This window comes from Helianthus annuus, chromosome 11 (genome assembly GCF_002127325.2).
Source record: "Helianthus annuus cultivar XRQ/B chromosome 11, HanXRQr2.0-SUNRISE, whole genome shotgun sequence".
Taxonomy (NCBI): domain Eukaryota; kingdom Viridiplantae; phylum Streptophyta; class Magnoliopsida; order Asterales; family Asteraceae; genus Helianthus; species Helianthus annuus.
Genome location: NC_035443.2, coordinates 47,088,511 through 47,232,689, shown reverse-complemented (window position 1 = coordinate 47,232,689; position 144,179 = coordinate 47,088,511). Strand labels below are relative to the sequence as shown.

Sequence of the window (144,179 nt, the reverse complement as noted above, 5' to 3'; positions counted from 1 at the left end):
ATTTCGGGACGAAATTTCCTAAAGGAGGGGAGACTGTAACGCCCTGCGTTTTCAAACTTCCTACATTTAGAAACCTTACGTGAAATTCTAACTTTGGAAATCTTGTGTTCTTATAACCATTCTTTCATTGTAATCGTTGTAAAATACGGAACTTGCTTCGTAAATAAAACTTGTACATTACACTTTTTACCTAGTTAAATCATGTTTTATTTCATATTTCACCTTGTTACAAGTTAGGGGAAACATTGTTGCACATTATTACACAACTTAACTAACAAAATTACTCATTATAATGTTTTAAAAAAATAAAAAAATAAAGAAATATGGCAGCCCCAATTCAGCAAAATTCAGCCCATATAGTTGGGTTTTGTGGGCTAGTTTCAAGGTGTAACCCCTTCTAAACACTTCCAAAGCCCAACCCATTGAAACCCTAATCCTCCCCCCTATAAATACCACTTATAACCAGCCTCCCTACCACTTTTGCAACCCTAAAAACTCACAAAACATCCACCAAACCGTAGCTGAAAGCAAGGGTTCGAGTAGATTGACACCCCTTCACGAAAATGAGCATAACTCACTCAATTCTTATCCGATTCACTCGATTCTTTTTCCTACTTGCTTGTATAATCATGGGGTTCGATTCCTAGACTTCTCCTTGGAGAAATCAGACTTGGAAATGCCCCGAAATAGTCCGTAAACTTTCTGTTTGTTTTTATGTTCATCAAAAACTTGTTTAAACCTATGCAACTTGTGTCCAACACATCTCATACCTATGTCCTAATGCTTACAACTTATCCCATGGTTGGTTAAGCTTAAAAACAAGGTTGAGACATTTAAAATCAGAGGATTAAACCTCATAAACTTGGTGTTTTGTTTAGGGTTTTTAACCCACAAGTCATGTCAAACTTTGTCTTTGATACATGAGTGATTATGGAACAACTTGGGTTGTCCAAACATACAATCCTCACATGATTTGATGAATTCTCTTAGTTAGTGTGTATATTTCTTATTCTTTATTGTATGTTCATGACCCTCCTTGGTTGTTTTTTTTTACATCAAGTGTAGTGGTGAACACATAGAGGTGCCTAAATGGAAGACTTGATCTTCCTACCTCCTACATGACTTCTATGACATTTAGAGGTACCAAAATGAAGATTTTAATCTTCTACCTCATGCTTGAACTATTGGACATATATTATATAACCTAAATATATTATTCGAATAATCGAATCTTTGATGATGAACTAGTGTTCATATGTCGGGGTACTAGATTACATCATCCTAGACTATGATAACTTGTCACGATTCTAATGGAACCTTGTTCCATGAAAACATCTAAACTCCTTCGAGTTTCCTAGTGTCAAGAACAAGCATCATATGTACTAAATGATTATTTTCCATGTTATTCTCATATCTTATTTTTATGTTGTTTTAAACACCGAATCTCGACTCTAAACGTACTTGAACTTTAACCCTTATATATTCGGACTCTAAATCTCTACTCGTCAACAATTGGATAATCGGAAAACATATGCAAACTTTGTGAGTATACTCGTACTTATCCCCTTTTTACTTTTACCACTTTTGGGGCGTAACATGTTTACTTATTGAAACTTACACAAGAACTTTTGTCTAAACACATGAACATTCCTATAACATGCTTGTATATGTGATGGCTTGATACTTTAAATTTGGGTGATTCTTATGTGTTGAACTTATCATTAACTTCGTACGAGCCAAACCTTGACATATGTAGCGCTATAGGATTAACGACCCGCCTCTACTGAAACTTTGGTTATGTCATGAGCAAGTTGCGTTTTCTTGGTTTGATATGTTAGACACATGCCATATTTAATGTTTATCTTGAATCGCATGCTTGCTATGAGGGATTGTTCACACTTTTATCTTATGCTATGTATGTACCAAACTTGTATACTCGCCTTTGCTTTTGCATTGAATAGTATTTTTAAACATGTTACAGGTTGATGATGATGAAATGAAAGAGGTAGCACGATGCCTAGATACACACTTTAGACGTTAGATTTAAATATGTTGTATCGAATTTTGGTTATGTTGGTTTGTTATTTTGATTAAACTTGTTGTTATTTGGGATCTTGTATTGATGACTACTTGAAGTTTGGAAATGAAATTTGGATTATTAAATTATTGTCACAAATAGCGTTATGATGTCTCGAGCAATCTTCACACTTCGTCTCATCCCGATGTTTCCGCCATTGGTTGGGGTGTGACAAGCGACAACCAGCAAAGCTAAGGCAACCGAAGGGCCCAAGAAGAATGCCAGGGCATTCGTTCTGACAGCTGAAGAAGCCAAGATGATTCCGAATGTGATTGCCGATACATTTTTAGTTAATGATATTTTTGCCAAAGTATTATTTGACTCTAGTGCAAACCAAAGTTTTATCAATACTTCTTTCTACAAACTTCTCAACCAACCATTAACTAAACTTCAACATGACTGTCTGGTGGAGACAACAAATGGAGATTCCATTAAGATAAGCGAAATCCTGTAGGGAGCAAGGATAGAAATTCTAAACCATAATTTTACTTCTAATCTTTTTCCAATGAATCTAGCTGGATTCGATGTTGTATTAGGAATGGATTGGTTGGTAGCCAATCATGCCAGTATTTTATGTGTTCAAAAGTCTGTGCAAGCAAGTACACCAAAGGGTGAAAAGATCACAATTAAAGGAAACAAGACAACGAAAACCACAAAATTCATCTCTGTGATGAAAGCTGCAAGCTATGCGAGAAAAGGAGGAATAGTGTGACAACTGTCAATTTTCCGTGTATATGTACAATAATTAAACAGTAATTTGTAACTTAATGACTGTACCTGATCAAGTTAATGACATGAATGATTTTCTGATTACTGTCATATACATACAAGTGCATTACATGTTGCATGACTACTTATCATTATTGCAATGCAACACCATATGATTCAAATAGTGCACGAAACAAAGTTAGCGCAGTTATCAGACAAACTAGAAGTACTGACGGGAATTCAGTACTCAGGCAGACATGATGTTAAGACACAGAATGAGCCCGAAACCAAGAGTTACACTAGTATAGTGTGTAGGAAAGTAAGGATCATAAAACTGCCTTCCTAGTGATAGTTTAAGTGCCGGAAAGTGCCTAAAACTCACAAAAACTGCAGAATTCTGCATATTTCAACAAAAATCAACATTTTAATAACAAAGTATAATGCAGAATTTTGGTTTAATGGTCCAGAATACCTTCCTAAGTGTCGGGAATCAAAACTGTCATAAAAAGGAACATAAATCACACTAAACTGCTCAATTTAGCATCTTAATGAACCGGTAGCCAACCGAACAACCGGACACTACCCGAAACACCAAATTTTCACTAGAAGCATTGTTTTAGTGTTACGAAGCTAGTTATGGTCACCAAACATCATAATTCATCCTATAAACACATATAACACTAACCGATACACTTAGAATCCAAATAAATTAACTAAGTTGAAAACCAACCATGCACCCCCCCCCCCCCCCCCGTTTGACGGTCACCAAAGGGGACCCACCCCCATGATTTTATTTCAATTGTTTATTGGATTTGTTGAGATCTTTTGAAACATAAAGACCATTAGTTAACATGTTGTTGGAAGTTTTCTACTTAAGGGCCACATTACTAACACAAGATCATCTCACCATTTCAACAACACTCTCACCCTCCTTCTCCTCTCCCATTCTTGGCTCACACACTACCACATACCACCTCCATTTTCAAGCCATCTTCATACAATCTAAGGTGATACATGGAGAAAAGCTATTGGTGGTGGTCCTTCAATCATGTTCCTTGCACATGATCTAGCAAGTGAGAAGATGAATCTTGTGAAAATCATAATGATCATCCTTTATGTGGAACATGAACTTGAATATAAGCTTGGTTTTGAGCATAATGATTATTGATACATGTTATAAGCCTTGAAAATGGATGATTTCAAAAATAATTATTTTCAAGAAACCAAAGTTATTTACAAGATTAACATGATCATGATTTTTAAAGAAATTGATTATGTTTTAAGTGTTTAATCAAAGCTAAAAACATGTTAACAAGAAGAATACAAGAAAAATCATTTTTAGAAAATCATTAAGTAAGTTGTAAAGAACTAAAATCTTCAAGAATGAGTTTTATAAATTATAAACCATGTTTTTAGGGGTAACTAAACCTACTAAATAACATGTGAAGTTACTACAAATTTTTACAAAATTTCAAGTTCATGTCATAGTGTAGTTTGCATATTTTTAGCTTATGGTAAGTCTTGTTTATGTTGTTGATGATTGATGACGATTTTAAAAAGAAAATGATATGCTTTTAAAGCATGGAAACCTCCATTTTTAAGAGGAAACTATGGCAAAATTTTTGTAGAAATTAAACACTTAGAAAAATATTTTTAAACAAGTGTTTACAAATAGATTTTGATCATGGTTTTCATATAAAAACTTGCCATAATTTTTATTACAAAAATTACAAATGTTGGAGGTTGGTTTTTGATAAATAAAAATGACTAAGTATATATTTAGGAAAATATATATTTAGATGTCACAATTTGTGTGTTACTTGTATATTATGTGTATTAGTTATATTATTTTAGGAACTTGAAAATAATATAACTCACCAAAACACCAAAATTGTAATACAAAATATTACTAAAATTCCAAGAAAATGAATATATAATTTATACCCGAATATTGGACAAACCGAACAAGGACTATGGACTATATACATATATATATATATATATATATAGGGGAAAGATAAATCGAAAACCCATGTGAGTTGAGAAAACCCAAATAAACCCTATGTAACATTTTTATTTTTTTCTAAAAATAATAGGAAATGTAATATAAATGTACACGGACCTATTTATGAAAAAAAATGAAAAAAACGCTTACTATTTTTTTTTTAAAAAAATGTTGAAAATTTATATGTTACATTTTTTTTGGACATACATATTATGTAACCTGAAATTTTGTAACATTTTTTAAAAAAAAAACTACTTGGTGTTTTTTTGTGTTTCTTTTTTTAAAATGTTCAAATATATGTATATTACATTTCCTATTTTTTTTAGAAATGTATCTTGAGTTTACATGGTTTTTTTACAAAGGTTTTCTGAGTTTTCTCAACTCAAGTGGGTTTTCGATTTATCCTTCCCCTATATATATATATATATATATATATATATTCCGGAATTAAATTCATATATACTTCGACAAATGAGTTAAACGGTATTTTGGAAACCAAAGAAACGAAAAATAGGATTTTTACAAGTATTACAAAACATATCATATTTTGTCAAATAGAAAATATATTATTTTTGACCGGAGAAAATATATATTTTCTTAAACAAATTAAAAATAAATTATTTTGGGTGAGAAATGGAAATATATATATTTTCTAAAGTTAATATTAAAAATATAGATTATTTTTGAGATTTATATGAAAATATATTATTTTTACCAAGTAAAGTTATAGTTATTTTCCTATAAAAATTCTCTCAAAATATATATATTTTGAAAATATAAATTGGTGATTTTTAGATGATTAAAAATAATATTCCGGAAAATTTAGTACCAGATTAAGTATAAAATACTTAATGAATACAAGAAAATACGTATTCTCGTACGTACAAATGCACACCGGAATACGCCACCAATACTTGACAAAATACACAAGTCTAAAAAAACACACAAGTATAATTTTACACATCATTGGGAAATATTCATGAAGGAATTACAAATGATATAAGTCAAAAATATATTATTTTAAACAAATATTCCAAATAATTGTTAAATATAATTTAAGTTAAAATATTATTATTTTAACCAATAATTATATACTTTGGAATTATACAATGTACATCAAAAACATAACTCAAAGTATACCATGAATTCCAAAATAAGTCATAATAATTAAGACTAAGAGTCGTTACACGACCTAGCCGTCTAATAGAACATAGCACGTGTGTAGGTAGTCGTACGACCAGAAGAAAGGATCTTTGAGTTACTAGGAAAAGGACGCACATCTGTGAGTGCATGTCCCCCTTTTCTTTTAACTGTTTTCAGTTTTATAACTTCGGGGGTGAAATACATGTTACAAATATTTCAATGATTACAAATGGTATGGTTAGCTAAGGAATAAACTATTAGATCATGTGAATGGGTAGGCGTTAACTTAAGACCATTAATCCTTGTATAAGGACCGAGGGGTATGAGTAATAGATCTATTTGGGTGTTGCAGCCCCACTCATGGGTCCGCGAGTTGGCCGCATGTGGTGACTATGTCGTTCCAGCCGGGTGGCCCGGTACGAAATATGCAAATGTTTGAGCCTTCCTGCACCATTGCACACATATTAATGACCTTGCAAATCATTATTTGATCTGTTCATAGACGCTTTCATACCGGTTTACAAAGACATACTTACAAGGATTACAAGTTTAAACGAGCGCGCATACAAAACACATGAACTCACTCAACTTTTGTTGATGTTTTCAAACTATATGTATTTCAGGAAATTGATGGATCTGGCGAAGTCTGAAAGGTTTCAAGAAGTGTTTACAAGAAATGATGTCATCCGAACTTTTGAATGGTTTGACTTGGATGTTTTATTTTAGATAAGACTTATGAGTCAAAGCCTTGGTTTTATGTGTCTTTTGTTAAAAGTCCTTCATGGAACTTGTTTTATTCAGATGGTTTGTAAGTTAAACTTGAAGTCGTTGGTTGGTACTAAACAATTTGGTTTGTATTATGTTGAACATATTAATGGATGAACATCGTGGTTTTAATCATATAGTTGTTTATTATAATTGGATGCAATGATATTAAGCAAGTTACACATAATACGCTTCCACAAAAGTCAGGGTGTGACAAATAGTGTATATGATTTCCATAATCATCAACATTAAAGGAAAAGAATTAAAATATATTCTTGTAGTATCTAAATTCTCAAACGTCTTTCCAGAAGAGTTACCTGGATTACCGCCTAATCGAGAAGTTGAATTTAGAATTCACCTAATACCATGAACGACCCCGATTGCTAAAGCACCATACCAAGCAGCACCAACGGAGATGCAGGAACTGAAGAAACAGTTGGACGAACTACTTGAAAAAGGTTTTATACAGCCTAGTTTATCCCCCTGGGGAGCACCAGTACTATTTGTCAAGAAGAAGGACGGATCGATGCGTATGTGCATTGATTACCGGGAATTGAATAAGGTTACGATTAAAAATCGGTACCCACTACCGAGAATCGATGACCTGTTCCATCAACTTCAAGGAGCTTGATTCTTTTCTAAGATCGACTTACGCTCAGGATATCAATTGAAAGTACAGGAAGAGGACATTCCTAAAACAGCTTTCAAAACAAGGTACGGTCATTATGAATTTACAGTCATGCCATTTGGTTTAACCAATGCCCCAGCTGCATTTATGGACATAATGAACAGGATATGTAAGCCATACCTGAATAAATTTATAATTGCCTTTATAGATGATATTCTAATTTACACCAAGAGTAAAGAGGATCATGCAGGGCACTAACATACACTTCTGGCATTGTTGAGAAAAGAAAAACTTTATGCTAAATTCTCAAAATGCGAATTCTAGTTACAAGAAGTGCAATTCCTTGGACATCTGGTTAATCATGAAGGAATTCATGTGGATCCCACAAAGATCGAGGCAATTACCAAATGGAAAGTCCTTGAATCACCAACGGAAATAAGAAGTTTTCTTGGATTGGCAGGATATAGACGTTTTATTCAAGATTTCTCTAGAATAGCTATTCCATTGACCAAACTGACCTGTAAATCAGTTAAGTTTGAATGGGGACCAAAACAGGAGGAAGCATTTAGAATTTTAAAGCAAAAATTAACCAATGCACCGATACTCGCGTTGCCAGAAGGAACTGAAGACTTGGTAGTGACGCGTCTAAGTTAGGATACAGATGTGTGCTGATGCAACGTTAAAAGGTTATAGCTTATGCCTCTAGACAACTTAAGAAACATGAAGAGAATTATACAACCCATGATCTAGAGTTAGGAGCTATAATTTTTGCCCTTAAGATTTAGAGAAATTATCTTTATGGTAGTAAGTTTGTTGTATTCACAGATCATAAGAGTTTAAGATATGTTTTTGGGCAAAAGGAATTAAATTTGAGACAAAGACGATGGATGGAAATTCTTAGTGATTATGATTGTGATATCCAGTATCATGCAGGAAAAGCTAATGTAGTAGCTGATGCTTTAAGTCAAAAGTATCATGAAAAACCAAAACGAGTACGCTCTCTCAGACTAAATCTGCAGATAGATTTAAATGAACAAATTAAAGAAATACAAGAAACAGCAATCAAGGACGATGCTGAAGGTTTAAAAGGTATGATTAAGGAATCAGAAAAAAGAACAGATGGAATTTGGAGATTCCATAGAAACAGAATCTGGATACCTACTCAAGGAAACCTACGAAACCAAATTTTAGAAGAAGCCCATAAGTCTAAATATACGATACATCCCGGTAGTGATAAGATGTATCAAGATTTAAGTAAGAATTTCTGGTGGATAGGAATGAAAAAGGATATAGCAAACTATGTTGCTAAATATCTAACCTGCTCACAGGTTAAATTTGAGCATCAGAAACCTTCAGGGTTATTGCAACAATTAGAGATGCCAATTTGGAATTGAGAATTGATAACAATGGACTTTGTTACCAAATTACCTAAGACACAAAAAGGTAATGATACAATCTGGGTGATTGCAGACAGATTAACCAAATCTGCTCATTTCTTACCTATGAAAGAAACTTTCAGTATGGAACAGTTAGCCAAGTTATATGTAAATGAAATAGCTTCCTTACATGGAATTCCTTTATCCATTGTGTCTGATAGAGATAGCCGTTTTACATCTCATTTTTGGATAAGTTTCCAAAAAGCAATGGGAACCAGGATAAAATTAAGCACAGCTTATCATCCTCAACGGATGGATAAGCGAAAGGACAATTCAGACAATGGAAGATATGCTTAGAGCCAGTGTAATTGATTTCGGAGGAAATTGAGACGATCATTTACCATTAATAGAATTTTCCTACAATAATAGCTATCATACCAGCATTAATGCTGCACCGTTTGAAGCAATTTATGTACGAAAGTGCCAAACTCCAGTCTGTTGGGCAGAGATTGGAGAAAAGCAATTATCTGGACCAGAGATAGTGTAAGAAACAACAGACAAAATTATTCAAGTCAAGAAAAGACTAAAATGTAACGCCTCGTATTTTCGTAATTTCTTGTTTGTATAAAATTCGGGTTCGTTTCCTATTTTTAGAATCACAGTCGAAATCAGATCACAAAACGGAACTAAAACGACAAACGACGCATTTTTTCGCGCTTTAACGAAACAACAAACGAACGCGACTAATATCGATTACTGGCACCATTTAAGTAATTTTTCAACTTTAAATAATATACTATAATATTTCACGTCGATCGGTTGTAAAAACGGGCTCCATAAACGCAATTGGGCCGCTTAAACACACTAGAAAGCAGTTAACGGGCCCTGGGCCCAACACACAAAAACCTAGCTATAAAAGCTCACCCCACACACTCAACACACACACACACACGCCGCACACACACACACACACACCCTCTCGGTCCTCTCTCTCCCTCTCCGATTCCGGCGAAAGTCTGGTGAGACCACGACGGCCGGCCACCGCCTACGGTGGTCCGGCGACGGCGACTCACGACGGCGGAAGGGTTTTTCGGCGAGTTTTCACGGCGGATTTGGGGTTTACCCCCCTAAATCGACCCTTCTGAGTACGTTTCTGGTGACGGTTTTCTCATCGGAACAACGGAAGTGTCGTTTTCATCTTTGGGTGCGAAGTCGTCAAGTTAGGGGTGAAACCCGCATCTCGTCGACTAGTCCCACGCCTTGATTTTTACAAATCCCGCCAAGCCTTGAATTTTCGATTGAATTGGAACGTGTAGTAACCGGAAGGGTAAATACTGTCAACCGACAGGTCGGCGAGAGTATTTCACCTATTAGGCCAAAGCATGTTCCCAATTTCAAAAGACCTTTCGACCTCTTTGGTCAGTCAACGTTCCGTTCAGGAACCATCCAAGTTTCTTTTTATCAAACTTACGCTTTATTTTTCTGATCTTTTATAATGAAACTCTCTTTTGTCAATTTTGAACCATTTTTGAGATTTCACTTTTGCGCATACATTATACTATTACTTTTCATACGATTATACATTATTAGCGTGCATAATTTCACGAAATTTTATTTACACTTTTGTAACAACGAATGGAGACATATCATCGAGATAGGAGTGATTTCCTTACCTTGACGATTAACTCCGCTTCTTTCCTCATCTTACAACGACATCACCAACGGATTAGGGGTGATTCCCTTACCTAGGTGATCGTTACCAACGCTTTCTTTTAATAGACTATATTATGTAAATACGATAATGTTTTTATCTAAATCATTCATCATTACTCAAATCCCTAATTATTTCAAAATGCATTGTTTATATAAACGAACTTCCTATCCAACAATTTATTTTCATATAGTTCACACGCATGAAATTTTTTACTTTTCCGTAGAAGCTTGTTCCTCGATTTTCAAAATTCCACGAAATACTACTTATCGACCTAGCCAGTCTAATAAATCCATTACCCACAAAACTTTGTATTCAACGTAACTATTGGAACAAGCTCATCACATATCATTAAACTAGAGATTTTCTATTTTAATTGGGAATCAAACCAACTTTTTGCACACACCTATAAAATAGTACAACTGATGCGTGTCGTGTGTTATAGGTTTTTATATATATTTTAAGCCCGTTTACACTTTTTAGCCAAGTTTTAAATTTATAAAACACGATATTTACTAACACTAAACACACATATGGTCAAGTGCACCCATCGTGGACATAGTATAGTGTTGGTAAGATACCGAGGTCGTCCAAGGACACAAGAGCTTTTAGTACCGGTTTATCCTCAACGTCTTATCAAATAAAAAAGTTAGAAAAAGGTTTTAAACTAGAAACAATAAAACTAACTAAAATGCGGAAAAATAAAAATAAAAGTAAAAACAGATAGACAAGATGAATCACTTGGATCCGACTCGTGTGTAGTGTAACCTTTGATTATTTCTGCACTTTTTAAGAGATTATCTTAGTTATTATAGTAGGCCCCTCTTTTGAAGGTGACGTTACCCTCAACCCAGTAGTTTGAGTTAGCAAGGATACAATCCTAAAGGGTCGGATTATTGAAAGATAATTAATTAAGTTGTTAATGCATAATGTGGTAGACCCCTCTTTTGAAGGTGGCGTTACCCTTAACCCAGTAGTTTGAGTCAGCAAGGATACAATCCTAAAGGGTCGGATTATTGAAAGATAATTAATTAAGTTATTAATGCATAATGTGGTAGACCCCTCTTTTGAAGGTGACGTTACCCTCGGCTAAGTAGTCTGAGTCAGCAGGGATACAGTCCTAAGTAGACGGGTTAAAGTTTTAATAGTAGCTTACATATGAGGGGATCAAAGAGTTTGGACCCCCGCCATCCAATACCGGTGGGTATTGAAGGAGGTCCTACTAAATTTGACCCAGGTCATTTGCAGGATCTATACACTGAACAATGGCAAGACTCTTACCAAACCGTTCCCTTAACCCCCGACCAGGTAGCCAACATATCTCCATATAGACCGTGGAGATATGAATGGTGAAAATCTTTTATTTTATATAGACAGTAAAATAATGCCAAGACACCACGGACAAACGATAAGGAAGAATCACCTTCAACATAAGAAACTAGTTATTAAAGTCATTAATACATAACCAAATAAAAAGTGTGAAAAGATTAAAAATAAAAAGTATTACACTAAACACTTGTCTTCACCAAGTGATGTAAGAGACTTAGGAAAACATGGCCTTTGATTGTCAAGAACTCTTACGATCAATCTTGGATCCCGAGACGACTCACACACTCTATGCTGGACAATGGATGATGGTGGTAGATGATGGTGTTGTGATGGTGGTGGGTGGTGAGTGAAGTGTGAGAGAGGTGGTGTGCCAAGGGATGAGTTGCAAGAGCTCCAAGAACTCCTATTTATAGGCTGAACAGAAGCTCGGGCACGGCCCCGTGTCCATTGGGCACGGCCCCGTGTCAATCCCTCTTCTCTTTCTTCATTAATTGCAGTTTGGCTGCATTAGTTGACCACGCCCCCGTGTCCGCTGGGCACGACCCCGTGTGCAGAAGCGTATCTATACTATCAAGATTTCCTCAGATTCTGCGAATCTAAGAGTTGACCACGGCCCCGTGTCTGCTGAGCACGACCCCGTGGTGGGAGATAGAAGCGTCTACAACTTTGTCTTTCTGCTGACACTTGGGCACGCCCCCGTGCTCATTGAGCACGGGGCGTGTTCAGCCTTCTGTTTACTTGTTTTTGCTTGGGAAGATGCTGTCAGGGGGTCGGGCATTCCACGTTTGTTCCTTTTCTTGTATTTATGTTAGATTTAGCTGCCTTTTGCTTCTTTTGTTTATTTGAGCTCATTTAATCCTGAAAATACAAAAGGAAGACAAAAACACACTTTTTCCAACATTAGTACTAAAAAGGGTTAGTTTTATGCCTTAATTGATGTAATTTATATGTTGCATTTTGTGCACATCAAATACCCCCACACTTGAATCTTTGCTTGTCCTCAAGCAAAAGTCTTTATAATGTGGTTTTACACTCCCAAATGGAATGGGTAGAAAAGAAGGTTTTTGGGCTTGTCATAGAGTGTCGGGTTTCCAAGATTTTTATTGGGTTGTATTTTTATTTATTTACAATCCTATTCATCATGATTTATTAAAAACATTTCATAAGATAAATTACTTATTAGGGCATAACATGCCTTTTTAAAATTCCATTTATATACAAGTTCATATACCTCACGGGGGATCACTCAACACTCGGCCGAAGATGTATTTTTAGTGATTCACTCGAGAGCGGCATGGAACTTACTCCTACCATAAGCTTGCCAAGCAATCAATCCTCCTCCTTTTTAACTATACACCTTTGTAAATATCAAGAGGACTTTTAGGGTGAAGGGTTAGGCTTAGGCTAAAGGTGGGTGGTTGGGTTAGTGGTTAGTAAAAAGGACGAAAGGCGTAAAAACATCGATTTTTCGGAAGACTTTTTTTTCATAATTCTTTATTTTGATGAAGCATTTCTTTCAAACAAACTTATTACTTGTTTGTTTATTTCTTTTGGCTTCATCATCATCATAATTTTTTTTTATTGCAAGTCATAAGAAAAACCGAGCCTTGTTACTAAAATAAAGGGTTAAAAAAAAAAGGTTTTGGTGGGTAAAAGGGTGTTTGTTTTTAGGTTAAGAAATGAAAAGGTTTAGGCCCAAAGGGGTTAACTAGGGGGATTTTGGGTAGGTGGTAAAAAAAAAGAAAAATAATGGTGTAGAAATGATGCCTCCATCATTTACTTACTCGGGTTTAAGTTGGTAAGGACCGGGAATGTATCGTCGTGGCAAGTTCTAGAGTCGTAAGAACCAAGCGGCTATTCACACAAGAAACGAAAAATGAGCATTTAGTTTTAAGGATATGTATTTGTATGCTCAATAAAGGCTCAAAACTCACTTTTGTGGGAATGGGTTTCTATGTGATCAAGTATATATAATCAAATTTTAACTAAACTTGTCATGCCGTTTTCATAATTTTCTTATGTTGGTTCTTTTTATCACGACGGTAGCGGTTGTAAATTTGGAAAAACATAACCTTTTAAAGCTTGTAATTTCCAACTTAAACTAAGACAAGTAAAAAAAAAATTTTTTTGAAAAAATTTGGGGTGATTAGCGGTTCCAATAGAGTTTTGTGTAAAGCTTGTGATTAGGACTTGCAAAAATTCAAGTTTTAGCATCCCCCCCCCCACACTTAAATAACACACTGTCCTCAATGTGTCCCAAAAATAAGCTTTTAGGTTGATTGAATGTGTAACCGGTGTGAAAAAGTAAAAATTGAGGTTACTGGGCGTCTGGACACGGCCCCGTGGTGACCGGGAACGGCCCCGTGTTCGCCAGTAACACAAGTTTGTAAAAAGAAACAGAAGCCTGGGCATGGGAGCGTGTTCAGTGAGCACGCCCCATGTCCAGTTACCTAAACTGGGTATTTCTTGCAGATTGTGCAGCACAGGGCCGTGTTGGGCGGGCACGGCCCGTGCTGAACTTCCTGTAATGAAGAAAAATCTTTCGGGACGTCCTATTTTCGTGCATGGGGCGCTGGTGCAAATTTCCCTTGTTATCCTTTACTATCCTGAGTGTGTTTTATCCATTACAACACCATCCAAACACCAAATTAACTAAAACCGTCATTCATTAAATCATAGAGAGAATTACATAATAATCCTAATAAGTTAATATTTTAGATAAATAGGTCAAACGAAGCACAAGAAGCTTAAACCAAGAAGTTCTAGACTAAAAGTTATTCTTATTAGCAAAATTTCCGAAAAGATAATTCTCTCGGTTGGATGCGGCTTTGAAGAACTTCTTGCTCCGGGCATGGGTTCCTCACACATCGGCAAGCCATTCCTCTATCTCTCTTGGGAGAAGAAAGGCGGGCTCATTGGCATCGGTTTGAGGGGGTGCAACCTCCACCAGGATTTCTTGTAGATCTTCAAGGGGAGGCTCCGCTGGAATGTCATCCCATCCGGTAGGATTGTTGACTCCAAGTGCTAGGTTCCAATCCTCTTGAGGGAGAATTGGCTCCATGGGCGGTGTTACAAGAATGTTTAACCTCTGGTGCAAGAGGTTAATTTCTTGAAAACTGTTTTCCAACCCCACCGTAAGATAATTTATACGGTCTATAAGGACCTTCTCTACCGAAGTCATCTCGTCAAGAGCTTCACGTAGTGCCATTACATAGCGTACGAGAGTTGCTTCAATTGAAGACCTTCTTTCCCTTCGACTGTTTCTGGAGTGCGCAGAAGAGGTTCCACTGTTTTGGCTTGACATTCTACGAAAATAAACGGAAAAAAGTTTGTTTTAATGAAACAGTACCTGCGGACACGGCCCCGTGCTCAATGAGCACGGCCCCGTGTTCACCTTTCTGCAGTTTTTTGGAACAAGGAATCTTGAAGTTTCAAATTATTTTTCCAACTTATGAAGCATTTTTGAGCAGTAATAACTTAAAACAATGTTATACAACTTATTTTTTTACAAGATTCCTTGAACAAAAACCCAACAAACATCACAATAAAGCTTGGAATCAAGCTTCAAAGGAGTTGTTGAGGCAAGAAAGATGAAGAAGAAGGTAATGGATCAAAGAGGAAAGGACAAGATGGTTGTTAGAACCTTCTTTTAGAAAATACCTAGGATGGTATGTGAGAAGATCCTCTCAAATCTCTGTCCCTGGATGGTCCAAATGAGCAGGATTCTTGGCTGCATTTATAGAAAACGACAGCACGCTGCACACGGCCCCGTGTCGGCTGGACACGGCCCCGTGTCCCGTGTACAGACGGCGTCCTGACACATTTTTGTCTGTTTTCTGACAAAAGTCAGAAGGGAATCTTTTGGTGGACACGGGGGCGTGTTGACCTGGGCACGATCCCGTGTCGAGAGGCTGTTTTATGAAGTTTGTCTATTTCTAAGGAATTTTATCCAGATCGGGCGGTTCCTTACTGGATGGAACAACCCCAAAGTGCCTAAGATACCTTAATTGCTCCAGATTAAGACGAGAACGCAAGAGGTTGTCGGTGAGGGTGATTCCTATGCTACATGTAGGTGGACAAGTCCAACCCTATCACGGGCTCTCGTTAAAGAAGGTGTATGCCGAATCGCTCAGGTCTATGTATGCACCGAACAAAGTCGATGGAGAGTCCTTCACAGCACAATCGACACAGGGACGACTATCGCTCAAGTCCTCGCTAGAGTTAGAGGTAACATCGGGAACAACGAAGTTGCTTTTATTCGAATGCGATCCCAACAATTCTTCTTGGGTATCGTCTTGAGATAAATTAACAAAATCCATCCTAAGTTCTTTTAACCAATTAAGAATTAGATCTTCTAATTGAAATAGTTCATCAAGAATCATTTCTCCTAGAAGGTCTGGTTGGGAGTATTCGATGGAGAGATAGGGATTATTTTACTTTCGCCCCTCTTAAGGCTACAGGGAAACAATGGGTCTATATAGTGGGGCTTATAATTTAGAAAATAACATTCTAATTCTTTATGATGGCCACCACATATTTGACACCACGTACCATAAGAGTGCCGAAAGTAAAAAATATCAGTATCACTCATGTTTGTGTCAGAAATTACCAACCGTCGGGATCTTACGGTTCTGTTTTCAGTAGCTGAAGCTTGGGCACGGGGCGTATTGAGTGGGTACGGCCCCGTGTTTAGCGTATTGTCTGACTTAAAACAGGATTGTCAGTTCCAAAGATTGGGCACGGGGCGTGTTCAACGGGCACGGCCTGTGCTGAGTTTTGTAGAAGCTGAAAATTACGAAAAATCCTAAAAAAAACGATTAGGCCGTTGATTCCTAACTTTCTTAAAATCCTTTTGTCCCCGGTAGCGGCGCCAAAAACTTGATGCGTGTCATGTGTTATAGGTTTTTATATATATTTTAAGCCCGTTTACACTTTTTAGCCAAGTTTTAAATTTATAAAACACGATATTTACTAACACTAAACATACATATGGGCAAGTGCACCCATCGTGGACGTAGTATAGTGTTGGTAAGATACCGAGGTCGTCCAAGGACACAAGAGCTTTTAGTACCGGTTTATCCTCAACGTCTAATCAAATAAAAAAGTTAGAAAAAGGTTTTAAACTAGAAAAAATAAAACTAACTAAAATGCTAAAAAATAAAAATAAAAGTAAAAACAGATAGACAAGATGAATCACTTGGATCCGACTCGTGTGTAGTGTAACCTTGGATTATTTCCGCACTTTTGCACTTTTTAAGATATTATCTTAGTTATTGTAGTAGGCCCCTCTTTTGAAGGTGACGTTACCCTCAACCCAGTAGTTTGAGTCAGCAAGGATACAATCCTAAAGGGTCGGATTATTGAAAGATAATTAATTAAGTTATTAATGCATAATGTGGTAGGCCCCTCTTTTGAAGGTGACGTTACCCTCGGCTAAGTAGTCTGAGTCAGCAGGGATACAGTCCTAAGTAGTCGGGTTAAAGTTTTAATAGTAGCTTACATATGAGGGGATCAAAGAGTTTGGACCCCCGCCATCCAATACCGGTGGGTATTGAAGGAGGTCTTACTAAATTTGACCCAGGTCCTTTGCAAGATCTATACACTGAACAATGGCAAGACTCTTACCAAACCGTTCCCTTAACCCCTGACCAGGTAGCCAACATATCTTCATATAGACTGTGGAGATATGAATGGTGAAAACCTTTCATTTTATATAGACAGTAAAATAATGCCAAGACACCACGGACAAACGATAAGGAAGAATCACCTTCAACATAAGAAACTAGTTATTAAAGTCATTAATACATAACCAAATAAAAAGTGCGAAAAGATTAAAAATAAAAAGTATTACACTAAACACTTGTCTTCACCAAGTGATGTAAGAGACTTAGGCAAACATGGCCTTTGATTGTCAAGAACTCTTACGATCAATCTTGGATCCCGAGACGACTCACACACTCTATGATGGACAATGGATGATGGCGGTGGATGATGGTGTTGTGATGGTGGTGGGTGGTGGGTGAAGTGTGAGAGAGGTGGTGTGCCAAGGGATGAGTTGCAAGTGATCCAAGCACTCCTATTTATAGGCTGAACAGAAGCTCGGGCACGGCCCCGTGTCCATCCCTCTTCTCTATCTTCAATTGCAGTTTGGCTGCATTGGTTGACCACGCCCCCGTGTCCGCTGGGCATGACCCCGTGTGCAGAAGCGTATCTGTACTATGAAGATTTCCTCAGATTCTGCGAATCTAAGAGTTGACCGCGGGCCCGTGTCCGCTGAGCACGACCCCGTGGTGGGCGATAGAAGCTTCTACAACTTTGTCTTTTCTGCTGACATTTGGGCACGCCCCCGTGCTCATTGAGCACGGAGCGTGTTCAGCCTTCTGTTTACTTGTTTTTGCTTGGGAAGATGCTGTCAGGGGGTCGGGCATTCCACGTTTGTTCCTTTTCTTGTATTTATGTTAGATTTAGCTGCCTTTTTGCTTCTTTTGTTTATTTGAGCTCATTTAATCCTGAAAATACAAAAGGAAGACAAAAACACACTTTTTCCGACATTAGTACTAAAAAAGGGTTAGTTTTATGCCTTAATTGATGTAATTTATATGTTGCATTTTGTGCACATCAACAACTATTATTCAACATTTACTAAAATTTCTCTTAAAAGCAATAAAACATTTTATTAAAAGACGTTTTTCAACAATCACTAAGTTCATATACCGAATCCCTTTTCTAAGGATCAATTTTTTTTTACAAGAATCTGTAAGTTTCAAAATTTTCTAATACAAGTGATGTGGTGTAAAATGCAACATATAAATCACATCAATTAAGGCATAAAACTAACCCTTTTTAAGTACTAATGTTGGAAAAAGAGTGTTTTTGTCTTTCTTTTGTATTTTCAGGATGAAATAAGCTCAAAATCACAAAAGAAGCAAAAAGACAACTAATTCTAGCATAAATACAAGAAAAGGAATAAAAGTAGACTGCCCGGACCCTCAAAGGCACCCCCAAGGCAAAGAAGAGAAAACAGAAGACTGAACACGCCCCGTGTCCAGCGAACACGGGGCCGTGCCCAAGAAGCAGCAGAAAAGACAAACTAGTAGAAGCTTCCATTGCCCACCACGGGGCCGTGTCCAGCGGGCACGGGGGCATGGTGAAAGTACAGCAGGCGCATTAATTGTAATTGCGAATTACAATTAATGAAGAGAGAGTGTCAGACGGGCACGGGGGCGTGTCCAGCGGACACGGGGCCGTGCCCAGCCTTCTGTTCAGCCTATAAATAGGGGTGCTTGGTTTCATTCCATCTCATCCCTTGGCACACCACCTCTCTCACACTTCATCCACCACCCACCTCCACCATAACACCATCATCCACCACCATCATCCATTGTCCATCATAGAGTGTGTGAGTCGTCTCGGGATCCAAGATTGATCGTAAGAGTTCTTGACAATCAAGGCCATGTTTGCCTAAGTCTCTTACATCACTTGGTGAAGACAGGTGTTTAGTATAATACTTTTTATTTTTAATCTTTTGCACTTTTTATTTGGTTTTGTATTAATGACTTTAATAACTAGTTACTTATGTTGAAGGTGATCTTTCCTTATCGTTTGTCCGTGGTGTCTTGGCGTTATTTTACTGTCTATATAAAATAAAAGATTTTCACCATTCATATCTCCACGGTCTATATGGAGGTATGTTGGCTACCTGGTCGGGGGTTAAGGGAACGGTTTGGTAAGGGTCTTGCCCTTGTTCAGCGTTTAGAGGTCCTGCTTGGGACCTGGGTCAAATTTAGTAGGATCTCCTTCAATGCCCATAGGTATTGGATGGCGGGGATCCAAACTCTTTGACCCCCTCATAAGTTAACTACTATTAATACTATAACCCGGCTATTTAGGACTGTATCCCTGCTGACTCAGACTACTTAGCCGAGGGTAACGTCACCGCCGAAAGCGGGGCCTACCACAATTTGCATTAATAACTTAATTCATTATCTTTCAATAATCCGACCCTTTAGGATTGTATCCTTGCTGACTCAAACTACTGGGTTGAGGGTAACGTCGCCTTCAAAAGAGGGGCCTACTACAATAACTAAGATAATCTCTTAAACAAGTGCAAAAGTGCGAAAATAATCAAAGGTTATACTAACACACGTGTCGGATCCAAGTGATTCATCTTGTCTATCTGTTTTTATTTTATTTTATTTTTCAGCATTTAGTTAGTTTTTATTTTTCTTAGTTTAAAACATTTTTCTCACTTTTTGATTTGATTAGACGTTGAGGATAAACCGGTATTAAAAGCTCTTGTGTCCTTGGACGACCTCGGTATCTTACCAACACTATACTACGTCCACGATGGGTGCACTTGCCCATATGTGTGTTTAGTGTTAGTAAATATCGTGTTTTATAAATTTAAAACTTGGCTAAAAGTGTAAAAAGGGGCTTAAATATTCATCTAAATTATAACACACTTCACGCACATCAAGTTTTTGGCGCCGCTGCCGGGGACACAAGGATTTTAAGAAAGCTTAAAATCGACGGCCTAATCAGTTTTTCAAAACCTTTTCAAAACGCGCGCACATTTTTCTGCATTTTAGTTTAGTTTGCATTTACAGTAGCCTGAACACGGGGCCGTGCTCGCTGAACACGCCCCCGTGCTGCATATTTTTAGTTAGATACCCAGATACAGAGTCTGAACACGGGGCCGTGCTCGCTGAACACGCCCCCGTGCTCAACGTGACCAGTAACTTTAATTAAAACGCCCAGATACAGACCCTGACCACGGGGCCGTGTTCACCGAACACGGGGCCGTGTCCAGCTTCTGTTTCCGTCCTATTTTTGTTTTCTGGTCCCAAGACTCAGTTGTAGTCTGTTGAGTGATTCTTATGGATCAATACTCAGGAGATTACAACTACACCTATGATGAGGATGATTATAGGGGTAATTATTGCACTAATTGTCGTAACACACGCTCGGTTCAATATAATAACTCATATCAACCATCCAATTCATACCACTACTATGAGGAGCCCAGGTACGAGCCATCAACTTCATACACATCCAATGAAGACCAAAGGTGTGAACCTTCTCCCTCATACTCATATTTTGATGAACCAAGGTATGAGCCTTCATACTCATACTTTGAAGATTCAAGGTATGAGCCACCACCTTCATACTCTTATTATGAGGAATCATGGTGTGAACAAACCACCTCATATGAGTACTATGAAGAACAAAGTTTCGACCCTTATCCATCATATACTTACAATTAAGAACAATGGTGTGAGCCATCTACTTCATATGAGAATTATGAGGAGCCAAGGATCGAACAACCGGATTCAAGCTTTGAGGATCCAAATTCTTTTTCTCTCACCGAAGTGACCAATAGGATATTAGAACACATTAAAACTATCGAACGTTACATAAAAGAATCTCGCGCAAGGGAAGAGGAATCCCGCGCAAGAGAAGAATTAAAAAATAATAACGTAGAGATAGTTGAAAATGTAAAAATGGAAGAACAAGAAAGTGAAAAACCGACACATGAGTTAAACAACGAAAAAGGTGAGTCCGATAATGTTAAAATTCATGAAGAGTCTAATTTTGAAGAAATTATTCTCTTGTCACCTACTTTCGAAAATCATTGTTTAGTAACTCCTCATGCCAAGTTTTTAAAAGAGTTAAACACTAGTGCTAAAATTAAAGACTTAGTAAGTGTTAAGTTAATTAATGATCAAACCTCGCTAATAAAAGAAGACCCTTTTGAAATTAACATTACACCGGTTCCATGTTTTTTTCAAAATTCATTTATTAGCAATATCACCATTGATAAAGATCTTTGTGTTAACATAATGCCTAACTACATTTTTGAAAAATTAAGTATTAGTGATTTTACTCCACTTCAAATTCCCATTTTTCTATCCGATCGAAAAGTGATAAAATCAATCGGTGTAGTTGAAGATGTTTTGGTTCAAACAAATCAATTGATAGTCCCAACCGACTTCGTCATCCTTGATGACGCCCCACTAGTCTTGGGAAAACCTTTTGTACAAACTCATAAAGCTTTGAAAAACCGGAAATTCAACAATCTACCTCTTCAGTTAGGGGCATTCAAAAGGAGCATAGACCTTGAGCGTTCAATGAAATATCCTTTTGGCAATAATGACCCCCTAATTGAAGATGAAGCTGAACCACCCGATACGACTAACGAAGAAGACCACTTTGTCGAAGAAGAGATAGCCATAGAACAAACCTTTAAGGTTCTTAATCTAGATGAGCCACAAAATAAGGTGTCTTCTAAAGACCCACCCATTGAGCTCAAAGAACTTCCCAAAGGTTTGGAATATGCTTTTCTAGGCAAAGATGGTAGTTTACCTGTAATTATTTCATCTAAATTAAGTAACGTAGAAAAAGGGAAATTAATTAGCCTACTCAAAAAACACAAAAACGCGATCGCTTGGAAGCTTGTAGATATTAAAGGAATAAGCCCTTCCATGTGCACGCACAAAATTTTAATGAATGATGACTACAAAACGGTAATTCAACCACAACGAAGAGTGAACCCCAATGTTCAAGAAGTGGTTAAGAATGAAGTCATCAAACTACTCGACGCCGGACTAATCTACCCTATCTCCGATAGCCCGGGGTAAGTCCCGTTCAAGTAGTCCCAAAGAAAGGAGGTATGACGGTAATAACTAATGAGAAAAATGAATTAATACCAACAAGAACCGTCACAGGATGGAGAGTTTGTATAGATTATAGGCGATTAAATGAAGCAACAAGGAAAGACCACTTTCCTTTACCCTTCATTGATCAAATGTTAGAAAGATTATCCGGTCATAAATTTTATTGTTTCTTAGATGGTTTTTCAGGTTACTTTCAAATACCGATAGCACCAGAAGACCAAGAGAAAACGACTTTCACATGTCCCTACGGAACTTTCGCATATCGACGCATGCCATTCGGTCTATGTAATGCGCCTGCAACATTCCAACGTTGTATGGTGGCCATTTTCCATGATATGATAGAAAAGACAATGGAAGTCTTCATGGACGACTTTTCCATCTTTGGAGACTCATATGACCAATGCCTCGATAATCCTGAACGAATGATATCCCGATGTGAGGAAACTAACCTCGCCCTTAACTGGGAAAAATGTCATTTCATGGTAACAGAGGGAATAGTACTCGGTCACAAAATCTCAAGCGAAGGAATGGAAGTTGATCGAGCAAAAATAGAAACTATTTCTCGATTACCTCCTCCATCCTCCGTACGAGCGATCAGAAGTTTCCTAGGACATGCCGGATTTTATAGAAGGTTTATCAAGGACTTTTCAAAAATTTCAAGGCCTCTAACAAAATTACTTGAAAAAGATGCACCCTTCATCTTTGACAAGGAATGCAATCAAGCATTTCTAACCCTCAAGGAAATGCTAGTCAATGCACCTATCATGATAGCGCCAGATTGGAAATTTCCTTTCGAAATCATATGTGATGCAAGTGACTTTGCTGTTGGAGCAGTCTTGGGACAAAGAAAAGAAAAGAATTTCCACCCAATTTATTATGCTAGTAAAACTCTTAATGATGCACAAGAAAATTATACAACTACAGAAAAAGAATTACTAGCAGTGGTATTTGCTTTTGATAAATTTCGTTCTTATCTTGTTCTTTCTAAAACAGTAGTCTATACAGACCATGCAGCCATCAGGTACCTCTTCAAGAAACAAGACGCAAAACCCCGTTTGATCAGATGGATTCTACTCCTCCAAGAATTCGACATCGAAATCAAGGACAAAAGAGGAGCAGAAAACACTGCTGCAGATCATCTCTCACGCTTAGAAGACCCAGCTTTGGAAACAACCAGAGACGAGCAAATCAACGAGAAATTTCCCACGGAATCCTTGGAAATGATGGAGAGTAGACAAGAGCCATGGTATGCCGACTACGCTAATTTCCTAGCTAGCGGTATAGTCACCAAAGGATGGCCACATCATCAAAGAAAGAAATTCTTTGCTGATGTAAAGCATTACTTTTGGGAAGACCCCTATCTTTTCAAAATGTGTGCCGACCAGCTCATCCGAAGGTGTGTCCATGGTAATGAAGCATGAAGAATTCTCCGTCATTGTCATGAAGGTCCATACGGAGGACATCATGGTGCCGCAAGTACCGCACGAAAGGTATTTGATTCAGGATTTTACTGGCCAACCATTTACAAGGATGCACAAAACCTTGTAAAGACATGTGATGCCTGCCAGAGATCAGGTAATATTTCTTCCAAAAACGAAATGCCTCAAAATGGCATTCTCGTCTGTGAAATCTTTGATGTGTGGGGACTCGATTTCATGGGACCTTTCCCACCTTCAAAGGGAAACAAATATATACTTGTGGCAGTCGATTACTTGTCTAAATGGGCGGAGGCCGAGGCTCTTCCAACAAATGATGGAAGAGTAGTGGTAAAATTTTTGAAAAAACTGTTTTCTCGCTTCGGGACACCAAAGGCTTTAATAAGTGATAGAGGTACCCATTTTTGCAATCATCAACTCGAAAAAATATTAACAAGGTATGGGGTCTATCACCGGGTCTCAACAGCATATCACCCTCAAACAAATGGGCAAGCCGAAGTGACTAATCAAGGTTTAAAACGAATACTTGAAAAGACCGTAGGAATAAATAAAAAAGAATGGGCCGACAAATTAGACGACGCTTTATGGGCTTTTCGAACTGCTTATAAAACCACTATAGGCACAACCCCATATAAACTTGTCTATGGAAAAAGTTGTCACTTGCCAGTAGAAATAGCTCACAAAGCCTACTGGGCAATAAAAAACGTGAACTTAGATTTAGAAAATGCAGGTAAAAATCGATTTTGTCAAATAAATGAATTAGACGAGCTAAGGAATTATGCATATTCTAACTCCGAAATTTATAAAGAAAGAATGAAAAATTTACACGATAAATATATTAAATCTAATGAATTTCGGGAAGGAGATCAGGTTCTATTGTTTAATTCACGACTTCGATTATTTCCTGGTAAGCTAAAATCTAGGTGGTCAGGACCTTTTTCCGTCACCCATGTTTTTCCACACGGTGCAGTAGAAATTAAAACTCGAAATGGGATACCATTTAAAGTCAATGGCCAACGGCTAAAACTCTACCGAGGATCCATTGAGGATGAGGAAGAGGAGATCTCACTTCAAACGGTTAATGAATAAACTCATACCCGACATGTTACAGGTAAGTGTACGTTTAAAAACCGGTAATTCTTCTAGCCATTTTCGGAAATAAGGGGCATGCACACAAGCACAAAACAAAAAAATTCAAAAACTTTGCTCGGCACGGGGCCGTGTCCGCTGGACACGGGGCCGTGTCGAGGCAACTGTCGGGATAAAACCCTCTTTTCCTATCAGTTACATCATTCCACACGCCCCGTATAGCCGAAAACGCTCTGGTTCCAGGCGATTTTCCGCAGTTTTCCGACGTCACTACCAAGTTTAACAACATCAAGGTATGATTCTATCATCTTTAGTAGTTAGATTAGTTACTTGCATGTAGTTAAAACATCAAAAATTGGGGAAAAATCTAGGGTTCTTCATGTTCATCCGGATCGAACTCAAAATTTTTGATGAAATCTGTTAGTAGTAGTTTAGATTAGTATAGTAGGAAGTAAATAAACATGTATTGTTGATAGATTCGTTCGATTTCCAACTAAAACCCCAAACCCTTGTTCTTGAACCGAAAAACACGAAATTGAAAGGGTAAACGGTTTGTTTTGGGAAAAACGACACTTAGGGTTTCATTTTCGGGGGAAACTGCTACTATTGGGCTAAAAATTTTCAGGTTTTCGAAACCGGGACGAAAAATGAATTTTTTGGGTTACAGACGCCTGGACACGGGGCCGTGTCCGCTGAACACGGGGCCGTGTCCAGCCCACTGTTTGCAGTTTCACTCCAAATATCCTTGTTTCGTACTAACTTTTGATGTATTCTTTCAGATGTCAAAATTCACGAGGTTCAACGCAAGCGAACTCGACGCTAGGGCACGGTATGAGATACTACAAACAAGACCGGAGGAGTACCCTAGGCGGGCATGTACCGACTTGTTAACCATGGTGAATCAACTTGACCGATTCAACAACATCGTGAGAGGTCCACTGGCAGTTGCATTGAACACCCGGCTTCGGTCGGTGCATCAATGCACAATGGAGTTTTACAGTACTTTCATTTTTAACTCGAGGAGTGACCCGTTTGACCATGAGGGGGTCACATTCCGATGTGGAGGGACCACGTACTCAATCTCCATGGCACAGTTTGGATCTATCATAGGGCTATATGGTGAAGAGGAATCGGGGAATGAAGAGAATACTGGGGGGCTACGAGACTTGGATGAAACCGAACGCCAAGCCGCATGGGCTCAAATAGGTGAAGGAATCTACAACCCTAGCAGCAACAAAAGCACCAAACTGAGGGACCCGCTATACCGCTACATTCACAGGCTCCTCACTTACTCGCTGAACCAGCGCCACGACGGTAGTGGCGTTGTAGGGTTGAAAGATTTGGTTGTCCTTCACTGCATCCACAACCAAAAGCCTCTCGATGTTCCATACCTCCTACTGCGAAACATGCATCTCAACCGCCTTGCTAGAGCTCCAACACCTATCTTCTTTGGGGGATGGGTGTACCGTCTTTTCAAGCACTTCACGAACATCCCAAGGTCTTTTCAAAGAAGTCCATGGTCGGGACGAGTCGATTACCACATTTGCCGAGCCATGAACTTGCTCTATGAGGCGGAAGACGGGACAGTCAGCTTTCAAAGGACGCAAGGCTATGCATGGAACCCGCAGGAGGCTCTAGTTCTTCATGCACCACCTCCCCATTATCAGTACCAACCCCATGGCGATCCGGGTTAATCCTCCTCTCAAGGAGGTGGTTTTCCTAACTTTCAAAGTTTACATGATCTTTTGCAGGAAAACCTCATGTGCACCAGGAACACCTACAATCTCGCCAACAACACATACCACCGGGTTGGAGCTATCGAGCGCAACATTAACGATATACAAGATGATATCGGTAGCATCCGGGAGTACATGGCGGGGCATGGGGGTGGAGGTGATGGTAGCGATGAAGACATGGAGTAGGAGGCTTGAAGGAAAAAGGGGCAGGTTGGTGATAAGCCCACAGGTTTAAGTACCCTTCTCTATCGAACAATTTACGGCCTGCGTGCCGCTTGTTGAACAATTTACTTTCTTTAACTGTTTTTTATCTTTGTTTTATTTTTACTTTATGCTTGGAGACAATTAACGTTGGTAATTTAGGATGGTTTATGTTTGTTTGGTGTGGTATTGAGTGATTAAACAGGTACAATGCAAGGGTTAGAGTGCTAAACATTAGCACTTACAGCCCCAAAATGGAGAAACCGGGAGACAAAACCTGTTTTTCAGGCTCACAGACTGTCCACACGGGGACGTGTCCAGCCGACACGCCCCCGTGTTCATCTCCCAGACCTGCTGTTTGGTTACTGACCTGCAATTATTTGCCAGACACGAGGCCGTGTCCACCCAACACGCCCCCGTGTTCATCTTCTGTAAGTTTTCATTACTGGCAGTTCGCCACGGGGCCGTGTCCAGACTGCCAGTAACATAAATCTTTGCTTTTTAACCTACTTTTACACATTCTAATCAACCAAAAACCTTATTTTTGGACACATTGAGGACAATGTGTAATTTTAGTGTGGGGGGGATGCTAAAACCTTGAATTTTGCAAATCCTAAATACAAGCCTTACACAAAACTCTATTGGAACCGCTAAACACCCCAAATTTTTTCAAAAACTTTTTCATTTTTTTTATCATTTACTTGTCTTAAGTTTAATTTGGGAATAACAAGTTCTAAAAAGGTTATATTTTTACAAATTTACAACCGATAGCGTCGTGATAACAAAGAACCAACATAAGAAAATTACGAAACGGCATAACAAGTCTAGTTAAAAATTCGATTATATATACTTGATCACATTAAAAACCCATTCCCACAAAAGAGAGTTTTGAGCCTTTATTGAGCACAAAAATATACATATTTAGACTAAATGCTCATTTTTCGTTTCTTGTGTGAATAGCCGCTTGGTTCTTACAACTCTAGAACTTGCCACGACGATACATTCCCGGTCCTTACCAACTTAAACCCAAATAAGTAAGTGATGGAGGCATTAGGACTAACCATATTTTTCTTTCTAAACCATTATTTTTCATTTTTTTTACCACCTACCCAAAATCCCCCTAGATAGCCCCTTTGAGCCTAAACCTTTCATTTCATTACCCCAAAACTCTTTTTACCCACAAAAAAAAAAACCCTTTTTATTTTTCACCCTTTATTTTAGTAACAAGCTCGGTTTTTCGTAAACTCGCCTTTTTATGTGATGAAAAAAAAAATGATGATGAAGTCAAAAACAAACAAAAGCTACATAAAAGCTTGTTTGGAGAAATACTTCAAAATAAAAAGTCACTAAAAACAAGGTATGTCACGGAAACCGACGCTTTTTACGATTTTTGCCCTTTTTTCTAACTAACCCAACCGACCACCTTTAACCCAAGCCTAACCCTTCACCCCAAAAGTCCTCTTGATATTTACAAAGGTAAAAAGTTAAAAAGGATGAGGATTGATTGCTTGGCAAGCCTATGGAAGGCGTAAGTTCCATGCCGCTCACGAGTGATTCACTAAAAAAAATCCACACCTTCGGCCGAGTGTTGAGTGATCCCCCGCGAGGTATGTGAACTTGTATATAAATGGAATTTTAATAAGGCATGCTATGCCCGAATAAGTAATTTATCTTATGAAACGTTCATAATAAATCATAACGAATAGGATTGTAAATAAATAAAAATAAAACTTACAAGGACCTTGGATTCCCGACATTCTAGGACAAGCTAAAAACTTTCTCTTCTACCTATTCCATTTGGGAGTGTAAGCCACATTTAAAGAGTTTTGCTTGAGGACAAGCAAAAGTTCAAGTGTGGGGGTATTTGATGTGTGTAAAATGCAACATATAAATCACATCAATTAAGGCATAAAACTAACCCTTTTTAAGTACTAATGTTGGAAAAAGAGTGTTTTTGTCTTTATTTTGTATTTTCAGGATGAAATGAGCTCAAAATCACAAAAGAAGCAAAAAGACAACTAATTCTAGCATAAATACAAGAAAAGGAATAAAAGTAGACTGCCCGGACCCTCAACGGCACCCCCCAAGGCAAAGAAGAGAAAACAGAAGACTGAACACGCCCCGTGTCCAGCGAACACGGGGCCGTGCCCAAGAAGCAGCAGAAAAGACAAACTAGTAGAAGCTTCCATTGCCCACCACGGGGCCGTGTCCAGCGGGCACGGGGGCGTGGTGAAAGTACAGCATAACACCATCATCCACCACCATCATCCATTGTCCATCATAGAGTGTGTGAGTCGTCTCGGGATCCAAGATTGATCGTAAGAGTTCTTGACAATCAAGGCCATGTTTGCCTAAGTCTCTTACATCACTTGGTGAAGACAGGTGTTTAGTATAATACTTTTTATTTTTAATCTTTTGCACTTTTTATTTGGTTTTGTATTAATGACTTTAATAACTAGTTACTTATGTTGAAGGTGATCTTTCCTTATCGTTTGTCCGTGGTGTCTTGGCGTTATTTTACTGTCTATATAAAATAAAAGATTTTCACCATTCATATCTCCACGGTCTATATGGAGGTATGTTGGCTACCTGGTCGGGGGTTAAGGGAACGGTTTGGTAAGGGTCTTGCCCTTGTTCAGCGTTTAGAGGTCCTGCTTGGGACCTGGGTCAAATTTAGTAGGATCTCCTTCAATGCCCATAGGTATTGGATGGCGGGGATCCAAACTCTTTGACCCCCTCATAAGTTAACTACTATTAATACTATAACCCGGCTATTTAGGACTGTATCCCTGCTGACTCAGACTACTTAGCCGAGGGTAACGTCACCGCCGAAAGCGGGGCCTACCACAATTTGCATTAATAACTTAATTCATTATCTTTCAATAATCCGACCCTTTAGGATTGTATCCTTGCTGACTCAAACTACTGGGTTGAGGGTAACGTCGCCTTCAAAAGAGGGGCCTACTACAATAACTAAGATAATCTCTTAAACAAGTGCAAAAGTGCGAAAATAATCAAAGGTTATACTAACACACGTGTCGGATCCAAGTGATTCATCTTGTCTATCTGTTTTTATTTTATTTTATTTTTCAGCATTTAGTTAGTTTTTATTTTTCTTAGTTTAAAACATTTTTCTCACTTTTTGATTTGATTAGACGTTGAGGATAAACCGGTATTAAAAGCTCTTGTGTCCTTGGACGACCTCGGTATCTTACCAACACTATACTACGTCCACGATGGGTGCACTTGCCCATATGTGTGTTTAGTGTTAGTAAATATCGTGTTTTATAAATTTAAAACTTGGCTAAAAGTGTAAAAAGGGGCTTAAATATTCATCTAAATTATAACACACTTCACGCACATCAACAAGGTTACTTAAAACGATGCAAACTTATCAATCTTTAGAACTTTTCAAAACCTCACTCGATACGTCAATTAAATTCAAACCACGTGGGCAATGAAACTTCATAGGATCCAATAATTTTCAACTATATCAATTCTTCAAAAAAAAAACCATAGTAGTATTTTCATTCCTTTACAAAATACCTTTTCACATAACCAGTAGATGTTTTATACTCTCTTTACATTCACAAACTAGAGTCTATATTTCGTGACAACTCAATCTATTTTAACTTCACGTTTTGCGCAAACAACTATATATGCATATCATTTTGCACGTTTTAGTCAATATCTCACCACAATCTCACGCGCGTCACTCGTTCCATTTTTCTTTCATACTCAAAACTTTTAATCTTTTACGCGCACAAACTCGTGTATTTCGATTTATATTATAAACAAAATCATTATTTCCTACATCCATTCTTATACCTTTTATGCCTTCACTCATGTTCACACTTACACATTTAAATTATACTCATGATTCAAAATTCACACGTTTTACGTTTATACATACACTCACAATTATACATTTACGTTGTACTTACATTCATGTTTATGCTACATTCATATTCATATTTATGTTCATACATTTTATGTTTTCAAATACACTTATACAACTTTGTTTACACTTATATTCATACACATATATCTTATTCATATTTAAACCTTCATGTTTTACACCTATATTCATGTTCATATCTATGCTCATACATCTTATGTTCACACTTATACTCGTATTCATACTCATACGCTTTGTGTTTATACTTAAACTCATGTTTGTACTCATATTTTATACTCACTTTCATACACGTTATACCTATACTTATGCTCATGCTTACATTCATACTCATGATTCATACATTCGTACCCGTACGCGAGTGGAATCCGAGGGATTCGCTTACGTGGGTCCCATACATACTTAAGCATGGACTTGCTTATATACTACATTCTTATACGTACACATTTTTATTTTCAAATTTATGTATACCTTGATTCATACACAACTAGTACAAGCTATGCGGATCATGCGACGATCAGTATAATCACGGGTGCACACGGGGTTATAGTGGTAGGCGCATGAGAATCATAGAGTGCACTACTGTGTATGGTAAGACATGGAACGTAACATGACACCGACTAACGAAACGGACATCACGTGGTCAAAACATTGTGGATACGCCGCTGGTACTTCCTATATATAAGTGTTTTCACCATGTTACTAAACTTTCGTAAAACGTGCCATGAGAAATTCAGTGTTTTGCAGACCTTTATACAAACTTTAAACAACTCACAAACGCATTATATTCGATTATCCACGACGGAACTCCATTCTTAGCACACTACTTTTGTCTATCCGATACTTATGCTATTCTTATACTCATAATCATTTATTAGAACAATCGTTCACCCGTATACCTCAATTATTCTCCGTTGTCTCAAACTCCAAGCCTCAATTTTAAACAGTCTTCTTCGGTTTGCAAATCCCTTTCGAGTCTTCCTTCTGAACAAATTTCGGGAAGAAATTTCCTAAAGGAGGGAAGACTGTAACGCCTCATATTTCCGTAATTCCTTGTTTTTATAAAATTCGGTTTCGTTTCCTATTTTTAGAATCACAGTCGAAATCAGATCGCAAAACGGAACTAAAACGACAAACGACGCATTTTTTTCGCGCTTTAACGAAACAACAAACGAACGCGACTAATATCGATTACTGGCACCATTTACGTAATTTTTCAACTTTAAATAATATACTATAATATTTCACGTCGATCGGTTGTGAAAACGGGCTCTAGAAACGCAATTGGGCACCTCAAAAACACTAGAAAGCACTTAACGGGCCCTAGGCCCAACACACAAAAACCCTAGCTATAAAAGTTCACCCCACACACTCAACACACACACACACACCGCACATACACACACACACACACACCCTCTCGGTCCTCTCTCTCCCTCTCCGATTCCGGTGAAAGTCCATCGAGACCACGACGGCCGGCTACCGCCTACGGTGGTCCGGCGACGGCGACTCACGGCGGCAGAAGGGTTTTCCGTCGAGTTTTCACGGTGGACTTGGGGTGTACCCCCCTAAATCGACCCTTCTGAGTACATTTCTGGTGACGGTTTTCTCATCGGAACAACGGAAGTGTCGTTTTCATCTTTGGCAGCCACGTTGCCCGAGCCTCCTTCTCCGGTAAGCCCCTAACCTGGTCTTTCTCTTTCTTTTAGACCCCCTTCTTCTCCGATTCATGCTTTTGCAGGTACGACAGTGGAGATGGTCGGGTTTGGTTTTATCTTTGCTTGGAATCGGGGTGGTCGGCTCTGCCGATGGCACGAGGTGCGGCCGACAACAGCAACCGCACCGGCGACGGCGGCGGTGAAGGCGGTGGTTAGTTCCGATTCAGTTTGGTTCTTGGGTCCGTTCGTGTCTCGGTTCGATACTAGGTTCAGTTCCTGCTCGGATCAGATTCAATGTTTGGTTCAAGTTCGAGTCTCGGTTCAGTTTCTGGCAAGTGATTCCGGTGCAGGTCAGTCTTGGTTCAGGTTTTAGTTGTGAGTTTATTCGGTTCAGTCTCTGCTCAGTTTCATTTTAGTCAGTTTTTGTTCGATTGTTGCAAGCTCGGTACAATGGTGGTGACTCCGGCTCGAGTGATGGTTCGGTTCAGTTTAGGTCTTGGTGCAACTCGGTTCGGTTCCGGCTCGAGTTGACCGGTCAAAGCTGGTCAATAGTTGTGTCGAGTCGTGTTACGGTCCAGTTTTGATGTTCAGTTCGGTGTTATGGTTCAGTTTTAGTGTCTCGGGTCAAACTCGGTCAATTCTGGTCAACTGTCGAGACGACACAAGCTTTGGTATAAAATAACGACTCGGAGCAATTTATGTACGAAAGTGCCGAACTCCAGTCTGTTGGGCAGAGATTGGAGAAAAGCAATTATCTGGACCAGAGATAGTGCAAGAAACAACAGACAAAATTATTCAAGTCAAGAAAAGACTAAAAGCAGCATGAGATCGTCAAAAGAGTTATGCAGATAACAGACGAAAGCCATTGGAATTTCAAGTTGGAGATAAGGTATTGTCAAAAGTTTCTCCATGGATAGGAGTGGTCAGATTCGTTAAAAGAGGAAAGCTAAGCCCTAGGTATGTTGGACCTTTTGAGATTATCAAAAGAATAGGACCAGTACCTTATCAGCTACAACTTCCAGAGGAAATGGCAGGAATACATGATGTAATTCATGTATGTAATCTCAAGAAATGCTTAGCAGACGAATCACTGGTAGTACCTCTTCAGGACGTAGAGGTAAATGAGAAGCTTAAATTTGTAGAGAAACCACTTCAGATTGAAGATATAAAGATCAAGAATCTCAAACACAAGAGATTAGTTCTGGTCAAGGTGAAATGGGATTCAAAGAGAGGACTAGAATACACATGGGAACTCGAGTCAGAAATGCAACGGAAATATCCACACCTGTTCCAGTGAATCTCGAGGACGAGATTTAAAACAAGGTGGGGAGGATATAACAACCCTCGAAAAACGCTCCTAATACACACCGTACACGAGAACTGGACCCGTATAACCTTAGTTTTTATAAAAATCAAATAAAACAAATAAATTGGCTTTCTCGCGGGCCGCGACCAAGTCCACTATGTGGCTCGCGGGGCGTGAGGACCTTCTGTCTGTCGAACCCTCAGGTTGCCACGTGTCCTGTTATGTGTCGAGACTATACAAGTGACTAACCAGACCTAGCCCTAGCTAGGCCTGGCTCGTGGGCCGCGAAGGAACAAGGGAGGGGATTCGCGGGGCGCGACTGAGAGTCACCTGGTGAAACCACAATGTGCCACGTGGTACGACACTCGGCTGGCCTACACTTGTGACTAACCAGACCTAGCCGTAGCTAGGCCTGGCTCGCGGGGCACGAAAGAAAGAAGGGAGGGACTCGCGGGGCGCGAGCCATCCTGTTTTCAGCCTATATAAGGAGGCCGACCTCAGTCTCGTCGTTTAGTTCTTTCTTTTCTCTCTGTCCTTATAATAGCTAAACGCTGCTCAATATTATACCCCTAAAACACAAAGCTCTGCCTCGTTGTAAGTATTTTAACCCCCGATCACTAATTCGTTACCCTACCCGATTGATCTAGGGCTCCATAACGCATGTCAAGTCTCTGCCTGACTCAGTTCGTTGGAGTTTTGTCTCGTGTTGTAAGGCTAATGTGATTTGGGTTATCTTACTAACACGTGTGCATTATTTATTTTTAGTAGACTATAATCAGGAACACCAACAGGAAGCTATAGAAATATTTAAGTCAACAAAGTGAGTCATTCTCTTTTTCTCACAGTTTGTGAGCCATTATATTTAAAATGCTTTGCAAAACCGTAAAGGTTTATCAGTTATAATTACAGTGATTAAGTCTTTGTATTCTACAATTGCTGCCAGTATTATGGGGTTTGTATACAGTACTTGATAACCTTCACAATTGGGCACGGGTATCCAATGTGTGATATGACCATAGTCACAGATCCGTCGAGTGACAAGTACTGAACGAGTAATTGGGTAGATATAAACATTGTAATCGCCCTTAATACTGTAATGTTATAACAACTGATGTTTTACAAATTGGAATGTACTCGCCAGTATTTCTTGCTGATAAAATGTTTTTTAAACGCGTTTCAGGTAACTTAATGTGAAGCCAATAGAAGCTAGTTATGGAGCACTGAAAGCTTAAAGAAGTAGCTATAAAAAGTTACCTAAATAAAAGGAGATTATGTTTTCAATAAATAGGGTTTATCCCTATAAATGTATTATCAATAGAACATGGGTTTTATCCCATTTATTTATTATAAAAGTTTGGTGTTTTGAAACTCTGATATTTATTTCCTAACTACGATCCTGATGTTTTAAATTCCGCTGCCAAATTAATAAACACTGATACCACCAGCTCTGTGTTCTCGCGGCGCCCGCTCCCGGGGTAGGGGTCGGGGGCTGCAACGTTATGTCCAATGTGGGCGGGGGCACCCCTTGAAAAAAAAAGATTAAGTGCTAAATTCCCGTAAAATCCCGATCGCACCCCTTGAAAATGTTCGTCTGCACCCCTTGAAAATTTTCATTCGCACCCCTTGGAAATTTTCGTCCTCCCCCCTTACGGAAAAATCTTATGAATTTATAAAAAAAATTATGTAAACACTGATTTTTTTAAAAATACAACCTAATTAACTTTCCACTTAACTAATTAACTTTCACTTAACCCAATTAACTTTCTCTTAACCTTTAGCCTAATAAACACTTCATAACCCAAACCCAACCCAATCTAATAATCTAATTTGAACTATACTATAATAACCCAACCCACCGTTCTTTCCCCTTCTCTCGTCCCGCTCTTTGTTTTGTGATCCCAGACCCATGACACCAACAACAGCGTACAACAGGTCTTCATCAGGCAGCAACAACAATTTTGGATTCCGTCTGAGAATAGTAAATTATGGCCGTCAAACTCACGAAAACAACATCTTCATCACTCCTTCCGGGTATGGTTCGGTTATTTTGTTGTTGTCTTGTTTTATTTAGATTTTTAGCAGAAATAAAATTGCTAAAAAAGTTTGAAATTTTAGTTGTTTTGTCGTTTTTTGAAACTTTAGTTAGCTGATTTTGTTGTTTTAGTCAAAGTTTAGTGTGTTTAAATAGTTAGTAACAAGGAATCAACAATTAAAAATAGGGCTTGATTTTAAAGTTAAAAATTATGAAGTCTGATGATGATTGTTTAAGTGTTTAGTGTAAAAATTAGTTGTATATGTTAGAGAAAGACTTGCTTAGAAAAGTAGCTTTATATGATGTTTGGATAGATTTTAAAAAATAAAAACCCACAGGGTGACATTTTAAATATGTTTGTAACGATGTTTGAGGTGTTTTTAATGATTATATAAATTTTAGCTTGATGCTCTTTGTTTTACATAACCCGACCCGAACCGACGTGATACGGCCCGATATGAACCAATTTTTTTCATATACCTTGGGGCCTAAAATCTTTAAAAATATTCTGCACCCCAGGAAAAAAATCTTGGGTCCGCCACTGCAAGTCGTTGTCGTCTGTACTTCTTGTCCCCTGCACGATCACACACTGTGGGGATTTTCAGGTACAGTAGCTGGCAGACGCTCATGGTTGCTGGTCCTTTACACTTTTTACTCTTTGTCTCCTCTGTGCTGGCATAGTCCTACACCTACGGGAGTTGCCTGCGGTGGAACCTTGTGACTAGCGGAGTGTTTTTTTAAGGTCAAGTATGGGTATCGTCCTATGCGCACGAGGTTCGGTCACAACCTACACGGCAGTTGGGACCATACCCCTTTAATTTTTTTTTTATTTTTAATTTTTATAATTGGTTGATTTTGGTTATAAAGGGTCGGTAATTTGGTTATTAAAAAGATGGTTAGGTTAGCGCGGTTAGGTTGTTTATAACAACGTTTTTCTTCACATAACATACTATTTATAGAAAATATAAAGACTGATTTTAGTTTGAGTTCAGTTTGATTATTCTTATACATATAAAACCATAACGAACCATCAGTTTCTTAATCTGTTCGACTTATTCAATTAGTTTGAATGTTTGATCGCCAATGATCTCTAGATTAAGTGGTGGAGGGTTTGCATTTTTCTTGAGAGATGCAGGTTCGACTCCCACTTGATGCAGAGTGAGGCACTGGTGGGCAAATGATAGGAGACCCAGGGAAACCTGGGTTGGATCCTTGAGCCAAACAAGTTTTACCGGTAATTTCACCGTCGTGCCTACAGGCGGGTGGGTTACCTGGTTTTCCCGGAATTGGTGGTAGACTCGGGTTACTCTCGGAGTACTCCGTTTGTCTAGTGGGTACCCCAAGAGTGCTCGGGATTGAGTTTGTTGGCAGTTAAAGAAAAAAAGTTTGAATGTTTGATCATGCTTTTTGCTACACCTTACTACATATTATTTGCCCTAAATTTAAATAAATTTTTTATTAATATTTTTCTTAGGAAATTACATATTAATGACATGTTAAATAACAAAAGAAAATTATTCACAACTCATTGTAAATGATTAATTGTATAATATAATTATTGTAAATGATTAATTGTATATTAATATAATAATATTAATAAAGCATACTTATAAGATGACACAAATAATCAGGAAACTAAGGTCTTGTGTAATGGGGCGTCATATGATGACAAAATTATGCATAGCGTCGTCAATACCATTACGCCGGGCGCTATGGGCTAATTTTTTTCCCCTCCCGCGATGCATTTCACGACGTGATCAATCATTCCCCACTCACACACATATACATACATACATATATACATATATATATAAAGCTCATACATATATAATCTCACTACACACTCAAGTTATATAAAGCCCCTCTCTTACACAATCCGCCATTTATCGCATAATGCCCCACAAGAGTCTTTATGACTACACATGCCCTAAGACCATCCGTAGTGGGCGTGATTTTTTCAAAAAAAAAAAGCCCCCAAACACGCCCCAACACGACACCTCCCCACCCCCTTGGGCGTTTTTCGGTGTGATCTCGCAAAAAAGGCCTACAGGCGTGCTGTAAATCACGCTAAATGGCAAATTGGTTGGCCAATCAGATGGTTCCCTCTTTTTCTTGGCCAATCCCCTTTTTTTGGTTATTTTTTAATTTAATTCTTTACACCCCTTTTTAACATAATACCCACATCCCCACTACACTCATTTTAGAAAACGTCCAATAATGTCTCTTGCTGACTGAACTATCACATAACGAAAAACACCCAAAAGTAAAGGCATTATTCACCTTACTACTACGGATGTTATAGCCTCCATGGTTATACGTATAAGATGACACAAATATTTAGGAAACTAATGCCTTCATAGTTTTGATTCTAGAAGGACGCAAACGTGGTGGCCACATGATATTTTAGCTTTTCAACATGGTTTGCAAAATAAACCAAGTAATGAATTTATAATTAGATCCTTCAGAAAAGAGATATTACACAAAATGTCTCGTATTGAAGAGGACTTTATGAAAGACAAGTAGATCCAAATTAAATTTTTAAACTTACCGCATACTCAACACTCATAATTCATATAAAAACTAGTAAAATTCCTCCATCCTACGCGACTGGAATTCAGCCAGTCGCTATCAATTCGTTTTGTGACGACATCAATACAATATAGAGCGGCAATTCAACCGCTATCAATTCGTTTTGTGACAGTGTTAATATTGTACATACACTCAGTATAGCAATTGAGAAATAAAACTCAAGAAAATAAAATTGTGATCATGTATTGAGCAAATTGAGCAGAAAAATAAAAAAATGAAAATCGAAGGAAAAACTAAGTAAATAAAAAAAATATCTAAAAATAAAGAAGAAAGCTATGATAAAAAGAGAACCTGTAGAGACCGCAAGGAAAAAAAAACTAAGAAAAAAATAACCTTATTAAAGTTTAAAGATTGCATAGTAAATTTATTAAAGTTTAGGAGCATCAATGTCTTATACCCATAGGGGTACCAATTACATATTAGCAATTTGATTTTGGAGTGATTCTATTTATACCAAACTTTTTGCTATTTGCACCAAGTAATATGACATTAATAAAATCAAATTTGTGTTTTTCTTTTATAACTTCCGATATATAATGTTTTATTAAAAACGAATACGATTTTTTGATGTTCTTATTTTTATCTACTTTTTGATATAAATTTTATAAAAAATGGAGCCGTATCAAATATAACGTTTTATAAGTCGTTATAAAATTTTATATTCCGTTTTTTAATTGAAAAATCACCTCATTATCCGAAATGCGATCTTAAACTCTCCTAAAAAATAGTTAACTACACTTCTTATATTATATATATATATATATGATTTTTTTAATTATTTTTATGTAAGCAAGACATATAATATAATAAAGTTTATAAGTTAAAAGCTAATGCATTTTTAAACACATTAACTTATTCAATTTAGTTTAGGCCATAGAAACAAATAAACTCAATTATCATCTGACACAACTAAACCTACTAAAATTTTTAAAATTTATTTCCTTTGTATAAAACATAAAGCTAAATTGGTGAGTTTAGATACAGATAACTGGTACAAAGATAATGTAAGTTGTATACTATAATGGTGTTTTGCTCACTCTTGCTAGATGGTGGTTGTCTGGTTGGTTTTATTAAGTATCAGCTCCCTTTTTCTTAAAAACAAAAATTAAACTCAATCAAACCCAGTAACGTTTATATTTTAGAGGCCTGTTTTTTCTACTCGCCCAAGAACGTCCATAGTCATCAACCTAAGCTCTTTATAATTCAAGGACTAATCATGTCAACTTAATAATAAAAGGACTTAACTACACATATTTGAATAGTCAAAGGATGATTCGACTAAACTGACTTCTTCCTTTTCTCCTCAACGAAAATTCAAAGTCAAAGCAGAGTATAGAACAGTCAGAGATTCACAACTCATTTCCCCTTCAAATTCATCATTTTCCATCTGTAACTCAAAAAACCGTCATCAAACCCTAATCTGATCTTCATCTTCATCTTTGTCGTGTTGTTTTGATTATTAGTTATGAATAGTAATCCTGCTACGCCGATGAATCCACACGCGCCGTCGTCAAGCTCCGCCGGAGCCGGATCACCGGATTCAAACGCTCCGAGAAGAAATTCGAAGCGACCTAAATGTATATTCTCTTTGATTCTTGCTTATTTTACTTTTATTTTGCTGAATTTTTTAGTAAAAGATCAGATGCAGTCGAATACTTTTTGTTAATTGATTTGATTCTGACTTTTTGCTTGTTACTTTCGATGTTTGTAATCTGAAATTTGTGTTTGACTTATTTGATTGCTGATATATGATATGTATTGTTGATGAAGCGTGTATATATGATTTTCGATGCTGATTTTGAGTTTTTAGGGATTTATAAACCCTAGATATGATAATTTGGTTAAAACAATAGATTGTTGAACCGCTTAGGGTTTGTTGTTCTGATTTGACACTGCTAGTGATTAATGTATTAGTTAGGATTTGTTGTAATTATTTTTTTCTATATTTGATCGAATATATTGGTTATGGTTTATTGTAATTATCTCCATCATAATTGTTTGATATGATCAAAACAATAGATCATAATTGTTATTCTGATTAGACACTGTTAGCGTTAAATATTTTAGTTAGGGTTTATTGTAGTTATGTTCTCTATATTAGATACAATATGCTTGTTAGGGTTTATTTTAATTATCTCCATCATAATTAGGATATACGAGTTGATAAATTATCTTTATATTTATTCTTATTGTATCCTTATATGTAGCTGTTTGATAACGGTTTTCGTTACTTTAGCGACGCTATTTTTGATTTATCATTTATGCTTTAGTTATGTTTGTGTCTCACTTTAAGGTCTTAAGACATTATTTGGGTGCATATACTAATTTATATTTTTTTTTTGTGTTTTTTTAGATTCTAGGTTTACACAACAAGAACTTCCGGCTTGCAAGCCAATTCTTACCCCAAAATGGGTAAGTATCGTTGTTTCAATGTTTCCTTATGCTTCTTATTCATTGACTTATGACAAAGAACCAAGCTTACTTTCTTTTTGTGTAATCTACTGTAGGTGATTTCGGCATTCATGCTTGTGACAATTGTCTTCATACCTATAGGAGTAGCTTCCCTTCTTGCTTCTCGTGATGTATGATTCAAACCGTTTTAATTTGAACTTTATGAACATTTCCTTTTTTGTTGTAATAGTTTGTAATTTTGGATTTTTTTGTTCAAGTAGGTAGTTGAAATTATTGACCGGTACGATAATGCCTGCCTACAAGGCACAAAAAGTCAAAAGGTTCAATCTATACAAGACCCAACAAGAAACAAAACCTGCGTCAGAAGATTGACAGTAAGTTTTAAAACAGTTACTTTCCAATAGTGACTTCATGATTAGAGATATGTGCAATTTAAATTCAGCTTCTAACATTTTGGTAATTAAATGAACTGAACATTAGGTCACAAAGAGAATGAAGCAACCTATTTATGTCTACTATCAGCTCGACAATTACTATCAGAATCATCGCAGGTAACGACTCTTTCATTTCCATCTTATATATTATTTATTAAAAACAAAAATTCCATAAATCTAACGACTAATCACAAAAAAATTACGTTTGCAGGTATGTCAAGAGCCGAAGTGATCAGCAATTGAGAAACCGTGGCGATGAGAATGAAACAAGTACGTGTAAGCCTGAACATGAAGCAAATGGGATGTCAATAGTGCCATGTGGACTTGTGGCCTGGAGTTTGTTCAACGACACCTATAGTTTGTCCACCGGTAACAACCGCACTTTAACGATAAACAAAAGGGACATTTCATGGAAGAGTGACAGGGATGAAAAGTTCGGCAGTGATGTCTTTCCAAAGAATTTCCAAAACGGTAGTCTTATTGGTGGTGGGAGTCTCAATGAGTCTATCCCAGTAAGTCTCTTAAGTCTTAATTGTCACAGATAGGCCTGTAGACGAACAGAACGAACACGAACAGAGGCATGTTTGTGTTCGTTCATTTAACTTTAACCGAACACGAACATGAACATAAAATCGAACAAATTTTTGTGTTCGTGTTCGGTCATTAAGAAAATAGGCGTGTTCGTGTTCGTTTATGTTTGTTCATTTAAAACCTAAACGAACAGTTCACAAACATAAATGAACATAAACAAACAAACTTAAATGAACATAAGTTATTTCAAATATAAAACAATACAAATGAACATAAATGACCAAACATAAAAGGACATAAAGTAGCTTTTTTATATGAATTATTGATTTATTATGATAAGTTCTATTGGAAAGCACATTTTTATTACCGGTACGCCCAATTATTAATTAGTTATATGTATATAAGTAGTTAGAAAGCCTCTTTTATGTTTATATTTGTATAAATACAACTCCATACTTATTTATTAAAATATAAACGAACATAAATGAACGAACAACACGTGTGTTCATGTTCGTTCATTTAATTAAACGAACTTCCCGTCGAACAACGGAACAAGTTCACGAACAGTTCATGAACGTTCTGTTCGTTTACGGTCCTAGTCACAGAATTTACATCCACTTAAAAAATACAAATAAGTGAAATTATTTGATCATAATCTTTATTTTGTGGGATTGTTTTGTTTTGATAGTTAAACAAACAAGAAGATCTTATTGTTTGGATGCGAACTGCGGCTCTCCCAACATTTAGGAAACTGTATGGGAAAATTGAGCAGGATATTGAGGCAGGTGAAACAATAAGTGTGGTATTGGAGAACCGTTACAACACTTACAGTTTCAGTGGCAAGAAGAAACTTGTGCTTTCAACTTCTAGCTGGCTTGGTGGGAAAAATAACTTTATTGGCATTGCTTATCTGGCAGTTGGTGGCTTGTGCTTCTTACTAGCTACCACGTTCACTGTCATATATTTTGTTAAGCCAAGGTAGCTTGTTTTTTCTTTGTGTTTATTGATTGCTATTAACATAGAATCATATTAGGGGTGTTTAGTGGGTTGTGTCCACGGGTCAAACCCAACACAAATCCTAACATGACACGACCCAAAAATCGTGTCACTTGAACTTGAACATGACACGAGTTTCCGTTGGTTGACACGAAGACGACCCGTTTAAAACCGAAAGTTTATTTTGATTTATTTTCTTACGTATATTTAGTACTCTAAAATATATACAACAAAAAGTACAAATGTGTGTATATATATTTTAATTTTGTGTATATTACATTTATACTTTATACTATAAAGCCTGATGCAAGTTTCTCTATTATATTTTAATTTTGGGTAAAATACACCATCAGTTTAATTCATAGACATGACATAAAACACATTTTTTAAAAAGTTACAAAAATAAACCGGTTAAAACGGGTCAACCTGAACATGATCTGTTTTGGTAACTTTGTTCGTGGTTCGACTGAATCCAACCTGTGAATTTCGAGTTTAGTTTGTGCATAGTTGTTAATGGCGGTTGCTACGCTCGCTATAGCAAATAGCGCAGCAAAGCGAGAGTTTCCCGCTATAAGGTGTTTAGCGCCTAAAAAGCGATGAAATAACGATAAAATAGGTTTTTTCTTTTTTCTTTTACATAAATACAAGTATATACCGGAAAAATAAGCGTATTTTAGGGTTTTTTGTTACAGGATTGAAATAAGAAGCATATATTCTTTCCATATTTACTAGGATTTTTATAAAATATTTTTAATATCTTCTTCTAGTGTATCGCCATTTATATAATAGCGCCCGCTATTTCATCGCTATTGCTATGTAGCTTATCGGTAGCTTGTCGCTATTTACCGCTATTCGCTATTAACAACTATGGGTTTGTGTCAGAACTCAGAAACGTACACACCTACATAAAAATAGTGTACTTCATGTCTTGGATGATGAACTAATTTGTTGTTATTTTTATTGCAGGCATCTTGGAGATCCAAGTTATTTGTCATGGAACCGAAACCCAGGTGGTCACTGATATGTGATTATGCAATTATGAGGCGGGCTGAAATTGCTCCTTTTGATCGTGTATGTATTTGATCCAATTTACATGTTGTGTAGATTTAGTAAAATTATTTATTTGTTGTTTAATATTTTATATCTTATGCATCGAGATAAGACTTTTTTTTTTTTTTGTATTTTGACCACATAATGACTGTTATGTTTACACGTTTCATGACTATGCTATGTGCTCGAAAAGAGATGTATTAATGTTATAACTTTACTGCTCACAACATCGGATACATTTATTTGAAATACATAGTAACATAGTATATGCATACACAAAATCTCGAATCATTTTATGATATATGAATATAATCAGCTTCTATATCAATTAATTACTTACAAAAACTTGTCATTGATAATGTAAAAGAAATCCTCAATTAGAAGTAGATGAAATGGCATCCATCATAACCTGTTGATAGAAATTAAGATAATTAGTTAAAGAAAGAGTCAAAATTTGGTGGTATTGGGTTGTGATTTTACGGTCTTACTTGGGTCAACAGTGACCAGCATGGCGGAACCACCGAAACTACAGGTGGCGCCAGCCACTTTGGTTCTTTGCCAGTAGCTGTTGAATGCATAAGAAGCATGTGCAAATAATGTGTCAGGGAGAAAACAGTCCCCGTTTGGCTGCAGTGATTCACAGTCGGCCCCTGAACCACATGCGTAGCTCATGGCTTCTTGAATGATTGGGTCTGGGACAGATGGTTTAGCCACACACCAGAGTGCCGACTCTGACTCACTATGAGGTGGCGGTGGCCCGTTTGGGGGAGGGTACACAACCGGTGGCTCAAATAGAGGTGGTGCAGGTATGAATCCTGTAGGTGAAGGAAACGAGAATGTCGGTGGGCTTGGCTCATAACTATATGGAGGGCTGGGTTCGTAACTATAAGGCGGGCTTAGACCATTGCCCGGTTGATACGAAGCAGGCGAACCAGGGTTGGTACTTATGGGTGGTGTGTAAGGAGTAGCATAACAAGAAGGTGGTGTGGGGTAGGAGGGGTAGGATGAAGACGGTGACGCAGGCGGTGTGGGGTAGGAGGAAGAAGAAGGTACAGAGGGAGATGGGATATAAGATCCGACAGTGGGTGATCCTGATGCCGGTGTTGGTGGTGGCAGAGTGGTGGTGGAAGGTGGAGAACCACAAAGAGGTAGATCATCTTGAAGATGATTCGCAACATGATATCTCTGTAATGAAGTCAACTTCAAAGTCAACGCTCCAGGTAATCTTGCATCTGCACATACATATACGTTATCAATCAACATTATATATAAAAAACGAGTTGCATATAGTATAGTAGTAACTAAATACGTGCATGATGGTGAGGCGAAGACATGATAAGAAGAAATGATGAATGCATAGAGAAACCCTAGTAACCGGCAGTTCATGCTCATCAATGTTATCTGCACATACATGCATAGCATATAATTTGTATGTGTGTGTATAATATATATACGAGCACGAGTGTGTGTGTGTGTTTAAGGCAGAAACAAGGCCAGGGCGGGAATAGGCAGGAGACTGGGATTTGGATACTTAGGAGAAGGTGGTGGAGATGAGATTCTTGGCTTAAGAATGGATAAAAGCACCCTAAACAATAAATATTGAAAGTTTGTTATTTTGCTTGCTTTCTACTCAAAGGCTTAAAGCTATGAAATGGTATCTCAATAGTTGGTATGTGTTCACATAAATCTTTACTTTTTGTGTAAACACTGCACACATCAAACTAGGTTACTAGGGCTGCTAACTTAAGGGTAGGCAAAAACCGATTTGGCCCAGGTCGGTTCCGGCTCGATTTGGCTTGATTAAATTGTTAGAACTTAGAAAAAAGAAAAGGTATTTGATGTGAATTGGAGTGAATGATGATGGTGACTTGTGTTTTAAAGATTGAACAACACAACCTTTTTTGAATTTGGTTGTTTCTTTTAAGTTTTTTCACGCACTTTTCGACACTATTTGGCTGGCAGTTGACAACTTGACATCTTAGAAGTTAGAAATAATCAAATTAGATTACGTAAATTATAAAAATATATTCAAACACACTGCTCATGTTTTAAAAATGAAAATATGTGTCAATTCTCAAATTGTTGAAGAGTTGTTAAAAATCTAGTACATGTTGCAAGTTCAAGACTTGAAACTCGTTGGGAACTCGTTGGGAAACTCTTATGATAATTCTTTCAACCAATTCTTTTTAAAAGTTCCATTTAATTGAAACGATATAATTTTTTATATACTCTAATCTGTTTTATAAAAAAAGTTCAAAGTATAGGATTACAAAAAAAGAGCTTATGTTAATGATCATCTTTAATGTTGCATATTTTAGTAACCAAAAGTTGTTTCTTCATTAAACTAAAAAAAATTTCAACTTTAAATGATTATATAATAAAAGTTTGAATTTTATAAAAGATGTGTGTAATATTTACAAAAACTGATTTAAGCTTATCTAAAATAATAAAATAAATGTTATCAGTGGCGGACCCATGAATTTTTTTCCTAGGGGTATAAAATATTTTTAAACATTTTAAGCCCTAGCTATATAAAATATTCCGTTCATAGGGGGTCGGATCGGGTCGGATCATGTAAAACAAAAGAACACCAAACTAAAATTTATATAATCAACAAAAACATGTCAAACGTCATCACAAACATATTTAAAATTGTGCCATACGGATTTTCATTTTTTGAAATCTACCCAAAACATTATCTAGAGATACTTTCCTATGAGTATCCACATCAACGAATTCGGAAAATGATTCAACATTTTTTATCTTGAGAAATCCGTCATAACTTCCCTACTCATGGTTCCTAACTTCTTATCAAATATAAAACAACAAAACCATTTAAAACAACACTAAACACTTAAAATCTTAAACAATCATCAACCATGCTTCATAATTTTCAAGACCTAGTTTTAGTTGTTGATTACTTGTAACTAAACATTTAAACAAACAATACTTTAACTAAATCAACAAAATCACCATACTAAAGTCAAGAACAATAAAAAAAAGGCAAATTGGAAATAAATAATCCCACCTTTTTAACTTTGGTCGATAATAATCCCAAGTCAGTTATTAGCCGATAATAATCCGAACTCGTCCATTTTTTTTTGGCAAATTGGATTTAAATAATCCCAACTCACTGTTATTAGCCAATAATAATCCCAACTCATTTAATCACCAATAATAATCCGAACTATTCACTTTTGTTTGTAAAATACTCCCAGTTAAAAAAACACTAACTAGGTTAAAAATTTGCTGATGTGGCTTGCCACGTCACCTGCCACATCAGTTGCCATGTCATCAAAAAATGCCACATCAACTGCCACGTCATATGACACATCAGCTAAAGGGGACACATCAGATGCCACATCAGCAAATTTTTAACCTAGTTAGTGTTTTTTTAACTGGGAGTATTTTACAAACAAAAGTGAATAGTTCGGATTATAATTGGTGATTAAATGAGTTAGGATTATTATTGGCCAATAACAGTGAGTTGGGATTATTTAAATCCAATTTGCCTTTTTTTTGTAAAATAATCCGCCGTTAAAATAGCTTAATGGAGTTAAGTTTTTTTTCGAATTACAAACCGATGTTTTAAGGCTTTTGACCAGAACGTGGATACGAGTCGATTGATGTAAAACTTACCTCGAAATTGTGCTCGAAATAGCTTGATTTTTGTTAACTGGAATTTAAACACCCGAACTGAAGCACCGTTTTCGTGGGTTAGGGGCAGTATTTTGAGGTAAGTTTTACATCAGTCGACTCGTATCCTCGTTCTGATCAAAAGCCCTAAAATATCGGTTTATAATTCAGAAAAAAACTTAACTCCGCTAAACTATTTTAACGACGGACTATTTTACAAAAAAAAATTGACCAGTTCGGATTATTGTCGGCTAATAACCGACTTTGGATTATTATCGACCAAGTTGAGAAAACTGAGATTATTTAATTCCAATTTGCCTAAAAAAATCAAAACACATAAAATTTCAAACCCTTTTAACATCTCTATTCCTAAAAGACCACATAAAACAACAAAAAGAACATAAATAACTGAAGCATACCCGTGTGTTTTCAATGTCTGGTGATTGCAGGTGGTTTCGTGGCCGGAACCAAGCGTTTCCGACGAAAAAAGGGGCTGTGTCGCTGCTGATGTTTGCATTCGCTGGGGGATCAGGGAGAGCGGGAGCCATGAATTGGAAAGGGCGATTGGGTTGGGTTATTTTATTTACTTCAAATTTGACTAGGTTGAGTTTAGGTTAATTACAATGGATTCTTTATTGGGCTAAATTGTTAAGTGAAAGTGGTTAAAAATAATTATATAAATTAGGTTATATTTTAATAAAAATCAGTGTTTACAATTTTTTTTTTATAAATTCATAAGATTTTAGTAGCTGTAATTTTAAAAAGTTAGGGACTAAAGATGAAAAATAGACAACTATCCAGGCATTTTTCTCTAAAAATAAATAATCATAAAAATAAATTAATAACCATAAAAATAAATCAATCAATAATTTAAAATTCAAATGTAGTGTAGAAAACTAAAACCACAAACGCAATTCAAATCTTCGTATGCAACGGCCAAAAAAGTGAAAGAAAACCCCCAATCTTTTGAAATATCTCATCGGATCCTTCATTCAGACTCACGCGAGTTCTTCCATTTCCACAAATCTGTTGAGTCGCTAATCTTAACCTAATTTCTTTTCTTTTCTTTTCTTCAACCACTCGCATGCATAAATTTCCACAAATTTCTGAAAAAAAACCTTCTGATGTTGTTTTCTCTGATCGATTACAGATGCGGAAGAAGTGAGTAGCAATGGTGGCTGTTAAGGTACATTTGAAACCCTAATTAACTTTGCGTCTTGTGTATTTTATCTATTAGACTGATGTTTGTGTTATTAAATTGAATCTAGGGTTTAAGCATGGTTAAAACTAGGGTTTCAGGAGATCGTGAGACGACGAGGAAAAGCGGTATTTCACTTTCTCCGGTTGTGATATCTTCGCTTGTATTGTTTCCTGTTTTTGTTTTAATATTGTTATAAGGAACAGGTGGAGTCAAAGGTTTGAAGGTGTTTGAGGAAGATGCCAAGGTTAAGGATCGGGATCGTGTTGCCGCTGAAACTAAGTAAGTTTTACTGGTAGTGCACTTCTTTTGTTGTCATACTTTGTATATGGTTTCTTTGAATGCAGTATCAAACCTAAATGGAGTTGTAAAATCTTCCTTTTTTGAAGTTTAAACATTTTGTTAAGAAACCGAAGTTGTTGAATGTATCATAGGAGCTTGGTTTTATAAAGCGCGCATAAGGCGCGCTTAAGCGCGAGGTGCAACAAGGCGCACACCCTGGGGCTTTCTCACTTAGCGCCTGGAGTAATTACAAGAAGCCCCCAAAAGGCACGCTTTTTTGGGATTTTCTACGTTTTTTTGGCCTGAGGCACACGCCTCTTGTACCCGAGGCGTTCTATGCATCTAATTGATGTACCTTCGGTTTTTTGGCTTGTACAGGCAGCTAAAATCATATAAAAATCTTACTTATAGCTATATTTTGGGTAGGGAAAGCTAAAAACCTACGGGATATATGTGGGATACATCAAAAATATATAATTAGCTTGCACCTCGGGTACGAAAAACCCGCTGCTTTTGCGCTTTGCACTTCACGCCTCGGTTTTAGAACTCATCGCTTTTGTGCGCCTCCCGCTTTTTAAAACCAAGCATAGGAGGCTGCTATACTGGTTTGAGTGTCACGAGAATATACGGACACATTGTTCAAATTTGTGAGTAACTGGGGAATATTAGAGAACTTATTGCTTGTTTTAATGTCACTAACTGAAGTTTTGTGTGTGGCAGGAGTTTGTTTTCTCTTTCATAATTTTCTTGTATACAAAACATTTTGATTATAGTGTTGTTGAGAATTCACGTTGATTTACCTATTTCTTTTTGTAGAAGGAAATCTATTCCAGTCAAAGCTGAAATCAGTGGCATCCATGCCAATTGTCAAAAGGTTAATACCAGTTTTCTAATTGTTTACATGGTGGTAAATGAGGAATGCAGTCTTTTATCACGTATATCATTTAAAAAGTATTAATTGCGTGCTCTTTTTGTTATGATCATAAAGGAGGTCCTCAACAAGTTGGACAAGATCAAGGGGAAAAGCATAAACTCTGGTAAGCATCATGAAGATCAACTTTTAATATATTAAGTTTTCTTGTTCGCACAAGTTCTTACAAATTTACGCTTCACAGCTCAAACGACAACAGGGAGAAAAGTATTGGCAGATATCAGCAATTCCAAGGGTATTTTTCAGAAGAATGCAGTTGTTGATGGCTCCAAACCTGGGTGAGTGACATTGAGCCTTTTCCCATTCAAAAACTGGTTATTTGATAATCCCGTTTGTGCTATCTTGAAGTTTATTCTACATATAGAAAAATGATTGTCATAAAAGTTTTTTGGTCTTCATCGTGTTAACTTTAACAAATTCGGTTGGTTTAAAACATTGCAGGAAAGGTAAAATGGAAAGGATGGCTTATTCACAACGGTATGCACAACTATTTTTGTTATTAGTTACTTTCTTGTTTCTTTTACTCTAATTTATCAAAAACTTTGAGAGAGCACACATTAATCCAGTGACCAACGCATAGAGTTTACGTTCAGTATCGTATGAATTTGTAGGACCTCAGTTTCATCAGGCAAGGAGCTGAAGGTCTTCAATGGTAATCCAAAGACAAGGGGTCAAGAAACCGGGTTAGTGGCATTGAACTTTTCCCATTCAAAAACATGTTACTTGATTATCCGGTTTGTGCTATTTTCAAGTTGTGTCTACAGATAGAAAAAAATGATTGTCTGAAAGGTTCCTTGGTTTTCTTTGTGTTAACTTTAACAAATTCACATGGTCTACAACATTGCAGGAAAGGTAAAACAGAAAGGATGTCATATCCACAACAACGGTATGGACACAACTGTCCCCGTTACTAATTTGCTTTCTTTTACTCAAAGTCGTGTTCGTTCAGTCAACTTTAACCGAACACGAACATATAATCGAACAACTTTTTGTGTTCATGTTCGTTCATTAAGAATATGGGTATGTTCGTGTTCGTTTAAAACTAAACGAACAGTTCACGAACATAATTTAAGAAATACAAGCGAACACAAATGAACATAATTGATTAACATAAATGAACATAATTGATTAACATAAATGAACACAAATGACCAAAGTAAACGAAGACAAACAAACCAAAACTAGTTTTTTATATGTGAATTAGTGATTAATTACAATAAGTCCCATTGTAAAGCTTATTTTTATTACAAGCCTAATTACAAAGTATTTATATTTATATAAGTACTTATAAAGCCACTTTTATGTTTATATTTATATAAATATAACTACTTATGTATATATTAAAGTTTAAACAAACATGAATGAACGAACATAAACAGACATTCACGAACGTAAATGAACGAACAAACCATGTGTTCATGTTTGTTCGTTTATTAATTGAACAAAAAAATTTGTTCATGTTCATTCGTTTATTAAATAAACGAACTTCCCACCGAACAAGTTCATGAACGTCAATTCGTTTGGATGCCTAACTTTGAGATAGCACTCATCAATCCGTAAGAATTTGTAGGGCCTCGGTTTCATCAAGCAAGGATCTAAAGGTCCTTAGTGGCAATTCAAAAACAAGAGTTCAAGAAACTGCTGGTTATATAGTAAGGTAATGGTAGCTAATGTTCTTTTCTGTTTTGGTTCATTTCTATTCCCAAAATTTGTTGTTATGGTTGTTATGAATTATGATCAATTTTATTTATTTATTTAGGAAATCTGCAAGGGCATATTGCCCACCACAAAGGTTTCTATTTTCACAGTGTCTACTTATGTTTTTAATCAACATGCTAATGCCCTGGAATTAATGGTTTCAATTTTGTATTTTAAAGGAAATCTTTACCAGTTTTAAAGCATGCTGACAAGGAAGAGAAATCTGATAACAAGAAAGTACGAAATCGTTCTGTTATACTCTGCATCTTATTTTCACATTTTTTTATAAACTCTCATTAACAGTTCCAAATACTTGTAGGGAGATAACAAGGAAAAACTTGGCTTTTCTGGTGAGTAACTTTCATTGCAGAAACGTGAATCATTCTGGTAAAATTAACATTTTAAAGTGAACTCCTTGTTATTTTGTATTTTCAGTTAAACCTAAAGTTGGCACGAAAGTTGTACCGAATGTAAGCAATACTCGAGACTACCTTCGGAAGAATAGAGTTAGTGACGGATATATAAAAATGTGAGTGGAAACTGCAAACATGTCAAAATCTCGTGTTGGTATAGACCGTTTTAAGTAACTATGATAAAGATATATTAAGTTTATACTTTTTATATGTTGATAGGGCATCAAATGGTCAATCATCAACAGGAGACAAAAAGAGACTGTCTAGGATATCAATGAAGGTATGTTGAAATGTGTCTTAATTAGTTAATCATTAACCAATATATTTCTTTTATTATGTTCTGATAATTACAAAAATATCCTATCAGCCGACCGTGAAAACGGCAGTTGGTATTCCCAAAGCTCAAAGGGTATCAAGAACCACTTCTGTTTTTACCAAATCAACATCTTCAAATTCTGTTTTATCCAAGAAAGTTGAAACATCAAAGTCTGAATCTGTTTCCCGTAAGCAAATTGCACAAGATGTTACATTAGATGCAAGTACATCGAATCTCACTTCCAAGGTGAAATCTGGTCGTCGAAAATCCTACACGTCTTTGCTAATCGAAAGAACAAAGGTTGGTAAAATTTGATGTTATTTTTGATTTCCTTTATAAATATTTATTTTATAATTTGTATATACGTTGCAATGCAGCTTCTAAAGGATCAAGTTGGTGGCGCTAAGGAGGAGATCCTGCCCGACATTTATGATGACGGCAATCAACTTGAAGTTGCTGAATATGTTGATGAGATCTATCAGCATTATTGGGTCACTGAAGTGAGTTTATCATGTTTTTATGCTATGGTTATTCGATTGACGCGTTACACAACATAACCCGTATCAACGTTATGAACTATGATCCAAATGGCTTATGAATGCAGGCACATAATCAACCACTGAAAAACTATATGGAGATCCAAACAGATATTACTCCTCAAATGCGAGGCATACTGATCAACTGGCTAATTGAAGTACCTTCTGTTTACTCTCTTTTTTGTTATTTTAATGCATAAATTAGAATTACGGTTTTATAATTTGCGTATGTTGGTTGCTACAGGTACATTTGAAATTTGATCTAATGCAAGAGACGCTTTATCTGATGGTCACACTCTTGGACTTTTATTTGTCTGCTGCCGTGATTAGAAAAACTGATATGCAATTAGTTGGTCTCACATCACTATTACTAGCATCAAAGTATGAGGATTTTTGGCATCCAAAGGTAAATGTTTTTGTTTTGTTGGTTACCCATAAGGACTCGCAGTAGTACATAACCTATGACATTTTGTTTCTTATTCATCTTTATTTTATTTTTATCTTTAATAGGTAATGGAATTAATTAGTATCTCAGCAGAGACCTACACAAGAGAGCAAATGCTTGGATTGGTATGTCTAAACTTATTGTGTTAAACCGTGCGACCATCGTCTGCTTTTATCATGTATTTTCACTAAATATAAACCTTTTTCCAATTATCAGGAGACGACGATTTTAAAGACATTAAACTTCCGTCTTAATTTGCCTACACCTTACGTTTTCATGCTGAGATTTCTTAGAGCTGCACAAGGAGGCAAAAAGGTATTTGTAACACACTTAATCTCTCAATTAGACAGATTCTAAACTCTTTTCATCATTTTTTTTCAGTTTGAAAACCTAGCATACTTCCTCATTGAGCTATGCTTGGTGGAATATGATGCTTTACTTTACAAACCATCATTACTATGTGCATCAGCTATTTATGTTGCTAGATGTACCCTAAATTTGACCCCGGCATGGACCCCACTTCTATGCAAGCATTCTAGATATCAAGAATTTCAGATCAGGTAAGTGTTCTAAAATCTAATTATCCATTTGTTACAAATTTTACCATATGTTCTTTTCATATTTTTACATTATCAATGACATAGGGATTGTGCTGATATGATTTTGGGATTTCACCAAGCTGCAAGGAAAGCCGTTTTAAGAGTTACGTACGACAAATACACAAGCAGTCAAAACTGCAAAGTTGCATTGATCAAACCTCTAGACAGGCTTCCACCTCCATAGTCTTTTCAACCAAACAAAAAATTGCTAACATTTAATTGATATTTTGTATCAACACTTAGTTGAAGTGAATGTGTAAGATCATATTGTTTTACATATAGTGGTCTAGATTTATCTTCAAAAAATGATATTTTTGGTGAAGTATTATGATGTTTGTGACAAATAGAACAAAACATATTGGTGAAATTCTATACATTACACATATATCACATAATTCTTGCTAGCTGCAAACATCCTTTCTTTTAAGCTTTTTCCCACAAAATGGAGTGTTGCTATAGTGTATATAGTAGAATGTAGAGTATGTGCATCTAACAGTATGCAAAATAGTTGTATTAACTATTAAGCTAGATAAACACTCACTATACACAAGTAGCAACTAGTTGACAATCTTGCAACTCCGAAAACTCTTGACCAGGATCCAACGTGTTCCTAACCGCACGATAGAAGTCTAGCCATGACGACGAGTAGGTCGAATCCAAAATCCCCCACGAGAATGTAGGATTAGGCGTGGCAGGACTAGCAACCACCAAATCAAGAACAGATATAGCCGGTCTGAGCTGCTGCGGGAAATTGAAAGCCAAATTATCAACCTTATGCTCGTAAATCTTGCCATTCCGATCCAATTTATACCGCGAAGTGCCTTGAAACTCTCCTTTAGCTTCCCAGGGAACTCGAGGGACGCCTTTCAGATTCCAACGGATCAAAATTAGATTCTCGGACGGCTGCCAAACCCTATAAATCTCCAACGAGATCTCCTTAAACAGTATTCTCCCATGGAAACGTAATGCTCGGAAAATTAGCTTGTAATTATCGACACCAGTAAACTTGTTGAGCGGATCAACAAACGTGATATCGTCCCTATAAATCCAAAAATCAACAATTATAGATATACAACAAACACTATATACAATGATAATGATAAAAAAGTGAAAGATCTATACAAGTATACAATGAATTACATATACCTATAAATCTCGTAATTGAGATCTGTGGAGAAGATGAGAGGTAAATCATGGCGGAGAGTACGAACAGCTAAGCCGAGATTAACATAGAAATCCTGGCGAGGATCGGACGGCGGTGAAACCCTAACACGAACCGGTGGTGATTCGAGGGAAGATGACTGTAGAGCGAGGCAGGTAGGGTTATGGTGAATTGGAGAATGAGATGGAGATGGAGATGGAGAGAAAGATGATTTTTGAGAGGATTGATGGAGATGAAGACGAGTGAAAGTAGGAGAGAGATTGAGGATTACTGTAAAAGAAGCCATGGAGAAGAAAATAGAGGGTTTTGGTTAACCTAATCTGGTAAAAGGAACATAGGGTAGCAAGCAAATTCAGAGAGGATGTGAGCTCGTCGTCGTCGTCATCATCTTCATCACGTAAATGGAGACGCGTGTGTCTGTTTGGTTGTGATTATTTTGGGGATTTTCTGATTTTTAGATTTATGACGTCGGCATTTATAAAAAATTAACGCTTTTTACGGTAATTTAGTAGGTTTGTCCGCACATTTATGTGGATATTGACTGTTCAATATGAGTTCGATGTCATACCAGGTTCAATACTATTTCGCTATTTGGTTATAATCGATTTGTTTCGTTACGACACCAGTAAGACCATGCGTAATGGGGCGTTTTTTTTAAAATTTTTGCCCGAAAACGCCCTATAACGCCCCACCCCCCATTACAGGGGGCGTTATGAGGCATTATTTTCGAAAAAAAAGTGCACCGGAAAAATAACGCTGAAAATTGTGGGGGCCACCATCTTTCGACCGTTGCTTCAAACGGTAACTTTCTTTATTATTTTTTTTTATTTTAAATAATTCCCACTATATATATTTAACTCACATTCACACCATTTTTTATACAAAACTTCACAAACTCTCCCACTTTCTTCCAACTTTTATAAAAAAAACCCACTTTCTTCTTATTTTTATACAACCATGCATCCTTTCCGCCCTCCTTTTGGTGTCCCCGCTAGACCCGCAAACCCGAACACAACCCAACCGCAAACGCCATTCAACCTTCAAGACATGGACCCGAGCTTTTTAACTTACGCGGCTTACTTAAGTGGCGCCCCTCCGTTTGTTCCTCCAACTTTCGGCTATGGTCAAGCCGGCGGGTCTCAACCGTCACAACCCGAAGCCGAACCCGATGTGGAAGTCGTACCGGAGACGCAACCCGAACCGGTGCAAGAAACATCGAAACGCGGCAAAAGGTCGCATAAGAAGAAGGATAAGGACGCACCGAGGCGTACAAAAAATATAATCAAATGGACGAAGGAAGAGGAATACACGTTGACTCGGGCGTATGTCGACATTTCGGAGGAAGAAGAGACGGGTAAATATTTTATATAAATATTATTTTACTTACTTTGTTATTTTATTTTTTAACAAACAACTTATTATTTTTTTTTTTTGTAGCAAACTTTCAAACGGGTCCGGTTTTTTGGGATAGGGTTCGTGCACTCTTCTTTAGCACGTGGGGTCAAGGCGAACATCGGGACAAAGACTCGATTTCTAGCAAATGGACCGACATAAACAACAAGTGTCATGCGTTTCAAGAAGTCTTCCAACGTAACTACGATAATCGCCCGAGTGGTGAAGGTGACGTGGGGGTTTTAACGAAGAGTTTGGAGGAGTTCGAGAGGACAAAAGGCCCTTTCGCGTACTACAAGTGTTGGGAGCTACTTCGAAAAAGTCCAAAGTGGGCGGTAGTTAACCCAATGACGTCTAGTAGTAGACGTCGGGCTAAAAGGTCAAAAACATCATCCTCCGTTGACCCGTCAACTCCGACATCGGATGCCCGCAATGTTGATTTAAACGAGGCGGTGGACGAGGGCATTCAAGAAGAGTTGGCCCGACCCGCCGGTAGAAGAAAGGGAGCCGGGAAAAAAACGCTCGTGAAGTGGCTTTGAGGATATGTATGTTTGTGCTTCAATCAATCACTTATACGTTATTGTTCACAATTTGGTTGAGTAAAATTTATATAAAGACATAAATAGAAATAAACACGTCATAAACGTATAGTCGGAAATTTATAAAACTTCTTACTTTAAAAGTTATAATAGAATAACAAAATATGTTTTAAAAGTAACTAGGGTTAAGACCCGCCCGCGTTGCGGCGCGGGTACATCATAAACATTGAATGGATTAGTCCAAACGTTATATGATGCATTAACCATATGAAAAAACACATTTCGACGTATCCAGTTGAACTCAGTGTAACCTGTATAAGCATTGTGATTGGATCAAACGTAAAGTAAGTGGAATTCAAATCGAACAATCATAACGTATTATATGTGACCCAACTCATACATAGAAAACGTAACGGGTATGAAGGAAAATATGCACATGTAATCGAAAGGGATTAATTAGAGCTTTCGGAAATAGGGGACAAAAAGAAACCATGATTTGACTCCACTCGGTTCGAAAAACTTTACGAAACATACATAAAATAAACATGAAAACATATTATATTTGACCTGAATCATTTCCCAAAAAAGTTTACGTCAAAACGTAGAACAACTTGAATTTATACCAAAACGTACATAAAAATATGCACGTAAAAATGGTTTCTTTAAACGAAAACGTATTATATTTGACCTGACTCGTCTGTAAAAAAGTTTACGTCGGAATGTAGAACAAATCATATTTATATATACCCGTACATAAAATATGCACGTAAAAAATAGTTTTTAAGTAAAGGAAGTATATGGGTAAACCGAAACAGAATATTAGTAAAAAAACTAATAGGTTAAAAACATTCGTAAAACCGTGCCAAGTAGCACCAATGCACAACGACGTCGACTCTCAACATCGTAAAAATAAAATAGATAAAATGGTAAAAATTACACTGAATGAAAAGGAGACTAAAAGCGTTGAGCCACGCACACCCGTTACAGTGTCTTAATGCGAATAAATTAACCAGAAACGTAAAACGTGCAAAATAATAACTTAGTCAATCTAGGACCCGCCCGTTGCGGGGAAGTTTTCAAAAGGGAAAAAGTGAACGTGTTGCGACGGGTCTGTCAAATATGAAAAAATAGAGCAAAAACGCTGAACCTCACACGCACGCTACGACATGTTAACTCGCAAAATTTAGAACGAAACGTAAAACGAAAAACTTGCGAAAGACAAAAAGTATGGGGGACCAAAGTTGTAAATAATAAAGTATTGTGTTAAATTACAAAAGATGAAAAAAATTTGAGTTAAAAGTTAAAATTTGAAATGGGTTAAAATGTAAAAGAAAAAAACTTTAAGGTTGAAAGTGAAAAATCAAGTTTTTTTTTTTTGAAAAAGTCCCAAGCATAGGGTACAAGTCATGATGCACAAGAAACTTGCTAATTTATATATGGAACTAGAATGTTGACCCGCGCGCGTTGCGCTGCGGCCAACGGAATTGACATGCTGTTGATCAGATTCACATTTACAATGTGTTAAAAATGTTTTTTGTCGGTTAAGTGTGTATTATCATCTTATACAAATAAGTAATTCACCAAATAAGCTCAATACAATTAATGGTGTCATAATTACTACGTTAAATGACTTGTATATAAATAACCTATCGTAATAAGCTCCCCGCGTTGCGGCGGGGGCGTAAAACCGTGACAAATAGTACCAATATCACACTATAGCCAACGATCACCAACATTAAAGTTGTGGCGTCTTAACGTGAAAAAAATAGAGATAAAAAATTGTTGAACCACACACACACTGTGCCGTGTTAAGTCGCAAAATTTATATCGAACGTAAAACGAAAAATTTTGCAAAATATGAAAAACATAGGGGATCAAAGTTGAAAGTAAAAAGGTTGTGAGGTTAAATTAGAAAAAATAAAAACTTTTGGGTTAAAACTACAAAATCAAGTAGTTTTGGGTTTAAAGTGAAACATCAATTTTTTTTTTATTTTAAAAAAACCCCAAAACATGGGGTACAACACCCTAGTGCCTCAACTTGTTGTAAATTTATATTATGTAAATAATCTATACTATATAATAAAAGAAACCAACTTTGGGACACATGTAGCCATCTATTTTTTAGTTTTCTCATCTTTATCTCCTACTTAATTATAGATAGTTATAAAATTAAATTGAAACAATTCGTATAGAGATAGTATAATCTTTTGAAATATTTATTAGATTTCAAAATTATTTATCTTGACATTTAAATATAAGTTAATATATTGTAAAAAGTTAAATGTCATTTTAGTCCCTGTGGTTTGGGTTATTTTGTCAATTTAGTCCAAAAGTTTATAATACATAGAGTTTATAAAGATATAATAAGATACAACTTTTTATTGATTATTATATAAAATTACATGTGCTCAACCGATACAATACATGAGGTTCTTAAAAATGTAACTTTTTTCATTATTAATATATAAAACAAAATTTACTCAACCCGTACAATACACGGAGTTCTTAAAGATATAACTTTTTATTATTTAATATATAAAATTACATTTATTCAACCCATGTATAAATGAGATTTTTAAAGATATATTTTTTTATTATTTGGTATATAAAATTATATTTATTCAACCCGTGTAATAAACTAGGTTTAAAAAATATATTTTTTTATTATTTGATATATAAAATTACATTTATTTAACTCATGTATTACACGGGGTTCTAACCGAGTTATAATATAATACAATAAAAAAATTAAAAGTTAGGGTTACTATTCACATATCCATACTTTTTAATATTGGTAAATGGTAAATGGTAAATAGTAAATCTACAAATTTGAAACTCAAAACACCCATGTCGTAGCATAGTTTTTTTCCTATATTAACCGAGACAATATTATAAAAATAACACAACACGGATCAAACTAAATTACACCCATGTCTTAGTATAGACGTGATATTTTGAAAACCCTGAACGATTTAGGCAGTGTTGAAGTAACCGCTAGTCGGGCGATAGAGTGGGGACTAGCGATTAATCGAGGATTAATTGATACGTGGTTGAAAACATGTGCTTTATGGTGTTTAAGTTTATGTTTTTACAAAACTTTTAGTTTCGAATGGCCTACTTTTGATTAGAATTGTATTTTGCAGGTCTAACAGAGTTTAAGGAGCTATTTGTAAGCTTTACAGGGCATCGGGAGTGAAAGAGATCAACCGGGGATGCGGAATTAACAAAACAGGAAACGACACCCTAAAAGGGGCGTCGCCAACGCCCCAAGGGCCGTCGGTTAGGATTTACATGTTCTTGGTAAAGAAGTGCACTGCGGTCCGTTGTCTATGACGTTGATAGCTTTTGACACCTAAGCCACGTGACACTCAATTCGTTAATCACTATATGCAACTGAATCAAGTTAAAACATGTAGGAACCCTAGGTCTTACAATTATCGAACCAGTTGTGGAACTTGTTTCTAAATTATTGTTTTCAACCACTTAGTCAAGTTTTACAATCTTAGTTAATAAACCATTATTTTAGATAATAGCAATTTGTCGGTTCACTCCGACTTCTTTTTAAATCAAACAAACAAAGAAAATTAGTAAGTTTCATAATTACTTTGTACATTTTTTGTAAATAGTTTAGACAATCGAACAACTAGTGTGATACTGGCCACATGCACTTTATGGATACGATATTCGACTTACCCTAGCTACCTAGGTTAATTGGGTTTTTAACTGATCAGGACGACACGGTCTGTCATTAATCGGAATTAATTAGGATTAATCGGGATTAATTTTGATTAATCGGCGCGTAGTCACGATTTTTACAATTAGGTTAACAGTTAGGTATGGTTGTAAAACAAGGTTTCCAAGGCCGAGTACTCTCCGAGTAGTCGCTACAAGGTAGGCTGCCGAGGCGACTTTCTTTGACTCCGCCTAATTACTCGGAATCGGTCAAACACGGTCAACCTCGGCCAAAATCGTATCTAGTAGGTCAACTTAGGCCGAGTTTGACTTAAAAAATAATAAAACATAATTTCTATGCCTATCGTATTAAAGAATGAATATCATTTTCACGTATTTTGTTATAGATATTAGTAAATTTATGTTATTTGACATATATTTAATTTCCAAAAACTAATTTCTTTATAATTTAACATGTCCGAGTACTCCCCGAGTACTCTCCGCCTAGGCCGAGTACTCTCAACTCCCCAGTCGACCGACTAGGGAGCGCCTAGCGACTTTTACAACCATGGGTATATGTATTATAATTATTAACCATATACATATCTTATATAATGTTTAATAAAGAATAATGTTTTGAGAAAAGAAAAAAAAACAAGTCCGCTCATATCAGTAAAACAGGTCAACCCATCTATATCTACCGGCTTGGTTTTTCGTCTCCTGAAGCTTTAGTAAATGGTTCAACGAATAAGTATGTCAAACCAACTAATGGGGTGGTGGTTCATTGATAAAGATAAAACCTTTAAACATCTTGGGAGAGGAAGGTCTTGGATATGGCTGGCATATCGTGTATACCCGTACACGATAAGACACGATACACGAAATCCCATACACGAACACGACACGATAACTTATCGTGTCCTTTTTTCAAACACGAACACGACACGATATACACGAAAATTACCTGTTAATACTTGTTAACACGACTGTTCGATTGTTATACACGAAAATTACCTGTTAATACCTGTTAACACGAACAAAAACACGAACACGACATACTATCTGAGAGTTACAGAGGGAGTTTAGGGTTTTTTTTTTTTTGAATTGAATGAGGAATGAAAATAGAAAGGAATTAAGGAACCCACACGCACATGGCTGATGAGTTTTATTTAATTTAATTTCTTATCGTGTACTAACGGGTATTAATAGGTAAACAAGTATTTAACCTGTTTATACACGAAAATTAACAGGTAATCTCGTGTCTACCTGTTTGGTACACGATACCTGTTAAGGCCATACACGATATCTATTAACTTCGCGTAGGTTCGTGTCGTGTATTCGTGTAAAATTGCCAGCCCTAGTCTTGAGTTAAGTCCTAAGACAGACATCAGTGAATACAAGAAATTTGCCGTTAAAAAAAAGTATGTCAAACCAAGCAAAACGGATCAAAAATATAACTTTGTTTAGGAATATGCGTTCAAAATACTAAAAATAATTATTTTGCACCAAGAATATAACTTTGTTTAGGAATATGCGTTCAAACATTCGGTATGAAAATAGTTCAAAATACTAAAAATAATTATTTTGCTCCAAGAATATAAGTTTGTTTAGGAATATGCGTTCAAACACTCGGTGTCTTGGTATGAAAAGATGATGATTTGAGTGGTATACTGGTATATATGGCCACCCGACATGGACACAGCAGTGCTGGTTCGTTAGTGTAATTGGGCTAGACGACGACTTAGTGTCTTTGAAAAAATAAGGCCTCCAAACTTAAAAAATAAATAAATCTGTTTTTATAAAAAAAAAAAAAAGAATAGTATATTTACGGTGATATCTGTTAACAGTAATACAAGTGTAGTCTGGTGATAAGAACAAGATTTGGTTTTTGTAGAGAGCTGGGTTCGAATCCCACTTGCTACCCATTTTCAAAATTATTAATCATCTTACGTACTCTTTTAATAAAGGGTTATAAATGCATAATTTTTTTCACCTCTCTTAATTTAATAAGCTAAAATATTTTGTCCACACATTTTTTAACATGATATGTCCATGTAAAATTTCATTTTAAAAAAATCTTTTCTAACTAATAACAACAGTATACTTAAAATAAGTAGACTGTTTTAATTCCTTTCACACATAATGTAAGTTGTTATTTGTTAGGCTAGAGGGTATGGTGATGGTCCTTCAAGGGAGGATGATCCGCCACGTAGGTTCCACATTACAGTCCTCCCAAGGATGGTCTATCCCACAAAAGTAGAGGGTATGGAGGATGGTCCTAGATGATCCTACCCCACCACTTTTATGTTTTTTATTTTTTTAATCTTCTATTTTTTTTACATTTAACAAATAAACTAACAAAATATTTTCATTAATATTAAAAAACAATACATAAACTTAAAAAAAAAAAACATAAACTTAAAAAAGCATAAACTTAAAAAAAAATAAACTTAAAAAAAAGTAAACTTAAAAAAAACATAAATATTAAATTTTTACGATATGTCTTAGCTTCGTAATTAAAATTTTATATCCATAGTCGAAACCGGATCGAAAAACGGTTTAAAACGACAAATGACGCAATTTACGCAATTTTTACCGTAAACCACGAACGAGAGCACGAATGTCTACCGACGCTATTTTTTCATAATCTGACCCTAAAAATTTATTTATTACATTTTTACGACGATCGGATGTGTTAACGGACTCTAAAGATACGAGCGGGCCACTTAAAACACGAGATTGGGCTTGTGGGCCTTGGACCCAAGCCCAAAGCCCACTTAAACCCACATTTAACCCAACCTATAAAAGTGTAGTCAAAAACCTTAGACATCATTCTTGATCAGCCGTTTTCCCATACATTTCCCCAAATTCTCTTGTGAGTTTTCATATCATCCAAACACTCCTTTCATTTCTCAAAACACACAGAACATTCCTATAAAAATCAAACATCAGAACTTCATCTCCTTCACTCCTTTTTTTTTGAAAACCCCCAAATCCTTCACAACTCAAACACATAAACTTCTGAAACACTCACACTCCATCACTCGATTCCCTAACACAGCCGGTGTCGCCGGTCCTCGACGAGGGTGGGGACGAACCCCATACCCTTTAGCCTTAGGTTAAACTCTTTTGACCAACTTGGATTTGATTTATGTATTAGATTCTAACATTATTTGATTAGGGACATTATCTAGTTTATATAATGGTTAAGTGCTTTATAAGTTTTTTCTTAATATATTTCATGTTAGATACAAACCGAAATTACGAGCCTAAAAAAATGAAAAAGGGCCTCGAATTTTTAGTTCGCTTTAGGCCTCCCAAAATTCTAGGACCGGCCCTGGGACACAGTATTTCTTTTTTTTATTTTCCTTCACCTTTTTGTATTTATTATTTCGCATTTTATGTGATTTAATTTTATTAATGACTAATTTTTCCCCTTAAATACTTACATCTCCCAAGAATTGAACCTTGGTCTCCCTACAAGAGATAATTTCTCTTAACCATTAGGCTATAACCTAAGTGGCTAAAGATAAAAACATAACTAAGTAAACTAAAATATTAACTTTTAATTAATTTCTACAAGATAAGAATATAGATACTAAATCCCTATATAATCTCTATCTTTATTTCTATAATAAAATTATTTTCATTTATTTTAAATAAAAATTAGATTTAAATGATATACAATAATATAAATAATATTATTTACATACATTATTATATGTAAAATGCAATAGGTAATTTCAGTCATACAAAAAATATATATTCACGCATTACATATTTTTCAGTATTTAATTATGTAATACACGAGCTATTATGGTATTTCAGTGTTGCTTAATATTATAGGCAGGGGTGGATGTAAAGAGGAATAAGGGGTAGCCTCCGCTACCGCTTGGTCGGAAAATTTTTGACCTTTTTAGTGTAAATTTTGGAAAAATTTGACGTTTTTTCGATTTCGTTACTGCCTATTTATAAAACGTTACCGCTTGGTCGGAATCCTAGATCCGCCACTGATTATAGGCCGATTTTTATGATAAACTGAAGTTAGTTGTGTGAACTACCATATGGTAATAAAAATATGTTAGTCATATGAAGTTTTTTTATAGATTATATAACTATAACGTTTATCTTATACAATCTCGTGTAACACACAGGTATACAATCTAGTATGATTAATACAAATTTATGGTTATTAATTGGGAGTCGCCAAGCAAAATCTTTGATAGCCATCTTTTCTTAAATCCTTATTTTATGCGACCATTTAATCAAAATTTATTGAAAATAAATATTTAAATTATATTTTGAGACATAATTCTGAGCATAATGGTATCAGAGTGTTTGGAAAGTTGTTCCTCTCTGATTCAGGGTTCTAATGTCATGAGGATAAAGGACTAGAATTAGGGTGTATATTGTATGAGTTAGCTAGTCTAAAATATGTGATGTTGATAAACCTTCCAATCGAGAATATGCTACTAACACAGGAAATGATTCCATTTGTCAACTATATGTAAAATGTGTACAAACTTCTAACTACTTGTTTGTTCAATGTGGTGTGTGACTTGTGACGGACTCATGATTTTTTTCAATGGGGTCCATTTTTTTCGTTCTTAAGATTTTTCACAACTCAACGTTAGAATTTTTGAGGCGGTTGTCATTCGGGTCGGTTCAGGCGAGGAGCGTAATAAAATACAATAGGTCTTTCCTCAACATTATTTGACCATGTTTAACGCCTTTATTGAATAACTATTCGAATCTTGATTATGTAGAATATAAAACAAAAAGGTAATAGAAATATTTCTTTATATCTTCAAGTTTTATATGTGACATCTAAAAAAACATCAAATATCTAACAAAAATGAGAAATTCAAAACAATTATTAAGTTTTATCTTTGATCACTCAATACTTATCTTTCTTATATCAAATTTGTTGTTAGAAAAACATTAGGATAAGTAAATAGTTTAAAAATTGTATATATTATCACATCTCAATTTTTTTGCTTAGAAATGAGAACTGTGACGGAAATACAAATTACAAAACTTAAAGAAAATAAACAGAAAATATGTTTACCTTTTGGGTTTAAAAAAATTAGCCAAAAAACCTGGTAGACAAGAGTTGAACAAATGCCCTTTTGGTTGGAAAACAAGGGATTTGCGATTGCAACAAATTTAATTTTGATACAATGGGTTTCATCTAAAATTTGTTATGGGGTTCTTGAAAAATTTAACATGTCGATTCTACTACGTTTCTAAAAACATTGGTGTCACCCTAATCAATGGTGGAAACATCGGGGCACGGCACTAAGTGAATCAGATTGCTCAAGAGATTCCACAACACTAAATGTTTCGATAATTGATTAACCAAGTTTCATAAGATCGTCTAAAATATCAACCACAGTTTACAACCACAAAAGTATCAATAACATAAACATTTAAAATACTAAGCATCATCCTAGCTTGTTTCTTGATTTCCCAGCTACTATCAACCTGCAACATGTATTAAAATACTATCAACAAAAATGTTGACGAGCGTACAAGTTTGAATACGTAGCATAATAGTTTTAAAAACTCATATCCAACATGAAAGCATTTAATAAGTTTCACCATGCTAGTTTACGCAGTCCAAGTGATAGCCCAAGTTTCCAATGCGTTAAATGCCTTTCCCAAAGACTAACGGGAGGTTAAATGTCTCATCCTAACAATACCCCAAAGACTAACGGGGAGGTGCATTGCCCCTATAGCGCTACCATTGTTAAGGCGGAACTACACACAGGGATTAAACGTTCACATAGCATAAAAGTCTCAAGTTTCACAAGTTTCAAGTTTCATGTTTAAATGGATAGAGTATGTTTCAAACAAGTTTCAAGTGTCTAGTGTCAAGTGTCTTGATAATAGAATACATGTTGCATCCCAAAAGTGTTTAAAACAAAAAGGGATCGAGTATACTCACAGTGGGTGCTTAACCAAACACTGCTAGGATTGGATCGAAGGGAGCGCTGGATCAGCCTGCGTGCCGGGGAACAGAGCATAAGTCCTCTAAGTGCTGACCCGGTTGGGAATAGAGTGTCGAATGTTGCGAAATCGAGTAAAAATGTCTGATAGAATACCTGAGCGGATGGTCATCCGAACGGATGACCATTCGTACAGATGGACTCCATCCGATCGGATGGTCATCTGGACGGATGACCATTCGAACGGACGGCCATTCGAACAGTGTTTGCGAACTGTTAAAGTTTCAAATGTCATGATCATAGTGTCCTGTAAAACAAACAAGTGTCATGATTGTCACGACCCCCGACCCCATCCTGGCCGGAATCGGTGCCGTGAGCAGTCCAGTGGTACCGGTGATTATTTTGAAAAACATTGCAGCGGAAATTTCATCAGGACCGTGAGTTAGGAAAAATATCAGAGTTTAGAAACACCGGATTTTATTTAAAAAGATGGAATAAATTCCATGTTTTACAAAGGTAGCTTTTAATAAAAACAATATTTCTTAATTTGAAAATAAGCCACTTCTTGTAGTCCTTCAGTGTCGGATCCAATCCTTACTCCAATCTATTGTAATTACCTGAAACGCGTTTTAAAAAGGTTTTGTCAGCGGGAAATACTGAGTGAGTTCATTCAGTTTTTAGGAAATGACCCATAGTTATAAATTACAGCATAAGAGCGATTACAATGGTTCATATCTTATTTTTATCTGGCTTTCTGTCACAATGGTGACCAGTCACAATGGTGACGATGGTCATACCACTATTAGGTCAATGAACTCTAATAGTGACGTTTCTCCCTAGTAGGTCAATGAACCTAACTGGGAGAAATAGTAATGTGCACAATACCCCACTAACCAATAAATCAAGATATCCACGACTTAGTCCCTGTAATTATAACACTTTGAAAATTATTTGGAGTATTGTAAAACAGTTGATAAAAAGAAAATGACTCACATTGCAGATTTAACGAGCAGTGTATAAGCCTACTGATTAGCCTTGATTATTTCTAATTTAACAATAATGCACACAAAACAGGATTAGTGATCAATACAGCAGTTACGATAACTTCCGAGATCAATTTCTCACAATGAATGACTAAGTGCAATACTTCAACTCATTTATCAAAATGACAAACGACAAAGTATAGTACTTCAACTCATTTATCGAATTATCGACAAACGACAAAGTACAATGCTTCAACTCATTTATCGGATTACCGACAAACGACAAAGCATAGCCCAATGTGGGCGGCACTTAGACATTCTTTGAATGTATTGATCCCGGAAATGAATCGTAATAGCGATCGAGATATTACCCTGATTGCGGCAGCGTTTCGAGGTCTGTGTGTGTTAATTGTGGTAAACAGAGCATAACTCCGTGTATAATTCGACTTTTAACGTCGATTTTGTGCCAGAATTCAAGTCCCAACCTCTGCTATTTATACACGAAATTTGACCCTGTCGCGTAGCGCGAGGGGTAACCCTATAGGCGTCGCGCTACGCGAGGGGTAACCTAGTTTCTATAGGTAGCCACGTCCCTAACTAGGCTTGCTGAGTTGATAAAATTATAAAATTCAAAACGGCCAGCAAGTTATTTAGATAATCGTAACTAGGGTTTTGCCCCCCCCCCCCTGAGTTTTAGGGCCCTGATCCTGATTCTGATTGTTCTGGAAATTTTAGGGTTAGTGTAGAATTACTTGGGTTTCTTAATTAGGGTTTCCTTAATCGCTAATTACCATCCTAATTATGGATTTTAGTGACAGTTGTTACATTCTCCCCACCTTAAGAAAAATCTCGTCCTCGAGATTTGGACTAGGATATTTTCTTGGGTTATGTTTCTTCTTCTAATTAAGAGAAACAATGTATCGTGAAATGGAATCAAAAGATATTTTGAGGGGTATGAAAATTTAAGAATAAAAATGATCTATAGGATCAATTGGATTCGAAATGAATTTACTTTGATCAATTGAGGGAGATTCTGAATGGATAAATATCTATTTGTGAATGGGAGTATGGAAAATGATTTGTTAATGATTATCCGAAAATCAGTATTGTTTACTTAAATGGTAATGGACAACAGGATTTAGTGTATTGTAATCTGAGTACATAATTGTAACAAGAAAATGACGAATCAAACGAATGACTCATGAATAGGGTTTAACACAGGCTACAACTCTATTCGGATGCTTCAAAGCGTTTGTAATGATTTGAAAGAATTCAATAATGATGACCGAATAAATTTACCGTTTTCGACATTGTGAGTTTCAAGGAAGCGAATTTGGATATTTCAAAAGATGAGATCTTCTGATGAAATGATATAGTTTCCAAGGTGATTATGTTTAGGCCAAAAGATATATGATCTATAGATTCTTAAAATGAATGTGAAGAACTTTTTGGAATTAGTAAAATTCTTTGTTAGAAGAAAACTTATCTTGATTGGTACCTAAGGAAGATTTAAAATTGACCGGTTCAAAATGAAATGAAAACATGAAAATGTTTTGTCAGATATCGAATTATGATATGAGAAAATCAATGTGCTGAGATGGGTAATTTGTAAGAATACATGAAAAGACAATGAAGTTAGAGTATTTTTGTCTTAATACACAATTGTATTCAGATGATTTTAATCAAAATATTTGATTTAAAGATAGGTGATATTTTGATTTACTAAATACCTTTTCCTTTTATGTTATCATAAAGTAGAATAATAAATAAATATAGATAGGTTTAAAATATCAAAAACCTGTAATAGTTTTGATAAAATTATGATATATGTTTTATAAATAGGTTTACCCAATATTGTAGAACTCATGATTATTATTTTTAAAATCAAGTATGTTTACTATAAGATTAGGGTATCATGAAAGTAGAATAATAAATGTTTATTTTAATATCGAGCATACTTAAATATTGGGTTGCGTAAATGACATTTGATATGTATATATTATAAAAGAATATTTCTATAAATATTTAATAGTTGTGAAATATTAATTAAGATGATCATTTATTTATAATATGTTTCGTTCATGAATGCTTTAGACAATTATTTAGATAATTTTGTTCGTCCCTTTAATTATTTTTATGAAAATATATTTTCTCTTTACAGTACGAAGTATATATATATTTCTATAAAAATATTTATATATATAATTGAAATTTACTAAGTAAGTATGATGACTTAATTTATATTAAATAGTTATTATCATTGTTGGATATTGGTTAGTACTGCCTTGTTTAAGCATAGGTGATCAGTCCATGCCTAACTAAGGCTGCGCTATCCAATATCTGTCTTGATAATACCCTTAAAATAATGTTAATACCTAGTGTTATTAATATTTAAATATTTACTAAAAATAAATAATTTAAACGAGATCAGCGAAATTTTCAAATATTGTGAAAAATGTCACCACAAGGTGATTGTAATCAAATAAATGTTTTGATGAATTCGAAGACTAAACAAGCATGCTATGGTTCAAGAGAATTGAAGTGCTTGTCGGGACTATTTTGAATATGATGGCTTCAATCCATCATATGGGATTTTGAATCGAATACATGATGCGAGCAAGTTCAAACAATTGAACTTGGTGTAAACAAAACGAGTTCATGTATTAATAAGAAATTTTGGGATATGTTTACAACAAAAACCATGTATGCTAAAGGAAATTGAGTTTTTCAAGAAACTTATTGACTCAATATTAAAGAGTCAACGTTTTGCAATAAACGTGGTTTATAAATGCAAAGATCAAGTATAGTGATATGATATTTGAACTTTTGATAAAAATAATAAATTGGAATGAAGCCCTCCAGTGGTCTTTATAAATCAAACGAACCACATGCGCAACAAACAGTGCATGTGTAAAGTGTGGATTTACCAAGAAATGAAATAGATCAATATTTGCTACTATGAAAGAAATCCTCATGGTATGATGATTATTAGAGGAAGTAAAAACACAAAAGTCAATTCTTTATAGGCAGAAGTCAGAATTGCAACGGAAGAAATATAAGAGCTTTATCTGGAATTTCGTGTGATAACTTATTTGTTTAATGACATTATCAGAGAATGTCGAATGAAGTGAAATGAAATAGGGAATTTGCAAAACTATATGACTTCTTTTGTAGTGCTAATAATTATGACTCAGGTTAGACTATGCACCGATGTTTGTGAAATATTGTTCCAACGTACCTCAGCAAGATTTTGATTGTTTTGTAAGATCATGTGGCAAAATACCGCTTTTTGATTAGGAGTACTTTTACCGATGGAATTAATATTGGTGTCATCGTGCCTAATTTATATTTTTCAAAGGTCTTGCCTTGAAAGTTGTGTGTGATAAACTTTGACGTCTGTGGTTGTATAATTTTAAGTTTCATGTGTTTTCTTGTGAATTAGCATAACTTGACATGCTTCTTACTTGCGTTCATAATTTATGGCGTTAATAATTTATGGCAACGTATTGGTGATTCTTATATTTTTGATGGTGTCCCAACTTAATGGGTTTCCATTTATTATTGTTGCTCGAGTTACGAGGTAGATGATCAAACGAAAGAATTTTTTTTTTTGACATCGAAATTAAAGATATATATGCCAGAGATTCCTGATAAAGAAATCTATATACATATGCTTGTGCTTTATTCCTAATTATCAATTGTTATGGCTTTTGAAATTTCTTATAAATATACATATCTATATAATCATATATTTCACATGCTGTAATATACATATCCTTTATAAAATCAAATGTATTTATCAAATTCATATTTCCAAGGACCAGTCAGAAATCTGGTTAAGATATTATTTAGGGAAATCTTGTCACTTGTTTGACATATCATATACCCCGTCTTACCCGGTACTTGCCGGAGAGGTAATCTCAGTATATCCGGACAAGCTGGAGAGTCTGCTACTCTATACCCAGTTTTGCCGGAGAAAATTTTCTATTTCCCATAAATAGTATCTTTTCAAGATTTTAAAAGTGCCTCTTTTATTAAGACTTTTATCCAGAATCAAAGAAATTTGTATTCCCATAACATATCTTATTTTGGACCAAATAATATCAATAAGCAAGAATAAATAGCAATTAAGTGCTATTGCCTGCTAACCGTCATTCTTATGACATACCAGTATTCATTACATCATACTTATATAAGTAATTTACCTTAAAGTTTATTTTAAGGCAAAATTCTTAAGTTCAAGTCTAAATATCATTCAGAATGTTATCAGATAATTTTTTAAGTTTCTAACTTTCCGTTTAAGCTTAGGTATTATTATAACACCTATTTGCGTAAACAAGTGGCTTAGCTTATACTAAGGCATCTTTTCTTATGTGCAAGTCTAAATGCTATCAGATGTGCTACCAGTTAAGTTAATAGCAATCTCCTAACTCTTTTATTTAAGCTTAAGTATTGTTATCACAACACTTTATAGGCTTAAAGTAGTGGCTTAGCTCTGATATCACCTTCTGTCACGACCCCCGACCCCATCCTGGCCGGAATCGGTGCCGTGAGCAGTCCAGTGGTACCGGTGATTATTTTGAAAAACATTGCAGCGGAAATTTCATCAGGACCGTGAGTTAGGAAAAATATCAGAGTTTAGAAACACCGGATTTTATTTAAAAAGATGGAATAAATTCCATGTTTTACAAAGGTAGCTTTTAATAAAAACAATATTTCTTAATTTGAAAATAAGCCACTTCTTGTAGTCCTTCAGTGTCGGATCCAATCCTTACTCCAATCTATTGTAATTACCTGAAACGCGTTTTAAAAAGGTTTTGTCAGCGGGAAATACTGAGTGAGTTCATTCAGTTTTTAGGAAATGACCCATAGTTATAAATTACAGCATAAGAGCGATTACAATGGTTCATATCTTATTTTTATCTGGCTTTCTGTCACAATGGTGACAAGTCACAATGGTGACGATGGTCATACCACTATTAGGTCAATGAACTCTAATAGTGACGTTTCTCCCTAGTAGGTCAATGAACCTAACTGGGAGAAATAGTAATGTGCACAATACCCCACTAACCAATAAATCAAGATATCCACGACTTAGTCCCTGTAATTATAACACTTTGAAAATTATTTGGAGTATTGTAAAACAGTTGATAAAAAGAAAATGACTCACATTGCAGATTTAACGAGCAGTGTATAAGCCTACTGATTAGCCTTGATTATTTCTAATTTAACAATAATACACACAAAACAGGATTAGTGATCAATACAGCAGTTACGATAACTTCCGAGATCAATTTCTCACAATGAATGACTAAGTGCAATACTTCAACTCATTTATCAAAATGACAAACGACAAAGTATAGTACTTCAACTCATTTATCGAATTATCGACAAACGACAAAGTACAATGCTTCAACTCATTTATCGGATTACCGACAAACGACAAAGCATAGCCCAATGTGGGCGGCACTTAGACATTCTTTGAATGTATTGATCCCGGAAATGAATCGTAATAGCGATCGAGTTATTACCCTGATTGCGGCAGCGTTTCGAGGTCTATGTGTGTTAATTGTGGTAAACAGAGCATAACTCCGTGTATAATTCGACTTTTAACGTCGATTTTGTGCCAGAATTCAAGTCCCAACCTCTGCTATTTATACACGAAATTTGACCCTGTCGCGTAGCGCGAGGGGTAACCCTATAGGCGTCGCGCTACGCGAGGGGTAACCTAGTTTCTATAGGTAGCCACGTCCCTAACTAGGCTTGCTGAGTTGATAAAATTATAAAATTCAAAACGGCCAGCAAGTTATTTAGATAATCGTAACTAGGGTTTTGCCCCCCCCCCCTGAGTTTTAGGGCCCTGATCCTGATTCTGATTGTTCTGGAAATTTTAGGGTTAGTGTAGAATTACTTGGGTTTCTTAATTAGGGTTTCCTTAATCGCTAATTACCATCCTAATTATGGATTTTAGTGACAGTTGTTACAATGATAATCAGATCATTTGGACGAATGGTCATCCGATCCATTCGGACAGATAGTCAGTGAGTGTAGTTTTCGGGAAATTTGCTAAGTTTTGAGTTAACGGAGACGGTGTATTGACGTGTCATACAACGGTAACGTACCAAGCCCAGCTCGTTCGGTCGGCTGGGAACCACCCTTTCTCGAACCGACGAACTGTTTTTGGTGGTGTTTCATGTTTGGACCCGTCAATCGGCCTGTTTCCGGTGGAATTCAGTCTTCTAACCGGCTTTCGACTAAGGAATGAGTCGAAAGTTTGTTTGAATCTGATTTCACCCATGTTTTGTACGAAAGTTGAAGAAAAGCTCGAAAATCAAGTGGAAAACATGATGCTCATCAGATCCGAGCCGGAAACAGGTGAAACTTCGCCAGATCTGGTGTAAAAGTGTAAGTTTCCTTTAGATTGTGCATAAAAATTGTGAAAATCTTTAAGATCTAGGGTCGTTCTTGATTAAATGATGCTCCACAATAGTTTGTACAAACAACTGAGCGGAAAACACCTTTAAGAGACCTAAATCAGTCGGTTTTCATGAAAATGTTGAAGTGTTCGTGTGATTTTGATGAAGAATCTTGTGTAGAAGTGATAAATGATGAAGGTTGTACAAGAATCAGAGAAGAATACTTACGATTTGCCTTGAATCTTGCTTAAAATGACTGAGAGTGTGTGTGGTCGGATGGCAGAGAGTGAAAGGTAAGAATGAGAGCACAAGGGGTGTATTTATAGGTGATGTTGACAGGTAAGTCGGTGGAGAGGTGCGAGGGGTCGGATGGCTATTCAGTCGAATGGTCATCCGCTCGGATGGTCATCCGATCGGATGTCCATTCGGACAGCCGAGACCCGTTTGCTAGTTTTCCGACTTTGGTTCGTTTTGCGAGCTAGATTAAACATTGTGTTGCGTATTATTGTGAGTAACTATTACATGATAATATTATATAAATAACACAAAAGTTTTCGTGTTTCAAGTTGCGTTCACGCTAGTTTCACGTTTAATAAGTATCAAGCTTCTCGCTTAATAAGCATCAAGTTTCTCGTTCAACCAAGTATCAAAGTTTCTCGTTCAATAAGTATCAAGTTTCTCGTTCAATAAGTATCAAGTTTCTCGTTCAATAAGTATCAATAAAGTATCGAAGTTTCTTGTTTAATAAGTATATAGCATAACACGTGTCAAGTTTCAAGATTTGAGTTTCAAAGTATCACAAGAGTCTAGTATCACAAGAGTCAAGATTCATACTTGTTCATGCATAAAGTGTCACAAAAGTATCATAGAGTAAAAGTTTCACATAGTCTAACATGATTAAGACTCAAATAAGTATCATTAAGTATCACAAGTGCTAGACTTTCCAAAAGATGAAAGTTTCAAAACGCAGGGCGTTACAATTGGGGTCCCGGGACCCCGATCCATAAAGGGTGGGTCCGCCCCACCGGTTCAATTGCCACTGCCCAACCCTATCGAGCCAGCCGTATAAAAATGTTGGTGTCACACCCCTAATTTCCACGTGTCACCGGTGGGGGAGTATCGTGACGTAGTTGATATCATCATAGTCAAACAACACAAATTATAATGCACAGCGGAAGCAAAAGAAATAGATTTATTTCAACCATTAAGTGTAATATCAAGTATCCCAATTTAGTCGAAATAGATCCACAGGCGGATCGAAAATAAAAGAAGGAAATTGTTCAACAGATAAATGCATCCCAAAGCTTGCGAGACTCTATGATGCTAAGGAGAAACCAGCCTATTTCGTATAGCACCTGCACTTAATCTTTTTGGGGAAAATACGTCAGTTTGCACTGGTAAATACAATTTAACTGACTCATTTTGAAAACATTGAAAAATTTGGTTTTAAATGCGCAAGGCACAAAACATTTTATAACTTGGGAATATTTAATCAAAATTAAACTTGTAAAAGATTTACATGTTTGTTGTGCGTTCAGTCGCCCGAGTCGTGTCGGGTTTAAGGTTAAATGACACACCACTTAGTATAAGTCCACGGCAGGAAGCCAACGTTTATACCTTAATAATATGGACATAATACCGGGTGTACGCCTACACCCGGGTGTCAAGGTCGTGGCCAAAAATGATGCCAAGGATATCCGGGACATGGTCATTAAGCTCCCAAAGGCGTAAAAACAAACAACACCAAGTTTTCAAACGGGTCACATTGATAATACCCAACTACTAATGAGTTGGGGTCAATTGCCCGACCAAACGGTATTTTATATACCGTACCCCCAAGCCCGTATAGGGAAAATAAGTTAAAAGTATTTACCTGAGCAAGTATAAACCACAAAAGCAAAAATGCAATTGTCTTTTACTGGGCTCCTATTCTGGAACGAAGGTTTAATACAACCTATTAGAATCCTAACGGGTCTTTAACATAGCCTAAGCTTAGACCGGTTAGCTTCAAAGAATAAATATGGTTTAATCGTGAGGAATGCGAAAACCAGACGAAATGTGATTTAAACCCTACAAGCTTGGATACTTGTATAATATGGGTAAACTAAACACATTCTGAATTTAGAGACTAAGATGATACGGTTTGACCCATTTCGGCTAATATGCGTGAACTAGTCACATAAGCCGATCCGAACGCGAAAGTGCGTAACGAGTAACCATATAAGTCATATGCAAGTTTCCTGAGATCATATGCACCAAATATGTTGTAATATCAGTAAGGTATGTCCAATTATGCCCCAAACGTTTTTAAACGCCAATTACGCCTCGTAAGGGCATTTTGGTAATTTTACATAGGCTAAAAGGGTAAAAATGGGAAAACTGAGTTTTTAACTTTAGTCTACTGTTATAATATATATTTTTATTAAGTATATCAGTAGGTATTAGATCTTTTATGTAAAAACTAGTTTCGACATATACTATGTCGTAAAAATACCTAAAAAGGCGATTTGGAGTCATTTCCGGGTTTTAAAAGAAAAGCTGATATTTTTATATTTCCAGAAGGCTCAACATATCATATTTAACATAATAAATCAGTAGAAAAAGGTTTGAGGCCAAAAGGTTTTATAAAACTCATTTTATGGCCGAAAGGGCAAAATCGGCATAAGCCGAATTAAGCTTAAAACCTCTAGTTATGCTCATCCTAAAAATAAATAAAATCATTAAAATTCCCAAAATATTATTATATAACAGTGGGTATAAAGTTTTGATATAAAATTCGGGTTTAAATAGGTTATGCGTTAATTACGCTAATTATTTACTAAGAAAGCTTCTAATTACGCTAATGAGCATAACTCTTAATCTAGACCTCAAATTGATGTCAAATTTTGGGGACAAGTTTATATTTCAGTAACTAAGTTGTCTACCCTTTTACATTTTCAAAAATCATGATTTTTGGACATTTGGGCATAACGGTCAACATATGGGCATTTAACGGAAATATGCATACGAACAAGATATCTAATGAACCACGTTGTATAATCACAGGAGGATATACTAACATGTTATTAGGTCCAAAAGAAGCTCTAAGGCAATCTTAATCTTAACTAAAACGGGTCAGAACTGAAAGTCAAAGTGAAAGTCAAACTATGCGACTTTCGGTTCCGAACCGGGTCTAAACAGAAAATTGTCGAGTTGAACATGTTGGAACATGTTCTTATACTTATTACCAAGTTATATTAATGTTCAAACAGGTTACATACAACCTACATTGCTAATTATGCGTTAATTTGAAATTAAGCATTCTGTTGACTTTTTATGATTAGCTTTGACTCGACAATTGACATGCTTAGAGTGGGAATCTGGAAACACCCTTTTAAGGGTTTGTTACCCACTTAATTACCTTCCTAAAGGTATCTTAAATTCGTGATTTGACAGAGCACATTATGCTTAATCACGAAGTCAAACCTTAATTACGACGGTTTGACTTTCACTTAATTAGCTAAGCTAGAAAGGATTAAAAAGGGTTAAGGACACTTACAAGAGTCCTAAGAAAGATTAGAGAGCCTAAGAAAATGTGTTGGTGACCAGAGGAGCTCCAGAAAGTCTTTAGCCAAAGTTCCAAATGAGCAAGTGCCAAATGAACACACTTAAGCCCTTTATATAGTGAACTAGGAGCTCCAAGATTGTGACAAGCAAGTCTACAATGGTTGGGGGATCATCCCAGGTGTTCCTAGAGGCCTATAAACTGCCTAGCAAGCCCATAGATTCAAAAATTTACGTTTTAAGTCGGTTAAACTTGTTGGACAGGCAGCTGTCCAAAATCTGCTGCCAGCGACGTCCTTACGGACCGTAAGCACATGGCCTTGCGGTCCGTATGCCCCCCTTACGGACCGTAAGCTTAAACCTTTACGGTCCGTAACCGACCTTGCTGAACACGCCCAGGTAACCTTCTTACGGACCGTAAGCCTGGGGCCTTGCGGTCCGTAAGCGATGGCCAGAAGACAAAAGTTTGAAAACTTTTAAGTCTTGACCATGCAACCATCAATGCCCGAAACATGCCTTCACTTTTCAGTTTGTGGGACCATCTTGACCAGCCATTGCATGGCTCATTTGCCCTTACATGTCCCCCATTTAATCTTTACTCAAAAAGGGACTTGTTACATGACGGAGATTTCAAAATTGAGTCTTGGACTCTCAATTACTTGGCCAAGCTATAACAATTCTTATTTACAAGAGTTTTATTTAAATTAGGAGTAGTAACAACCTATATTTCCGAAGTCCTTGATAAAGATGTAACTTTATTTATCTGAGAGCAACCGGTCATCATATGAGATGATCATTAATTGATTTAAGGATCTTGGGATTTATAAAAGTTCGGGTCGCTCAGAGGTGATTTAATAACGTGTCGCCCTTGGGTCGTTCAGAGGTATTTTAAATAACATGACGCCCTTTTTGTTAGAAATCCTACCACATATCTTTTTATTTAATCCGGTTTCTCTGACACGTCTGTCACACATGACACGTGTCTTTATTTTAATGGACAGGAATTTTCGAGGTGTTACAGTTGGGTGTGACGTGGAGGGTGTGGTCAAGCGACAAATATCTTACGAACTTGTAAAAAGCTTAATTTATACCGAGCATACAAGATCACAACTCAAATTGAAGCCTAACACATAAAATTATTGAAGACAAGAAAACCCAATCAACAAAGTCGTTACAAACTCAAATAAAATTAAAGATTGCCAGGTTAAATTCTAAAGAAACAACTCAAACCAGGAATAACAGAAAACTAATACAAGATCTAGAATATAATAATAGAAACAACTCTTTAATTCTTCCACCATCACCAACTTAACCTTATATTTTTTCACATAAATTAGAACACCAATATACTTGGTGTAATCTCGGGCGCGAGAGCCATTTCTGTCACACCCCGATATTTCCACGTATTACCGGTGGGCCCGGTGGGGAGTATCGTGACGTAGTTGATATCATCATAGTCAAACAACACAAATTTAAATGCACAGCGGAAGCAAAAGATAGATTCATTTCAACCAAATAAATTGTAATATTAAATATCACAAAATAGTTGAAAATGATCCACAGGCGGATCGAAAGAAAAAGGAAATTGTTCAACAGACTTTAACATCTAGAGCTTGCGAGACTTGATTATTGATGCCGGGAGTAGCCAGCCTATTACGTATAGTACCTGCACTTAGCTTTTTTGGAAAATACGTCAGTTTACACTGGTAAATACAACTTAACTGACTCATTTTGAAAATGTTTAAGAAAATTGATTTGAACGCACTTAGGCAAAAATATCTTTTATAACTTGGGATAATTATTAAAAATAATCTTGTATACAGTTTTACTTATTTGTCATCCATCAGGGCCGGTTTGTAGGGCCGGACAAGATTAACTGATAAATATATAATTATGATAAGACCTTAATCATTATGATAAACATACTATGCATCGTAGGGGCATTTTGGTAATTTCACATAAGCCTAAAAGGTTAAAACTGGAAATCTGAGTTTAAAACTTTTGCTTACTGTTAAAATAAAAAAAAAATTATTGAAAACATCACTAGGCATCAAACCTTATAGGTTTAAAATAGTTTTAATATATACTATGCGTTAAAAACGCTTAAAAAGGCGATTTGGAGCCATTTCCGGTTTTTAAAGGAAAGCTGATATTTTTATTATTCCAGAAGGCTCAAAACATTTTATTTATCATATTAGATCAGTAGAAAAAGGTTTGGTATCAAAAGGATTTGTAAAACTCATTTTATAGCCTAAAAGGGTAAAACTGACAACAACCGAATTAAGCTTAGAACCCTATGTTAAGCTCAGCCTAAAAATAAATAAAAATCTTCAAAAATTCCAAAATATTATTTTATATTAGTAGGTAAAAATCTTGATATCAAAAATTGGGTTTAGATATGCTACATGCTAATTATGCCATTTAATTAATAAAAAGCTTCTCATTTACGCTAATGAGCATAACTCATAATCTAGACCTTAAACTGATGTCAAATTTTAGGTAAAAGTATATAAATCAGTAATGAAGGTTTCTATTCTTTTACTTTTTCAAAAATCACGTTTTAAGGTGAAAAGGGCATAATAGTCAACATTTAAGTAATTAACGGAAACATGCACACGAATCGGATAACTGATGAACCAAGTTGTATAATCACAGGGGGTTATACTTATATGAAACCTGGTCCTAATAAAGCTCTAAGGCATTTCTAAACTATGCTCAAACGGGTCAGAACTGAAAGTCAAAGCAGAAGTCAAACTATGCGACTTTCGGTCCCGAACCGAGCTTAAACTGAAAATTGTCAGGGTGAACATGTTTAGATATGTTCTTACATTAATTACCAAGTTATATTAATGATAAAATAGGTTGCATGGCTTCTACATTGCTAATTATGTGTTAATTTGAAAATAAGCTTTCTGTTGACTTTTTAGGATTAACTTTGACCCGACAATTGACCTAGTTAGAATGGGAATCAGAGGGTGCCCTTTTGAGGGTTTATTGACCACATAATTACCAACTCATAGGTACTTTCAATTTGAAATTTGACTGGACAAATTAAGATTAATGACGAAGTCAAACCTTAATTACGACGGTTTAATTTTAAGCTAATTAACTAAGCTAAACCGAATTAAGAAGGGTTAAGGACACTTACAAGAGTCTAAGAATGATTAGGAAGCCTAAGAAAACTTGTTGCTGATCAGAGGAGCTCCAGAAATAAGCTTGAAGTGATTGCAAATGAATAACAAATTGTTGCAACTTTGCTCTTCTTATATAGTAACTTTGATGCATCAAGATCACCCCAACTAAGTCTATAAATGTTGTAAGATGTTCCCAGGTGTCCCTATGATGCCGAAAACCAGTTGTAAGGTCCCTGATTTTCGAATACCACTCTTTTAAGGCGGTGTAACTTGTTAAACAGGTATCTGTCTAAAATTCTTCCCAGTTACAGGTCTTACGGGCCGTAAGCCATAGGCTTTGCGGTCCGTAACCGTCTTTCAGAAACCATCGCCCAGCTCCGCTCTCTTACGGACCGTAAGGTTTACCTTTGCGGTCCGTAAGCCTTCATCAGAAGACAAAAACTTGTAAACTTTCAAACTTTGACCATGCAATCTTTCATAATTCGAACCTTGAGTCTTTTGCAACAGTGTGGGACCATATGATCAGTTCTGAAAGGGCATGCATGCCTAGCCATGCACTTATGTTGCCTTGGATTCTTGTGTTGCATGCTTTTAAGGGACTTAAATTCTTTTGAAAAGAATTGGCCATTTACCTTATCGTAACATTATTTTAAAAATCCAATTCTTCATAAACTGAATTTATTTTAGGAATAACCGGTTAAATATGTCAGATGTTTATCATAATGATTAAGGTCTTGGGATCTATAATTTGGTCGTTCAGAGGTGATTATTAACATGTCGACCTTTTAAATCCTACGATACATCTTTTACTTGATCCGGGTTCCTGACATGTTTATCTTACATGACGCATGTCTTTATTTTATTGGGTATGATTTTACGAGGTGTTACAATTTCCGGCAATACAACTACTGTTTCGATTGTTGTATCCTGGAAACAAACGCGTTGGTCTTAAGAAGAGGCACGAAATCTGTTAATTTTTTATTATGCTAATTTGTGCAGTCAAGGAGCGTGATTGAAGACACATCAGATGAATGCTAGAGTCATGAATACTAGATGAATGATGTTTCATGCACCCACCAAAGACACGGTTGAATCGTGTTCGGTACATATAAGATTGTATTTTATATTTATATTTCCTGTAGCTTTGTAACCGGATTGCACTATCATATTTCCAACAAATAACTAGAGTCTGGTTATTATATATTTTGATTATCAATTTTTATAAAAGGGAACCACTTCCTAAACGAACAAAGGATGGTCTACACAAGGGTGATAGGTAAATAATAATACTTATAGCTATAATGGGGCGGCATCAAATAAAAAGTTGATTTTGCTTAAGTAAGGTAAGAATGAATCTTGACCTTATATTTTTGGAATAGTTTATTTGTAGACTTTCTCTTCACTCGTATATACCTCTCTCTCTTTTAAACGTTCATAACTTTTTATACGCCATTCTTTTTATAAAAGCACAATAAAATCGAGCTTTTTTTTATTTTTAATTTGAGTATCATATTATTATATAAAATATGACAACTTAAAAAAACCTCAAAATTTGTGTTGTATTTCTATGTTTTATAACATTTTTGTGCTCCATTTTTTGTGTTTTTGTGCTGAATTTTTTACACTAGATTTTTTTTTTTGGTTGTATTTTGAGACAACAAAAAGGGTGGGAGTTTGTATTTTAAGACCAAAATGTCTTTTCATCCTACTTATAAGGAGTGTCACATGTTATCTCTACAATCATTTTTATGCTACTTACTCAAAACTCACTTTTTAGTGGATCTTCCCCTAATTATAATAATCATTCAAAATTTATAAGATCAAATACTTTAAGATTTTTTTTATTATACTATGGTTTATAAAGTTTGTTGATTAAAAACAATAATAATGCAAATTTACGTACCCTTTTCTTGATATTAAAAAACAAATATCCAATCATGTATCATATTTAACTAGATGGGTACTTATGCGAGTGTGTGATACGACGCGAAACACATACACTGTTAGGGGTGTGTACAGTTTTGTTTTGGTTTGGTTATCAGCCTTATCTGAAACTGAAATTATCGGTTAATCTATGTTCCAATAACTTTTTGGTTAGTTGGTTCGGTTTATTTGATTAGATTGTCGACTTTTTGTTTGGTTTAATTTGGGTAAATTACACTTTTCGTCTTTTATGTTTGTACCGGATTACAATGGATAACATTTAACTTCAATAATTACAGTCACAATCCTTTATTTGCAAAACCCGTTACATTGTACGTCCTTTAGCACCAACCTTATTAATTTTTTTGTTAAGTTTACTCACTTAAGGGTAGTATGGTCAATTCATACTTTTATTTAAATATTTAATAAATAAAAAAAATGCATATAACATCATCTTCCCCAATCAACTAAGACCACTACACCACCACCCACTTCTTCTGTCCCACCTCCATCCACCCTGCCTCACTGCCACTACCACCGCCAGCAACATTTTCGTCCACACCCACACCAACTCTTGTCACCCCCTCTTCTCCACCCCCGCCAGTTACTCATCCTTTTATCATCTTCGCCATTGGTGCCACCCACACCCACCACCGCGCCGCCGTCCACACCCTCCTCCACCCCACCATCGACCCTATCTCCACCGGGGTCCCATCTAACCCTTCCACACCCACTACATAGAACACTTCACCGGGTTAATTGGAAAATTAGGGCACAGTTATATCTTCATCCCACGCTAAACCCTTGTTTCTTGAATCAAATTTGATTCGAGTTTATCATCACAAAACACTGTTGAAGGTTTGCAAAACAAAACTGGTGTGGTTCAAGGGTTGTATTAGCATCTCTTAGCTTACAAAATATGTGTGTTTGATGCTTAAAATTTGATGTTTTTTATTTGATAGATTAAGATTGATTAATTAATGTTGATTTTGTGAGTTTTGTCTTTGATGTGTTCAAGGTTCTGGTTAATTGATATGTTCAAGGTTCTGGTTAATTGGGGAAGAATGAAGATGATGTTATATGCATTTTTTTTATTTATTAAATATTTAAATAAAAGTATGAATTGACTATACTACCCATAAGTGAATAAATTTAACAAAAAAAATTAACAAGGTTAGTGCTAAAGGACGTACAGTGTAACGGGTTTTGTAATTAAAGGATTGTGACTGCAATTATTGAAGTTAAAGGCTATCCATTGCAATCCGATACAAACATAAAGGACGGAAAGTGTAATTTACCCGTTTAATTTTGGTTAATAACCAAAACCAAACTTGGGCTAAACTTTTTTCTTAGAAGTACATGAAATTGAGTTATTAATACATAAAATTGATGTATAATTTATAAATACATGAAATAGGTGCATAATCATGAAATGAATTTATAAAAGCTAGAAATATATGAAATCTATATGATTTGGTTTGGTTAATTTCAGTTGACTGGGATACAAAAAACTCCAATAATCGATTATCGGTAAATTTGGTTATTTGTTGTTTTCGGTTCGAATTTATCTGTTTTTTTCGTTTGGTTCGTTCAATGATTCGGTTATTGCTCTTCATTAGACACTGTTATATATTAGTTTTTTTTTTAAATGGTATCTCCATTTAACAATCGTGGTGGTAGTTGGTTTGAAATAAGAAGGCAAAGTCTAATTATTATTATTTAATTAAACAAAAATTGAGTAAAGTTGATGGGATAAAAGTGTAATTATTGTTTAAAAACATATTTACTCTAAAAAAAAGTTTTAAACATATGCATTATGGTTTGTACCTTAATTAAGCATAAGCAAGTGTAGTTGTATTACTTAAATTTTAAGATGTACATGCTTGATGCATTAATACATACAATACTAATTTGTATGCATGGAATCAACATACATTATTGTTAGAATTTGTAACAAACACAAGCACAATTGCTATTCAAACCTTTTGCTTATGTTCGGGAGTGTGAGTAAACTCAAAATCGATATGAACAAATGCCCGTTCAACTTCTGACAACTGTTCTAGTTTTACTTGCAACGTTTCCCCGATATTATGAGCCTCACTTAGCATCATATCCTTGGGTAACACAATGTCTACCTCCACGAAGTAATGACTCCCGAATGTGTATGCTCTAACTGTATCAATGTGTTTTATTTCTTCATGGTGGTTCCAAACCAAATATGTCAATTTTGCCAAGAACTCTGGTGGGGCTGTTCTTCCGATTAACGACCATACATTCTCTAAAACGGTCTTTGCCCATGTATTTATCGTGTATAACGCTATCTACAAATGGGGGAAACACAAATTGGTTTACTTAGTAATTTGTTTATACACTTGGGAATAGCTCAGTGGTGTTGGTGAGTTTAGATAGAGCTTAGGATAGGAGAGGTCAGGGGTTCAATCCCCGTGATGTGCAACGTTAGCCATTCAAAAAAAAAACATGCCACTTAAGTATTCAAAAACATTCGTTAAGGATCTTATATTCTTATGCTTTATGTATTAAGACTACTTTCAAAATCAATGTATCGATTTTATCTCTTCAAGGCTGATTATGACTGAAAACTTATAAAAAAACGCCTTAAGTTTAAAACCTTTACAAATCTAAAGTGACAAAAACACCTACATATTGAAGGATCTTTTTTTCATTTTTAAAACTTAACATACAAGAACATTTTGCAATATATAATTTTCAAAAAACTTTATGTGAAAATGTAGAAGAAGCCAAATTGTTTCTTACATTGCATCTAATACTTTAGAGTATTGATATTCACGTATCTCTTCTCTCATGCATAGACATATAGAGAGATATAGAGTGAAAAAAGTGCATCTCTTCTCTCTATCTCTCTATATATGTATAGATATATAGAGAGAATCAATATAGAGTGAAAAAAGTGTGAGAATAAGAATTTAAAGATGTGTGAATAAATCAATTTTTATGTAGTTTTAGTAAAAAGAATTTAATGTTCACCTCAATCTAGGGTTGTAAGTCAATGCTGAGCTTGAGCTCAAATACGATTTGTTTTGAGCTTTATTTTAAATCTTTTCTCAAGTTTGAGTTCATTTTTAAGTAGTTGTTCAAACTTGGCTCGGCTTATTTATTGTTATTATTTATTTATTTATTTATTTATTTTTATTTATAATTACTTAGTATTTAAAATTATAATTTTTATTGTAGCATGATATATATTATTTAGTTACCTCTATGGTAACTAAATGTAATAGAAAAAAATCAAGCAATAGATATTTAACTAGTAAACATCACCGTTTGTTGTAGCAGAGTTTTATATCGTTTGAAAATCATAAAAAAAAAATACTGATATTGGTCCCGAGGTATCTATGGTGTAAAGTATATCGACACAATGTTTTACATCGATCAAAAATCATAAAAAAACAAATACCAATACTGGTCCCGATAACACCGACACCAACACATATATTGTCCGGTAGATACCGGTACGGTGCAGTAATGATACTCCGGACGGTACCGGTAACGGTACTCGATATAGTTTAACGATACTAAAAAATGTTTTAATTCGAATACAACTCCGTTATGGACAAAGTTTATATCTAAATGTCGAGAAAGAAAAATGAATCACAACCGCGTATTTTGTTTTTTTAGTTAACGAACGCAAGTTGTTAGAGAAAAATAACATAACTAAAATTTAAATAGCTTAACGACGTATGTTGCTCATAGTATAAGGGTTGCAACTGAATCTAAAAAAAAAAGAAAAAAAACTATTACTATTATAGTAGTAAGGCAAATTGGAAAATAATAATCCCACTATTGTGAAATTGGCCAATAATAATCCCAAGTCAGGAATTAGCCAATAATAATCCCACCTCGTCTATTTTTGGAAAATAATAATCCACAGTCACTAAACGACAAAAGTGCCACGTCAGCATTTGGAGTATTATTTTCCAAAAATGGACGAGGTGGGATTATTATTGGCTAATTCCTGACTTGGGATTATTATTGGCCAATTTCACAATGGTGAGATTATTATTTTCCAATTTGCCTTATAGTAAATTCACTCACAAATGCAACTTTAGCAATCGTTATTATAGTAATAATATAAAGAATAGGTGCGTTTGGTCTTTGCAAGTCTATAGTCTACTTGAGTTAAATAAGTGATGCTCGCTTCAACTAGAAATTTTGCGATTCGATCTCGTTATAGCTCAAGAACGGTTTGGCTCACTTTTTCCTTTGATTGCAACGATATAGATTATCCCTAGCCGTTACTAGATACTAACTCATTCACCTTGTTACCCACAACGTTTGTTCAAATGCCATGACAAAACTAATGAGTACCTTGTTAATACAAACATAAAAACACATCAATTAACTCGTTAGGAGAGAAGAGTTGTGTGCTCACAATTATGGCTCCAACGGGATCAATCCACCATTTGTAACGTATGGCCAAAACAGTTGCTCCTAATCCAACGGAATTGGTGATGACATCGAAAAAATGATCTTGAGCGTAAGCTTTCACTATTTCATTTTCAAATCTTTGACAATAAATCATCAATATAAACTTTACCGCGGTCACAAATACCATGATACCAATCACCCACATTTCGTTATATCGGCTCTTGTTAGGCTGAGTCTGCAATCAAATCAATACAAATTACAATTAAAAAATAACAAATAAAGAAAAACAACACCAAATAATACCCTCCATCAAAGTAGGATTTAGAGCACATACCTCCGTAACAAGTTCTCTCGCGGACTCTAGCAATATCTGGAACCCGAGAGTTGCCATTATTGATGCGAAAACAATAATACCCTGTAATTCAATAATTTAGGGGTCAAACTATAAGAAAGCGACAACGTTGAATACAACTTCTAATAGAAAGTTTTGTTGCCCAGAGGGTCAACGACCCCCTGCACACTAATTTGTATGATATGCTTACAACAGGTTGCATCCGATTCTTCCCAATTGGATAGTGATATTGGTTAGGGTTTCTCATGGCGTGTGAAGTAAACCATAAAATAAATCCAGACAATAAGTCCAAAAGCGAATCCAAAGTCGATGCGATAACGGCTAATGATCTGCTCTCGATAGAGGCAAACACTTTAGCAGCAAAGAGAACCAAATTAGCTATGTTGGACACATAGATGGCCAATCTCTCACTCCGAGCAAGATTGTTCATTTCATCCTGAAATGATGACATGCATGGTTACACAACTTTTAACATAGCATTAATCACATTAACTAATATGGTACGCAAATGAAAATAGTACTAAAGTAGGGGTAGCAAGATTCAAAAAGAAAGTTAAAAAGATTTGTTCTAAAGTACACATATAACAAAATGAACACTAATGAAAATCTTATTTAAATTCTTCCTTTTAGAACTAGGGAATGGATGGTAAAAATACTCGAGCCTGACGGGTATATTCAAAACGCGAAGCATTTTGAACGGGTATACTCGATACTTGACGCGTATTTGGCAGGGTATGAGTATGGATAAAAATATTTCGCGGGTATGGGATATGTTTGGGATTAGATGATACCCGAGCCGATTACCCAAAACTATATACCCGTTTACCCCAAATATATACCCGAAAACTTTTGAGTTTTATATTTACTTTCCTTTAATTATTGTTTAGTAGTAATGTTTTATTCTTATAGCTTCATTATTTGAAAAATAAACTTTTGTTTTGATGACATTATTCATATTTATCCGCTTGCGGTATGCGCATATAATGTATATATGTGTGGGCGTTTGGGGGGCAAAAGTGAAAGTGCACTAATTTTAACGTTATTTTACTAATTTCGTGAAAATAATGTTAAAAGAGGGGGATGATTAATCATGAATCATGTGGTGGCGTTGATAGCCGAAAGACAAGGGAGTACATGCACTAATTGGCATTTGTCTTAATTGCCGAGTGTCGTGTGCCTTATGTCCAAGGCTTGATACAAAGCTACCATCGAGGGGGTCTCACTGGAAGCAGACTCTCTATTCCTACGGGGTAGAGGTAAGGTTGTCTACATCTTACCCTCCTCAGACCCTACCTTAGCTTTGCTATTGGTGTGATTTACTGATGATGATGATGATTATGAAATACAAAGTTATATTTTGAGATTAATATTAGGCAAATTGGATTTAAATAATCTCAGCTTTCTCAATTTGGCCGATAATAATCCCAACTTAGTTATTGGCCGATAATAATCCGAACTGGTCCACTTTTGGTCGATAATAGTCCGCCGTTAAAAAAATAGCTTAACGGAGTTAAGGTTTTTTCAGAATTACAAACTAATGTTTTTATGGATTTTAATCAGAACTAGGATACGAGTCGATTTATGTAAAACTTACCTCGAAACGATGCTTCAAACGACTTGGTTTTTGTTAATTAGAAGTTTAAACACCCGAATTAAAGCACCGTTTTCGTCGTTCGGGCAGTATTTCGAGGTAAAATTTACATTAATCAACTCGTATCCTCGTTCTAATCAAAATCCCTAAAACATCAGTTTGTAATTCGAAAAAAAACTTAACTCCGTTAAGCTATATTTAACGCATGTAACGCCCTGCTCTTCGTACTTTCCATAATTAGAAATCATTGTTCGTATTTCTATTTTTGGAAATCTTGTATTCTTGTAATCGTCTTTTCGTTGTAATCGTTGTAAAATCAGAGACTTGGATCATAAATAAAATTCGAATTTCTTTAATTTCACATTCTACATATTCATACATGCCCATACATTCGAATTCATTGTACATCGAATCCTTATACGTAATTCATACACATACGATACTTATTCACAATGCATATACTTAACCATACATGTCCATACTTGTCATTATATTGTTGATACTTTAAAACCCCTAATAATATGCTTTATTACACAACGATTAATCATCTAATATGTGACATATACTTGTCACTTACAAACATGTTACATACATAATTATACATCACACTTTTTACCTAGTTAAATCATGTTTTATTTCATGTTAAACCTTGTTACAAGTTAGGGGAAACATTGTTGCATATTAATACATAACTTAATTAACAAAATTACTCATTATAATGTTAAAAAAAAGTATGGCAGCCCCTAAATCAGCGCCAAACAGCCCCTTATGGCTGGGTTTTGTGGGTTTGTTTCAAGGTTTAACCCCTTCTAATCTTGTCCAAAGCCCAACCCATTGAAACCCTAACCCCTTCCCTATACAATAAACACTTCCCCACTCCTTATTCCACTTTTACAAGCCTCCAAACACTTCATAAACCCTCCCAAAGTCAGCTGAGTTTTAGCATCAACATCATTAACTTCCAGCAACAAAAAGTGAGTTTTAACTCACTTCCACTTCAATTTTCTTCTTATTTCTTCTTCTACAACACTTGGATAACCTCTAGGAAGGTTCTCACAAGTTTGCTTGGGCAAACTAAGGTGAAACCTCACCATTTTTGAGGTCCAAGGTGCACCTAAATTCTGCTCATGTTTATCTTCATGTTTTAGAAGAAAACTCATGTTTTCTTCATACATTCCTATGTCCTTATGCCACTAATCAAGACTACAATTATGTGTGCTTAAAAACAAGGTTGTAACATACAAATTCAGAGGTTTTAATCCTCTAAACTTTCTGTTTTTAAAAGGGTTTTAACCCACAAGTGATGAACAAGTCTTGAACTTGAATATGTGTGATTATTTGGATAGCTTGGGCTATCCTACTTACAATCCACACTTCACTTGATGTTTTCTTCTTAGTTAGTATATTTCATTTCCTTATTGTACATTCATGACCATCCTTTTTGTCTTATGACAACTTGTGCATTGATGAATACAAAAGAGGTCTTAAATTGGAAGATTTATCTTCCTACCTCTATGCATGACTTCTATGATAAACTTGCTATACTTGATGGACTAAAACTTATGAAATATACTATATAGAATATATAATGCTTATAGTAACCAAACCTTTGATGATAACCTAATGGTTATTTGTCAAAATACTAAGTTACATCATCTAAGAACTTGATTCTCGTTACGATTCTAATGGGTACTTTAACCCATGAAAACATTCAACCCCTATGGGTTTCATAGTGTCAAAAACGAGTACTAGGTGCGAGATGGTTATTTCTCATATGTTTACTTTCCATATACTTTTCATTCCGAATTTCTAATCCTTCGTTATCCTCCAATACTCACACACCTACGTTTCCTCGTGTAGAAGGACTCGGTGTTCCATCCTCCAACAACCAACAAACTCCTCGCGGATTAACAAGTGGAAGCTTGCAAAACCTTGAGTACACTTGACCCATTTTCATTTTAACACTTTTGGGTGCAATATGTTAACCTCATCAAAAACCACAAATACTTTATTTCTTTATGCAAATGCACGAAAACAATCCAAATACATGAATACTATGTTGTTATACTTGATACATATACTTTGGTGATTCTTATGTGATACTATAGTCATTAGCTTCATACGAGCCTCCATTTAACATGTATAGCGCTATAGGAGTAACGCACCACCCGTGAACGAGAGGTCATGTTAAATTATATTCTTTATTGCGTAAACAGAGGATTGACTAGAAATATTGCATGTCATGATATGTTGATCTTGAATAACTTAAGTTGTCATGTGGATTCGTTTTTAAACTTTTATACTTATACTTATACTTAAACTTATGTACTCGCCAATGCATTTTTGTGTTGAACTATATTTTGTTAACATGTTGCAGGTTGATGATGTTGAATATGACGAAATCTAGTAGGGACGAAACTAGAAACGCACTTGAAATTACTAGATTTTGTACTTTAATTGTTGAACTTGTTGTTTTGCTTTCGATGTTGTATTTGAAATTCATGTTGTACTTGACAATTTTATTATGATATGAAATCAATTTTGAACTAAATATTGTCACAATAGTGTTATGTGTGATGAGCAATCTATCTTTGTCCCACTTCGATGATTCCACCATTGGTTGTGGTGTGACAACGCAAACTATTATCGGCCAAAAGTGGACCAGTTCGGATTATTATCGGCCAATAACTGAGTTGAGATTATTATCGGCCAAATTGAGAAAGCTGGGATTATTTAAATTCAATTTGCCTTAATATTATAATATGTTTACATTTTTAAATATATGAAATATAATTGGTGATGATGATATGGATGTTATTTATCATAGTTTAATATATTATATAGATTTTTAAAATATAAAATCTTAAAATCATAAAGAAAGTAAAAAAATATGTACATGAAAATCCCAACGGGTATACCTGAAATCCGTGGGTATGGGTATGTCTGATACTCAACGGGTAATAGGCCAGGTATAAGATAAGATTTTACAACCGGATATAGATATAGGATTAGCCTTGACTCATATCTAGCCCATTTTCATCCCTATTTAGAACCAAAGCTATTTTAAGATTTTACGGTTCAGGTATGCTATTATACTTTATTTATATTTAATGATTTAATTCTAGTATTTCAGATTAATATTTAATATTTTTAGTTTAATAACTAAAGTTAGTCTTTAATATATTTTATAATTTAATTCTAGTATTTCAGATTAATATTTAATATTTTAGTTTAATAATTAAAGTTAGTCTTTAATATTCATGAGATAGTATATTTAGGTACTGTATACATCTATATGTTTATTTATTTAATAGTATACAAAATACAAGTAAAATAGTTATCAAACACCTCAATTTTTATTTAACTTTAAAAGCCTTAGTATTTTATTTCAGTTGATAAAAAAGCCAAATTTATCTATTAATATGGGGTAGGACACTTGATAGGGTATGCTTCTTTAAAAAGAGGTCCCATGTTCAAACCTGGGAAGAAATTAGTTTCGAAGTATTGATGTAATATAGAGTATGAGCAAACATTGCCAATTAAAGCCTGTTTTACTCATGACTGTGATCAAAACCTAGTTGTATTGAAACGGAACCAATCTAGACCAAACAAATTACATCAATACGGACCAACCTCAGTTAGGGTTGCAGGTGAAAAACCTGATTTGCTCATTGTTTCCATCGCATTGAACCCTTCAAAGAGCATTTCTTGTTTCTTGTAATACTCTTCAACTTTTCCTTGTTTTTCTGAGAGAATGAATTTAGTTTAAAAAAAATAATATAAAAGAATACCCTATTTTAATTTTTAGATGCATAGGTAGATATCTGAGCAACTAGTTAATGCACTGCCCGCGTTGCAGGACGCTACGCCAAATATTTGTTCACCAATTAAAACAAACGATATTATAGTTTTGCTAGAAAAAAAACTAAAACGAGGAGAAACTGTAATTCTAAACTGGGGGGGGGGGGACTGTAATTTGTCATGACCAGTGAGTGGGCGCTAGTGAATAAAAATTACATCGACTAAACCAGTTAAAACAAAACACTACAATAAGTTTGCAAAAAAAAAAACGAAAACGATGGCAAGTCTGTAATTTTGAAATGGGGGAAATCGTAAGTTTGACTGAGATAAAATCGTAATTTATCAAAAGCTACAACGATGGCAAGATTGTAATTTGAACTGGGCAAAATCGTAATTTTGACTGAGGTAAAATCGTAATTTGTCAAAATATACAATGATAGCAGAACTGTAATTTTGAACCGGGGGTAAAAGTGTAATATTGAACTAGGGGATAAGGGTAATTCAAAACTGAGGTAAAATCGTAATTTGTTCGAGCCAATGAGGAAGTGTCAGGCAGCTAGCTGTCTGACACTATTCCCTCCATTGGTTTTGTATATATAAAACTAGTTATTGCCCCGACCGCATTGCAGGGCACCAAGCCGAATATTTCTATCTCATAACATGTACGTCTGTGTTTCGGTTACTTGTACCTACTACTCATAACACGTTCTCAAAAACAATTATATCGAGTCAATCAATTAAAACAAAACACTGCCATATTTTAAAAAGAAAAAAAAAGAACCTAAAACGATGGAAAGACTATATTTTTAAATTGGGGCAAAATTGTAATTGATCGGGACAAATGAGCGTGTACCAGGCAGTCGTGTGTCGCGTAACACGAATAAAAACACACTTTGTTTATGATTTTAAATTTAAATTTGTTTCAAAAGCTGCTTTCTCAGTACAAACTAGTAACACGCATTATTTCACGGTTATAACATAATAAAATACAACAACAATCATACTCAGTAAAATCTCACAAAATTGACCACGTATATGCATGAATAAGAAACAGTGTGGATGGATGCAATTACTTGGAGTACGTCGAAGCATCCGACGGATAGTGGAAGATTCGTGACTCTCGAAGGAGGATTGTGGTAACCGGAAGTGATTGATGTCGAGTCTCCACGAAGGCAAATCACGTTGTTTAACTGCGGAAGGAGAGCGGTCACATGTGCAAGTGTGATCAGTAGCATCACCAGCTAAATGGTCCTCCATAATGAGACAAAACTAAAGTCACAAATGACAATATGGTATGGTATACACACGCATGACACACGTATATATAGTGAGTATGAAGAACAAGAAGAACCAAATTGGGCGATTTTATTTAGGAACTGCAGGGATTGATACTCCAAGTAGCTTCCATTAATGAAGACAAGGGGACAAGGTGTGGTCTAGGGATTGGTGATCACTAAATTTTCATAAAACATGTTATGTTCTATGCAATTTGTTTTTTGGAATAAAGTGTGTAACATTTTGAATCTTTTGTTTTTATAGAAGGATAGAATTAGTCAAAAGGGTGAAATTGAGTGTCACATTCTTAATTTTCGAAACCGTAATAGTAATAATATAATAATAAAATATATACGGTAACTATGAGATAAGACATATTGATTATGGACAAATTATATCTATAGTTCTAAATTGTATAAACTAGAATTACGACCCGCCGCAATGCGGCGGGGATTCTTTAGTTATAACTAAGTCGATTTAAGACGCGCACCTTATGTTGAACCTGCCAAACGGGAAAAAAATAGACGATGTAAAAACGTTCACCCACACACCCACGTTGCGTCGTGTTAACTCGTAAAATTTAGAACGAAACGTAAAAACGTTAAACCAAAGACGCACGTTCCGATGTTTTAAGTCACAAAATTTAGAACGAAGTATAAAGCGAAAAATTTGCGGAAAACAAAAACTATAAAGGACCAAAGCTGAAAATAAAAAAAAAGTTGTGAGGATAGATTGAAAAAAATAAAAAGTTTTGTGTTAAAAGTAAAAAAAAAACAAATAGTCTTGGGTTAAAAGTAATTTATGAAATACTTTTGGGTGAAAAGTAAAAACATTAATTTTTTTTTAAAAACCCCCGAAAGCCAAGGTTTTAACAACCATATGCATAACCATTTTTTGTTTAAAAAACCCCAAAGCCAAGATTAACACACATAAGTAAAAAAAAAAAATCAAAGTGGTTAAATTGCAAAAGATGGAAACTTTTGAATTAGAAGTGAAAACTCAAATTAATCAAAAGGGTTAAATTAACAAAGATTAAAAACTTTAAAGTTAAATTGTCAAATATTAAAACTTTAGGGTTAAAAGGAAACAAAGATTAAACTTTAAACTTAAATTGTCAAATATTAAAACTTTAGGGTTACAAAAGAAAATTCTATTTTTTTTGGAAAACCCCCTATGCACATGTTACAACACATTTATGCATATTCAAGTTGCTTATTTATATGTTAATAATGCCAATGGGCTCTTGGTCTAGCGGCATCAAATGTTTATTCTCATCAAAGTGATCGATCTGGGCTCTAGTTCCATAAATCAAGTGGGTAATAGGTGGATTTTACGAGGAAATTTTAGATGGGTGTGTGTTTATACCCATCAAAATTATGAAAATGAGGTATCACTTGGATGAAGGTAGGTGGGGATGACGGGACGTCTGACATCGTTAAGGCATATCCGACACTGTTTGCGAGATGTCTGACACTGTTGGGGGAATGACGTATGTAACATTAGTTGCCTTTTCCCATTTTGCAAGCGCGTGATAACCACTCGCTCACGTTTGCTGTCGTATTAGGTTTTCCCGCCTAACGTGGCACTCGTTGAATGAAGCTCCTTTACAGTTGTTTGGCACCATCACGATGGGTATAAATAGTTGACGAAACCCTAACACTTGAGTCACCATATCATCCCACTATTTCTAGAAAAAAAATCGAGTTGCCTCCGGTTTTCCTTTTGGATCTCTTCGCCTTCGCAAGTTGAGAATGGTGGTAAAAAGAAAGGGAAGAAAACTCCTGTACGGGTAAAAATTAACTGGAAATAGGACGAATTTCAAGGTCTCTGCCAGGATATGAAATTCCAGGTTATATGGGTGCGACCTATCCACAAGCCAGTAAGACAGTTGCGCAGGCTCTGGCTGGAAGAGCCCCTGGCTGGTTTAGGATTGTGAGTCTATTCAAACTCGAGCTTGTTTAAGCTTAACTTGTAGGTCCTAACTAGCTTCGAGCAAAAAAGCGACCAAATGTGGAGTAGCACACGAGCCCCTGCAAACCTAAATCTCATGTCTTAGTCTTCAATAAGATTTCGCTAAATTATTTGTCGTGTAATTTTTTGCAAAACGTGAACCCTGCACAATCAAATTATGATGCTTATGGTGCTTGGCCATATCTAATTGATAGAATTCGTGGAGTACCTAACTAAAAATGACATAATGTTGGGTTCGGATTTTTGGTGATTATCTATTCGTGAAATAAGTGATGATCCGATGGTTCTTACTCAGGGAATCTTTGGGCTTAACTTGTGGAGTCTTGATTGGGCTCGGGTTTAATGAAGACATGAAGACACAAGTCAAGAGCCGGCCCAAATTCTATTTTGGGTTATTTAGTTTTCTTGTTCATTAAAATTGTAACGCTAGATCTATCTCTATATTTTGAGGCAGAGCAATAAAATAATTACCTTGGTTGTAGCCCATCAGCTGACCAAACCACGTAAATCTCGCGTGTTTATCTTTGTATATTTATTCTCTTGCAATTTGTTCGTGTTTGTGTGTGTTGATTGATTCCCGACTATCTTGGATAGATTTTAAAGAACAAATCAAGACTTCATGAAATATATATACTCGGTATAAAACAGATATGAGATTACTTTTATCTAATTCTATATTTATATCTATCCCTATTAACAAAACATAAATCACTGTCTTTTTGTGTGAATTAACAAAATAAAGTAAATAAATTGTGATATTGAAATAAGTCAATACAGTGACAACCTTGAAGATATTAAAATGAGACTGTTTAAAACTAGTAAATCAGACTGGTTAAGTAGATATATGGGAGAAAAATCAAGCCAAAATAATCATATCTGGTGGCAAATGCCAAAAGCATATATCCTTTTATTTCCTAGAATTCTAATAGTTCATAAAACAGAACAAGATTCTATGCCATCCTTTTTATTAGAACAGCAAGGACAAAAAATCACAAACATGTTCCCCTTTAGTGGGAAGCTGCTGCCACCAACGCCATATGCTCGATCAAATCCAACACTCGGTTGCTGCATACAAAATCAAACGAAGCCTGAATTTATACACCTTCCAGAGGATTAAAATCAACAAAACAAAGGGCACACGTTTATTATGTTACCTGTAACCCCACTCATTGTCGTACCACGACACCAATTTCACAAATGATGCACTTAGCCCTATGCCGGCCTTTGCATCAAAAATACTTGACCTGAAAGAACAACATTATGTGTCAAAAATTGAAAAAAAAAATAAACAATTGCAAGATAAGACTTACGAATGGCAAATGTGAGAGTCGAAATGAACACTAGACTGACCTGGAATCACCAACAAAGTCATTGGAGACGACATCCTCATCAGTGTATCCGAGAATTCCTTGCATGGGACCCTCAGAGGCGTACCTTGAATAAAAAAGAATCACATTTAGTGTTAGATGTAAAAAAACAGAGGCATTGACGGGTTGGGTAACGGGTCATAAAAGATTTGGGTTGAAATGTGCGGATCAGGTTGAGTTACTTGGCCCGTCAAATTTTATAACAGTTAACAGCTAATAAGTTACTACAAGAGTAATCTAACTACTTATAATAAAATGATTTAGAATTGTTAGCATTACAAGTGTTTTTTACGACTTCCAACCCATTTAAAATCAACTTAAAGAGGGTAATCTTTGAGAGTTAGATGACATACTTGATTGCAGCTTTAACATCTTCATAAGAAGCGTTCTTCTCGAGTCGACAAGTTAAATCCACAACGGAGACATTTGCTGTCGGGACTCTAAAGGCCATACCCGTTAGTTTCCCATTTAGTTCTGGTAGAACCTTCCCTACAGCCTGAAATTTTAACATATAGATCAGAGGCGGTAAAATGAGTGTGTCGGGTAACAGATTAAAACAGGCAATTTTGAAATAAATGGATCTTAGTCGGGTTTGGTTGACCAGTTGACTATTTTTGGTGTTATCAGAAAATTACAATTTAAAAAGATAATTTTCATGAACCTATGACCATCAATAACAGGCAACACGTTTAACTCATTAAAAGAAATTATTAATGACTGAAATTACCAATTTTAACGTTCAATATCTGCTCACTATTTATACTCTTATTTTTCTATCAAATATAATCTTCAAATGATACATGGTATTTAGATTCAAACGCAGGAGTAACAAAATTCAAAAATTTACAATGCGTATCCATGAATATTTGATAAAATGACATACATTGCTCTTACTTGAGAGATTATAAGAACCAATAATTAAAAAAACATTAACAGTTAAATCTTTAAAACATTTTTAGGGCTTAAGTTTGACCCAAGTAGCTACACAAATGGAGTATTTAGTATTTTGGGTTAATTTTATTGTATGTGTGTTGGTATTTGCAAGGTTTAATACAAATTAAAAAGAACACTAAAACTTCAATGAGAAAGTTCCCTCAAATATATAATGATTTCAGGTCAAGTTTAAAATCTTTCGTACCTTGGCAGCACCAGTCGAACTAGGGATGATGTTTTGTGCAGCACCACGACCTCCACGCCAATCCTTCATTGAAGGTCCATCAACAGTTTTTTGTGTCGCTGAACAAATATGAACAAAACAATATAATCGTGGTTTTTTTAAATGTAAATAACGAAAACAGGTTTTTATACTTTATATGCACAAACATTAAGTGGCAGACAGAGACAGACCTGTGGTTGCATGGACAGTTGTCATCAAACCTTCAACAATACCGAACTCTTCATGAACCACCTGTACAAGAGTAGTATTTCACCAAGCGTTAGAAATGCTATTTTGGTATGGATTTTTTTTTTTCAAATTACAATATTCATAAACGAAAATAAAGAAAATAAGACCGTCAATTGCAGAAAACTCAAAAAGAATGCATACCTTGGCCAATGGAGCCAAACAATTAGTGGTGCAGCTTGCATTGGATACGATATCCATGTTTGGCTTGTAAGTGGTCTCGTTTACTCCTACAACAAACATGGGTGCATCGGCTGATGGAGCTGAGATCACCACCTTCTTGGCACCACCCTGCACGTTGATACGAAGAAAAGTCAACCTAGGGGTACAAATGTCCTTTAAAAGTAAGTAAACCAAACTCAATTGTTACCTTCTTGTGTGCTGAAGCCTTATCAAGCGTTGTGAAAACTCCAGAAGATTCTACAACATAGTCGGCTCCAAAATCACCCCAAGGAATCGCTGCTGGGTCTCTGAATACAGAGGATGATGATGATAATGTCCGATTTAATAAAAGCTTGGGTCACAAGTAACAAAGCATGTATGCATTCTAACGACAAAACACAAAATACCTTTGGCTAGATACTTTTATCTGCTTCCCATTGATTTCCAAAGTTGACTCATCAACTACCTTAATAGTTCCTTTAAATAGGCCATGAGTAGAGTCATACTTCAACATGTAAGCCTGAAAAATACATTCATCACAAGGTTATTAAAACAAATGTGAAATTGTCCAGCCGTGAACCGTCCATAATATTACGCATTTGATTAGCTAGTCTTAGTATCAAATAAGTTTACCACTCCTTAAAACAAGAAATCAAATTTAATTTTGCTACCACTCATGAAGCAGGAAGTGTTAAAAGGTAAAATGTGATTTAATCAAAAGTCAAAACAATACATCCTTTTAATTTAATCATATGTAGTCACTATAATTCATTAAACAAAACCAAGAAATTGTTGCATAAAAGTTCATCCTCACCATATACTTGGCATCAATAAAAGGGTCATTGACCGCAACAACCTCAATATCATCTCTAAATGTTGCTATTCTCAATACCAACCTTCCAATTCTTCCAAAACCTACAAGATTCAAATCATACAATAATGCTCTGCAAATCACCACACATATATTTAACAAAATAAACAAGACTCTTATATCCCTTTTTCATCTACACAGTAACTATTCAAAAGTAAATCTACAAAATTTACCAAACCACCAATTTAAATTTTATACACAGCAACAACCACAAAATCTTTAAAAAAAATTTAAAAAAAAAAAAAAACCTTACCATTGATCCCAACTCTGGTCTTCCCACCTGTGCTGGACTCTGCATAAAATTCAAGTACGGAGATTTTGTAAAAAAAAAAAAAAAACTGACTTTGGCATTTCATCAAACACATAGAAGGCATGTTAAAAACACTTACCTGAAACACTAACTGGTGTCTGTGTGGCAGTAGCTTTGATGGGCTGAATGCTATATGCATGAGACTTCCTGCAAAATCACCAAACCAACCAAATCATTTCCTGAAAAGATAATATTACCACCAATCAAAAACCCAAAAAACAGAAACAAAACCCAACTGTAAAGACGAAGATTTCCCACTAACAGCAGCACCAAACACGTTGGACTGAACCTTCAAAGATGAGACCTGAAAAAAACACGAAATATTAACAAAATATTCAAGATTTAAGGTGGCGGATGAAGAAATGTGACCTGAAATGGTGTAGGGGTGGAGGGTGATTGGTGGGATGCATGAAGGGCAGGTGATGGGTTGGTGGATCTGAGAAGGGAGGAGAAAGAAGCCATGAATGTGGGAGGGTTGGTAGAGATGTTTGGGTTTGTGCAATGGTCAAAACCCTAGAGGGAGAGAGAGATATAAGAATGAAAAAATAATGGCTTTTGGCGTTAAAGAAACGCTCTTTGTGGAGTATTTAAATGGGAAAGGTCGGCGGGGATTGTTGTAGAAAGGGCCGGCGGCTGGTGGTGGTGGTAGACCTTGCTTGCTACTGTTTATGACTTACACAGTAACACTCACGTGGAGACTCACTTTAATAATCGAATTTTAAAAATAACATAAAACTTAAAAAATATGAGCATCAAGAGATCTCGTGTATAGCAAATAATTTAAGATTATTGATGTAAGATAGTAGAAGTAAATGTTATAAAAATAAAAATATAGTTGGGTTAGAGGGGTCAGGGCGTCGCGTGGTCATCAACCCACCACGCGTTGATGTACATTATACATTGTCGCCACTCGAAAGGTTCACGCGTTGAATTTGTAACGCGTGAGAAAGATGGAAGTTGAGTTGTATTTCATTGTTGTATTTCTCAAGCAGGTTTATTTTTATCACAGACTAGGTCAACTATTTGATATTTGAGTTGCGGCTAGAGATGAATGGAACGGCTGCTAGAGATGAAGGGGTAAACGAAACCTCTAGGTTTTGGATTTATACATACACTTGATTGTAGTCTTTGGCACAACAATCTTGACCTAAACACTTAAGTTTGGTTTATTATAGACTCAACTTTAAAGCCTTTGGGCTCTTGGGTTTCAGTATTAATTTGCAATGTTTAGTTTTTTTTAGTTTGTAATTTAGGATTTATTTAATATAATCTTTATTTAAATTAGATTGTTATTGTTAATTTATAATTTAAAAAATAATATAAAAAAATCATCACTAGTGATGGACATTTCCATTAAAATCCATCACTAGTGATGGAATGAAGCTCGATGACATGACAGAACTTGATTGGATGTTGTGAGCGATGGAAAACCATCACTAGTGGAACGCCCCTACCCCCTTACGGTTAGTCATCGTATCTGTATTGTATCAACATTCATTAAAGTTTATGATTTTAAAAAAGTTAATAAATACAATGGTGCATTTAGTTTATTAAAATGTAACTGATGTAAGTTATTAAAGAAAAATCAAATTAACAAGAGATATTGGATTTTATAACCACAACTTTCACTAATTGACCGATAGCAACCTCAACTTTCGATTTGTAGCACACCACTCTCAACTTTCAACTTATTGGCCGATAACACTCTAAAACTAATTGAACTCTAACCCAGTTAGTTTTTTCCTGATGTGGCACTTGTGTGTTGATAAGGCATCTGACATGGAATTTTTTTGATGATGTGGCAGCTAAGGTGGCCCCTAACGTGGCATCTGACTTAGTTTTTTGATAACGTGGCAGCTGAGGTGGCTTCTTATGACATGACAACTGATATGGCACTAGTTTGGTGACGTGGCAGTTGGTATCAGCAAACTGGTTAGTGTTGAGTTAGCTTTGGATTGTTATCAGCCAATAAGTTGAAAATTGATAGTGGTTTGGTATAAATCAAAAGTTTGAATTACTATCGGCCAATTGATGAAAGTTTGAGTTAAATCTAGTATCCCAATTAACAAACGCACCTGGACGGAGTTAAACGATCTAATGGAAATAACAAGATTTGGAACCTTAAGAGTTCAGATACAACAAAAACTTTTAGATAAAACTGATCAAACAATAGAAACAAAACTAATTGTTTTCTCTTACATTTGATAACATATTTTTGTCACGGTACAATTTTGTGTTGGGTTCGTTTTGTATTGTTTGATTCATGTTGGATTTGACTCGTTTTTCACGTGAGCCAACATTTTTGTTGTGGGTTGGTTTCATTATTAGTTCCACTAAATTGAATATTTAAATGAACCAAATTCAAACTTACGAACTACCCAATTTATATAATATTTACATACAGAGGACTATTTAAAATGGGTAAATTGTCTTTTTCGTACTTTATTTTTGTATCGAAGTGCAATGGATAAACTTTAAATTCAATAATTACAGTCACAATTTTTTATTTTTTACTTAAAAAATTTATTACACCCTACGTCCTTTAACTCTAACCTAATTTTCAGTTAGATCTGATCAGTCAAGGGTAGTTTTGTCTTTCTACCAAAGTAACTAAAGAAATAATTAAAACATAATTTAAAAACCCAGCATCTCCTGCATTTTTCATTATTTTCCTTTCCTTTCTTCTTCACCATCACTACCTCTCTCTCGCTCGCTCTCTCCAACCCACCTCTCTCTCTCTAACCAACCCCCACCCCTATTACCCCCACCCCTATTACAACCACCATATCCGCCACCACCACCATCAAATCCGCCACACCACAACCTCCATCTAGCTCGTGACCTAAATACATAAAATAAAATCTATTACCCCTCCCCCCCCCCCCCACACCAGTTCTCTCTCTCTTCAACCAACCCCACCCCAACAGCCACTAAATCCGTCGCCACCAACACCAAATCCATAAGTAAATGGAAAGGGATTTCTACCTCTGCTAATTTTCGATGCAACCAACTCCAAGTAGTCATATATCTTTAACTTACAATTTAATTCTAATACTAGTTTTTTTCGACGTCGCACGTTGCGGCGAAACCGAGTAAATGATAATATAAAACAAACGTGATTTGAAAATAAAGAATGTTGTTTAAAAAGCCAAACCATTAGAACAATTTAGTTTATCATCGTACCGTTTTATGATACCAAATAAATACTTTATCTTGAGTACAACTTCGTTTTTAACGAAACTTATAACAAAATGTCAGGGGAAAAACATTAAGCACAACTACGTACTTAAATTTTAGAAAAAAGTTATAAACGTAAATTATTAAAGAGGTATCAAATTAATCGATAAATTACTATATGTTCTAAAAAGAAAAAAACAATTATTAGAAAATGGTAAAGAAAATATATGTTTTTAAAAAAGGAAAAAAATTAAAAAAAAAATATGTCAATAAAACTCATTACAATAATAAACTATTATAATATAATAAATAATAAATAATAAAAAGCTATATATTATTATAAAAATAAAGTTACTATTCATCAACCCTTCGTTAACAATATTATATATAATATTATATATAATATATATAATATATAATATATAATATTATATATATAATATATAATGGAGCATAACAAAGATATTAAAGTTGCCGATTCTGATTAAATCTAAGGGTGGAATGCACAACTATCTCTACCAATTAAAGTCATTGTTGGATGGATTTGCACCAATCAAGCGGCTTTGATCGGAGTGTCGCGCTCCGGTCAAAGATAATATTTATATACCCAAATTACCCTTAACAAATAGTTAGTGGTAGTAAGGGGTCGAACCACGAAGAGTCTGTGGTTTGCAATTGGATTTGAATGAATTGAAATATGTGTCACAGCTTATAAAGCTTGCTATCTTGTTTTTTATGTATTTTTGTTTGATTGAAAAGATGTGAATTAAAATTACTAAAATAATAGGATTGATTAACTACTAATGATTAACAAATTGCAAGAAATGAAATTGATTGTTTAAACAAGATAAAGAAAACAAGGTTCACACCCGGTTCGGTGATTGAAGCCCTAGGGTTTCTACGCGTTTTAGATTCGATTCAATTGCAAATATGATTAACAAATTTAGTGTCACGAGGCTTAGGTGCCAAGAGCTATCAACGTCGTGAGTGACGGACTACAATGCACTTCGTTACCAAGAACATGTAAACTATAACCTAGATAAGGCATAATTGCACATAAACATTTCGCAAAGTCAAATTTAATCTTCACTCGACAATTCACAAATACAATACCAATGCAAGACAATTATCATGTAACGCCCTAACACGTTTTAACCTAAGATTCGCAGCGGAAAATACACACCTAAAATTTCTTTCATGGTATTCTTTCTTTCACTTAATTACATTAATCCCTTTTCATAAATAAATCAAAACTAAAATACATATATCAAATTAAGTGACCACATACACACCCACGTACAATCCATGTCTTGACTCGATCTTCAACCGCGTACACTTCTTTATGAAATATCCATAACCCTGTACAGCCTGTAGTCACCACATTCAATCACATCATTAGCAACCGGTGATATAATACAAAAAAAAAATCTTAACACATGCATAATAAAGCGTCAACATATCATGCTTTCTCTTATACTAGCCCCTTCATCCATCCATTCGATCACTCGCATCGGATTGCGGAGTCAACCTTCACTTCCATTATTAACATGCCTATACTTCACAATAATTCTCAATAGAAAAACGATTAGTATCATTAGCTTCCCATCATAGGAACATGTCCTCAAATACACATAACTCGTCTTATTCATTCAAGCGTATAATTAAATACCCACTCAAGCATGTATTCACTTCCTATTCATACACGTACTTACAATTTACATCCTACATGTATAACTCCTTAATTCATCTTTATGCATAATTCATTATGTAAGTTCCCTTTCTTACCCAAACTTAGTCGAATCTCTTTCTTACCACTTCCAACCTATTTCCACTAAAAGTTAACTTTGTAATAACATCGATTCATATCTTCTTACATTACATTCAATAATTACCATATACCATAAATACATTACCAACAAAAGGGTAAGTTCGGAGTTCACTTACCTCGTGCGTCCGAGTTCAAGCATAGCTTCCGTGTTTATCTTTGGCCCGTTACCCTTCCATGCTTGTGTCCATGTTAACATGACTCCTATCCGTACATGCCATCACATTCATCATAACATGATTAGCATACATGAGCATACATACCTTTTAATGAAGGTTTCTTGCCATATCATCTTATCAAACTATTTTCCCACTTGTAATTCATTCAAAACACATTCCTTATACAAATCTATTATCTAATACATCATCATCACATTCTACATACATTTATTCATTATTAGCATACAATCTCACTTATCATTTTCTCCTAAGCATTTCATCAAACACCTGGTGCGCGTATCACTTTCTAAGCATAATGTACAAGTGCTTTGAGTATGTTCTTCCTTATTTCATCTTATGAACCATTACATTCAAGCAAAATCTCATAATCATAAATTCCACATTAAGTTTATATATCTTAATCTATCATACAACACCTTATACATCACAAGATCACACTATAACATCTTCAAGTTCATCATGATCATCATCTTCACACTCAAGCAATGGGTTTCATTCTAAATCACCTAATTACTTGAAATTATTCATAACACAAGTTCTATTTGGTGTTTCTAACACCTCTACATGCTTAATTTCATACAAATTCATGGATTGATCATAACCCACTTCGAACAAGATCATCAAATCTAAGTTTTAAGACATACCTTATGATCCCCTTGTGAAGGTGATCGTTAATTCATGTTCGGTTGTGAATTTAGACTTCATTCCACCCTTCAATTTGAAGATTTATCAAGAACAAGGGTTTGAACCCTTGTTCTTCTTCTTCCTGATCGTCTTACACACACACGAAGTGTGTGTGTGTGTGTTTTCCTTTATTTAATAAATCATGTTTCCCTTTTTAACGATTTTGGTCCCTCAAACTTCGTTTTAATTAATAATGAGACTAACACTCATTATCTTGTTACTTATATACATGTCACCACCTGTTTCCTTTATATTAACCGGGTTTAAATTATCAAACCCATTTTTGGGGTGTTACATATCATAAGTTTCAAAATCAAATCACAACTTGTCAAAAACCGAATCTCAAGTACAATATTTAAACCCTAATAACTTACAAAAACCTACACCGGGGTGAAACCTCCAAGAATTTAGCCGCTCATGGTAGAAAAGGCACGATCAACGGATGCTTGAGACTTGAATTGGGTCATCTTGAAGCTTGAAGATGGATGAATGGATGAATGGTTAGGGTTGTGGATGGTTGGTGATGGTGGATTGAAAGATGAATGGAATAGTGATGACTTAGGGTTTTGATTCGGTTGATGCGGATGGTAGTGATGATGGTTGATGAATTCGTGATGGAAGATTCGTGAGAATGGGCTCCAAAATCAAGTTCAAAACTCTAGTTAAAGTGTAACTGTCGAATAATGATGGCTGGGATGCCTTTTGATTCGTTCCAAGACCAAGGGAACACAATTACGCGTCGGCAGTATTGAGGAGCCGTCGGCGACGGTGTGTGGGTGTTTGATTATTGCCGACGGCCAATCTTGCTGTCTACGGTCAAATTGGGCGACGGATCTTTACACATACCGTCAGCGACGGCCCATATGGGCGTCGGCGACGGTGCCCAGAATCCATGTTCTCCGTTTTTTCACTTTCTTGAGTCTGGTTGACCCGTTTCGCTTCCCGGTGGCTCGTTTTTCGTCCCGGTGACCCATAAAGTTCCCGAAAAGCTCCTTTTAACTCCGCTAGACCTGCAAAATACACATCTAATCAAAAGTAGGCTATTCGAAATTAAAATTAGTGTAAAAACATCAAATTAAGCAATTACAATCATCGGTTTTTGACCACGTATCACATCCCCACACTTGTCTTTTGCTTGCCCTCAAGCAAATCTGTTTTTCACTTTCACGTGGGTCGAACAAAGAATACACTCCCCATTCCCGAGACGAAGTTTAAGGTCTATTGTCATACTAAAGTTCAAACTCTTTACAATTTTTAACATATTTAACGGTCAAGCGAATAATCACATATAACAATGGTTATCCAAGATTAACCTGCCCGCGAAACCAACAATTCATACACATCCCTCACTCACAATGTTCTCTCCACTCGGTTTATAAATTGGCTAATGTTTATAATGTATTAGCACTTCAAATAATAATCGCTCAAAACTGATTAGAGCACGTACCCGCATAGGCTTGCAACTCAATCATTCTCCACCAGCGATCACGAATACTAAGCAACAAGTCATAAGGTCTTTGTAAGGGTTGTAACGGGGCTAGGCTAAGGGTAGGAAATATGATATTTTAAAGTGGCTAAGGTGATGAAAATTCGATTTTTTATTACAAATGACTACTCTAAACAAAACTAAACTATAAACATCACTACAAGGCAACAAGTAACAACTTTAGCCTTTTATTCAACAACTACTAACTTCAAATTTTTGTTCTTTTCTCAATGATTTCCAATTCTTTTACATAACATTTTCTGATTTTTCTCTCTCTTTTTTTAAATATATAAATATATGCAAACAATCAAAACACAACTATACAAACTCGACTCCTATAATCAAATTTCCATCACACTGGTTTAAAATAAAAGGTTTAACGGTTATGGGCTAAAGGGTGGTCAAACGAAAGGATTAAGCTCAAAGTTGGCTACTAGAGGATGATTTTTGGGTAAGGATATATAAATGGTGTAAAATGAAAAGGTTTACCTAATGCCTTAATCATTCTCGTGCTTGTATTCGGTCTATGGTCTCGAACGTATCAACAGTTGCCAGTTCTACAATACGCGACTAATGGTCCACTCAAACAAAGAAACATGTATATGTAAATCTATGATGTAAAGTGGCTCAAGACCTCACGTATAAGGGTATGGTATGTGATATGCATAAAACGCTAGTTTCTTAGGTGGATTATTCCCAAATAACCACCCGCTAAATACCCGACATGCTATTAATTTGAACTTGACCATGACAAAAGACCAAATGTGTTGTGACATCCCTCGTTGACTTAGTTACTTGTGCTTTAAGACCGCTTTTGAAACAATATATTTTTGAAAAATTTTTGAAATTTTCCCCCATCCCCACACTTGAGGTAAACATTGTCCTCAATGTGTAGTGTTTAAATGAACGGGTCAAAATCGAAAACTTTTACTATTCCCCCAACACTTGAGGTAAACATTGTCCTCAATGTGTAAGAACTAGAGTTTTAAAAACGCCCAAGGGATGTGACACGGCTAACTTCCCAAAAATTTCACCCCGGAAAATCAAATACAATTTACAATCCACTTATTTGCTAACTAAAAATCAAAAGTAAAAAGAAACGTATGCACCTGATTTTTGAGCTCATTCCTCGTGTGCTCCTCTTCTCTTCAAGAAAGCGGTCGTCCCATGAACATAATGTACCTACAAATCTTAACCCTTGTGTAGAAGCATGCTTCTCACAACCATCAAAATTTGTAAGTCACCTAGTTCTACCACTTTTATGAAAACATTACCAAGCCATACTTTATTTCACTTTGATTTATGTGAAAAATATTTTATAACAATAACAAACCTAACTCACTTTCATAGGAATCACGGTTGAATTTAGCTTATGCAACAAGCCCTTTTAAACCCCCCAATAGCTTGGGAGGACGAGAGGTCTCGTGAGGGTTATATGGGGAACACACCCACAACGTTCATTTAACTAGGCAAAAATAAATAATAACGAAATAAAAATAAAGAAAACAAAATATACAACAACAACACAAAACATACCTTGCCTTCACCGCTGATATCTCTCGTTGGGGTTAACTGGCGGGTTTGGCTCGTATGGATAACCAGTGAGAGCCTCAAACATCTCCCTATAGTTATCAAGTGGACTCTGCTCTCCTTGAGGTGGTGGTTGGTAGGGAATCGGGATGAAGCTGGAGCCTACTGCCTCAGGCCAGTGAGGGGTTGGATCGGATGGGCCTCGTGGATGGGGGAGGTTGGGGTAATCGGTCCACCCTGAGTATTCGGCATAAGGGTGGCCGGCTTCATAGTCTCTTCTATGTCTCTCCTGATCGTGGAGGATTTTGGCGTTATTAATAGCCATTTGGTTAGAGATATATAAGGCACTCCAACGGTGTCGTTCCAATTCTCTTTGTTCATTTTGACACCTCGCCTCTTATTCCTTCCATGCCCATCTTCGGACCCTATCTTCCTCTTGCAATTGTAACAAGCGTTCCATTTGTGACCTTTGTAGCGCTTGTTGCAATTGCTATTCCTCCATTTGTTTCTCCATCCTCTCGCGATAGGATGCTTGGAAAGCCCATTGTTCTTGCGTGTAAGCCCAGTGCGTCTCTTCCCATGTCTTCCTTCTCACCTCGTATTCTCTCCCTTCGCCAATACATGCCGACACATTATCATAAACTGCTTGTTGCCCGCGGTTAAAATTCCTGTACATCGGCCCTTGTCTTTGATTCACAAAATCGGCTACATCGGCAGAAATTTCCCGATGTTTCCTCCTGTATCTCTGCCTTGGTCCCCGCGGACCGGGAGGCTCCATCTCATCCTCCATATCAACCATCTCCTCATCTTCATCTTCCTCTTCATCACCCTCTCTCGGTTCAGTGTATCGATAACTGTTTCCCCGGCAACGGCGCCAAAATTTGATCGGAGTGTCGCGCTCCGGTCAAAGATAATGTTTATATACCCAAATTACCCTAAAAAAATAGTTAGTGGTAGTAAGGGGTCGAACCACGAAGAGTCTGTGGTTTGCAATTGGATTTGAATGAATTGAAATATGTGTCACAACTTATGAAACTTGCTATCTTGTTTTTTATATATTTTTGTTTGATTGAAAAGATGTGAATTAAAATTACTAAAATAATAGGATTGATTAAGTACTAATGATTAAGAAATTGCAAGAAATGAAATTGATTGTTTAAACAAGATAAAGAAAACAAGGTTCACACCCGGTTCGGTGATTGAAGCCCTAGGGTTTCTACACGTTTTAGATTCGATTCAATTGCAAATATGATTAACAAATTTAGTGTCACGAGGCTTAGGTGCCAAGAGCTATCAACGTCGTGAGTAACGGACCACAATGCACTTCGTTACCAAGAACATGTAAACTCTAACCTAGATAAGGCATAATTGCACATAAACATTTCGCAAAGTCAAATTTAATCTTCACTCGACAATTCGCGAATACAATACCAATGCAAGACAATTATCATAAGTTTCAAAATCAAATAACAACTTGTCACAAAACGAATCTCAAGTACAATGTTTAAACCCTAATAACTTACAAAAACCTACACCGGGGTGAAACCTCTAAGAATTTGGTCGCTCATGGTAGAAAAGGCATGATCAACGGATGCTTGAGACTTGAATTGGGTCATCTTGAAGCTTGAAGATGGATGAATGGTTAGGGTTGTGGATGGTTGGTGATGGTGGATTGAAAGATGAATGGAATAGTGATGACTTAGGGTTTTGATTCGGTTGATTCGGATGGTAGTGATGATGGTTGATGAATTCGTGATGGAAGATTCGTGAGAATGGGCTCCAAAATCAAGTTCAAAACTCTAGTCAAAGTGTAACTGTCGAATAATGATGGCTGGGATGTCTTTTGATTCGTTCCAAGACCAAGGGAACACAATTACGTGTCGGCAGTATTGAGGAGCCGTCGGCGACGGTGTGTGGGTGTTTGATTATTGCTGACGGCCAATCTTGCTGTCTACGGTCAAATTGGGCAACGGATCTTTATACATACCATCGGCGACGGCCCATATGGGCGTCGGCGACGGTGCCCAGAATCCATGTTCTCCGTTTTTTCACTTTCTTGAGTCTGGTTGACCCGTTTCGCTTCCCGATGGCTCGTTTTTCGTCCTGGTGACCCATAAAGCTCCCGAAAAGCTCCTTTTAACTCCGCTAAACCTGCAAAATACACATCTAATCAAAAGTAGGCTATTCGATTTTTTATTACAAATGACTACTCTAAACAAAACTAAACTATAATCATCACTACAAGGCAACAACTTTAGCCTTTTATTCAACAACTACTAACTTCAAATTTTTGTTCTTTTCTCAATGATTTCCAATTCTTTTTCATAACATTTTCTGATTTTTCTCTCTCTTTTTTTAATATATAAATATATGCAAACAATCAAAACACAACTATACAAACTCGACTCCTATAATCGAATTTCCATCACACGGGTTTAAAATAAAAGGTTTAACGGTTATGGGCTAAAGGGTGGTCAAACGAAAGGATTAAGCTCAAAGTTGGCTATTAGAGGATGATTTTTGGGTAAGGATATATAAATGGTGTAAAATGAAAAGGTTTACCTAATGCCTTAATCATTCTCATGCTTGTATTCGGTCTATGGTCTCGAACGTATCAACAGTTGCAAGTTCTACAATACGCGACTAATGGTCCACTCAAACAAAGAAACATGTATATGTAAATCTATGATATAAAGTGGCTCAAGACCTCACGTATAAGGGTATGGTATGTGATATGCATAAAAAGCTAGTTTCTTAGGCGGATTATTCCCAAATAACCACCCGCTAAATACCCGACATGCTATTAATTTAAACTTGACCATGACAAAAGACCAAATGGGTTATGACATCCCTCGTTGACTTAGTTACTTGTGCTTTAAGACCACTTTTGAAACAAGATATTTTTGAAAAAATTTTGAAATTTTCCCCCATCCCCAACGACGCCAAAATTTGATCGGAGTGTCGCGCTCCGGTCAAAGATAATATTAATATACCCAAATTACCCTTAACAAATAGTTAGTGGTAGTAAGGGGTCGAACCACGAAGAGTCTGTGGTTTGCAATTGGATTTCAATGAATTGAAATATGTGTCACAACTTATGAAGCTTGCTATCTTGTTTTTTATGTATTTTTGTTTGATTGAAAAGATGTGAATTTAAATTACTAAAATAATAGGATTGATTAACTACTAATGATTAACAAATTGCAAGAAATGAAATTGATTGTTTAAACAAGATAAAGAAAACAAGGTTCACACCCGGTTTGGTGATTGAAGCCCCAGGGTTTCTACACGTTTTCGATTCGATTCAATTGCAAATATGATTAACAAATTTAGTGTCACGAGGCTTAGGTGCCAAGAGCTATCAACGTCGTGAGTGACGGACCACAATGCACTTCGTTACCAAGAACATGTAAACTATGACCTAGATAAGGCATAATTGCACGTAAACATTTTGCAAAGTCAAATTTAATCTTCACTCGACAATTCGCGAATACAATACCAATGCAAGACAATTATCATAAGTTTCAAAATCAAATCACAACTTGTCACAAACTGAATCTCAAGTACAATGTTTAAACCCTAAGAACTTACAAAAACCAACACCGGGGTGAAACCTTCAAGAATTTAGCCGCTCATGGTAGAAAAGGCACGATCGACGGATGCTTGAGACTTGAATTGGGTCATCTTGAAGCTTGAAGATGGATGAATGGATGAATGGTTAGGGTTGTGGATGGTCGGTGATGGTGGATTGAAAGATGAATGGAATAGTGATGACTTAGGGTTTTCATTCGGTTGATTCGGGTGGTAGTGATGATGGTTGATGAATTCGTGATGGAAGATTCGTGAGAATGGGCTCCAAAATCAAGTTCAAAAATCTAGTCAAAGTGTAACTGTCGAATAATGATGGCTGGGATGTCTTTTGATTCGTTCTAAGACCAAGGGAACACAATTACGCGTCGACAGTATTGAGGAGCCGTCGCCAACGGCTTGAAGCCTCGTCGGCGACGGTGTGTGGGTGTTTGATTATTGCCGACGGCCAATCTTGCTGTCTACGGTCAAATTGGGCGACGTATCTTTACACATACCGTCAGCGATGGTGCCCAGAATCCATGGTCTCCGTTTTTCACTTTCTTGAGTCTGGTTGACCCGTTTCGCTTCCCGGTGGCTCGTTTTTCATCCCGGTGACCCATAAAGCTCCCGAAAAGCTTCTTTTAACTCCGCTAGACCTGCACAATACACATCTAATCAAAAGTAGGCTATTAGAAATTAAAACTTGTGTAAAAACATCAAATTAAGCAATTACAATCACCGGTTTTCGACCACATATCAGGCTTGCAGACACATCAGATCATTGGTAATGTAAGTGGGCTTGCTTCAACATAACCTTAATTATTGTTCGTTGTAAATGTATTTAAGCATTGATTAATCCATAAAGTTCAATGAAATAGGCAAAAAGTTTTAGTGGGTCATCTCGACTTGTTTTGTCTTGTATTAAAAGTTACGTGTTTGAACTTGGCTATTACCCTTCATCTTTATCTTGTTTCTTGACTACTATAGTAGCTAGCAATGTTATTGTAGGAACCGTTCGCGTAATTAAATAAAATAAAACAATTTTTATTCAATGATTACAATACAGAAATAAAGAAAGCTGAAAACTATATTACTTTTACAACTGAAATAATCAAAATACAAGAAATGAAGAATGAAACAGAAAATCCGATTTGGCTGAGGGTTGTGTTTAACACAGGGCCCTTAAAACAAATTCCGAGTCTCCCAGGAGCACTCGTTTTGTTTCCCAGGGTACAACAGCCGAAGCATTGTGTACTGCCGGAGCTGGCACAAGAACCCGAAGTCTACATTGAGAAGAATAAGAAGAAGATCAGAAATTTGAAGATAATTGTAAGCATATGCTATGTTGTTGCTGGTGTCCCTCTGCTGTGGAGGTGATGTTGTATTTATACAGCATCAGAGTCGTAACAGCCAAAATGAATTAAAGGAGAGAATTAAATTGCATTAAACGTCTTCAATGCAATTTAATTCGTCATTTAATTCTCAGTCAAAACCGTTGACTCGTCAGTTTCGAATGCTGAACTGAAACTGCTCAGTTATTAATGTCGTGAAGCTTCTGTGCGTGTGCGCCCTTTTGGCTCAAGTTCACACGCACGCAGGTCTGTACACTCATGTGCGCGTGCGCCATTTTGGCTCACTTTTGTGCGCAAGCACAACTCATACGCGTGTGCACTAGCCAGGTCTACACCACCCTGCTTGCGTGCGCCAGCCACCAGTGAACCTATACGAGAACGCCACACAATCACGCCGTATTGGCTCATTCTAATGCGCCCGCGCGTGCTACTTCAGTGCCTTGTGTGCCAGTGCGCGCCAACCTACCATGTGTACTCGCGCGTTGCTGCCACGTCACCCTCCAAGGTCTACCTGCCACCTGGTCCTTGCAGCCCATGTGCTTCACCACGCGTGTGCGGTCAAAAATACAAAGGCGGATCTCAAGCGGCTCGCGAAGTGCAAAGTGTGCAATCAAAGCGCCATTGCGCCCATCACCCACGCCACGCACACGCGCGCGTGTGAACGTGAGTTAGGGTGCTCCACATCCTTCGCGAGTACACTTAGTGTGTGCTTCCATGAACAATAAGGATGGAGAGTTCCCCCTTAACTACTCCTTTAAGTTTCCCATTATTTCAGCATTAAATGTTTCAAACACCAAACTTTGAGCATCGATATTTCATTCATCTTAGCTTCGTTTTAGACGTGGTTTAGTTCGTTGCAAAACTCTTCCAACATAGAACACAAACCCACAAATAAATATACGAAATCTCCTTCATTTCCTATATTTATTTCTAGTCCAGAATTAGGAAAAATGCTTTTATATTTGTGAAAATTGATATTTTCACAAAATTTCCAACAATCCCCCGTATGAATGGAAATCGATCTTTCCTTACAAGTTTCAACGATTACTTCGACAGTTAAGTATTGTAAGATAGGTAGGTTGTTACCTTTGAATCTTTTTTGGTGAAGCATACTTAGCTTACTAGCGGTTTGTAGACGCGATGTCCTTGAACATACCCCCATTTGTGTAAGCGACAATACACTTCACACAATACTTTTCCTAGTCTGGCCAACCCCTCATTGTCGTGTCCTATTATGGTCCTGTAACACTAGTCTGGTTTTGCGAGATCTCTAGGATTGCGCACCCCACAAAGCCATTCGAAGCGACCCTACTTCTCTCTCACATAGGTGATTCCCATGAATCATTAAAAGCATCATGGTTATTTGATTTCCCGAAATCGTTAACCTTAATATGCTTAGCCTCACTTCAATGTCACTGACTGGAATGGACGAGGAAGTATATAACTCCCTTTTATTTGGTTTGGGGTACTCCCCCACTGTGACTCCGTTTCGGTATTATGATTAAGTTCTCCTATTGAACTTAGATATTGGGATCTCCAGTCAACTAAGTTAGGTTTCCCTCATATTCCCATTTACCACGGGCTTTAGTCCCATTCCCCTCTTGATGATATTTCAACTAACTCTTTGCTTAAGCCTTTCGTAAACGGGTCCTCAATGTTATCTTTTGATCTCACATAGTCAGTTGTGATAACACCCGTTGAGAGTAGTTGTCGTACCGTCTTGTGTCTACATCGAATGTGCCTGGATCTACCAATATACATCAAGCTTTGAGCTCTACCAATCGCTTATTGGCTATCACAATGTATACATATGGCTGGCAAAGGCTTTGGCCATCTTGGAATATATTCCACGAATTGACGTATAGTTGGTTACTTAAGGTGATTAAGGACGCATATGGGTACGCGCCTCCCGTAATCGTTACTGACCAAGACCCTGCGATGAAAAGGGCTATAGCAGATGTTTGGCCTGAGTCGAGGCATCGGTTATGTATGTGGCACATCATGGATAAACTTACTATAAAGGTCTGGTTTTTTTTATGTCAGTGTTTTTTTTAGATTTGTTTTTTCCCTGTGTTTTAAGTTTTTTTAAAGCTACATGCTAAAATGTTGCTTAGGTCGGGGCTACCCTATGTTCAAATACCGATTTCCGGAAAAAATTGTCTGCAGTTGTTTGGACTGATTCTTTATTGCCCGAAGCGTTTGAGACTGAATGGGCAGCTATCTTAAATGAGTTCGGATTAACTGACCATGAATGGTTGACGTATATATACGGGCTCCGTGAATCATGGATTCCAGCTTATTATCACGAAGAAGAAATGTCTAGACTTATGCGGACATCATCTAGATCCGAAAGCGAGAATCACTTTTTTGGCAAGATTAGCAATCCAAAGTGCACTTTGGTTGAATTTCTTAGCCACTTTGACACAGCTATCGAAGCGCAAAGACATGAGCATTGAAAAAACGATCATGACACTTGATACACCAACCCTAAGCTGTGGAGTGATTTTGTTCTCGAGAAGCAAGCAGTTCAGATATATATGAGAACTATATTTTTGACGTCCAGCTTGAAATTCAACATGTAATTCATCATTGTACTAGTGTCAGATTAGATCATGTTGGTGATTTCATTAAGTTTTTTATTAAGGATCTCGATCAACCATGCTCTGCGTTCTTTGAGGTGATATTGTGTTTTATGTTATTTCTACACTATTTTGCCTTTTTTAAGTAGTCATCTGTCTTATACACTGTGTTTTTTGGATATGCAATGTTACAGGTTATGATACGTGAGGAGGATGTAACTGTTAAATGTAACCACAACAGGTTTGAGCAGTTTGGATTGTTGTGCAGTCACATTGTTTGTGTGTTAAGGATTCTTGATGTAAGGGAGTTTCCGAAACAATATATATTGAGGCGATGGATGCGTGAAGCTGTGCCAAATAGTTCCCCCGGGTCCATTCTTACTGTTGGCGGTGATCCAGATCGTAGCGAGGAGGTCAACCATTGTGTTCGTGAGATCAGTCACGCAACTGAGTATGTCGTGAACAAGTTGATTTCAAAATTTGATCAGTTGTGTACTTTTCGTGAACATATCAAGCAGTTTATGTCAGTCGCTGATGAGGCTCAGATAAATGCACCTCCAAAGACACGACGTAATCGATTTGCTGAATTGCTGGGGGTTGCTCCAGTGAGCACGACCACTATCCGTGTTCTAGTTGGTACCAGGTTCAAGGGTTGTGGTTCCCATAAACGCCTCAAATCTCAAAAGGAGCGTGCCATAAGTCAGTTTGGAAGTAAACGGCAGCAATGTTCAATATGTTAAAAATATGGTCATAACAATCGAACGTGTTGGAAATACACTGTGCAGGCACTTCGTGGAATGCTGAAGGTAATGTTGCTACAATCGTTGAAGGTGATGCTGCTACAATTGTTGAAGGTGATAGTCTTGGTTCCAACGATGTTGATGATGTGTTCTACACATCGGGAATTGATGTAGATCTGGATGATGAAGACATGGCAGAGTAGTTCCTTTTTTATAAAAAATTGAATGTTTCGTAGAACTTTCCCTTTTGTCTTTTAATTTCCCCGTGTGTTTGATTGGATTTCATTTTGTTGATTTTAAAACTGGTTTGGGTTGAACATTTTATTAAGATATTATTTGTTCTTTGTTATTCTGTGTTTTAGGGTGTAACTTTGTTTTTTTAAACTATTCCCTGTGTTTTACCTGCTGTTTTCATTGTATGGGGTTTGGGGTGTTGAAGGATGTAGAAATGTGTTTTACATATCACACCCATTATAATACCCCCTTTTTATGTGAATGTGATTCCATGTAAACCTGGTCCTTATGCTCTACAGGATTCATGTTGTGTTTTAAGGTCTATTACATCTTTTACATGTAACAACCCGACTTTCCGGGTCATTACTTGTATCTATCATTTCTTGCTTAATTAACTTGTACTCTCGAGATTCCGATTATTGCAACGGGTTAAACGACATTTTTAAAACTATATTCTACAACGCATTCACAACGCTTATTCAAAACGCAGTTATCGCATTTAACACGGTTTACAAGGCATACTATTTACACGCATTTTATCGCATATTACATCGCATGTTAGTCTAAACGCAATCGCAATGCAATCTCAACGCAACTCGAAACGCAGACATACTTTTATGCATTTTATGTGTTATGTGTGTTATTTTCATGATTATTTAATGTTATATGGTTATCTCAACGCAACGCTTACTCGCAACTCGATTAAACGCAACGCAACGCTTAACGCACGAAACGAAGGTTGGAAAACTAACTCGCACAACTCGACTGGTCAAATGACCATTCGATCGAGTGGACATCCGTCCGGATGACCATCCGATCGGATGGCCATCCGACTGGACATCCATTCGACCCTCGCGTGCACCACCTTACTCTCTCTCTTTCTCACCCTATAAATACTCGCCCGTACACCACTGTTCACTGATGTGACAGCTCCATTCGACCAACTCGCTCCCAAGTCATTCTCAAGCACTTTTCTCTCGATTCAAGGCTATTTCGTAAGTATTTCTCCCTGAATCTTGTACTTTCATCATCACTACACACTTCTTCATCATCTTCTCCATCAAAATCACTGGTTTTCATCTTGAAATCACCTGATTTGGACCCCTTGAAGGTGACATCATCTCGGTTGCTAATGCAATCGGTTGTGTGATGCTATCTTATCAAGATTGGTTCCGATCTAAAGGATTTCCACACTAATCAACACGAATCTCAATAAGATCTCAACATTCTCAACAGTTTTCAAACTCTTCTTTAACTTTTCTACTCAAAACCGATGGAACTTGTACTCATTCAGACTCTCTGCTCATTTCTAGTGGAGAGCCGGTCTGAAAACAAATTTCCACCGGAGAGATGACCGATTCATGGGTTGAGCATGAAATCCCATCAAAGACAGTTAGTCTGATCGAATGGGGTGATTTCCTTCCGATCGACTGAGCTGGACCGTGGTGTGTTTCCGTTGCTTGACACGTCATCACGCCGTCTCTGTTAAAACTTCAAACTTTTAACTTAGAAAATTTTGCAAAAGATTTCAAAACAACAGGTTGCCCACTCGAGTGGCCATCCGATCGGATGACCATCCGATCGAATTACCATTCGACCAGGTGACTTGTCCTTTAAACTAAACCTTGTTCCAAAACGATTTGACCAAAACTTCGAACTACTGACTTCTCAATCGAATAGCCATCCGATCAAATGGCCATCCGTCCGGATGACTATCCAAACGGATGACTTGGTATCTATACTTTACACTATTTAAACACTACAACAAAAACTTCAAAATTTCAAAACGATTTACAAACACCCACATCTCATTCGAATGGCCATCCGCTCGGATAACCATCTGATCGAATGAGGACTCACCCGTTCGGATCACCATCCGAACACCTCACCATTCGACACTCTGTTTACATGCACCGTTCAATAGTTATGCTACTGTTCTATGCTCAGGCTAACTCCAACGCGCTCCCTTCAATCCAATTCAAGGCTGTGTTTATTTGTTAAACACATACTGTGAGTATACTCGAACCCTTTTTTGCTTAACGCACTTTTGGGTATTACATACGTTCTATATTAACACACAACACACACAATAATTAACTCTTTTATGAACGCTAACCGCCCTCGCATGTTATACATGATTCGATGAATGCTTGTATGTTATGTTTACACAGTGACTGTTTTGCCTGACACCTTAGCAACGATAGTACTATAGTTTAGACTCAGTACCTGTTTACTCAGGGGTTGTTAAGGGCCTTACTTCACATGTTCACAGTGGTGAAAATGTGTTGCGCATTCTACAACTCGCAGTCATGTCGGTTGCATATGTCATTGTCGATAGCTTACTTGATTCACATTTCTACGTGTGCGTAAACGCTTTCACTATACTATATGCTACTCAAACTTGTGTACTCACCTTTACATATTATGTATTTACTTTATTTTAACGTATGTGACAGGTTGATAGGATGCTATGCTTGCTGAAACGAGTAGGAAGTCTAGAAACTTCAATAAATAAATCTGAGTTGTCGGAACAGTGTTTTGTTTTTGAGACTATTATCTGTAATAACTATTATTGCTTGATCTGTTAGTAGTATGGGATATTAACATTAAAGATTTGGTAATTTAATAGTTGTTGTGGATTCTCTTAAACAATCTGTTTTGCTCAGTGCCACGCCCTGATGTTTCCGCCATCGGTTGGGGTGTGACATTACATATCCCATGTATTAGTTAATTTGGTATACAATTTACGTTTACAGCTTTAAGAATGTGTTTTAACTAGGTTCATAGTTTATAGATACCATGGAATAGCTACTTTGGTTTCCCGGTCAAATTAGATCATAATGTGTATTAGTTGTGTTTTAAGCTGTTTATACATTTTTCCAAATTGTTTTTTTTTGTTGATCCAAACAAACTAACATTATCGACATAAATTCACAATATTAAATAGGTACAAACTGTTCTAGATGACATTTTTATCGCTAGGAAACTCAAAAAACATAACCAAACATATGTTAAGATATACAATTCAAAATAACACCACCGACAAAAAGTTAAAATTGTTTTTGAAACACATCCCGTATTACTTCAACAAACCACCACCAACGAAATGATATTATTGTTTTTTGAAGACATCCCATTTCAATTCAGTTGTCCAGTCTTCCCGTGATTGCGTTAAAGGCTACCGCTTCTAGCCTCTTTTTTTCATCGTCTGACAACCTTTTTTATCTAGCAACATCCGCTTCAACAAAGCTTCTGTAAGTGTTTTCGTCACTTAGAAGCAACTTCGTAATGTACTTATGTCTAAGATCGTCAATTTCTTTCCACTGCCTGTACGTTATCTCACCTGCATCAGTGCACTCGTTTGGGAATCCGCATTCCCAAGCGTTTCCAGTCACGCCCTTGTACGTTTCCATATGGCGCATCAAGAAAATTCCACAGTCAATTAGATTATGCTTTTTACGCCATGGCATCTCCAATCTCACCGGCCCAACTTGTCTGGTCTTCTTTCCTCCTGGATGCCCAACATTTTCCAAATACACTAACAAAGCATCACGCTGCATGATAAACATTTTCATCATATTTTGTTTTAAATTGATGTACAAGCCTAGATTATCCATTTATGATATAGATTATCATGCTGATGAAATGTGTTTTAAGTACACAATAGTGGAATCATGTATTATCACATCAAACTGTGTTTTAAGTTATTAATGGTGCATATAAGGTATCATTCAGCATGTACTGTGTTTTAAGATCAAACTGCAGTTTCTTAATTGTGTTTTATGACCAAGGGCATCAGATATCATTCATTTTCTTAAAAAAAAGGCCATTTGTAGTTTATATAAACAGGGGCGTACCAATTTTTCTGAACGTTCGTTGTATTTCTCTTTCATCGACACATCCTTAGCGTTGTTGTCCAAAACCTCTACCTTGTTGTCCCTCAAATTGAAACATATGCAGTAGAAATGATGTCGTGTAAGACTGGTACAAAGATGAGCGACTTGTTACGTATGTTCTTCACTTCAGCTAAGACCGAGTCCATGTTTTCTGCGAAGGTTCTTGACCTTATTTTCGCACTCTTATTGTAATCTTTTTCATTCTGCATTTAAAGCGATTGTGTGAAATAATATTACAAATCTAGTAAACTTTCATTACAATGTCATTATGATCATACTTGCCAACATATTCACTGAACAGAACAGGCGTGTAATGGTTCCTTTTGCTTGAACCTTTCTTCGTAGTTCAACAAATCCGCCCATGCGCTTATTACCAATATATGCAATTCCATTCCCGCAACAATGATTCGAGTGGAGACCTCATCACCGGCACACCTTTGGTAGTTTTAAACATAGTATCCCTAACAAATACAAAACATGTTTTAAACGATACGTTATAATAATTTCAAACCAATTAGTTATAACCCTTGTGTTTTAACATCTTTTTTAAACGTTGGTAATATAAATTAAAAAACATTACATACCACATTGAACCCCACGCCGAAAACATGTACGAGCTGACCGAGACCTCAGCGGTATCAAGCTTCGACCTACGATCTACCGCCCGCTTCATGTATGGAGACCTTAGAGCGTCGGTCAACTCTGTTTGTCTTTGCGACCTTAGTTTCTGCTTTCCCTGGTCCAACTCGTGTATAACCTGCTCCTATCTAATCGAAAATTCATATTCCTTGGCTGTTTTTTTGGAGATCGATGTGACGATGAGTGGGGGCTGCTCGACAACTTCAACAAGCTGAGTTGGCGGTGTGGTTGTCTTGTCAGCCGTCTTAATTAACTCTTCGACAAAATGAAGGTGTCCACTGCGACAACTGTGACAGTTCCACATTCTCTTTATTTGTCTCCTTTTCTGGTGTTTTATCGGTAGGAGTATGTGGTTGTCCACTCATTGTACTTATGGACACAACCTTTTTCAGCATTTCCGTCCACATCGTGTGTTTCTCTTTTATTTTCTCACTTTTGGGGTACAATTGGAAACCTTTCGTAAAATGGTTGTTTTTTGTTTTCACACATTCGTCAAACAGATTTAAGAATACTTCCAACATTCTCGCATGCACCTGAATTACATCATTGAAACACAACACATTAGAATCATGCAACAACATGAGAATTGTGTCACATTGCATGACATTTTGTTCTATTTTATAGTTTAACAAATCCTTTTGCATTTTAAAACACTCTGCTTGTGTTTTAAGGGTTGAATTGTGTTTATAAGGTGTTTTACCCTGTGGTTTACAACAAATTGTGTTTTAACACACATAAGTCTAAGTTGTGTATTAAGATTATTTTTAAACATTCTGATTGTGTTATAAGGTGTTCACATATACATCATAATGCGCTTTACAATATGAATGTGTTTTAAGTTGTGGTATATGGCACTGTTAGGATCTGAGTTTCTTATGATTGTGTTTTTGTTTGATAATTAAGAAGATGAAAGAGTAATTGCAGCGGAATAAAATGGAAACAAACTTTCACACACAATCAAATAGGAGAATTGCTTTCAAACAAACATGTTTATCATTGAACCGACTGATTAAATTTATTTCAATCTTCAATTACAACTGCATGCATGTATTACAATCTCCCCCTCAGCTTGAGCTCACAGAGTTTGTTCGTACAGGAAGACAAGTGATGAAAGAGCTAATAGAACATTACAGGGTACAGTTCTATTTATAGGCACGAGCAAACCACTGTGGCATCTTTGCTGACGTCACCATGAAAGTGACATCTAACCTCCTAACAACCTAAAACCACTGATCTATTACAAGCACTGTTGTCTAACTATTGATTACAATACATTACAAAGAAATAAACTAACTACTGCTTCTCCTTCCACTGTTGTGACTCCAGCAGTACTTTGTTTCTTCAGCAGTGCTTGAACCAAGACAGTAGATTGAGCATCAGTGTTTGTCTTCATCAGTCTTTAGCAGTTGTTGAAAGACAGCAGTTGTTGTAGAGGATCAGTGGACGGATGTCATCAGTTGTTAGGGCCACTTCCAAGGGGAAAGATTGAATATAAACATCTGCTTATTCTGGGTCCACTGATCTGATCCAGTTTTGGCTTTAATCAATTGTTCCTTTGTAGGGTTCAATCCCAACAATCTCCCCCTGGAACAGATGATGCCAAAACCCTTCATTATTGTGGATCTTTATTGCCTCATCAACAGTTCCCTGACTTGTCCTTTGAATTGTAATTCAAAGTCCAAGGAATCTGTGTCATCCTCATCCCTGCATAGTGTAAGATCAAGGAGATCTTGCAGATCTTCAACACCCAGGCCCAGTGCTTGTTCCCTTGATATTTTCTTCACCTCACCACTGGATTTGATCAGAGTCAATACGTGGGTCTGTTTGTCATATTTCCACTTTAGTATTTTTGAATCCAGTGGGTTTCTTGGGAGAGATTTTATTGATGATGAGTTTGGAGATGGTGGCCTGGTAATGACTGGTTGAGCAGTGTTTGAGGCTTTTGCCAATTCAGGATTTTCTGCTATCATCTGCTGAAGGACCATTTTTATAATGTGATCCCCTGCTGCTATATCTTCTGGTGTTTCTGCATCCATCTGCTTTTGTCTCCTTCTTTGATAAAGGATGGCAGCAGGTGGAGCAGTGGATCTCCTGATTTGTAGCTTTTGTGGTTTAGCTGGAACCACTACTTCAGGATAAGTTGGTTTTTGAGGAACATTTGGATTTTTCTTTCTCAATTCTTCCAACCTTTTGTAACTGGCGATGACTTTATCTTCTTTCCACCTTGTCTCCTGATTCCTTGACCCAAAATCAGCAACAATGAGTTCTTCTTTCATTCTCTTCAGCTTTAACACCTTGTCTTGTAAATTTTTCTTGTACTTTGACCAAACAGGAGGAGTGTGTTTTACTTTATCTTTGTTCATTTTTTCAACTCGTTCTAACTCCTCTTTGAGCTCACCAAGGGTCCATTCTTTATATTGAGCCTTTTCTCCCTTGTATTTCTTGAAAGCCATAATGTGTTTAATGTAATCTTTTCTCAAACTTTCATCATCTCTTTCTGATAGTTGCTGACAGAGATTTTTTGAAAACCTTTCCAAAGTACTGACCTGAGTGAGCAAGTATTGATAGTATCTTTGAATCACCTTGTCAGCTTTTCCTTGTGAATTTCTTTTAGAGATATCCTCTGCTTGCTGAGCCTTTAATGTGACAACCCTCAAAATTACATGTATTCCGTACAATTTATTAATGATAATTAAAGTGCTTGATGACTGTGATGAATCATTTAACTGCTTTCTGATTATTGTGCTATACTTACATGTGCTTGTTAAACATACTAGTAGTGTACAGAAAAGTTACTAAATAGTCCTGTGTGCTTTCTTAAGTGTTGAGAATTAAAAGGGTTACAAAAATATATATAAAAGACACTTTACGGATTAATTAAGCACTTTAACGAACAACATCAAACCGAACAACCGGACATTACCCGGAACACTAAAATATTACCAGAGGCATTGTTTTTATTTTTCTGAACTAGTTATGGTCCCCGAATATCATATCACACACTACATAAATATCTAGTAACTAAATCCCTAACTAGCACTTGAAATTCAACTACAAACTAACTACTTGGTTAAGACCTACACCTAGACCCCCCCACCTAGTCTATGGCCAACATGGCCCTTACACAATTGATTTTATTTCAATTGTTAAATAGATCTTGTTCCCCCATAATGGACATATTACACAAGGATTATTATGGTGGAATGGTTATAAGAATGCACCAAGGGTCCTAGCTCCATATCATCTTCATCACTCCACACCAAAACCTCTCTCTCCTCTCCCTCTTGGTCACGGTTGAAGACCACCACCACCCTACCATCACCTTCATCTCATCTTCATTCAATCCAAGCTTATACCAAGGTGCTACAAGGTGTTCAACGAAGCTTGGTGTTCTTGGAAGTGGAAGGACCTCCTCTATTTGCTATTAACCACCACTTTTCTACACTCGAACTCCCTAGCCTTGAGCTAGTGGTAAGAACTTAGATCCGTTCATTTTTTTCATGTTATTTAAGTGGTTAATAGTTATTTGATGACGAGAATCCATGAACACTATAGGGTCATAAACAAAGTCTTGAATATAAAGTAATATGATGATGAAGTAAGATGAAAACATGATGTTAATATGAAGTTGTTTTGATTCTTGTTGACAATCTGATGATTTGCTTGTTAATATTGATGTTTGATGTTGTTGTGATCACTAAACATGTTAACGGAATCGATCGAACACGAGTTAGAAAGCTAAAAGCTGAAAACAGGAGTCTGATTGGTGATTACAGCCAACTTCAGTTGGCTGTAACAGGACCTTAATAACACGAAAACTGTATTTTATGAAGCCTAGATTTATGTATTATGAAATACTGTTCTAATGGCACTGGAATCATAATTTTTGGACTTCGTTTACTATTTTTAAAGTGTCGTTTTGTAACAGCAGCTAAAGCTGCGTTTTTGCTGCTGAAAATATGTGTTATATTCTTCATCATAACTTTAAACCCGAGTAGAACTAGGTCACGAAATTGGTACTGTAGATGGACACTGATGTCATAGTAATTGTCCCACTAGAATTTCGTAAATCGGACTTACGATGAATTTTTAATAAATTATTCCGTGGACTGCAATCAGAAAAAGATGAATCTGATTGCAGTCCGGAAAATGAATTTTTATAAAATATTGGTGATGAATTGGATCCCGAGATTTTTATACAAAAATGTTTGGATCGTTTAAGGCTTTCTGTAAAAAGTTGGGAATTTTTGGAACAAGTTAACTATTTTATTAAAATGCCTGAAAACAGCCCAGTTTTGGATATTTAAGTTAAAATGACAAAGGTAGTAATTTGCGTGTCTAAATGTCGAGTATATTATCTAAGGATGATCTAACATGTCATATGTCAATGAAAGTAATATGTGCAATATCGTATGCCTGTTCTTGAGTAGCTTTAGGTGGAATGTTGATATGAGCATGAACTATTGATGTGATGCTTGTTATGTGATAGACGCGTGTAGGAACTTTGTGCTTATTTGAAGTCACTACTAAACTAAGTGGTAATCCTACTAGGACGTGATTGACCGACTTTGACTGTTAGCCATATTTGAGAATCTAACCGAGCAAACCGAGGTGAGTTCACACACTTTCTAAGGCATGGGTTCCCGGTGGTTGGGAATGGGTTAAAGAATTTAAAACGGGATCTACATATCCTCCTTAGGTAGGATATGTACGGCCATCCTCCTTGGGTAGGATGCCAATATTATTCCTGCGTATTCTCCTTGGGTAGAACTACGTACGTTCGTCCTCCTTGGGTAGGACAACAACCTTAAAACTTACTAGACAAAACTCTATCATGAAGTCCCTCAATTAATATCGACTTAATCGCCAAGGCCAATGGCGAGCGGGTCATTAGTTAATAGCACTATTAGGTTTAACAAACCTCACACCATGCCAGTCGGACGGGCGTGTACTAATGGACTATGGCAAACAGTCAGTGATGATAGACACTGACGTAGGGCACAACTTATTTGCGTTAGTAGTCGATATGGTAAGGTCTAGTGGTTCACATGGGGAAGCCTCCACTGATCATGGATATGGTTTGGGTAATAAAGAATGAACTGGTTAATCATGCTTTCAACTACGGGGTAACCCCCACGGCAATTACGCCAACGAAAGACAAACCACGTTTTCAGAAACAACTTAAAACTAATCAACCAATCGTGAACTCACTCAACTTTGTTATTGACTCGTTGTTACATGCCTTACAGGTCGTTGAATGCTTGGAGCTTGCACGAGGAAGGAGTCGTTGTGGGATACGGACTGTTATGTTCCGTGCTTAACATTTAAATCCTTATGAACTTATTAAACTTACGCTTTAGACTTTAAACTTATGAACTATGGACTTATGTTTTTGGGTTTTACTTTTAATGCTTCCGCTGATACTCCGCATGGTGGATTTTGGGGGTGTGACAGATTGGTATCAGAGCCATTGGTTATAGTGAACTTGGTTTTAAAAGGGGATTTTTTTTTTTTGATAAAACCAGATTATAACCGGTACAGTGCTCAACGATCCACAACGACGATTCACTCCACGTGCAAGACTCGACACAATAGGTAGTATGATCTATGTTATATTGTCGGTTAGATAGTTTACACTGTGCATTAGATAACGTGATAATTGCTATTTGAACCTTGTGTGCTTACTCTCTACTATCGTCCCACACTTACGCACTTTCGTGACACTTTTCTCACTTACATTGCTTCGTTGTAAAGATCATGAACGGACGCGGAGGATGTATCAACCTAACTCAAGCCCAGCTGACGGCTTTGATCAACGAACGAGTTGCTGAGGCACTCACAGCTGTTCCTACAGGAGGTATAACCTGCCATATCAACCCATCTTAGGACGTTTAGATCTTGCCTTCACAAACCAACCCTCATGCTTAACCTTGTCTTTTATTCTCGCACCACAGGTCAACCTGCACAGCCTCCTGTGTGCACATTCAAAACCTTCATGGATTGCCGACCTAGTACTTTCAGCGGCACAGAAGGAGCTGTAGGTCTTCTTCACTGGTTCGAGAAGCTTGAGTCTGTTTTTGAGATGTGTGAATGCCCCGAGGATCGTAGGGTGAAATATGCCACTGGAACACTCGAAGGTGCTGCGTTAACCTGGTGGAAAGCGCAGGTTCAACTGCTTGGGTTGGCGGTTGCTAATGCCACCCCATGGAACGGTTTCAAAGAACTGATTAAAGAAGAGTACTGCAGTCGTGACGACATCCACAAGCTGGAGGTGGAATTTTTCAATTTGAAGATGACGGGATCTGAGATCGAGGCATACACGAAGAGGTCAAACGAGCTAGCCATCTTGTGCCCTACTATGGTGGATCCTCCTGTCAAGCGTATCAAGCTGTACCTTAAAGGCTTGGTGCCAGAAATTTAAAGCCACGTAACCTCAGCTAATCTTGGCACCATTCAACAAGTCATCAAGTTGGCTCCTCGTCTCACTGATCAGGCAGTTGAGCAAAACAGGCTGCCCAAGCGTATTAGCGCTACTACTTCTGATGCTCATAATGATAATAAGCGCAAGTGGGATGGAAATTCGGGCAAGGGTTCTATTTCAGTTCAGTCTCAGCAGCGAAAGACTGATGACCACCGGAGTCCTGGTCAGCAATCTACTGGTGGTCAAGGACAGGGTGGATACCGAGGAAACCACCCCAAGTGCAATCGGTGCAACAAGCATCACAGCGGGCAGTGCAACAAGGGTCGTTGTCAGAGATGTCACAAGCTGGGTCATGAAGCTAAGGATTGCAGGAGCCCACGTCCTGCGAATCAGAATCGCCAACAACAACAAGCTCCACAGAACCACCAGCAGCAGCAACACCAGGGCAATAAAGGATGCTTTTAGTGTGGCGCTGAAGGCCACTTTAAGAGGAACTGCCCTCAGCTGAACCAGAATCAGAACAACCAAGGAAACGGAACCACAATGGAAACAACAATGGAGGCAACAACGGAGGTAACAATAATGGCAATGGCGCCCGAGGTCGTGCCTTCGTGATTGGTCAGGGTGATGCAAGGAACGATCCCAACGTTGTGATGGGTAAGTTTCTTCTGGACGACTTCTTTGTTACTGTTTTATTTGATTCGGGTGCCGATACTAGTTATGTGTCCTTAAAAGTTAGCTAAATGCTTAAGCGCACTCCAACGCTTCTGAACACCAAACACACGGTAGAAATAGCAAACGGTAAAAGTCTTGAAGCCACACACATAGTTAAGGGCTGTAACCTCGTCCTAGCTGGTCAGACCTTCTCCATCGATCTTATTCCCATCGTTCTGGGTAGTTTCGACGTCATTATTGGGATGGATTGGCTATCTCAACATTAAGCGGAAATTCTTTGCAACGAGAAGATTGTCCGCATCCCTCGTTCTGGTAAAGTGTCACACCCCAACCGATGGCGGAAACATCGGGATGAGACGAACAAATTGCTCAAAACAACATAACACTAAATGTGACAATATGAATTAAATCATTTTATTAAATTCTAAAGGACAACACGAAGTTTCGAATATTCAAACATAAATTCAAATAATAGTTTATTGCTAAAATGGGTTTCTAATGTCCACCCTAGCTTGATTCTTGTTTTCTTGATGATTCAACCTGCAATATGTATTAAAATAAAGTCAACAAAAGCATGTTGGCGAGTATACAAGTTTTCATACATAGCATAGTACGTGTTTAAAATGTTACTCATATCCAAATGTGAATACAATATCATATTGACAGTATACTCGAAACGATGTTACTCTACGTGTCCAAACCAAAGTTTAACGCAATTAAAGTGTCCAACCCAAAGTCTACAGGGTGGTTTTAACATAGTTTAACCTAACAATACTCGTTAATATAACGAGAGGGGCGTTTCTCAACCTATAGCGCTACCATTGTTAGGGGAGGCTTGCAAAGTTAATGAACACATAGTCATGAATGTTTACAGTAGCATAACATGTCTAACATGATTAAAATGTATCACATAGAGTATGGATAGAGTGTGCATAAAATGTTTAACGTGATTGTGTAATTTGATAAGGAATACATATTGCACCCAAAAAGTGTAAAACGAAAATGGGTCATGTATACTCACATTGATTGCGTTGCATTTCTTGTATTAACGCACGAGTAAGGATTGAGAATCCAAGAGAACGAACGTAAGCGATTATCCTAAATATTTAGAATAACACATAAAGAACTCGTTATTATCTATTCCTAATATTTAAGATTTACAATTTAATAAATTTGATTATTTATAATTTATCTAATTATTAGCATTTAATGTTATAAAAACATTATAAGAATTTATTTAATAAATTTAGAGAAGAAAAAAGTTAAAAGAATAATAATAATAATAATAATAATAATAATAATAATAATAATAATAATAATAATTTATTAATTAGTCAATTGAGTAAACATGTTTTAAAAGTTTATATAATCTGTTTTTAAACTGGTTAAAATAAATAGTACAACTAAATAATAAAAGTTTATATAATCTGTTTTCAAAAGCAAGTAAAATAAATAAACAAATGGTTTTTAAAAAAAAATATGTTCAGCGACAAAATATGGAGGGTCCGGGTTCGAACCCGTGACCTCCTGGTTAAACAGCGACAATACCACTGGTCTATATCCTTAGTTTGTAATCAAAACTGACTTAGAAGCATTTGAACCGTATGCCGCGGTTCATCTTCTTCCTTTTACATAAACTGTTAATATATATGTATATATTTTTTTTTAAAGCTTTCAGTTGTTTGGCAGACTATTAACGCCAAAATACAAAAGTTCTAACAATGAAATCACGAGGAACAAATGGTAAAAGAAATATAAACCGAAACGAAAAGACGTGAACCCGGACCAAGCTAGATCGCCTTCTTTGTTAATTAACCAAACCAAAAGAAAGAACCCACCCACTGTTCAGTTCAAACGTGTAAATTAATATGATGAAATTTGTGGTATGGATTCACAAAGGAAATAAGAGATCAACTAGAATGAAAATTATACCGAACACAAGGTTGTGCGTTTCCGGCGAGCTCCGATCTTCGGCAAGACTCCGGTGTGGATACAAGTTTCTCCGGCTCCGGTAATGTTAATCGAAATAGTGTTGTCAGTGTGTGAAAGGGTGTCGAGAGGATCGACTGCGATGAAAACGTTGATGAGGGTCTCGGTATTTATAGCCTTCGCACGACTCGCAAGTTATGGAAACAGATCGTGATTGAATCGTATGCATTCTACAATGAGTCTAGGTTCGTGATTAGCTTAAAAATGGGAACTTCAATTACGACCAACTAATCGAGGAATCATGGCTAATTATACCCTTATACAAAAAGCAACTTGGGTTATGCCCCTTTGTTTAAACATCACGTCGGTTAGCATTTTAATAATAAGTGAAAAGAATATAAACCACAAAATACCAATCGTTGTGGTGGTTGTACACATTTTCTTCACAAGTGCGACAGCCGTTCTAGCCTCATTCCCACCGCTTCCTCTCTAATTTTTATTGCTTCCTTTATTAAATCACTTTTTCCTTTTACACAGTGCCACATCAAAAAATTCACACCGATTTCTCCAACGACCTTCTTTACCAACTCATTTTTCCATTCATAAATTCAAAGCAACCCACCAACAACCATCGCCATCCAAGGTAATTCAGTCATATGATTTTTTAACTCCTTAAATCGTTTTTCTTTGATTGTTATTCGTATGTGTAAGTACAAATTAGTGTAACCCTCTATGTTTAATTGTAAGAACAACATAAGTTTTCTATATTTGATTGTAATAACATTAGTTTAATCGATATATCAACATGTGTTGATTAAACGTTAATTATGAAGTATATACAAAAACCCCTCAGGCGATTTGTAACCGTCGCCTCTTCGTCTACGGCGAGTCGTACCGTCGTCTCTTTGTCTCTAGCGAGTCATAACTAGCACCTCTTCATATCAAGACGATTCGTAACCGCCGCCTCTTCGTCTCTACCCATTAACGTTTGGGAAAGCAAAAAAACATTGTGCCACGGGGTGAAGTTTAGGACGTTTTTGGATGAGACAAAATAAATCATCACTATTATGATGAGTCGGGGTTTGTGTTCGGTGGCGAAGAGAGTGTGTGCGTGCATAAAGAGTGAGTTTTGTAACATGGAAATGTAAGTGGCCTGAAGCACTGAAAATTTGACATGCACATGGTTTTGCAAGCATCCAATGGTCCATGGCAACACTTTGATAAAAAAAAATAAGTATACTTCAATTGTTTCTGATTGTTACATTAGATGTAATTTAATATAATTATATATATTTAACAGGTGTTCGAGAAATTAAAAAGTAATGAAAGTAATCAAGGTTGTATACATACATTTGAAATGTTATTCTCACGAAAGTGATTTCTTTATATACCATGATGTTATGACATATCATAAATTGTGATTAGGTTTCCGTGATGTACCGATTTCCTCCATCGAATCTCTTATTTTTAACATAGCTATTATGTATAATCTATGTGATCAATATTATACAAACCATGATGTTTTGTTTCGTATTTGAACCAACCAAAGGTGAGTATCATATTAAGCGTTTCAATTCCAACTTATACTCAAGGCTAATTGGTTTCTATTTAGCAAATGAAGTTTATAATCAACATACCGCCGCAACGCGCGGGTTAACGTCTACTCGTTAGTATCAATTACCAAAAGGTGGAAACCTAACTCTAAGGTTGTTGTTTCGTATGGCGGCAAAGTTGTAAAAAAAAAAAAAAATAAACATCACAGGAGGTTATGAATTGTAGTCTTTTATATGTATAAAAGGTGGTGGTGTTTGAAATAATTTTAATAATAATATGGCAGTTAACAAATAACGTGAATTGGTTTGTAATATTAATTAATTAAATAACCAATAAATAACATGTATTGATAATTAAATCACTAGTAAAAAAAATCTTTCAACGGTGATTTTAATTCGCAAGAATTTCTGAGGTTCAAATCTAGGATCCGTATTTTAAAACGGGTCGGATTTTGAAACGGGCCGATTTTGACGGAGGTTACATAAAGAACCTCTCGAAATTCGTGGCGACAAGAGTGGTGCTGTTATAAGCATCATCTCTTTCCTTAAGGCCCAGAAGTGTTTGCGAAAGAGCCACACAGCTATTCTAGCCCTTGTTTCTGATACATCCTCGTAAGAAAGGAAGATATAAGAGATTCCTATTGTGCGCGACTTCCCTGAGGTATTTCCTGAGGAATTACCTGGTCTTCCGCCTCATCGCCAAGTCGAGTTTCAGATTGAGCTAGCTCCTGGAGCAGCGCCCATAGCTCGAGCACCTTATCGTCTAGCTCCATCAGAACTCGAAGAACTGTCTACACAACTACAACAACTCTTGGAAAAGGGTTTCATACGTCCTAGCTCTTCGCCCTGGGGAACTCCAGTGTTATTCGTGAAGAAGAAGGACGGTACCTTCAGAATGTGTATCGACTATCGCGAACTCAACAAGGTAACCGTAAAGAATCGTTATCCTCTTCCACGCATTGATGACTTCTTCGACCAGTTGCAAGGGTCGAGTTATTACCCTAAGATTGATTTGAGATCGGGATACCATCAGCTGAGAGTCCGAGAGGAGGACGTCTCCAAAACAGCATTCAGAACTCGTTACGGCCATTATGAGTTTCTGGTTATGCCTTTTGGATTAACGAATGCACCTGCGGTATTCATGGATCTCATGAACCGAGTGTGCAAGCCTTACTTGCATAAATTTGTCATAGTCTTCATTGACGACATCCTGATCTATTCTAAGAGTCAGGAGGAACACGAGCAACATCTGAGGCTTATTCTGGAACTCCTTCGAAAAGAGCAGTTGTATGCCAAGTTTTCGAAATGTGACTTCTGGCTTCGCGAAGTCCACTTTCTAGGCCACGTGGTAAACAAGGATGGAATTCATGTTGATCCATCCAAGGTTGACTCGATCAAGAACTGGCCTGCACCCCGTACACCAACAGAAATCTGCCAATTCTTGGGTTTGGCAGGATATTACAGAAGGTTCATCAAGGATTTCTCAAAGATTGCGCAACCTCTCACTTCACTGACTCAGAAGGGTGTCACCTGTCGCTGGGGTGATGCACAGGAATCTGCGTTTTAGCACTTAAAAGATAGACTTTCTAGCGCGCCTATCCTCTCATTGCCTGAAGGCATAGAAGATTTTGTGGTTTACTGCGACGCTTCCATCCAAGGACTTGGTTGCGTGTTGATGCAACGTGACAAGGTCATTGCCTATGCATGACGCCAACTTAAGGTTCACGAAAGGAACTACACTACTCACAATCTGGAACTGGGAGCAGTTGTTTTCGCGCTTAAGATATGGAGACATTATCTGTACGGTACCAAGTGCACATTTACACCGATCATAGGAGTCTTGAGCATATCTTTAAGCAAAAGGAATTGAATATGTGACAACGCCGATGGGTCGAACTCTTGAATGATTGTGAATGCGCGATCAAGTATCATCCGGGCAAAGCCAATGTTGTGGCCGACGCCCTCAGCCGAAAGGATACTATACCTAAGCGTGTACGTGCGTTACAGCTTACCATTCAATCTAACCTTCCCACTCAGATTCGCGATGCTCAGGTTGAAGCATTGAAAGCAGAAAACATCAGGGCTGAGTCCCTACGAGGATCAAGGCAACGACTAGAACAAAAGGAAAACGGCGCCTACTATGTTAACAGACGCATCTGGGTTCCACTTTATGGAGACTTACCCGAGCTTGTGATGGATGAAGCACATAAGTCTCGTTATTCAGTACATCCTGGTTCGGATAAGATGTACCACGATCTAAAGACTACATACTGGTGGCCTGGTATGAAAGCCAGCATAGCAACCTACGTCAGTAAATGCTTGACTTGTGCTAGGGTTAAGGTCGAATACCAGAAACCATCAGGCCCACTCCAACAACCAGAGATACCTAAATGGAAATGGGAGCAAATTTCCATGGATTTCGTTACTGGCCTGCCCAAATCTCAACGCGGAAATGATACCATTTGGGTTATCGTGGATCGACTGACCAAGTCCGCACATTTTCTGGCTATCAAGGAAACGGATAAGTTTTCTACTCTAGTAGATATTTACCTAAAGGAAGTGGTATCAAGGCACGGAGTGCCAACCTCCATCATTTCTGATCATGACACGCGTTTTACCTTTGAACTGTGGCAAGCTATGCACAAGTCTTTTGGCTCACATTTAGATATGAGCACCGCTTATCACCCACAGACGGATGGGCAATCTGAACGCACCATCCAGACCCTTGAAGACATGCTTAGGGCATGTGTAATCGATTTTGGTAACGGCTGGGAAAAGCATCTCCCGTTAGTGGAGTTTTCATATAACAACAGCTACCACACCAGCATCCAAGCCACTCCATTCGAGGCATTGTATAGACGGAAGTGCCGATCACCTTTTTGTTGGGCAGAAGTTGGTGACAGCCAAATCACTGGCCCAGAACTTGTAGTGGATACAACCGAGAAGATTGGTCAGATACGACAACGAATGGCGGCAGCTCGTGACCGTCAGAAAAGCTATGTTGATAAGCGAAGAAAGCCACTAGAGTTCCAGGTTGGGGATCGAGTGCTACTCAAAGTCTCACCTTGGAAAGGTGTGGTTCATTTTGGAAAATGAGGCAAGCTCAATCCGCGTTATGTCGGACCGTTCGAAATCTTTGAGAAAATTGGCAAGGTGGCCTACAGGTTGAATCTACCTGAAGAACTCAGTGGAGTTTACAACGTATTCCACATGTTAAATCTGAAGAAGTGTCTGTCAGACGAGACCCTCATAGTTCCTCTCAAAGAGCTCACAATCGACGACAAGCCGCAATTCGTCGAGGAACCAATAGAGATTACAGACCGAGACGTTAAGATTCTCAAGCACACCAGAATACCTCTTGTCCGAGTTCTTTGGGATTTGCGTCGTGGCCCAGAGTATACCTGGGAACGAGAAGACCAAATGAAACTCAAGTATCCCCAGCTGTTTAAGAAAAGTGCAACCACTACTGAGGCTGAAGCTACTGCAGAATTTCGGGACGAAATTCCAAACCAACGGGGGGATGATGTGACACCCCAGGAAAACCAGGAAACCAACGCAACATAACTAGCTTCCTCAGTAACCATGAGCAAAATTTTGGGACGAAATTTTCTTAACAGGGGGAGAATGTGACAACACTCAAAATTACATGTATTCCGTACAATTTATTAATGATAATTAAAGTGCTTGATGACTGTGATGAATCATTTAACTGCTTTCTGATTATTGTGCTATACTTACATGTGCTTGTTAAACATACTAGTAGTGTACAGAAAAGTTACTATAGTCCTGTGTGCTTTCCTAAGTGTTGAGAATTAAAAGGGTTACAAAAATATATATAAAAGACACTTTACGGATTAATTAAGCACTTTAACGAACAACATCAAACCGAACAACCGGACATTACCCGGAATACTAAAATATTACCAGAGGCATTGTTTTTATTTTTCTGAACTAGTTATGGTCCCCGAATATCATATCACACACTACATAAATATCTAGTAACTAAATCCCTAACTAGCACTTGAAATTCAACTACAAACTAACTATTTGGTTAAGACCTACACCTAGACCCCCCCCCCCACCTAGTCTACGGCCAACATGGCCCTTACACAATTGATTTTATTTCAATTGTTAAATAGATCTTGTTCCCCCATAATGGACATATTACACAAGGGTTATTATGGTGGAATGGTTATAAGAATGCACCAAAGGTCCTAGCTCCATATCATCTTCATCACTCCACACCAAAACCTCTCTCTCCTCTCCCTCTTGGTCACGGCTGAAGACCACCACCACCCTACCATCACCTTCATCTTATCTTCATTCAATCCAAGCTTATACCAAGGTGCTACAAGGTGTTCAACGAAGCTTGGTGTTCTTGGAAGTGGAAGGACCTCCTCTATTTGCTATTAACCACCACTTTTATACACTCGAACTCCCCTAGCCTTGAGCTAGTGGTAAGAACTTAGACCCGTTCATTTTTTCATGTTATTTAAGTGGTTAATAGTTATTTGATGATGAGAATCCATGAACACTATAGGGTCATAAACAAAGTCTTGAATATAAAGTAATATGATGATGAAGTAAGATGAAAACATGATGTTAATATGAAGTTGTTTTGATTCTTGTTGATTATCTGATGATTTGCTTGTTAATATTGATGTTTGATGTTGTTGTGATCACTAAACATGTTAACGGAATCGATCGAACACGAGTTAGAAAGCTAAAAGCTGAAAACAGGAGTCTGATTGGTGATTACAGCCAACTTCAGTTGGCTGTAACAGGACCTTAATAACACGAAAACTGTATTTTCTAAAGCCTAGATTTATGTATTATGAAATACGGTTCTAATGGCACTGGAATCATAATTTTTGGACTTCGTTTACTATTTTTAAAGTGTCGTTTTGTAACAGCAGCTAAAGCTGTATTTTTGCTGCTGAAAATATGTGTTATATTCTTCATCATAACTTGAAACCTGAGTAGAACTAGGTCACGAAATTGGTACTGTAGATGAACACTGATGTCGTAGTAATTGTCCCACTGAAATTTCGTAAATCGGACTTACGATGAATTTTTATTAAATTATTCCGTGGACTGCAATCAGAAAAAGATGAATCTGATTGCAGTTCGAAAATGAATTTTTATAAAATATTGGTGATGAATTGGATCCCAAGATTTTTACACAACAATATTTGGATTGTTTAAGGCTTTCTGAAAAAGTTGGGAATTTTTGGAACAAGTTAACTATTTTATTAAAATGCCCGAAAACAGCCCAATTTTGGATATTTAAGTTAAAATGACAAAGGTAGTAATTTGCGTGTCTAAATGTCGAGTATATTATCTGAGGATGATCTAACATGTCATATGTCAATGAAAGTAATATGTGCAATACCGTATGCCTGTTCTTGAGTAGCTATAGGTGGAATGTTGATATGAGCATGAACTATTGATGTGATGCTTGTTATGTGATAGACGCGTGTAGGAACTTTGTGCTTATTTGAAGTCACTAATAAACTAAGTGGTAATCCTACTAGGACGTGATTGACCGACTTTGACTGTTAGCCATATTTGAGAATCTAACCGAGCAAACCGAGGTGAGTTCACACACTTTCTAAGGCATGGGATTCCCGGTGGTTGGGAATGGGTTAAAGAATTTAAAACGGGATCTACATATCCTCCTTGGGTAGGATATGTACGGCCATCCTCCTTGGGTAGGATGCCAATATTATTCCTGCGTATTCTCCTTGGGTAGAAGTACGTACGTTCGTCCTCCTTGGGTAGGACAACAACCTTAAAACTTACTAGACAAAACTCTATCATGAAGTCCCTCAATTTATATCGAGTTAATCGCCAAGGCCAATGGCGAGCGAGTCATTAGTTAATAGCGCTATTAGGTTTAACAAACCTCACACCGTGCCAGTCGGACGGGCGTGTACTAATGGACTATGGCAAACAGTCAGTGATGATAGACACTGACGTAGGGCACAACTTATTTGCGTTAGTAGTCGATATGGTAAGGTCTAGTGGTTCACATGGGGAAGCCCCCACTGATCATGGATATGGTTTGGGTAATAAAGAATGAACTGGTTAATCATGCTTTCAACTACGGGGTAACCCCCACGGCAATTACGCCAACGAAAGACAAACCACATTTTCAGAAACAACTTAAAACTAATCAACCAACCATGAACTCACTCAACTTAGTTGTTGACTCGTTGTTACATGCCTTACAGGTCGTTGAATGCTTGGAGCTTGCACGAGGAAGGAGTCGTTGTGGGATACGGACTGTTAAGTTCCGTGCTTAACATTTAAATCCTTATGAACTTATTAAACTTACGCTTTAGACTTTAAACTTATGAACTATGGACTTATGTTTTTGGGTTTTACTTTTAATGCTTCCGCTGATTAATTCGAACTTAGTTAACTAGCTTTGGTCACCAATTGTATTGTGGTTGATTTTATTTACTTATTACGTTGTTCAATATGATTGGTGGCTCCATCCTGGTCATGTCACGCCTCCAAGCGGTGATACTCCGCATGGTGGATTTGGGGTTGTGACATTTAACTTCAAATATTCTTCTATGTTATTAGTCCTAGGATATCCTTGAAGAGATGACAAACTCCTTTTAGCAGGGTCATCTTCAGTGTAGAAGGATTTGATCTCCTCTCTAACTGCTGGAAGATCTAATGGATACTGGACACCTGCAGGAGTAATGGCAGTGTTTGGATTAAAGGTTTTTGCTGAAGAGAGTGGACCAGGGTTTGGAATGGTAACAAGTGTCAGTGGTTGTGAAGATGTTGGAGGTGGTAAAGAGTCATCACTCCGTATAATCCTTCTCCTTTTGAGTTTAGGAGAGGTTGGTGGTGTTTTGGTGGGTTGAGTAGTGGTGATTTGAGTGGTAGGTGGCTGACTAACAACTGTTGAAACAACTTATGTTTCAACCACTGTTGCCATTACAACAGATGATGTATCACCTGAAGTCTTCTGCTTTTTGGCAGGTGGTGTTGGTGGAAATGAGGATGTTTTTGGTGGTGATGTGATTTTTGGTAAGGCAGTGGATTGAGTGTGTGTTGAACTAGTGGTGGCAGTTGTTTGGCTAACATCTGTTGAAACAACTGAAGTACCAACAGCTGTTGATACAACAAGTTTTTTAACATCTGTTGGTTTGGAAGGTTGATGAGTGGAGCTTTTGGGAGTTTGGGGAGTATGTTTTGTGATTCTGGAAGGTATGGATTTGGGTTGCCTCACTTTTCTAGTGGGCTGTTTTCTTTTAGGCTTAGGATTTTCCTCATCCATGGGCTCAGAAACACCATGTACTTCCATCTCCATATAAACTTTCTTCTCCTGCTCAAACTTTGACTTACCCTTTGCCTCCATATCCTTTTTCACACTTGCTTTTGCATCAGCAATAGCATTTAAGGTTACATCAACCTTTTTGGAACCATCTGGCTTAGGGATGTCTGCAAGCAGACTTGAATTATCTGGTGCAATGTACAGACCATCATCATATCCCATTTTCTTTAACTGCCTCATTTTCTCCCCCTTTTTGGCATCATTGGGTGGAGGATTATCAACAAAAATTATTGTGGGAGGAGCAGTGCCAGTGGTTTTCAATAGATGGGCCTTGATTGCCTTGATATCTGCTTGTGTATCTTTGAACCTTGCTTCCATTATATTTCTGATCTTTTGAACTTGAATTTCATGTTGCTAATTAGCATATTCTCTTTGTTGGTGATGTAAAGGTTGAAATAGACTCCAAAGCTCAGTGGGAGTAGGAGCAGATGATGGAGCAGATGTTGCAGCTGGTGCAGCAGTGGGTGTTGCCTTTTGTGCTTGTAACAACTGTTGCATCATTGACTTGATGTCTGCAACAGATGTGTCCAATTTTTCAACCCTCTCCGTCAATTCCTTGTACATTAAACCATCACCCAAGTTAATGGGATCATCTGATTTCCCACTGGCAGTGGTTGTATCAGTAGTTGACTTAGGGAAAGTATCCCAAAAGTCATCCACTGATGCCCCTTTTTCTTGGTACTGTGGACTTCTTCCTTCTGTATGGGTAACCAGTTTTAGTGAACCAGTGAAAGCTGGAAACACCCTGGTTCCCATAGAAGAAATTGCCTTCAAGGGAGTCTCACTTATGAAACTACTGCCCAAGTGTAAACCTGTGGGTTCAACACTTATAATAGCTGCTCCACTTGAACTACTGACAGGAAGTACTTGTACTTCCTGCAGTGTAACCTCCTTAGTTGTTGGTGGGTTAGCAATGATAGGGAGCTCAAACTCAGTCACTTTCTGTGGCATATTCTCAGTTATAGGTGATTGAGAAGAACTGATTTCTATCTTAGCTATATCAAGTGCATCCAACAAGGGTTTTATTGATGGTGGAATTTGTGAAATGAGGATAGGGGTGGAAAGAGAATTTGCCCCAGGCAGTGGGCTGTGGATGATGGAATCAAGTGATTCCAGAGCATCATAATTTGGTGTCCCTGTTCTTACAACCTATTCTTTTTTAGAAGAATCAGGAGGACTTTGAGGCTCAGGTTGAGATCTTTCTTCCAACTGCTGTGAGGAAGTAGCAGCAGTGGTTATTGGTGACTTTTGTGTTGTCACTGGTAGTTGCTCTGGGATCTCATCTTCCAGAGTTACCTTTGTTTTGGGTTTGAGGGGTTTTTGAGATTTTTTCTGTTTTGGTCTTTTGGTGGTTTTAGGTGGGGGTTTCACAACAGTTGTTTTGCTGCTGTGATCACCTTGAGCAGTGGGCTCAACAGCAGGTGTCTGAGGAGTAGTGGTAGCTGCTAAAGTCTGCTCAGGAACCTCTGTTTGTGTTTTGGAAAGTTTTGACAGCCTTGTAAAGGTTTCAGTGGTTAGGCTGTTTATTGAAAAAGGACTGCCTTGGATAAGCACATGGGCATTATCCTTTGAAAACTTCTTACTAAAATAGTAACTTAAAAACCTTGGAAATAACAAAAATCTTTTTTTTTATTAACATTTGTAACAAGATAATTGAAGATCTCCTGGGAATAGTTAAAATTTTCTCCATGAAGTATAGCATAACCCAGGTATTGGATCTTCAATGGGATTTCATTGAAAGCAGTGGTCTTGTTGGACACACACATTAGAAGGGTATGAAACAAAAACCTTGTGGCATGTGGAAAACTGCCCTTTTGTAAAGTGTCTTTTTTCATTTCTTCTTCATACCCCCTTTCAATGAAATCCGTTTGATACTCTGTTTTTGGGAAAGATGTTTTACCTTGAAGATCATTGAGTTCGAATACCTCTGAAATTGTTTGAGCTGTTATTGTGACTGGAACTCCCTTTATTGAAGAATTGATGGCTAAGGGCTTTTTATTCTTAGTTTCTAATTTAGCATTTTTTCCAAAATTCTTGCTGGGTTTCCATGAAGATTGGAGCATCACAGGTCAACAAAGTTTTGTACTTTGAGGACGAGAGAGCATCAATGACAGAGTCGAAGGTTTCGGTATGACTTGGTTTTTCAAGTAAAGCCAAGTAATTATGTGGGGATTTGAGTGAAAGAGCCATGGTGATTTTGAAAATGATGAAGAACGGATGAAGACGATGAGTGAGTTTGAGAGAAATTGATGGTAACTGATTTGAGAAAGGAATTTTAAATTCGATTCGACAGTGAAAACCCTGTTTGGGGTTTTGATCAGGGTTTTATAGGGGAAAAATTGAATGCTGACGTGGCAGCGGTTACAAAAGATCTGACCGCTATGTACTGTCCACGTGCCAACCCCTGATGAGTAATGAAGGACAGTTGTTTTAGGAAACCACTGAGCAATATCAGTGGTTGCAACGGTTATAATGAAAAACAGTGGGTAACTCTAAGCTATCAGTGGATAGCCATCAGTGGTTGAAAACACTGATGTTTGATCAACAGTGATTACCAAGGAAATGAGAGAACAGAGGTTGACTTTCAGCAGTGGACAACATTTCACATAACAGATGTTTGAACCAAAAACAGTGGTTATGGCAGACTTTTAAGGATTAATGAAAATTTTCATTTTTTAGCTATTTTTAAGGATGAATTTTTGATTTTCTGAAAACATTTTAATGCTTTTATTCATAGAAAAACACGATTTTGCCTGTTATTCCATGTTTAGCATGCCAATCCTAGATATCAAGCTTTCAAAGGTAGATGTGTCTAATGCTTTTGTTAGCACATCTGCCAGCTGATCTTTAGTGGGAACATGGTGCAGAGAAATCAAACCTTTTTCATAGCAATCCCTCACAAAGTGATCTCTGATATCAATGTGCTTAGTGGTTGAATGGGATACTGGATTTTTGATGATATTTTCTGCTGCCTGACTGTCCAACATTAGAGGTGTCTTTTGGGTAGTGATACCAAAATCCAGCAGTTGATTTTGAAGCCAAAGCAGTTGGGCTGTACAGCTTGCAGCAGCTATGTACTCTGCCTCAGCAGTGGATGTTGAAATAGCTGCTTGCTTTTTGCTTTGCCAAGATACTAAGCAATCACCTAGAAATTGGCACCCTTCTGAAGTGGACTTCCTTGTTGTGTTACAACCACCAAAGTCACTGTCTGAGAAACCTGAAAGCTTGATATTTCCATTAGCTGGATACCAGATACCAAGTGTGGGAGCAACTTTGAGGTATCTGAATATCCTTTTTACAGCAATAAGGTCAGACTTTCTAGGGGCTGATTGGGATCTTGCACAAACACATGTTCTAAACATGATGTCTGGCCTAGATGCAGTTAGGTACAATAAAGACCCAATCATGCTTCTATAAAGAGTTTGATCCACCAAATCATCCTTTTCATCAGACATGACTACTTTTGTGGTTGCAATGGGTGTACTACATGGCTTGCAATCATCCATCTCAAATTTCTTTAAAAGTTCTTTGGCATGTTTGCCTTGATGGATGAAAGTACCATTTTGCACTTGCCTTACGTGGAGACCAAGAAAGCACTGGAGTTCACCCATTGCACTCATCTTAAACTCAGCTGTCATGTGTTGTCTGAACTCTTCACACATTTTAGTACATGTGATTCCAAAAATGATGTCATCCACATAAATCTGGACAACCATCAGGTCTTTCCCTCTCCATTTTAAAAACAGTGTTTTGTCTATTTTAACTCTTATGAAACCAATGGAAAGAAGAAAGGTGGAAAGAGTTTCATACCAGGCTCTTGGTGCTTGTTTCAAGCCATATAAAGCTTTGTTTAACTTGTAGACATCATTTGGATTAAATGGATCCTCAAAACCAGGAGGTTGACAAACATATACCTATTCTTGAATTTTACCCTAGAGGAATGCACATTTAATGTCCATTTGAAACACCTTTATGTTGTGGTTGACAGCAAAGACCAGGAACAGTTAGGGCTGTAAACGAACCGAACGTTCAGCGAACAGTTCGTGAACCGTTCGGCGGGAAGTTCGTTTATGTTCGTTCGTTTAATAAACGAACGAACATGAACAAGAAATTTCGTTCGATTAGTTAAATGAACGAACATGAACAGATGTCTCGTTCGTTCGATTGTGTTCGTGAACGTTCGGTAAGGTGTTCGTGAACGTGTTCATGAACATTTGTTGATTTGCGTTCGTTTATTTCGTATGTTTGTGTTTTAATTGAAGATATTTATATTTTCTTAT

At 36.6% G+C, this 144,179-nt stretch overlaps 7 protein-coding genes and 1 long non-coding RNA gene across 11 annotated transcripts; 3 read left to right on the top strand and 5 right to left on the bottom strand.

Moving 5' to 3' along the window:
• The first annotated feature begins 39,703 nt into the window (after positions 1-39,703).
• LOC110889180 (ALA-interacting subunit 1) lies at positions 39,704-44,028 on the top strand. The gene is made up of 8 exons (XM_022136684.2): positions 39,704-39,955; positions 40,732-40,790; positions 40,886-40,960; positions 41,051-41,164; positions 41,271-41,341; positions 41,436-41,736; positions 42,444-42,733; positions 43,718-44,028. Exons 1-8 carry the CDS (start codon positions 39,844-39,846, stop codon positions 43,770-43,772), a joined length of 1,077 nt encoding a protein of 358 aa, XP_021992376.1. The 5' UTR covers positions 39,704-39,843; the 3' UTR covers positions 43,773-44,028.
• On the bottom strand, positions 43,916-45,496 carry LOC110889181 (leucine-rich repeat extensin-like protein 5). 2 transcript variants are annotated; one of them, XM_035979754.1, is made up of 3 exons: positions 45,111-45,496; positions 44,290-45,033; positions 43,916-44,210 (listed from the first exon to the last, which is right to left on the bottom strand). In XM_035979754.1, the coding sequence occupies exons 1-3, from the start codon at positions 45,157-45,159 to the stop codon at positions 44,179-44,181; spliced, it is 825 nt and encodes a 274-aa protein (XP_035835647.1). In that variant the 5' UTR covers positions 45,160-45,496; the 3' UTR covers positions 43,916-44,178. The 2 variants fall into 2 exon arrangements, with proteins under 2 accessions (XP_035835647.1, XP_021992377.1); XM_022136685.2 differs by having other exon boundaries at positions 45,115-45,491.
• Positions 45,497-48,332: 2,836 nt separating this feature from the next.
• LOC110889177 (putative cyclin-B3-1) lies at positions 48,333-54,180 on the top strand. 3 transcript variants are annotated; one of them, XM_022136680.2, is made up of 24 exons: positions 48,333-48,465; positions 48,588-48,623; positions 48,706-48,763; positions 48,842-48,917; positions 49,734-49,791; positions 49,906-49,954; positions 50,033-50,126; positions 50,290-50,325; positions 50,460-50,531; positions 50,696-50,734; positions 51,419-51,505; positions 51,608-51,640; positions 51,726-51,783; positions 51,866-51,896; positions 51,982-52,075; positions 52,179-52,239; positions 52,327-52,575; positions 52,653-52,775; positions 52,880-52,969; positions 53,056-53,217; positions 53,322-53,381; positions 53,473-53,571; positions 53,638-53,816; positions 53,901-54,180. In XM_022136680.2, exons 2-24 carry the CDS (start codon positions 48,609-48,611, stop codon positions 54,037-54,039), a joined length of 1,962 nt encoding a protein of 653 aa, XP_021992372.1. In that variant the 5' UTR covers positions 48,333-48,465; positions 48,588-48,608; the 3' UTR covers positions 54,040-54,180. The 3 variants fall into 3 exon arrangements, with proteins under 3 accessions (XP_021992372.1, XP_021992374.1, XP_021992373.1); XM_022136681.2 differs by having other exon boundaries at positions 48,350-48,456; XM_022136682.2 differs by lacking the exon at positions 51,608-51,640.
• On the bottom strand, positions 54,153-55,446 carry LOC110889178. Its single transcript, XM_022136683.2, has 2 exons — positions 55,002-55,446; positions 54,153-54,894 (listed from the first exon to the last, which is right to left on the bottom strand). The coding sequence occupies exons 1-2, from the start codon at positions 55,301-55,303 to the stop codon at positions 54,396-54,398; spliced, it is 801 nt and encodes a 266-aa protein (XP_021992375.1). The 5' UTR covers positions 55,304-55,446; the 3' UTR covers positions 54,153-54,395.
• A 28,953-nt stretch (positions 55,447-84,399) lies between these two features.
• LOC110891616 (metal tolerance protein 10) lies at positions 84,400-93,953 on the bottom strand. Its single transcript, XM_022139297.2, has 6 exons — positions 93,792-93,953; positions 92,551-92,663; positions 87,517-87,762; positions 87,309-87,389; positions 86,979-87,209; positions 84,400-84,888 (listed from the first exon to the last, which is right to left on the bottom strand). The coding sequence occupies exons 1-6, from the start codon at positions 93,808-93,810 to the stop codon at positions 84,544-84,546; spliced, it is 1,035 nt and encodes a 344-aa protein (XP_021994989.2). The 5' UTR covers positions 93,811-93,953; the 3' UTR covers positions 84,400-84,543.
• Positions 93,954-96,780: 2,827 nt separating this feature from the next.
• On the bottom strand, positions 96,781-100,755 carry LOC110890166 (glyceraldehyde-3-phosphate dehydrogenase GAPCP1, chloroplastic). The gene is made up of 14 exons (XM_022137735.2): positions 100,446-100,755; positions 100,313-100,380; positions 100,156-100,223; positions 100,020-100,058; positions 99,710-99,810; positions 99,303-99,415; positions 99,104-99,203; positions 98,878-99,024; positions 98,679-98,739; positions 98,470-98,567; positions 97,685-97,827; positions 97,315-97,398; positions 97,119-97,208; positions 96,781-97,029 (listed from the first exon to the last, which is right to left on the bottom strand). The coding sequence occupies exons 1-14, from the start codon at positions 100,536-100,538 to the stop codon at positions 96,972-96,974; spliced, it is 1,263 nt and encodes a 420-aa protein (XP_021993427.1). The 5' UTR covers positions 100,539-100,755; the 3' UTR covers positions 96,781-96,971.
• Positions 100,756-104,396: 3,641 nt separating this feature from the next.
• On the bottom strand, positions 104,397-106,013 carry LOC110890168. Its single transcript, XR_002564291.2, has 3 exons — positions 105,902-106,013; positions 105,198-105,282; positions 104,397-104,621 (listed from the first exon to the last, which is right to left on the bottom strand). It is a non-coding gene; the product is annotated as an uncharacterized LOC110890168 (long non-coding RNA).
• A 9,804-nt stretch (positions 106,014-115,817) lies between these two features.
• LOC110888194 lies at positions 115,818-117,401 on the top strand. Its single transcript, XM_022135733.1, has 4 exons — positions 115,818-115,901; positions 115,994-116,278; positions 116,653-117,169; positions 117,244-117,401. Exons 1-4 carry the CDS (start codon positions 115,818-115,820, stop codon positions 117,399-117,401), a joined length of 1,044 nt encoding a protein of 347 aa, XP_021991425.1.
• The last annotated feature ends 26,778 nt before the right edge of the window (positions 117,402-144,179 follow it).

Excerpts from the sequence above, each read along its gene's own strand:
- LOC110889181 (XM_022136685.2), bottom strand. The coding sequence starts at position 45,223 with ATGCTATGCATGTATGTGCAGATAACATTGATGAGCATGAACTGCCGG. Across the intron at positions 45,034-45,114 it reads TGTCTTCGCCTCACCATCAT|ATGCAAGATTACCTGGAGCG; the intron begins GCACGTATTTAG and ends ATGTATGTGCAG. Across the intron at positions 44,211-44,289 it reads GCTGGTCACTGTTGACCCAA|GTTATGATGGATGCCATTTC; the intron begins GTAAGACCGTAA and ends TTCTATCAACAG.
- LOC110889180 (XM_022136684.2), top strand. The coding sequence starts at position 39,844 with ATGAATAGTAATCCTGCTACGCCGATGAATCCACACGCGCCGTCGTCA. Across the intron at positions 39,956-40,731 it reads AAATTCGAAGCGACCTAAAT|ATTCTAGGTTTACACAACAA; the intron begins GTATATTCTCTT and ends GTGTTTTTTTAG. Across the intron at positions 41,737-42,443 it reads GTCTCAATGAGTCTATCCCA|TTAAACAAACAAGAAGATCT; the intron begins GTAAGTCTCTTA and ends TTGTTTTGATAG.
- LOC110889177 (XM_022136680.2), top strand. Across the intron at positions 50,735-51,418 it reads ATGTCATATCCACAACAACG|GGCCTCGGTTTCATCAAGCA; the intron begins GTATGGACACAA and ends AAGAATTTGTAG. Across the intron at positions 53,572-53,637 it reads CTGCACAAGGAGGCAAAAAG|TTTGAAAACCTAGCATACTT; the intron begins GTATTTGTAACA and ends ATTTTTTTTCAG.
- LOC110888194 (XM_022135733.1), top strand. The coding sequence starts at position 115,818 with ATGAAAAGGGCTATAGCAGATGTTTGGCCTGAGTCGAGGCATCGGTTA. Across the intron at positions 115,902-115,993 it reads TGGATAAACTTACTATAAAG|GTCGGGGCTACCCTATGTTC; the intron begins GTCTGGTTTTTT and ends AATGTTGCTTAG. Across the intron at positions 117,170-117,243 it reads TGCCATAAGTCAGTTTGGAA|GCACTTCGTGGAATGCTGAA; the intron begins GTAAACGGCAGC and ends TACACTGTGCAG.
- LOC110890166 (XM_022137735.2), bottom strand. The coding sequence starts at position 100,538 with ATGGCTTCTTTCTCCTCCCTTCTCAGATCCACCAACCCATCACCTGCC. Across the intron at positions 99,811-100,019 it reads GACCAGAGTTGGGATCAATG|GTTTTGGAAGAATTGGAAGG; the intron begins GTAAGGTTTTTT and ends TGAATCTTGTAG. Across the intron at positions 99,204-99,302 it reads ATAAAAGTATCTAGCCAAAG|AGACCCAGCAGCGATTCCTT; the intron begins GTATTTTGTGTT and ends CTCTGTATTCAG.
- LOC110889178 (XM_022136683.2), bottom strand. The coding sequence starts at position 55,303 with ATGGCTTCTTTTACAGTAATCCTCAATCTCTCTCCTACTTTCACTCGT. Across the intron at positions 54,895-55,001 it reads CTCAATTACGAGATTTATAG|GGACGATATCACGTTTGTTG; the intron begins GTATATGTAATT and ends TTGGATTTATAG.
- LOC110891616 (XM_022139297.2), bottom strand. Across the intron at positions 87,763-92,550 it reads CACCTGCAACCCTAACTGAG|GATGAAATGAACAATCTTGC; the intron begins GTTGGTCCGTAT and ends TCATCATTTCAG. Across the intron at positions 87,210-87,308 it reads CGAGAGAACTTGTTACGGAG|ACTCAGCCTAACAAGAGCCG; the intron begins GTATGTGCTCTA and ends ATTTGATTGCAG.